The 125,413-nt window shown below is 32.1% G+C and overlaps 8 protein-coding genes across 12 annotated transcripts; 3 read left to right on the plus strand and 5 right to left on the minus strand.

The window, feature by feature from the left end:
* Window positions 1–9,070: 9,070 nt before the first annotated feature.
* LOC125852377 (serine--tRNA ligase, chloroplastic/mitochondrial-like) lies at window positions 9,071–18,663 on the plus strand. 2 transcript variants are annotated; one of them, XM_049532117.1, is made up of 10 exons: window positions 9,071–9,351; window positions 9,425–9,573; window positions 14,650–14,743; window positions 14,822–14,970; window positions 15,055–15,147; window positions 15,580–15,759; window positions 16,416–16,582; window positions 17,662–17,796; window positions 17,930–18,023; window positions 18,235–18,663. In XM_049532117.1, the coding sequence occupies exons 1-10, from the start codon at window positions 9,150–9,152 to the stop codon at window positions 18,508–18,510; spliced, it is 1,539 nt and encodes a 512-aa protein (XP_049388074.1). In that variant the 5' UTR covers window positions 9,071–9,149; the 3' UTR covers window positions 18,511–18,663. The 2 variants fall into 2 exon arrangements, with proteins under 2 accessions (XP_049388074.1, XP_049388075.1); XM_049532118.1 differs by lacking the exon at window positions 9,071–9,351 and having other exon boundaries at window positions 9,423–9,573; window positions 14,643–14,743.
* Window positions 18,664–19,156: 493 nt separating this feature from the next.
* LOC125852379 (thylakoid lumenal 29 kDa protein, chloroplastic) lies at window positions 19,157–24,524 on the minus strand. Its single transcript, XM_049532119.1, has 10 exons — window positions 24,299–24,524; window positions 23,716–23,811; window positions 22,934–23,018; window positions 22,807–22,841; window positions 22,650–22,715; window positions 22,536–22,576; window positions 21,712–21,842; window positions 21,411–21,517; window positions 20,812–20,949; window positions 19,157–19,943 (listed from the first exon to the last, which is right to left on the minus strand). The coding sequence occupies exons 1-10, from the start codon at window positions 24,392–24,394 to the stop codon at window positions 19,752–19,754; spliced, it is 987 nt and encodes a 328-aa protein (XP_049388076.1). The 5' UTR covers window positions 24,395–24,524; the 3' UTR covers window positions 19,157–19,751.
* Window positions 24,525–24,773: 249 nt separating this feature from the next.
* On the plus strand, window positions 24,774–31,694 carry LOC125852384 (uncharacterized). The gene is made up of 2 exons (XM_049532126.1): window positions 24,774–24,919; window positions 30,206–31,694. Exon 2 carries the CDS (start codon window positions 30,421–30,423, stop codon window positions 31,264–31,266), a length of 846 nt encoding a protein of 281 aa, XP_049388083.1. The 5' UTR covers window positions 24,774–24,919; window positions 30,206–30,420; the 3' UTR covers window positions 31,267–31,694.
* A 272-nt stretch (window positions 31,695–31,966) lies between these two features.
* Window positions 31,967–38,575, minus strand: LOC125852382 (O-fucosyltransferase 7-like). The gene is made up of 12 exons (XM_049532124.1): window positions 38,241–38,575; window positions 37,563–37,661; window positions 37,224–37,323; window positions 37,040–37,107; window positions 36,209–36,297; window positions 35,875–36,055; window positions 35,670–35,798; window positions 35,450–35,583; window positions 34,699–34,912; window positions 33,222–33,406; window positions 33,011–33,106; window positions 31,967–32,518 (listed from the first exon to the last, which is right to left on the minus strand). The coding sequence occupies exons 1-12, from the start codon at window positions 38,385–38,387 to the stop codon at window positions 32,365–32,367; spliced, it is 1,596 nt and encodes a 531-aa protein (XP_049388081.1). The 5' UTR covers window positions 38,388–38,575; the 3' UTR covers window positions 31,967–32,364.
* Window positions 38,576–57,378: 18,803 nt separating this feature from the next.
* Window positions 57,379–64,837, minus strand: LOC125852385 (uncharacterized). Of its 2 annotated transcripts, none has more exons than XM_049532128.1 (4): window positions 64,772–64,837; window positions 62,569–62,743; window positions 62,145–62,209; window positions 57,379–57,673 (listed from the first exon to the last, which is right to left on the minus strand). In XM_049532128.1, the coding sequence occupies exons 2-4, from the start codon at window positions 62,711–62,713 to the stop codon at window positions 57,599–57,601; spliced, it is 285 nt and encodes a 94-aa protein (XP_049388085.1). In that variant the 5' UTR covers window positions 62,714–62,743; window positions 64,772–64,837; the 3' UTR covers window positions 57,379–57,598. The 2 variants fall into 2 exon arrangements, with proteins under 2 accessions (XP_049388085.1, XP_049388084.1); XM_049532127.1 differs by lacking the exon at window positions 64,772–64,837 and adding an exon at window positions 64,093–64,253.
* A 7,555-nt stretch (window positions 64,838–72,392) lies between these two features.
* LOC125852383 (homeobox-leucine zipper protein ATHB-6-like) lies at window positions 72,393–74,344 on the minus strand. The gene is made up of 3 exons (XM_049532125.1): window positions 73,878–74,344; window positions 73,134–73,501; window positions 72,393–72,952 (listed from the first exon to the last, which is right to left on the minus strand). Exons 1-3 carry the CDS (start codon window positions 73,930–73,932, stop codon window positions 72,482–72,484), a joined length of 894 nt encoding a protein of 297 aa, XP_049388082.1. The 5' UTR covers window positions 73,933–74,344; the 3' UTR covers window positions 72,393–72,481.
* Window positions 74,345–91,209: 16,865 nt separating this feature from the next.
* Window positions 91,210–98,940, minus strand: LOC125852381 (uncharacterized). The gene is made up of 16 exons (XM_049532123.1): window positions 98,844–98,940; window positions 98,530–98,587; window positions 97,838–97,931; window positions 96,829–97,007; window positions 96,475–96,525; window positions 96,332–96,388; window positions 94,432–94,552; window positions 93,729–93,795; window positions 93,585–93,626; window positions 93,277–93,382; window positions 93,048–93,158; window positions 92,331–92,402; window positions 92,144–92,245; window positions 92,016–92,062; window positions 91,819–91,846; window positions 91,210–91,604 (listed from the first exon to the last, which is right to left on the minus strand). The coding sequence occupies exons 2-16, from the start codon at window positions 98,545–98,547 to the stop codon at window positions 91,467–91,469; spliced, it is 1,233 nt and encodes a 410-aa protein (XP_049388080.1). The 5' UTR covers window positions 98,548–98,587; window positions 98,844–98,940; the 3' UTR covers window positions 91,210–91,466.
* A 6,338-nt stretch (window positions 98,941–105,278) lies between these two features.
* On the plus strand, window positions 105,279–119,892 carry LOC125852380 (uncharacterized). Of its 3 annotated transcripts, none has more exons than XM_049532121.1 (12): window positions 105,279–105,463; window positions 105,576–105,755; window positions 107,199–107,316; window positions 108,380–108,476; window positions 109,427–109,533; window positions 111,360–111,482; window positions 111,799–111,952; window positions 112,504–112,564; window positions 112,659–113,041; window positions 113,785–115,351; window positions 117,453–117,858; window positions 119,208–119,892. In XM_049532121.1, the coding sequence occupies exons 2-11, from the start codon at window positions 105,628–105,630 to the stop codon at window positions 117,697–117,699; spliced, it is 2,985 nt and encodes a 994-aa protein (XP_049388078.1). In that variant the 5' UTR covers window positions 105,279–105,463; window positions 105,576–105,627; the 3' UTR covers window positions 117,700–117,858; window positions 119,208–119,892. The 3 variants fall into 3 exon arrangements, with proteins under 3 accessions (XP_049388078.1, XP_049388077.1, XP_049388079.1); XM_049532120.1 differs by having other exon boundaries at window positions 105,590–105,755; XM_049532122.1 differs by lacking the exon at window positions 119,208–119,892 and adding an exon at window positions 118,913–119,169 and having other exon boundaries at window positions 105,590–105,755.
* The last annotated feature ends 5,521 nt before the right edge of the window (window positions 119,893–125,413 follow it).

Here is a 125,413-nt window from a genome sequence, read left to right on the forward strand (position 1 = left end):
CATTGTCGCTAACATATCCAGCATTGGCTTTGTCGAGACCATACTTCATAACAGCGTTGCATATTTTTTGCGAAGATAATCACTTCGAAAGCTATCATATGGCATGTTGATTTCGTCACTCAAGAATTCAGCAAATGCAACTACGAACATTCCGCAATCACTAAAAAAAGAAGATCATAATGATATTGATACTTAATAGAAACAAGGGCGCCCTGGAAACAATAAGCTTACAGATGATACATAAGAATGTAAAAGTGTACTTGATACGTAATTCTAACTACTATTTATAAATATGATGTTGATACTTAATAGAAACAATAAGCTTTCAGATGATACACAGGAAGGTAAAATTGTACTTGAAACATAATTCTAACTACAGATTATGAATTAGTCAACTTGATACTTAATAGAAATAATAAGCTTTCAGATGATACATAAGAATGTAAAATTGTACTTGATACATAATACTAACTACAAATTATGAATTAGTTAGCTTGATACTTTATAGAAACAATAAGCTTTCAGATGATACATAAAAATGTAAAATTATACTTGATACATAATACTAACTACGGATTATGAATTAGTCAACTTGATACTTAATAGAAACAATAGCCAAATTATGAAATATTATGTTGTTCTGCAACATACATGTAATCCTCTAATTTGAACTTTAAACTTTCATACACTTTTGAAAACAAAAAAATGAACAATAATGCCTTTTCTGGTAAAATGAATAAATGACACACAAAACAACCATTTGATAAATTAATAATAACTATCAACAGTTCTATCTCATTATTTGAATTTTAACTTTTTGATACATTAGTCGTAATAAATAAACAAATATATCAAAAATTAGGATTTTGTGTAACAAATGAAGAATTTAATCAATATACATAATAATTTTTAATTAACAATAATGTATCTACTATTACACAAAACTCATTACATGTTAATACAGAAAATTACAAAAAAAAATAAAAAAAAATTAAAATACATACCGTTGGTAGTGCAGATCTGGATATGGCAAGGGCAACCTTTCTACCACTTTTCTTGGGCGTTTTTGCATGTGCCTCCTTTTTAGTTTTTGACTATTTGGGTAATCCCCAAACTAAAAGACGGATGATCCATGAATTATTAGACAATTAAAAAAAACTAAAGAAAAAAGTTGAAGATGAAGAGACTACCTATTTCAAATTCTGAAATTAGTTGAATGGAGTGCGAAATAGTTTGAAATTCAAACTTGGAATATGAATCTGTTGAGAAGATGGAGGAGAATCTTTTGGAAGGGAAGTGTTCGTGAACAGTAAAGTGGGAGAAATTAGAGGAGAGTAAATTTAGGGATGATAACTAATGGTTTGGAATTTTTAATAATAATGTATCTACTGTAGTTTAGTTTTTGGGAAAATAGGGATTTTTGAAAATTTTTTAAAATAGTAGAGAGTTATTATGAATATATTAACTAAGGTTGTGTATTCTAGTTATTTTTCCTTATTTTTATGATTAATAATAATAATTTAGTTTGTCTTGAATATTACATAATAAATCTAGGTAACTATAGCTAATTTGACCTGAATTAATAATCATGCACTATGAAGAAAATTTCACTCATAAAGAGTAGAAAAAATTATATGAAATAGCAAATTATTAATTCAAATTAAATATTATAGTCATAGTTTATTTTAATTGTAATTCGCAGCAAACATCCCCTTTTTTGTCATCTGATTTGATATATAATTAGTCATTTTCGGTATACAATTAGCCATTTTATACATTTCAATATAAATGTATAAAATGCGTTTGTGTTTGTACAAAGCGAGAGAAAACTGTATATACAAATACAAATACACATATTTTCATCTATACACTTATAATTATACAAATACAGATCTTATTATACACATTACAATGTATAAATTCATTTATACAAAACTGAACAATTTGACTAAAATTGGATGTTTGTAGCGAATTATACAAATCAAAAGCTCCATAACAAACATAAAATTTGCTACAAAGCGCAATTATGCAAACTATAACTATAACATACAAATAAGATTTTTATGTTTGCTATATGTGAAAGTTGCTCTAAAGAGTATTTGAATGGATGATGGATTCATTCATTTATTGTATACTTCTACATAGGGTGTTTACGGTTTGGATAAATATCGATCCAAACCAAAAAATTGAACCAAATTGATAAAATAAATTGATTTTATTTGGGTTGGGTTTGGTTTGATTTGATTTTAGATTTTTGAAAATCGATAGTATTTGGCTTGGTTATGATTTTATTCGAAAAAATTCTAAGGAATAACTGAACTGAACCGACAAGTTATATACATATATTTTATTATTATACATACATAATTTATTATTTTTATGATCAACTTTGAAGATGTTATATATGGTTTTATCAAAATTTCTTTATAATTTACTTATGAAAGTAAAAATATCTAAGGTGAGAACATCTATCTTATTGGTTTCATGTATATGAGTGTCTATGATACTTTATTTGTAAGATTGAAAATGTCACTATATCTTCAATCTAGGTCAAAATAATGAATTTTGAAGCTTTATTCATAGTAAATTTAATGATAAGAAGTTATGTAATGTCAGTCTTTCTAACTATTTTTCGTTTTGAATGAATTATTGTCACTTTTTTACGTTTTGACTTAATTGTTTCTTTTATTTTTGTCTATGATTAATAACCGAATAAAATCAAACCGAAACCGATAACAAATATATAGAGAATTATATTTGATTTGGATAGTTTTAAAACCGATTAAATTGATTTGGTTTTAATTTTCACTATTAACCAATTCAAATCGACCCGTGAACACCCCTACTCCTAAACATATAATTCATTCAATTAGTCTTGATATGTGACATTCACATGAGATTAAAAAGATAATCCTGACACGATTATGCATGTATATACAAATTTAAAATTTAAAATAATTTGAAATGGCGAAAGATAATTAAAATATAGCAGATGATTTGTTTTGCACGTCAACAACGATTACATATTTGGGCGATATCACTTGAATGTTACATTACGTGTATAATGTATCTTGAAATTTATTCAAATTTAAATGTTTAATTAGTGATTCAGTGAATCCTACAAATAGTGTTGATTTGTCCAAAATTACATGTCTATAAGATGTATGTTGTATAGACGAAGATAATAAGGTGGATGTATGGTTATACTAGGAATGATAAGATTAGAAAAAAGATAGTCGTAATAAGATGGGAGTAGCGTTTGTGGTGGACAAAATGATCGAGGAAAGCGAGTGTAAGATGATTTAGACATATAAAGAAGAGATGTGTAGACGCTTCAGTGCGAGAGGTTGGATATAAGTGTATGAGGAGAGGCTGAGGTATGTCGAAGAAGTATTTGGGAGAGGTGATAAGAAATAATATGACCCGGGTTCAAGTTATCATGGACATAACCTTAAATAGGATAGAGGACACGTATTAGGACAAATTATTAGTAGGTAGTGTAGTGTTGTCTTGCTTAGGGTGGTTGGTGTTTGTCATTGTACTAGTTATATTATTGTAGTTACAATAATCTATCTTAGTATGTTATTTAGTGAGCTTCGGTTATCGCATTATTTTATTGTTACTTTCTATATTTTCTTCGTTGTCACTTTTTTCTTTGTACTTGAATTTGCTGCACTTGAGCCGATTACCTTTCAAAAACAATCTTTATACCTTTACGAGATAGTGATAATATTTGCATATATTTTATCCTCCACAAGTTTTGTTTATGAGATTTCAGTAGGTATTGTTATTGTTGAACCCTACAAATAGTGCTTGAAATGGATTATTTGGTAATTAAAAATGATAAATAAGTAATGAATTGACAAATTTACCGTTTGACTCGCTAAAATTGCTCTTGAATTTTGAAAAGGGTGGTCATTATTCTGATAAATAATACTACCGTATTCTTCAAAATCAAGAATCTTTACCAATTACCATTAACATATGCATCTATCCTCTTAAGCTCAAATTAAGTAATTCCTAAGCCTTAAATCATCTCAAATAGAGTTGAATTTTCACTTCCACTGAACTTTTATCCACACAACTTCATTTTCAATCCTTCTCAAACCATCAATAGTAATGTCAAAACTTCATAACAATGTCACGATGTTGAAATCAATCTTAAAAATATTATTTATTTTTTAAATTGTTTGCATCAATATTTTCATAATTAAAGGGATGTTATTTAAGGATGACCGTTTTATCTATGATAGAGATAATGAGAATATAAAAAATAATATATTAGAAATCATTCAAATGATAGCTTTTTGATGAAATTCTAATGTGTCTTTTCGTGAGTAGTGTCATAATGGTAAAGTGGTGACACAGTAACAATAATTTTCAACTAGTGTTTTTGAAAGTGAGAACAAATAATTGTTAACAATAATGATTGATTTAGAGCAATGTTGGATGGTAGTTGAGAAAATGAACCCGACACAGTTTGAAAAAATTCATCGTGGGAGAGGCACAAGTATGACTTGGTATGTGAGGCATTATTTTCGAATTAAAAAATACATGGGTCCAATCACTCCTATCCTTCTCATTCTATATTGTTATTTCTCTCTCCAACCTTTACTTCTCGCCCTTCCTTTTTCTCATTTTTTTCCTTTCACCTTTTTATTTTTCTAATTCTTAATCAGTTTTTTCAATGGTTAATTTTATTTATCCAATTTTCTTATATCATTTTATATTTATACATGTTCTCCATTTGATAAATATCACGTTGATTATTATTTTTTTTTTAAAAATAAAAAAAAATAAAATATATATATACACTTGAGAATACAAGAAAAAAATATGGGAGGAAATTGCAAATAAAAATTAGAATTTTCAACTATGAAATGAATGTTTAGATAGTTAATCAACTAAGCTATTAAAATAGTTTATTTGATATGTATATATACATTTGATTGGTTAGTTTTTTTTTCACTGTCAAATCACAATGAATCAATAAAATCAAGTTTTTCAATTTTCTCAATTTTTTTTAAGTTCTATTTGAAACATGTTACACTGAAATTAAATTAATTTTTATGAAATATGACGCAAATGTCACACTATTTCATACAATTATATCTACTTCAATTTATTATATAAACACTATCAGCTTTAACGCATGAAAAAGGAAAACAATATTTTGTATATACAAATATTAATATATATAATATATTTCCCCTTTTTGTGGCATTATGGTTGATAGTTTTTTATATAACGGTTTACAATGAGTTATATTAAATAAATAATAATGGTACAAAATAGTATGATGTTTACATTATATTTCATAAAAATAAAACTCATTTTATTGTAAGATGTTTCAAATCAAGATAAAAAAAATTAAGAAAATCGAAAAATCTAATTTCATTAATTTGGTATGGTTTATTAATATAAAAATTGATGAAATAATTCAATTTGATAAGTGAAAAATTAATCAATCATGCTTAAATACATCTACCAAATGAGAGATATTAATAGTTTAGTTGATTGACTATCTAGACTTTTATTTCGTAGATGAAGGTTTTATTCTTCATTTTGTAATTTTCTCCACCATTTTTTATTCTCATATTTTTATGTAATTTAAATTTTTTTAAAATAATATATTTGTTAATTATCAAATATGAAAAAAATAAATATACGAATAATATAAAAAAAATTGACTAAATAAAATTCATACCTTAAAATTGATCTGAAATATTAGAGGAAAGAAGAATACAAGATTTTTTTTTATAAAAAAAAGGGGCAAAGAAAAGAAAATGGACAAGTGAACGAATGTGGAGTAAAATGTATGGGAAAAAGAATAACAATGTCAAATAAAACGAATAGGATCCACATAATTTTTTATTCATAAATTAAGTAAGACAGGAGAGAGAAGCAATAATAGTACTATTAAATAGGAAAAGTGGGACCTACATATTTTTTAATTCAAAAATAATACCTCACATACCAAGTCATACTTGTGCCTCTCCCACCATACAATTTTTCGACACAGTTTAACAAATTTTACGAGCGTATTTGGATCATTTCAGACCGTTTAACGACAAATATTTTTTTTTCATTGAATAGTAGGACATGTGTTAAAAATTATTTGTTGTTACAGTAAGTACGTCGTATTTGAACATACTCAATAGGGACAAACATATATTTAACCTCAATTACTAATGATTTCAAATTCAAGCCATTTCACAATATTGTTTTTTCCTTTTTATTTTAATTTTATAATAGTAAAAAAAATAAAAAGACAAACAACTATAATTTGGAGCATAATTATCCTTAGTAGCCATACTTTTTTAAATTATGACTTATAGCTAATGGCTTAAAACTATATCTGGTGCTTAAATTTATTGTTCTGTTGCTCAAATTTCTNATTAATTTTTATGAAATATGACACAAATGTCACACTATTCCATACAATTATATCTACTTCAATTTATTATTATAAATAATTATATAAACACTATCAGCTTTAACGCATAAAAAAGGAAAACAATATTTTGTATATACAAATATTAATATATATAATATATTTCCCCTTTGTGGCATTATGGTTGATAGTTTTTTATATAACGGTTTACAATGAGTTATATTAAATAAATAATAATGGTACAAAATAGTATGATATTTACATTGTATTTCATAAAAAAAAATTCATTTTATTGTAAAATGTTTCAAATCAAGATAAAAAAAATTAAGAAAATCAAAAAATCTAATTTCATTAATTTGGTATGGTTTATTAATATAAAAATAATACCTCACATACCAAGTCATACTTGTGCCTCTCCCACCATAAAATTTTTCGATACAATTTAACAAATTTTACGAGCATATTTGGATCATTTCAGACCGTTTAATGACAAATATCTTTTTTCCATTGAATAGTAGGACATGTGTTAAAAATTATTTGCCGTTACAGTAAGTACGTCGTATTTGAACATACTCAATAGGGACAAACATATATTTAACCTCAATTACTAATGATTTCAAATTCAAGCCATTTCACAATATTGTTTTTTCCTTTTTTTTTTTATAATAGTAAAAAAAATAAAAAAGACAAACAACTATAATTTGGAGCATAATTATCCTTAGTAGCCATACTTTTTAAAATTATGACTTATAGTTAATGGCTTAAAACTATATCTGGTGCTTAAATTTATTGTTCTGTTGCTCAAATTTCTCGTATTTGTTCACTTAATTTTGATATACATATTCACTCAATTATATTGATCGCTTAATTCCATTAGATATTATTTTCTGCTCAAACCAAATTGTCAAATATATAATTTTGTTAGATACACTGAATTTATACTTTAATCGATGAATGTGATTTTTAGTGTAGAGCATTGTGTATGTATCGTAAACAAGTTTGTGATACATGTATATACCATTCATGTACATTGTTGGATGCATACATCATTTCGTTTTAACTATATTTCATTGAGTATATCATTATTGATGTAAAGACATATTTTATGTACACTTTTGACTGTACACATTTTATTTTTTTTACTTTATTTCAATAAATATATCACTATTAACTGTTGATATCAACACATGACCCAATTAAGGCAAAATATAAAAATATAATAGATACATATATCGATAATTGAACTCATAGATAAAAATATGAAATGCGTGTTATGCATCACTATATTCACGACATCTGATCGATTGTATTTTGTATCAATGCATTCAATACTATATTTCCAATTATATAAAGCAACATAAAGTGGTAAAGAGAAAATTCGCAACATTATTGCCGTTAGTTATGGTTTCAAGATACAAGAACATAAGTCATTTTTAAGCTCATGAGTACAAGTTGATTGTTGATAGAGTTTCGTCAGACAACTTCAATTGTTCATCTTCAATCTTGTATTTTTTTTGAAAAAAAAAATCACATTCAACTAAAATTTACATCAATCCTCAAATTTGAAATATGAATTCATCGTGATAAACCCAATCTTTTAAAAGAACGCTTATTAATCACTAATAACAATTTTAAAATCGTCAAATGTGAAACTTAACTTCAAATTTTAGGATTTTAAAACTTTCTCTTTGCCAGTTGACGAGTTTCCTTTACAAGTTTCTCATAGAATAATTCCAATCTTTATATCATGATTCCAAGTTCATACCCCAATTCTGAAATCTCAATTTTATCTATTTTCCTTCAGTTGGGCTATTCCCAAATCTCTCTAAAAAAAACAGCAAAAAACATTTTAACTATAACAAAAATGACACAAACAAACTCAAAAGACATCAATAAAATCTATATGACATGAATTTTTTGACCAAGAACCAAATGATAAAATATGACAAATATAGACGTGGTCCAAACTTGAAATAAAAAACATGCTTATATTTATCACTAAACTAAAAATATAATACATATTATGATTTTGATAAACAATAGCTATGTATATTGATACATAAGTTTGCAATTTATTCATCAATATTCTTCTATATGAATATATTTGTTACTCCATTAAACTAAAAATATAATACATATTGTGATTTTGATAAATAATAGATATGTATATTGATTTATGAGACACAAAGCCAATTTTTTTAATTAGAAATGTATAAAACACAAAACTAAAAATAAAAATGTATGAGACACAAAGCTAGTTTTTAATTTGAAAATTCTTTTTTTTTTTGCTCATAAAATATTTAACTAGATTTTATAATATAAACGAGTATTTCAACATAAAATTTTGCTTGACACAAACACATTTCTCGATTTTTCTTTTCCAAAAACCTTCTTCTCCATATCTCTTGTTATTTATTCATATTATTAAAATATTTATCTTAAATTATTTCTTAATTTATAAAATTAAGATAGATTTTTTTAAAACTTTTTTTTAATATATATATATTTAAAAAATATAAATATTGTAAAGTTTTTAAAAAGTTTTTCTATTTTTAATTTTGATATGCCATATAAAACATGTATTAAAAAAGAGTTAAATAATAAATTAATAATTATGATATTTTTTCTTCAAAAATAGTAGGATAAGTAGAATATAATTTTGAAAAAGAAAAGAAAAAAAGGGTTGATAAATTAGCGAAAGAAAACCAGTCACACCTTTCCCCTTGCCAGGACCAACGAAGCAGCAGCGGGAGCTATGGTACTGCACTGCTGCTTCACCGGAACTACCCTCCACTCCCTCAAACTTGCTGCAATTCCTTACTTCTCCAGAACCCTAACCTCTCGTCTAACGCCCTACTATCCAAGGCTGCTGTTCCCTCTTGCCGTTAGATCCCTTTCTGCCGCCGCCGTCCAAACTGCCTCCTCCTCCTCCGCCACCTCTACAGACGAGTATCAAGGTATTTTATATTGACGTTTTTTTAGTTTAGTTTAGTTTTATTAAAATACTAAATTTTGCGGCGGTGAATATAGTGGTGAAGCCCCAATGGAAAGCCGCAATTGATTTCAAGTGGATAAGAGATAATAAGGAGTCAGTTGCGGTTAATATTAAGAATAGGAACTCCAATGCTAATCTGGAGATTGTTCTCGAGCTCTACGAGAAGTTGCTCAGTGTTCAGAAGGTCAATTTTCTATCTCAGTTGTTCACTCTTTTGAAGATAATGTCTCAACCTTTCGATAATTTGCATTTATCTTCAAAATTCATAATTCAGTTGTGCTGTTAGTGAAACTTGTTAACTTGAGCAGTAGCTACTGCATTACTGTATAATCTTCGTGAACATTTAACATTTTACGGACATATATACATACTATAATGGAATTAATGGAAAATGGGATTCAGAAGAAGACACTTGTATGTGACTCTATAATGTGGATAACCAGAGTCATGATATAAGTTTGAAAATCCTTTATGAGGAGTATGAACATTTCTCTTATGTTTCTCTCCTGTTTTCTTATGGTTGGTCTGGGAAAGTTCCAGCCTCCCTCCTGCTAACTGTCTAAATTGTGTTTCAAAGAAGTTCAGAATTAGTTTTTCTCCCTCTCGCCAACTGTGTAAATTGCATGATAAAGAAGTTTAGAATTAGTGTTTCTCTCTCATGGCAACTGTAATTGCACTTTAAAGAAGTTCAGCGTTAGTGTTTCATACTTTTGGCAAAAATGATTGCGGATATAGGTATCAGGTGGCTGTTAATTGATTAATGGATTTGTTTTGCTGTGTACTTCTTGTTTTTTTTTTTTTTAAGTTTAAGCCATCACCTTAGGTTGTGGGCCTGAGGTGTGGGGGGTTTGGCTCAAGAGGAGGACATGGAACCTTGCCTCAAGTCTACAAAAAAAGATTGCACAAAAATCTTGCTAGGAAAGGAAGTAGCCCATGGACAATCCTTTCCAAATATCCAAAAAGAACTTTAACTAACAAAGAAGTTACATTTTTCATATCTTCTCCTAAAAGTAGGAGTTCGCCATTTATCAAGTTGAAGTAGACCCTTTGCTTCTCTATGAAGTTCTTTAAGTGAGTGATATAAGGTTCTAGTTCCACTTGTAGAGGCCATTTTAGCAAGGAGGTCTGCAGTTTGATTTGTTTCCCTGTAGCAATGAGAAATGGCATACTGGATACCACTGAGATGATTTACGATGCCACTCACAATGTGTTTGAGCTTTAGATTGTTGGTATCCTTGTTGATCAACATGTTGGAGATGACGAGAGAGTCCAATTCGATGTCTAATAGTGTGAATCGCTGTTGCATGCACCATTGTACACCAAACTTGACTGCTAAAGCTTCAGTCTGGTTATTGCTTTGACTGTGAACCGGGACAGAATAAGCCATGATGAAATCTCCTCTTTCATTCCTTACCACACCCGCTATGCCTTGTTTGTATCCTTGTAGAAACTGCCATCAGTATTGAGCTTTATCCTTCCAGCAATTGGTTTCTTCCGGCTAACAACAGTGCTTCTAACACGAGGTCTAATCTTTTCCACATTATTGCAAATATTGACCCAGCTTTCTTCAATAGCTATGTCGGGAAAGGCTTCATTAATTACAGCTTTCATATTCCAAATGCACTGTTTGATCATTTGATATAGATAGAATTTACCATTCTCTCCATATCTACAACTAGCCCAAGATTTCCATATTTCCCAACATATCATGATGGGTGTTGCTTGTAAAATCAGCTTGTGCACCATATTTCTTGGTTTAAGGCTCCACCATTTGTTGAATACTCCTCTAATTGGCATTGTATCATGTCTAATAGCCCGAGGCGCACCCATTATTTTCCACACATGTTCAGCAACCTTACCTTCGACAAATGTATGTTGTATACTATCATTTTGTGGTACCAAACAACACACACAATCCACATCTTCAATGTTCCCAAACCTTGATAAAGCTCCTCTTAAGAGGCAAATGTCCAAAAAATATCCTCCAACTGATAAAAGAGTGTTTGAAAGGAATTGATTTGTGCCACAGATTAGAGACTAAAGTGTTGATCTGTCTGTGGTTCCTAATCAAGTTCCAAGCAGAGCTATTAGAATAGTGACCATCTTCTGTATCATTCCAGATAGCATAATCTTTAATTTCATCATTTCCAAGTCCAGTAGATGTGATATGTAAAGCTACATGACTAGGAAATGTGTTATAGAGCTTCTGGACATTCCACCTGTTATTTCTCAAGAAGTCTTTACGTCTGCTTTAGCATTGTCTCGTCATAAAGTTTGGACAGATGTTGGCAAGAGCACCCATTTCTGTCCAGTTATCCCACCATAAACTGCATTTACCATTGTTAATTTTTCACCGAATGCATTTTCACTCATATCTCTTGCTCAGTGTTGTGAAAGGCGCTCGCCTTTCGCCAAAGGCGATAAGGCGAGGTCCTCACGCCTTTTCACAGTGTGGCGAGGTGAAGTCAGAAAGGCGACGTAAGGCGCCAATATGGCGATGGTGATGGCGAGGCGGCGCCTTTTTTAAATTTTTTTTTAAATAAGGTCTTACTTGATAATATTAGTCAAAATTAGGGTTTTTTTCAAACTTTCATCAGTCTCCTGTAGCGACTTCTTCTCCTCTTCTCCAGTCGAGCGTCTTCTTCTCCTTCGCGTGAGTCTGCTGCCAGGTATGACTGGTTTTTTTTCTTCTTCTTTTTAGTTTTTCTCGAATCTCGACCTCTTCTTCTTCTTCAGTTCTCTTCTTGACTTTTTCTTCTTCTCTTCTTCTCTTCTTTTCTTCTTTTCTTCTTTTCTTCTCTTCAGTTCTCTTCTTTTCTTCTTTTCTTCAGTTTCTTGTTGCTGAACCCAGGATTGTGAATCGAGCTGAAACTGCTGCTCACTGCTCTGTTTTTTATGCTCTGTTTTGTTCACTGTCACTGCTGACTGCTGTCTCTATTTAAAAAAAAATAAAAATTTAATCCTTCTATAATTATTTCTTCCCTACTTAATTTAGTTTTATAGTAATTAATATAGTATTTATTTGTCCATAAATAAGTGAACTCAATTGTCTTTTGAATTATTGGGTCTTTAAAGTTCTAGACTTTTAGTATCTAGTAGTAATAGTTTTTGAATTGAATTATTTGCTAGTATATGTTATTGCTATTGAGATTTTGGATATTTATATATGCAATTAAATATTTTTAATTTTTGGTATTAATTGGCGCGTCATTTCAAAAAGGCGAGCGCCTCGAGGCAGGCCCTTGTCGCCTTTCGCCGTCCAAAACACTGTTCTTGCTAGCAGAAGGTGTTTCCAAGCTTGTGAGTTGCCAGCATACCAGTTTTTGCCCACGACATGGATTATAGAACAATATTTAGAAAATATTTAGAGATTTCAAATAGAAAATATAAAGGAAAATCTCTAGAAGTGTTGTCTTATATTTTCTATCATGTCCCTTATATGTTGTATACTCAATAATATCAAATTATATAAAAAAAGTTGTTGTGAGAATTTTTTGCTGTAAGTAATTTCTTTCTTCATGTGGTCTATTGAACTCTACAATTTTCTAGAAATAAACTACCACAAATGTATGAAGCTTATCTTCTAGCAATATACTACTACCATTTTTTTTGCATAAAAATAATGCTAAATTTTTTATAATTAACTATACAAGACAAAGAATAGAAATAAATAAAAAAAAAGACTTATTAAAATTGTGTAATGCAACTTGATATTCTAATTGAATTGTGTGGGCCACTCAACCTAAAATTGTTTCAGTGTCATTTGAGAAAAAAGAACATGGTAGGGTCAAAATAACATTAACAAAAACATGGTGGCTTATTAAAAATTATCAATGCGCCTTTCAAGAAATAAAAAATGAAATAATTTTTTTAATGTAGCCGCAAAATGCAGATTTAGTGCGCCTTACAAGGCGCAACCGCCATGCGCCTTACAGATTTAGTGCGCCTTACAAGGCGCAACCGCCATGCGCCTTGCAAGGCTCTGACGGCCTACGCCTTGTAAGGCGCATTGAAACCTGCGCTTTGCGGCTGCCACCCTAATTTAGACGACGTTAATTTGATCGTTAGAAAGTTTCCCTTTTGGTTCTAAAATCAATTTTGTTGCCCTTTTGGAATTTTTGACAAATTTTCTTGCCCTTTCGGCTCCAAACTCTGATTTTAGCCATACTCGGCCTAGTACGCCCATTAGTGGCAGCATCCAGAGTAGGAGGAGTTCCAACAGAGTTCAATAATTGTTTAATATAATGCCAAATATGTAAGTGAAAGGGCAAACCTGGTAGAAGAACCCATGCTGGAGCTATTGGTAGATCTTCTTCTGGTTTGAAGTCAGGAGACCATTTTTGTAACCACATTTGTGCCTCATCAATCTCAGTTACACACTTAAACCAAACTGATTTGAAGTCCTCTTCATTTGTCAGGTCAATGAAAACATTGTAGTTGTCGTAAACACCAATTTTTGAAGAACCCTTAATTATAATCTTCTCCTTAAATTGGGATCTGATTTGTCAATTTGGGGTCGGGTTTTGGAAAATCTACCCACAATTTTGTATCGACACTCATCAGCCATTACTCCATAATACTCAGAAGCTTTGAAGATCACAACCGGCATTCCATCATGGACGGAGTGTCGAGCTTGGACCTTTTCCCTTTCCTGTCGAATTGAAGTCGAAGGATGAGTAGGATTTGTTGCTGGAGCAGGAATTGTACAAGCATATGATGGTTTCTCTGAGATTCCTTCTGTCATAGCATTTACCCCACAAATATGGTGATTCCCTCCTTGCGGATGTGCCGGAAGATGGCCTCCCGGAGGCTCCATCAAAGGTGGACCGTGTTAGGACACACTTCTATTAGCCGTTAATGAACGTTAGAAAAGAGGAGCGAGAAGAGAGGATTGATTGATATATCTTACGCAATGAAGTCAATAGATGTGATATGTAAAGCTACATGTCTAGGAAAGGTGTTATAGAGCTACTTCTTGTAAATTGCATTTATATTCCAGATATGACCCTGTACTCTGTAGAGATTCCTTCCTCCTGTCATCTTTCCCTCTCCTTTGCATTATAGGATAATGATACATGACAAAAGGAGCAGGATTTCTGCTCATTACCATTGTCTTGATTATTACAAAGTTTTTTAGTGCTTTGTGTTGCATTCTTAGAGCTTCGATTTATTCATAGAAGTAACACATTTACATGGTTGAATGATTTTTTGTAGAACTGGTTGTTCTCAATATTAGCTAATTGTTACTCACAGATAACAGGAGGTTGAAAAGTTACGAGCAGAGAGAAATGCAGTTGCAAACAAGATGAAAGGAAAACTAGAACCCTCAGAACGCCAGAAGCTCATTGAAGAAGGTTCATTTCTTATTTTATGTCCACCTTGAAGTTTTTGGTGGCTAGTTTATTCATTGTGTGAATTGTATTTTTCATCAGGAAAAAATCTGAAGGAAGAACTTGTTACTTTGGAAGAAGACCTACTAAAACTTACAGATGAGCTGCAGCAAGAAGCACAATCCATACCTAATATGACACATCCAGATGTTCCATTAGGAGGGGAAGATTCTTCAACAGTCAGGAAAATGGTACTTCTTATTTAATATACACAGGTGTGCAGACCACATTGTTTTGGTCCTTCTCAAGCCTCATTTACATTCCTTGTATTTCAGGTTGGTAAGCCTGCTGAGTTTAGCTTTGCTGTTAAGGACCACATCCAGCTGGGAAAAGAGCTAGATCTGTTTGATTTTGATGCTGCAGCTGAGGTATTCTTTCTCACCCAAGGCATTTGTTTTGTAACCTAGAACTAACTTAGTGGCTGTATATATTATCAATACAATCCATTTGTTTTGAAAGAAAAACCAGTCTCTTCCTCACCATGTTACCCTTTGCATACTGGACCATGTTCTTCCCAAACTCTTTCTGCTATCGAGTTATCAAACCTAATGTTGTAGCCACCATTGGCTTTCATACAGTTATGCCAAGCTGGTAGTAAATTGTGTTTGCTGGTTGAACGTTGGTCTTCCACTACTTTGTTTTTTAGCAGAGTGCTTGCATCCAAAGATCGTTGGACACGATTATGTTTGTATACCACATAGGCAACTTGACCTGCTACCACTGCTTACTTTCAGAAGATGAGTTGGTTATAGGAAATCTTGATTTAGCTTGCTTATGGTTAAGTTAAATTTGCTTTTCAGGTCAGTGGGTCGAAATTTTATTACTTGAAGAATGAAGCAGTTATTTTAGAGATGGGTCTTGTAAACTGGGCAGTTTCCGAGGCCATGAAAAGAGGTTTTACACCTCTGACAACTCCTGAGATTGTACGGTCATCTGTGGTGGAAAAATGCGGATTTCAACCCCGTGGAACAAACACTCAGGTTTGTCTTTCATTAATGTTGATGCCATTTGGATGATTTTGTCCACAATCTGTGATGTGTCCTTTTCAACTTCTGTTTGTGAACATTGCCATTGTGTCTGTAGATAGGTGTTATTACTTTGCTTGAAAATCAGATTGAGAGATAACCACAACAGCCAATTTATGGTTTATCTTGTATTTTTTTTTTAAGAGCATAATATCTTCTCTCTTTTTTGAACTGATTTTTGATGGTGAGCGAAGTTTTTACTTGAACCAAGTCTTGAGCTACCAAGGTAACCCTGGTTTACTGAAAGAAGAGTTTAATGACCTTGACATTGTTATTTGAAGCTAGAGACTTATTTTCCTCCATAGTTTGGGTTTTTAACTTCATATGCAGATTTATTAATTGATTATAGAGCAAGCTCTTTACATGAATCATAGTCATATTCTGGACCTCTTACTTGCGACATGTTAGTCTTTAGTTAAATGTATAACTATGTATATTTTACTTTTCTTTTTCATTCTTGGCATGTTTGTCATTGTTCTGGGTAGGCTTTGTGATTTTTTCACTTTTTTTTTTTGGGTGGGGGAAGGAGAAGCTGAAGCAATATCATTCACTGAAATGAATTGGTTAAATTGATTTAGCTGATGAGTGATATTTTACTAAATGACTGGTAGGTGTACTCCATCGAAAATAGTGATCAGTGCCTGATTGGCACCGCTGAAATTCCAGTAGGTGGAATACATATGGACTCCATTCTGTCTGAGTCTTCATTACCATTGAAATATGTGGCGTTCTCGCATTGCTTCCGGACGGAGGCTGGTGCTGCAGGAGCTGCAACTAGGTTTCTTGTGATTTCTTATCTTCCTGTCATTCTTTTCTTTTCCTGTCTTCCTTTTTAAAAAAATACTTTCTTTCTTTACATAATATATGATGACATATGCTATAAAGAGATAATACATATCCACATTTTGCAACTTTCATACTTAAACTACGGGGTGTTGTATTACCCCCTAAACTACTATGTTTCCAATTTAAACCCCCCCTGGAATGTCAAGTGGCATCGAAGAGTGATTTTACTCTCTTTGTGACACGTGAGAACTAAAATTAGGCAAAAAACAGCAGCCACATTGCATTTTCCCTCCACTTTTCGTATTAATTAGTCTTATTCCTCATTTGTTCCTTTTTCGTATTCAACTTTCTTGGTTTCTTTTTTCTTAATCTGAAATGTGTATGCCGTCAGAAATGCACACATTAACTTAGTTTCATTCAAGATGTTTTTTCGGAGGAAACATTGTAGTACCCGGGGTAATAATGACATCCAACAATTTAAGTATGGAAGTTGCTAAATATTGAAGAGTTCATTTTTTATTAGTTTATTATCTCATATATAAATTCCATGAGCCCACTAAATGTATTATTTACTTTAATATCTGGTTGTTCTGTGACCGTTTGTGCTTTAAGTTCTTAGTTTCATCACTGAGTGTCCATCAAAAATGGAAAATCTGCTGAAAATTNGTATTTAACTTTCTTGGTTTCTTTTTTCTTAATCTGAAATGTGTATGGCGCGAGAAATGCATACATTAACTTAGTTTCATTCAAGATGTTTTTTCGGAGGAAACATTGTAGTACAGGGGGTAATAATGACATCCAACAGTTTAAGTATGGAAGTTGCTAAATATTGAAGAGTTCAGGTTTTATTAATTTATTATCTCATATATAAATTCCATGAGCCCACTAAATGTATTATTTACTTTAATATCTAGTTGTTCTGTGACCGTTTGTGCTTTAAGTTCCTAGTTTCATCACTGAGTGTCCATCAAAAATGGAAAATCTGCTGAAAATTATATATGTGAGCACATACACAGTCATACATATATTTTTTTTCTGCATCAAGTAATTAATTACAGTGATTGGCTGCAGGGGACTTTATCGAGTTCACCAGTTCAGCAAGGTGGAGATGTTCATACTATGCCGACCAGATGAAAGTGATTCATACCATGAAGAACTCATTGAAATTGAAGAAGAGCTCTTCTCATCGCTTGGATTTCATTTCAAGTGCGAATCTTAATTTCATATATACGAGGACCAATTTATGCATGTTTAGTTAATTAGTCGATCAGTTTTGTGCAACAAACATACAGTTGTTTTTCTTTCTCCATTTCTTATAAGCAAAGCATACTGTGTGCAGGACACTGGACATGGCATCCGAGGATCTAGGTGCACCAGCATATCGTAAATTTGATGTGGAGGCGTGGATGCCAGGATTGGGCCGTTATGGTGAGGTAGGCAATGACACCAAGTCTATTTTTTTCCAGATGTACAATTATCACATATTTAACGTGGAGCTGCACTGTCCATAATTTCTGCAACTATTGGATCGTTTGGATGAAGCGGTTCGACAAAGCTAGAACAACTGAATCACTGCTCTACCTTAACTTGATTCTTTATTTTCTTTTAACAATATTCTAATCTGCTACATTCTTTGTTCAACAGATATCAAGTGCATCAAATTGTACAGATTATCAAAGCCGGCGGCTGGGAATAAGATATCGCCCCGAATCATCATCAGCAAGTCCTAAAAAGGGCAAAAATGCAGCACCGACACAGTTCGTTCACACACTAAATGCTACAGCATGTGCAGTTCCTCGAATGATAGTTTCCTTGCTTGAGAATTTTCAGCAAGAAGATGGCTCAGTTATTATTCCAGAGCCACTGAGACCATTCATGGGTGGGCTTCAGATTATTAAACCAAAACATATACAGAACTGAAACAGGAAGCACATTTAATATTAGATTCTGTATCTTTCATCATACTTTTTTCCCATCATCTTTTTCAGTAGTTTTCATGTTCAATTCGGCAGTAGATTGGACAGACGTTTAAGATGAGTTTAAGTTTATATAAAAGTTGAATATTTATCGTCATTGGAAATTGCAGATTCGCTGTTTGCTTTGAGGTTATGGCATTCTGACATAAGGTGTTTGTTTATATATCATTTTCTACTTAGATACTAGACTTGTTTACAAAAGGATTTGAACCCATGCGCGTCTATTTTTTCAGTAAAGATTGATAGCATGTTTCGTCAAGCTTTGGGAGGTCAAAAATACTTGTTTTTAAAAAGTGAGGTGTTTGGCCAAACTTTTGAAAATAAATAAGTGTTTATGTGAGTATAGAAAGTTGTTTTTCATAAGCTAAAAATGTAGCTTTTTCCTAAAAGCACTTCCGGAAAAAATACATTTTAGAAGATTGGCCAGGTTGTGAGTCATGCTGTATTCAATACTTGTCTTCGACCCCTTAATCTCTTGTTTTCACTTGCGTTGTAAGGCATTGAAAAGAAACACGAAAGAATACAGACACTACATATTATGCTCTTCTAATGAAATATGCTGTTGATTAAAGCATGAATTATCTTGAAAGATAATCCTGTTCCTGTTGGGGGACAATATGTATTGAGGCTCTACATATACAACATATATTAATGTGACTGAAAGATCTTATTGTAAATACAGTTCAAACCAAACAGTTCCTATCCCCTCTTGTGAGAAAAAAAATAATTCTCAAACCTCTCAGTTACTAATCTGCCAGTAAGCATATTTATCTCTGTTGTGCGCTGTGCATTCATAGTGCAAAAACTGCAGCTGCCACCTTTCTACAACTTGAGTTTGGTAACATCAATTTTCCTGGGAGGATAAGTATATGCCTCATAGTTTATTACTTGTCCCAAACTGCTTAATTTTGTAACAGTAGTAATCAAGTCAACCTGAAATTAGACAGATTTGCTGTTAAGGCATAGCATTAAGCATGTATTATTTTAACATTATACAATCAATAACGTGTGACTAATTATGTGGATGGAAACCAAAGGGAAAGAGAGATAACAAAGAGGAAGCAATGTCACATCTTTGTGCAAATATTCCAGGTAGTTAGTTGCTTTAATACGAGTTGTTGAACTGTTATGATGGTGGTGCATTCACACGAATAGATAGCCTCTTATTATTTATCCTTGATGAGATTATCCATAGATATTGTGAAGGTCTTTTATAAATTTAAGTAGGGAGCATATACTAGCCTCATAATCAGTACGAGACACTGTTTCCCTGCTCCTTTGGTACTTCTGAATCCAAGGAAGAACTTCTGGATCACTGGCGAGTAGGGTCTCTGTTGCAGCTTGATCAGGACCCAAGAATGCAGACATTACTGCTAACTGCACAGACATTGAAATTATAGTTAGTTACTCTTATTCATTCACTATAAAGATATTATAACGGGAAGAGAAAACATTACCAATTGATCTTGTTGGTAAATGCAAAACTACTTATTGACAACTGACAAAAGACATGCTAGAATGTATAATGCATTTGTAAATTGTTTAGCTCTTTGTTCAGACTTCAGAGTATCATTAGCTAAATGCTGGAATGATGGATTGAACCTTAATGTTTTGTTTTTCGGTTACTTCAGGTGGAAACATTACAAATAGATATCGTACCTTCGCCAAAACTAAGAAGGAAAATATGTCAATTACCAAATTGATTTTTTTCTATAAGTTGCAGAACTATTTTTTGGCACCTAACAAGGACACATAAAAGTAACTTTTTTTTTTTTTTGTAAATTGTTCTACAGTTTGTCTAGAGTATCAGCTATATTATCTTTGTAATTGTGGATGAGCATTAATGTTTTTATTTTCTTTAAGCAAGCAGGACGTGCATGCCCGGAGACTTTTTAACTTTCAGTTGATACATCATTCTTATCTGGTTCTGAAAAATTAGGGGAACATGTTTTTTCTGTCCTTGCTTTTGAAATTTGGCAGTCTACTGACTGCACATAGACACAAAGTTCAATGTGGATTACAAGCTAATGGAGGAATGCTTATGGCAGTATTCTGCAGCAGTAGCAAAGCTGAGGGTCTACTCCGTCTAGTAAGGTCATTCCTCCTATCTTTCCCATTTTTAGTATTTACTACTTGAAAGAATTGCTAAAGGGATCCCAATTATTTATCCTCCAAAAGGAGATGTTACCATAACTAGGTCCAAAATGTACAAATATGCTGTCCCAAGTAGTAACTACTCTTTTACCTGACGAGGGCCCAAGCCAACAGCTTTGAACTTGTCTTTCATTTCCTGCACACTTGCTTTATCCCACTGAGGCACCCTTCCCTCTGGATCAGGCTCCTGGGCATCTGACCTCCCAAATATCCTATCAAATTGGCCCCACTGTGGACAGAGAAAAATACACAATCAATCTTAAGCGACAACTTCCTTTTTTGGAGATAAATAACCTGAAGGAACTACTTAATCGAATAACCATACAGGTACTAAATGATCGACATTTCTCTTCATTTTGCTCAAAGTGTTTTTACAAGTGAAGTTTCACAAGTCATGATATATAATTGACGTTTCTATTGTAACTTTAAGAATCAGAAACTGAGGTTATATTATACTGTGCATTATTCAGATGTGGAAAGAACATAAATTAGTTTGAGCACCCTTTTAATTGCCTCTCCTCTACTGTGTTCATGGCCTCTCTCTCACAACATTTTCTGTTATCTTGTTTTGTCAGTTCAGAATAGGATCTTCAAGACATTAAGTAATATAAAGGGGAAATCCATGGAGTTCAAAGATAACAATGTTTCTGCACTAATCAGGGAAATTAAATACATCCAAAGAAAGCTAACCTGTCCATTAGAACCATATGCAGAGTACAACAAAGTCCCCTTCTCTACATTACCACCACATTTGCTAATTGCAGAAGCGATAAAGGTTGATTTGACTGCACTTTGTGCTGCATCAAGCAAAAAAAACGCAAGTGACAAAATTAAATCCATCAGACCACCTCCCATCAATTTTATAAATTAAGCAAGAACATGAATTTGTTGGTAAAACTCCTCTAAGGTGTATTCATATTAATGATGCTTGTTTAACAGAAGCATAAAGCTAAACATATAACAAAACTAGCATCGATCTAAAATCACTTACCGGCAAATTGGATGAGATCTGCATATGAGATTGGTCCACCTTTGGAATCTGAATCTATAACCTTCTTTGATTCCTCCAACAAATTCAAAGCAGCATCAAGCCCCTTATTTTCTGGTCTGCTGATCTCTGAGCTTCACATAGGGAATAAGGGTACAAGAAAGATGAATAAAAGGCAAGGTAATATCTCAATGGTCAATCAACTTTCAGCAAAAAGTGAGATCTCATCCTATAACATGACACTTGATGCAGATAATTAGCCAAGCTAATGAACACAGTTCATATATCCATAACATTTCCATCAAGTTTGAGTCTATGACAGTAGAAGTCCTGAAACCTAACAGAGAACTTAAATGCATTTGGATTGAAGAAAACATGACCAGACAATGGCGAAAGCAGGATTTTCATTGAGAGATTCATAAAGTAAATAAAATAGACACACGAAATTCAACATCTAGTATACATATATAAATTTTCTTTGGTGAAGGGTATTCGATGAACCCCCCTTCTAGAGACGGATTCATGATTTTTTATGAGTTCCTACCACGACCTCAAGTTAATACTCAATAAGAGCTGTTTTAACAGTCAAATATTTATGATTATTTAATAGATTTCATTATATATTTATGTGTGTGTGTGAGCAAAAATACTGGGTTCACATGAACCCATAGTTAGGCCTCTACACCCGCCCCCTAGCTCCGCCACTGTGACCAGAGTCTTTTTTATCCAGTTTCAACTTAAAAAACAGGAGATACAAAAATGTTACATCTGACTTCATGGGAGTATAACACTTTATCCAAGGCAATAGGTTGATGAAAAGAAAGTACCTGAAACGTATGGATCCATTGGGACCCCCGGTTTTTGTTGCCTGCAAAATATTCCTCAATTACACAAGTCTTTTACTTTTCTCAGTCAAGATAAAGGAGATAATGGTCTCTGACCTTATCATATGTTATGGCATCGTTAAGTGCTAAAGTTAGTAAGGATGGAATTATATCCGGATTTGCCTGGAAGAAAACAAAGACAAATAAGGTATAGAAAACTTTTAGAATTTGTATGTTCAACTTGAGTAATTAGCATCTGTTATTAAAGATTCACCTTTATAGCATCATAAAGAGTCAGTTTGATCTTTGCTGTAAATAAAGAAAAAAGGAATCTCAGTTCACTAAAATGAAGCATGCCGGATTTGCTTGTGAGAAGAAAATGAAGACTTTGCCAAGCTTACATTGAAAATCTGACCGCTGTCTGCGTTGTATCAAATCAGCAGCATTAGCTACTTCGATGAATGCACTGGATCTTGCTATCAAGTCCTAACAGAAATTACAGCTGAAAGTAATTATAACCTCAACACTCTTATATTGTTAGATGAGATAACAGTCCATAATGTAAATTTGTAAAATCTATAACTGCATATACATTTGACCACAATATAAATTTGTTAATTTATAGCTACATATGCATTTGAATTGTTTTTTCAACAATCACTTTATCTCTAGTTGTACAATTTTCCATCTATCTTACGTAGACTACTTTGAGTTTATCTGCATGTAAGCACTTTCTTTTTTCTTCCAAAAGATAACTTGTACTAAAATGATAAGTTCTTAAAACAAAAGGTGCTGGAGAAGTTTGTGCCTCCTTGAATTCTGAAAATAGAGAAGAAACTAGTATAGTTACCTTCAGTCAGAGAAAGAAAGTGCAGACAAGTATAACCTGTTAGTACTAATAGTTACTCACTCCGTCCTAATTTAGTTGGTTTTTAATTGGAAATTAGACATTTTTACTCATTGTTAGACACAACGTACGTGCTCACAGTGCATATTGGATTGCACTACATGACAACATGTTGAAGTTCAACTCATTTCTTCTGTTGACAGTTAATGTTAACATGTTAGACACAATTGATGTGTTCAAGATGCACATTGGATGATCACAATACACTACATTGTTGAAGTTTAACTCATTTCTTTCAACAAAGCAATCCTGCTTAAATGGAAATAAAGGACTCACCATGCCTACTGCTGCTCCAACAGATTGAAGAATATCACGTCTATGAAAGCGATCCTCAATATTAAGCTCTGATCCAATCTTGCAACAAATCATACCCTGCATTGCTCACAAACAAAAAAAGAAAATAAAAAACAGTCAATACCACTTTGGAGAAAAAATTAAATTCACTTAGTACAATGGGGGTTGATTACTTAGACCACTCAATTAATAGTTATTATCTCAGAAAATCATCATTCTTCTTGATTTCAATTTTCTTCAACAACAACAATAAAAAAAACGACTTCCTAAGATAATAACTATCTATAGAGTGACCATCTAAGAAATCAACTTGTACAATGGGCAACATTCATCCCAACCTCACAACTTTCCATCCATTCCATGACTTGTACTAACAAAATAACTCATAAAGTTACAATCTTTATTATGTTAGTGGCAAGAGAAACAAATGTAAGTGATCATGAATAGAATAGCATGCAAGTAAAGATTTTTAAAAAAACCCAATAGCATTAATTTCAAGAAAACATGAGGTAAAGCACATAGAAGTTCAGCATTTCAAAGAAGTAAGAAAAAGAGAGAGGATTACAGGTTGAGGAGGGTGGTGTCTTGAGGCATTGCTAATGGAAGATGGTGAAGGAATCAATGAAACCAAAGAGGGAAGTGTTGAAGCAAAAGAGACCATTCCTTCTGTGTTGCTATTAATTTCAAGATTCTGTGTGTGCAGCACAGGGGAGAAGAAGAAATTGAAAGATAGAAATGGTTGGAAGAGTAGTGAAGGAGAGAGGATAGTGATGAGTGAGTGGGGCCTTCAAAATCTTTAGTTGTGTTGTGTTGAAGACAATTGTGTTATCCTATCCAAACTCCAAGTTAGATTCTAAATTTAAAAATAATTATAATGTCATTTTTTAACCCTTTCTTTATAATTTTAAATAAAATACTTTTTCCTTTTCTTTGCAAAAATATATAACTAAACATAATTCCTTCTTAAAAAATTTCAAATAAAATACGAAAATATTATATTTCTATGACCAACATGTTTTGCCAAATTTATGGGAGACCCAAAAATATTTATTTATGGTAATAGAAACTACTTTCGCCGAAATTTGCCCTTTTTTTTTTTCCGTCTCTCTCAAATTCACTATTGATAATAATTTGATATCTTGAGCTATTTATCTTTGTTCGTCATCTCCGCCTGCTTGATCTTCAGGTCAGTATTATATCTCTCTGCTCTATTTACCTTTTTTTTTCTTCAGTTCGGAGTATTTGATTTGGACCTAGGGTTATAAACTGGTGAATTTGTGTATTTTCCAATTTGTACTTGTGGTAATTGAACATAACTTCTTATAGGGTTCTTTTTGATATATCGAAGGAGTAGGGCTTCAATTTAGTTCGTTTTGATCTTTCGAGCACCTCTCTGCATTCAATAGTTGGTTAAATGATTTGATTTGTTGGAGCTGCAGCATCATAAGCAAATTATATTGTTAGATTTTTGTTGTGAGCGTCCTGTTTGGATAAGCCATCTTGGATTGATTCTTGACGTAATGACATCAGAAATTAGTACACTCTACATAGGAATTTTACTGCTCAATTGTATTTTCATGTTGATGATATTGGTAAATATCAGTTATAGTTTGTTGTTTCGGTTTAATGTCTAACTTTTGGCTGCATTTTGATATTTATACCGTTCTATAGTAGCATAAAGAGGGAAGAATAAGGTCTTTCATTTACTACATTTTCTTAGCTAAAAAGACTGGAATTTTACAATATTCTTACTCTTCTTTGCTTCATGATTAATGACTCCAAGCATTAGTTATATGGTATAGTTGTTACAAATTACCAACTTCTTACTATAGCTGAATGTTTCACAAAACACTTCTTATTTTGACTAATAAATGAATAGATATTGAAGCTGTGCAAGTTGCTCAAAAGAGTTCGGTTACTCTGTGTTTTACCTGTCTGAATTTTATTTGTGATTTGTAGATGATTTGGGAAATTTAGGAAATCTTATGGCGGATAGGGCTTATGAAAGGCACTCAGCTGACTACTTATGTCTCTGTATGTTAAAAAGGGTATTTCACGGTTGTACTCCAGTTTGTGCAACTTCTATGTTTGTTGAACTTGAGTTTGTGGTTGTGGGTAGCCTTAGGGATTATGAAGAATGAAAAGAATTGGAGGAGGGACAGAAGGTAGGGTCTATTGTTGCGGAGTAGAGAGGCCTGACGACTAATTACATTAACCTTAAAGATGACTGAACCTAATACTAAAAGTTTTCAAACAATCATGCAGCCTCACCTAATCTTCAAAATAAAGTTTGCAATTGCTTAATAATGAGGTGGATAGTTAATACAGGATCAGCATACCTATATTGTGGAACTTGGAACAAACAGTCAGGAACTTGACTGGCAAGACAAATAAAGCAAGCTGGCAAGACCAATTAAAGCGTGTTGCTTGTGAACTGATAGAGTCTCGCATTTCTTTTTCTCCTATAAGAAAAACTTATTATACTTCAAATAGTCCAAGAAAAGTTGAGTTGTGAGACAATTGGTGCAGAACCAATGAATGTACATGCTTCATGTGCTGAGTTCATTTCCCTAGCCTGTGGAAATGCAATCTGCTTTATAGAAACAGATATATAGATTTTCTAATTTGTTAATATTAGTTGCTTCATATTCAATTTGTTGCTGCGGCTTCATATATTGTATTCTGGCCACAAAGTAACACAAAAATTTAAAAGGAAAAATAAAGACTAAAGCTTTGATGGTAAACTGGAGTAATATATATATAATAGCTGCACAAATCTAACTACTAGGTCCTATCCTACGGGGAATACAAGCAATTAGTTGGTGATTTGAGACAGATAGTTGAAATATTGATGACTTCTCATGTGGAATCAGTCAAACCTAAGGTCCAGTCCTTCCTAGCAAGCCCGTAAGATATTAATGGGTCTAAATCAAAAAGGTAACTACAATGTTAAATGAAGAGACAGCTTAGAGTATTTGCATACACCTTGTAGTTATTCTTATCCAACAATATATCAAAAGATATCAGGATATAAAAGACAAGCCCTTCACACTTTTTCCACAATGTTGTAGAGTTGAGAGTGGTATAGATGTCAAAGTGATAATTAGGATATTAATTCGGGTATCCAAAATAAGCAAATAATATTCTAGAGATCCTCTTTAATGATGAATTGGAAAACAGTTTTGAGTCCATGCTGCCTTGGTACACACAAGGCGTTTCTTTTTGTTGGAACTATTTTACTTAAGAGATATATCACATAATCAAAAAGGTAAGATAGGAACCCTATTTTGAAGAGGAGTCCTACTGTGAATGCTAGGAAGCTTGGTAGACGAAAGAATTGCTAACATATATGTAAAGCACATGACTCTCAAATTTATATATCAAAACACTTTTTTTTTTGAGACAGCAACAATAGACCACTTACTTCTTTTTGATCAGGTAAAAGATTTTGTTAACAATAGCAGTGCCAACTTGGCCGTATACATGAGGTATACCCAAAAAAAAAAGAAGGGAAACGTACAAAATATGGTTCTCTCCAATAGACACCCAACTCTTTATACAAATAGGAACTTCATTGGTGCACCAAAAGAAAATAAGGGATCGGAGAGTACTCAAATGAGCAAAGCTCGTCTCCACCCCTTCAAAAGCTCCCCTATTTCTCTCCCTCCAAACGACCCACATAAAAACTAGAGGAGTAACATTCCATTCCTTGTGTCTTCTTCTCCTAGCTCCACTCTTCCAGCTGAACATCAACACCTCCACGGATCTTGGCATTACCCAAGAACACCAAACCATCTAAAGAAATCCCCCCATAACCTTGTAGCGAATTTGCAATGTAACAGAATGTGGTCCACATCCTCACCCTCCTCCATTCAAAGAAAACACTAGCTCGTAAATGCAACCTTCTGTTTCCTAAGATTCTCTGGTAGAAAAATCGCCCCTCTAGTATCTAAGCGAAGAAGCACACGTTTCTGGGCATCTTAGGAATCCAGACCGAGGCATGTGGAAAACTAACCTCTGCCCTGACCAGAAGCTTCTCATAGAAGGACTTAACTGAGAGCGAATTGTTATTCCCAACTCCAACTCCCAGTATCGGGTCTGTCAATCAGCTGGAAGACCTTTAATGATACAAGTTAAAGTAAAGTTTCAGTGGGATATTGCGTATTCAGTTGATTGCATACAAAGATATATTATTACAATATACGTTTGTATGCATTTCTTTGCTTTCCAGGACTATCTACATAATATGGTTCTTCGTTTTTAAGAGTTCAAGAAATTTGCTACTTCATCAAAAGTATATTTTTTTGGGATCCGATGCGGACACAGTTGAGATTCAGACATGTTGCATATTATTCTAGTTTATGTTTTGTTTTCAGCATTTCTATAGATTATTCTAACCAACAGTTAATACACATTATTAGCAGCATATAGTTACTTATTGCTTTTATTTTTGAGAAAATAGCCAAAATCCCCCTCAACCTATTAGCCAATTCTCAACTACACACTTATTCTATTACCTCCCTAAACTTTTTAAATATGGAATAATCACCTCCCTAAAAAGTCATAACCAGTTTTATGTCAAAGGTGTGCAGCACACGCGATAAATCACTGTACATTCATTTTTTTTTTATTCTTTTTCTTTTTTTTCTTGTGAAATATAAACCTAATCAAAATATTAATTTAATAATCCCCTGTAAGATTATGTAAAGTTTCCATTTTTATCAAAGGTAGAAATTAAAATTTACAAAAAAATGCTTTCAAATAGAGATTGTTTTTCCAAAATACTAATGATTTCTTTAGAGAATAATAAGAGAAAATGAGGAAAAAAATTTCTACACCAAATTAAAGAAGAAGAACAACTCCATAGCTAGTCTACATAAACTTTCAATTTGAAATCGAACCCAAAAACAAAAATCCACAAATAAGAATTCACAAATGTGGGAGTGAAAAACAAATTTGGTAGAATGGAATTAGAAAGTGAAATTTCAAATTCACCATTGTTGGTTCATTTTGGTTTGACTTCTTTTTATTATTTTATTTTTTTGCTGAAATTATGAGGGGTTTAAGAAAAAACTTGAACTCCATTTTTGAGCTTCATATATGAAAGTTTCTTATGAGTTAGGTGATTGTTGTTACTAAAACGGTTGATGTATGATTAACTAAGCATAAATCAGTAGCTACAAACTGATTTGGAGTTCCTAGAGACGAAATTTAGAAGACCACCATTGAAGGACTTTGAGAAAAACTTGAAGAAATCATGAAATGGGTATAACAATTTTTTGATATAAGAAAAGGGAAAGAATTAAAAAGAAATGAATTAATTATATAATCTCCAATGAGAGGCTGCCACATGGACTATTTAATTCAATTTTAGTCATTTAATGTCTTTTTGTTGAACCCTTACGCGCCTACAAGAGGTGTATTCACCTTCTTGGACAGGTCAGCGTTTAAGGGTCACAAAATATCGAAAATAAAAAGTTCAGGGGGGGTAATAGGACCCCCGTGAAATATAAGTGTGTAGTTGAAAATTGGTCAATAGGTTAGGGAGGCATTTGGCTATTTTCTCTTTATTTTTAGATATACTAGACCATATGCACTATCCTTGTGGAAGTAAAAGTTGTCATATCATATTTGTTTTTATTTTACTCCATTACTCGACTAATATTCAAATTGTTTCATCTATTTCTTCAAATAATGATGTTGCAAAAGTTCTTTTTCAATTTACTCTAAATTCGAACTTTAAATAGTTTTAACCATATCAATTGGCCATCTGATAATCATCACCTCCTGTTAGCATATGTATAGTTGAAGCTCTGTGAAAGAGTGAGAAGTTGCTACTAACTTTGAGAATCATGTATTTTACTAGATTGGTTATTTCAAGTATACTAATGCAGACTTGAGTGTATTCCGTTGTGTAAGAATATTTAAACTAACTTTTTTGGCGCTCTAAAAGGAAAATGGTTATAGTGATACAACAACCACTACCTTTACCATAATAATCAGGCTTTGAGATCTGTGACTTTGTGCCAAAATTTGCTTTACACTTCCTTGCATCCGGTATGATTGCATGAAAGCAGATGAGCCACACAATCACTTGTTAAGTGCCTCTGCTGGTAAGAGCTGTTTTAATCTAGCTTTTGACTCTGTGTACTTGAACTTCAAAAACTAATTAAAATTTAGAACACTATGATAAACGTGTTTATCTGGTAATGTTCATTTTCAAAACAGAAAACTATGATAAACTAGCATATTATCTACATGTTTAATTTTTGTTAATTTATATGGATTTTTCTTTAACGAAGTCTGTGAGAATATCTCAATCATGCCCCTCAATTGGTAACACTACTTAGTGATTGTCGAGTGCTGGTAACTGTGCTACTTCTATGTCTTTCTTTCCCTTGTAATGGACTTTGCTGATACTTTTTATTCTTCTTGTTTGTTAGCTTTCTGACTGGATTAATTACTTTTGCAGGAAGTTGTGGACACCTTACCATACGACAAAACTATTGATTTTCTGAGGTTTCTCATAGAACTCAACCAACTTACGGATATCAAGAAACTTGTAAAGCAAAGCGACATAGAGAAGACCTTGCTTTGCAGTCTTTAATGTGAATTAAATCCTAAACCTTTGACGTCCTCATTTTTTAAAGATATAAACAGGGAGATTTCACACACCGTTCAGAAATAATGGCTTCGTTTGGATCTCTTAAGCAGGCTATATTTGATAGACAAACAAGAAAACAGCAATACCAAGATCACATACGAGGCCTGAATGCTTATGATCGCCACAAGAAATTCCTCAATGATTATGTTGGATTTTATGGAAGAGAGAGATCCACACAAGAAAAGTTGCCTGTTAGAACAGATCAGGATACTCTTAAAGAAGGATACCGATTCATACGAACTGAGGAAGATGATATGAATCCATCTTGGGAGCAAAGGCTGGTGAAGCGCTACTATGACAAGCTATTCAAAGAATATTGTATAGCTGATATGACACACTATAAGAGTGGCAAGATTGGTCTGAGATGGAGGACCGAAAAGGAAGTGACATCTGGTAAAGGGCATTTTGTCTGTGGTAACAAACACTGCAGTGAGAGAGATGGTCTAGCAAGCTACGAGGTGAATTTTTCATATGTTGAAGCAGAAGAAAACAAACAAGCCCTGGTGAAATTGGTAGCCTGTGAGAGATGTGCAGAAAAGCTTCTTTATAAAAAGAGGAAAGAGAAGGATCAATCTAGAGAAGACCTGAAAGATAAGCATCGAAGGAAAAGGGGAAGATCTGTGAGTGATGATGAACATAAGGATGATAATTACGAACGAAGGAAAATGGGAAGATCTGTGAGTGATGATGAAAATAAGGATGATAATTACAAACGAAGGAAAAATAAAAGATCTGTAAGTGATGATGATACTAAGGATGATAATTACGAACGAAGGAAAGGAAGGAGTAGAGAGTCAAAGGCTCCAACTTCATCTGATAATCCGGATAATGAGAATATGGATGAGTATCTGGAGGGAATGTTTCCTTGACAGGAGGCTACTAATGTTTTTGTAGAATTTTGAAGTTTTCATTAAATTTGTTTAGATTGCACCTAGGTATTTTTGTCTGGACAATGGAGAGGAAATTTGGTAGGAAAAGCTCGAGTAAGGTCGTATTTTTGAAAGGCTAGACTGGTTAAGAAATACATGAAGGAACCTGGAAACGCTGGAAGTGGGGAGCTCATGTATTCTATTGGGTTGTCTGATCATCCATGTAAAATCAAGAAGTGTAGCAAGTGATGTTTCTACTTAGTTTTCAACAGTTTTTTTGCTAATAAGTAGCTCCTCGGAATGTAAATATATGATCCATGTACACTTATGTAGGTTATGAAGTTTACTCCGTTGACCTAATGGATGTCTCATCTTCAATATTGTAGATCAATTTAACGCACAATGGCACAAGTTCATTGAAAACGTAAGCCTGTATGGTTTGTGTAATTTTAATAGGCAGTGAAATTCATGATAGTTTGCTGCTTGTCAAGTACCCGCTGGGCTTCATTGGTTATCAAAAAGGATGAAAATGGACTTCACCTTTGGTATTTGTGAAAATAGTTGTTCAGTTAAATATGCACTGCTATTTAACTATTTCAATCATGTGTCTCAACTCTCAAGTAACTGTATTTAAGTCAAAAGTAGCACTTATAAATTGCACAATTCCAAGTACCATGTACAAAGAGACTAATTAGGGGGAGAGTTGAATTGATTAGCTTTCTTTTGTTGAGAATGTCAAGAATAAACAGATACACCCAAAAAAGAAGGAAAAAAAAGAGCTAAATGTAAATAAGAAAACAGACATCTCCATAATGAGACCCTCCATCTATACAAGTGTGACATTTTATACTCTTAATTTTGACTTGATCAACTTCCCCCTCATGGAAAGCCTCATCTCAATCAAACTCCTCTCTCTGCTGAATGGAGACACCTATTTTCTTCAATCATCTACACCTATAAAGTCACTTGGAACAATCTCTTCTCATTGTTTATGTACATTTCGCATGCTAATCAGCTCGTTGCCTGCTCCAGCGTCAATAAAATAAGACTGAAACAGCAGCACTAATGCAACACATGGGTCTTGTGTTTTCATCTTAACTACCTGATACTTTGAGAATTATTCATGTATGACGATTCCTTTCGACATAAACAGTCTGGTAGAGGATTTACATAGAATGCCTCCTCTGAACGAAACCTATCCGTTCCCTTTGTACCTGAAATTGGCCCTTTCCTCTTTCTTGGCGATCCTTGCCTGCACAATTAAAAATAATAATTAAAAAAAAATAGATTAGATACCATTGTATTGGTTCTTGGCAAAAGTTCTCATATCTTCAATCTAATGACCATAAGAAAAATGAGTTTATGCAATGCAGATGGAACAACATAATAGAACCGAGATCCAAGAGGCACTCTAATTGTCACAAGGTTTCAAAGATCTACTGAAGAAGTAGTAAACAGTACTCAAAATTGTAATTTCAGTTTTCATCTCTAAAAATGGAAGCGAAAAAGATTTCACTCGTTACTGGCCAGGGCCAGGAAAAAACTTCTACATCCAGTTGCAAGCCTTTCCCAAACACACAACAAAGAAAGTGCATCATCAGACTCCGGAAAGATAGGACAAGAATAATTGCAAACAGATAACTGTTAGAATTCATATAGATATATAACCACTACATCAGCAGGACCTTCATCAGCACCTTGATTATATTTCACAAACAGAAAATAATCTCTACATTTGACATACCGCCTCCTGTGGGTTTCAATAATGCGATTGGACAGTTTCTTCCCTTCTTTCATCGTACCCTGGTCAATTTTGTCAAAAAGCCGGACAAGAGTTCTCCTGGTGATTACAAGGAAATTATTAGCAGGAGATAGTTATAATCCTCCAAGCAGACTAAATACTAAGTGGGAACTAAAAGATACTGAATATAGCATGTGTAGAAAGGAGGTCTTGCCTATCAGGAGATATTGTTTTCCTATGCCCCAGAAATCGACGATGCCCCTCAACTGCTCTTGCCATATTTCCCGAGTACGTAGGAATGAATATGTCACTCTCTATCGACACGATATAGTCTAGGGCAGCCAATTGAGATGCATGATTGACAAATGGCTCAAGCTCCTCAATAGAAGCCAACTTTTCCTGCAAGAAAGATGCAAATCACTCTTTAAGTAAGCGGAGCCTATCACATAGATCAGAAGTACTTTGTTTTGAGATTATATGGCTTCTATGGAAATCTGCTTCATACATTGGGGATCGAGAACAGAAGGAACACACCTTGGCAGATTGAAATCACTAAATTGATATTCAATTAAACTTCAAAAGCGAAAAAGGTAAATAAACAATTGGTTCGTGCCAATATTGATGCTGCAGATTCAGCACCTGAACAGACTAAACAAATAAGTCTCTTTGGGATCTCAAGAAGCATCAAACAAGAAGATGGACTCCCTGACTGAAAAACAATGAATTTAATTTGGTGAGTATAGCTGAAGTTTTTTAGACACTTCGCTCATCTCAATGGGGACACCACAATTGCCATTTCAAATATTGACAGAGCTTGAAATGGATATCCAAGTAACCTGATTTGTTTATGACAGATTACAGTTAAAATTTTACGAATCTTTCAAAAGATCCAAAACAAATTCTATTATCTTTTCCCTGTTCTGTTCTATTAACTTGCTGATGAGCACAAATTGTTTTTGCATAACACAAAAACAAAGATCCACACATACTGCTATAAAGAATGACAATATCAATATTTAGCAAAATTTGTGGATGCTTTTATTCTAATTCACTCTAAGGAAATGTTCAGATTATTATGCTGACTGGACCAACTTAAGTTGTACTAGCTATGTTTTTCAAATGCATATACAGACATTGAGGCCAAGAATTGAGCACATCGAGTATTTGAATTAGTTTCATGTGATCCCCCCACTAGTCTACGTGGAACAATTTTTATCTTTTAGTTTAGTTTAATTTGAATGTAAAATAACTCTAGAGTTGTGTACTAAATGGACTTGACTCAATGTACTTACAGTTGAGTGTTGGTTATTGTTTTCATCATCATGTTTAAGTTGTTGAGACACTATTGCTTGTTTAAAGATATTAAGTATTGCCTTGAGGTTGATGAACGAGTCCATCAGGTTCTGGGTCATGTGCCCAATTTGGGTGTTTTTTTTTGGATCAACTCGGGTGGTGATATGATGTGTTCAATAGCGCCCACACCAAAATTATTTCATCGTGTTGAAACTATCTACAGGCTCATTTCAAATTCTTCCAAGTTTTGACCACTTATCATACCTTCTGAGTTCATGGGCATGGACATTCATAAAATCCACTAGAAGTTACATAGAAATCCTCAATCATGTGAGATATCTAACTAACAAAAACCATCCAAGACATTTTAAGCAACAATCCAAGGAAGGTTTGCATACCTTATTCATTAATAAGGGGTAGCGCAACAACATATCAGACATATGGGAATCACCCCCATATATCTCTCCAGCAGCAATATATATAGGAGTGTTTGATGGAAATCCAAGACCGGAAAGGAATAGTCCAACTTCTCTTGGAGTTAATGGACAATAACCTTTACTTCTCTGTTCTACAGGGTCAATTTCTTTCACCTTCCACCATGTAGTGTTTTCCCTACAAATGATCAAGATAATGAAATGACCATCATCAGATTACAAATTCAAACAATCTAGTCAATGGCATGCTACTAATTCAAATAAAAGTAAAGAGAGAACATTTCTAAAAGCTTGGTGGATGTGACAGGGGAAGGGCTCCAATTCAGGCCAATCACTACACATAGAAACAAACAAGCACCAACATCATAGATTTCTTTTTAGAAGAAATGTACCAATCAGAATGGCATCCAGAGATCCTTTTCTTTGTGAATGTTCCTTTTTCTTTTAACTAACTTCTTGAAATTGGTGGTTTTAAAGTTTGTTTACTATACAATTGAACCCCACAGGAACAAAAATAGGAGACCAGTGAGCTAGGCCTCTCACACGTGTCTAATAATCAAGCAAAATGAAAGCATATGGTTGATGTTCAACCTGTTAAAATCTGTTCTTGCTTCTTAGCAGACAAACTTTTGTTTGAAGAGGTCAGATTTTACCCAACAATTAATCACAAGCACATGCTCTGGCTATCAAATAACTATACGTCATAATAATCTACCTAATTGCCTTCAGTTCGTCAGCTTCTTCTGGGGATAGATCATGTGTGCATCCACTAAAAGCAAGCATGTCCTTTTCAAATCGCAAATGTAAAGCAATATAGGGGCCATATGATCTCATCCGATCAACCAACATCTGTAAATAGAAGTTGAATCAATGAAATAGATCAGGCAACGAAACACTTGAACATGTTTTTGAACTAAGCATCAATAAGTGGTAACCTTTCCCATTGCTTCAATCTTGGGAGCAAATCGAAGGGCTTCATAACAAGCTCGACACCGCAGCTTCTGAATATCAGGAGGCAGGTTATTATTCGCCAACCTTGAATCAGACTTGGCAGCTCGAATGATCTAAAAGATTAGATTGCATCCATTAGTTACAAATGAACATTATTGCTTGCTTGGTACACAAATTCGTTTTATGTACCTGGTATTCATCCCACAGTCGTGCAATCTCTTCCTCATAGTAATCCACACCAGACCAACTCCTAAAATGTTTAACTGCTTTAGTTGCAGATGCCAGTCCCTTCGGTAGCTTTTTGACAACATTTACATCGTTTTTCAAAGAATTAATAAAATGGTCTTCATCAAAGACATCGGAGAAGTTGCTGCAATTCAGGCATAGAAGAATAAATTTTACCAGTTTATGCAGCAAGTATAATACACACAATCCTTACGGATGTTGATCCCCTTGCAACTAACAGTTCAAAATGAGCATATGAAACCACAAAAGAAATTGCTCACTAAAGGACACTACGCACCTAGAGTCCTGCCAAAATGAGCGCTTATCAAGCTCAGGGATCACAAGGGTAGCATTTATGATACGAGCAACAGCAACCATGTCACATATCTGCAATATAACAACCTTTTCTTTCAGCAAAAAGCCACCAAACAATGACAAGTAAATGTTTTATGCATACACTGTGAGAACTTTACATGGATGACATAATTTTCATGAATCCACAATAAAACAAAAAAAATATTCATTAAGGACCAATCACCTTATAAAGAAACGAATTAACATGTATACTGGTTTAGGGGAGATGAATTGTCTTCTAGAAGATTTGAAATGTAAACCAAATGCTAGAAATAAGGGACATAAGACATATCCATTGAAGAAACTCATACTGAATTAGATTATGAGTAATTAAAGATGCATATTTGACATAACAGACTTCCACTCATCCTCCTCCCACCAAAACACAACTTCATTTCCTCAAGAGTAAAAGTAGTGCCTGGTGATAGATTGGCTTGGGTTATGATCACCAGCCATCAGTTATTCAAAAAAAATGAATGAAAGAAGTTAAGTCATAGCACTAAACTTCTTGAATAATTTCTTTCCTTCAAAAGAACAAATCCTAACTTCTAATAATTAGTAAAGGATTAATTCCAAAACTTATGTTTTAGTCATTTGGATCTTTAAATAAAGAGAGACCTCAACAGTCTGAAACATACTTCAAATTTAGTGTATTGTCCAACAACATAAATATTCCAGTGGAGCATGATACTAAAAGGAAATAATAATCCTGAAATTTAAGAGAAACAGACATCATTTATATGTGAAAAGGAACAGAGATGCAAGGAATACAGACCCCAGCTCTCATCTGATTGAGCCCACCATTGGCATGAACCAGCAGGTAGCCTCGAGACTCTGGAGGAACTGGAGGTAAATTGCAAATAAAGATAAGCAACATAGAAAAATCATATACATTTGATTCAAGAAAGCACAAAGCTACTCTCTAATATTGGATTGTATGGGAACAAGGAATTGCTTACGTGTATATAATGGACTTGCAGCAACGCAAGGAACATGGTCGCGATTTGGGGGTGGTTTCCATAACTTTTCCAAACTCCCATTCCGACTTGCAACATCTAACTGTCAAATCTAAAGGAGTGAACATGAAATATGCATAACTACATATTTACATAGTCCTATGTCGAATGTCTACAAACATATGTCAAATCATACCAGACCAAACACTAATTCCATCATAAACTCAATTTACTTATTTAAGAAAGAATATTTTTTCCATACCCCCACAAAGTGGAATTACACAGGGTATGCTGTTGCTGAGAGATAAAATCGAAATATATATATTTGAGGGAGTATAAAACCTTGCGAGCAGCGAGAGGAGCCTTTGGCAAATGGGGTGGGGCAAGTTCTTGAATCCAGCTTCGTTCTCTACTCAACTTTTGGGATGAAAATTCATGTTGCTATAACAATAAAACACCCCAGATCAGTACCTAAACCTTGAAGGACAACCATAACCGCGAACAAATGTCAAAATGAAAGAAATACTGAAAAAGTATTTTCAGCATCAACCATCACCACAAAACAGGAAAATTTTGACAAAATCCAGAAAATTAATGATACAATTGAATTTCTAGTAAGCATTGATAGTTACAGCTTATTTTAGATCAACAAATAAACCCACTTGAAATCCCTTATCTTTTGAGAAATGAAATAGCCCTAGTTTCTAGCTTAGCTTATAATTTCACCCTGTTTTCGCCTTCCCTGCATTATTTTTTCTTCAAGTTCAGTTAAGTTCCGTTAACATATTGCATCAATTGATCAACAATTTAGTCAAATAAACCTAAAAAAATACAAATTTTATCAGACCCAATACTATAAATCATAACAAGAAATTACACCTCAACACCAACTCAGCTGATTTCAGGTATATGAATCTTCAATATCCATTTCGTTCTATGTGATACCGATTCCATTAGTAAAAGAAAGAAAGTCATAACGAGCAAAAATAGAGAAAATCCAATATAGTTCAAGAAATGTACCGTGGGAAGTTTATCAGGCAACTTGGTAACTTCTGAAGCAGGAAATTCGACATGAACATATAGAAGAGCCATAAGGGCTATTGCAGCTATTGCAAAAGTTAACATCTTGCGCACAATAGACACTTTTCTCCATCTTTTCTTCTGCATCTTCAACAACACCACCCTTTTCTTTCAAGAACCCAAAATACACAAAATCCCAGACACCCTTTTGATATGTATGGCTGATTTTGATTCTTTGTTGCGTGGAATTCGTAACTGTGTTTGATTCTTGAAAGTTGAAATCTCTGAGCTTGGTGGGGGTTAAGCTTTTGGCTTTTTTAATGGCATTTATATGCAGTAATTAGTTTCCATTATTATTCATAGTTGGGGGTTTTGGGTACTAAGCAAAGAGTGAGAATAACATATCCGGATTGTGGTGGATCGATAAGTACTATTATTTCATCCTTTATTAAATTTTGAGTCCAAGCCTCCTGAATTACGAATTCACCTTTGTTAGGAAGCCCTATGTTGGATTTTTGTGTACAAATTCAAATTTAGTTGGACTTTAATATGAATACAGGATAGCGAATCAAAAAATTTAAAGAAAAAAGAGTGAGAATAAATAGGGATGAGAATAATGGACCCATTACAATGAGACACACCAAGTAAGAAAGGTCAAAACAGGATTAGTAGATCTCTTTGTAACCTAATTATTCATGTTTATTCATCACTAAAAATCAAACACTCTAAATTTCAAAATCCTAATTACATATTTAGTAGTAGGTGTTTGACTTGGCATAATATCACTTTTAATTATTATAAATCATTTAAATGTTAAGAAATAAAAGGAGTAATATTTAAAAATAGACATTTGTTTCAAGTAAAATAAACAAGTAAAACTGAACGAGAAATAGTAATTTACTACTAATACTACTATTTAGATTGAATCGATCAGTTCTAAGAAAATCAAAATCCAATTTTAAGAAATTAATAAATAAGGAAATGCGTAAAATAAATTTCTTTTCCTTCCAATGTAAATAGTTGAGGATTAGCAAGCTGTCAAATTTGAAAATTTTACACAAAATATAACAAATAAACGTGCCAATTTTAGGATAAATTTCCACAGAAAATCTTGATTATAAGTTTTCTAAGTTAAGAAAATCTTGACTATACTTAGATCCAGAGGTGTAGAAATTAACATACGTGAAATGTACAATTATTTGAATTAACGATAATAATATTTTGCGTAATTCATTATATACGCAAATAAAATCATATTAAAAATTGATGAATATGAAATACTATCACATAATTAGATTAGTTACACTTTGCCGTTGTAATAGATAAAAGTTTAGTGATTCTATGTTAAATCAACTTGTGACATTCATAACCTATTTAAAAAAAGTCTCATTTAAAACTTTCATTTGTTTCATCTATTTTTTTTTACGTCTAAATAAAAAATTAGAATGCTTAAAGCCAAATTACAATAAGAGTCATTAAATATAAACACCTGCATACAATATCAATCATAATTTAGAGTTGCTTGTTTCTGTCTTTGACTTTCTATAAGTATTATATATTAGCCTCCCTCAAATGGTAATAAAATATTTGAAAATAAAAACGAATATTTAAGGGGGAGCAGAATAAAAACAGATCTCAAGATGATATAAGCTATTAGTTGCATTTAATATCCATCTTAGTAATTGACATGATGTATGCCTTAGAATACGTCTATGTTATCATCACAAGAAAAATTGGCATTATCCTTTCTATTTTATATCCAACAAGGAACCTATATATGTGTATATATATATATTTAAAAAAATCCACTAGTAATGGAACTATGTAAGAAGTTATTTTACACCTATAAGAGGTAAGAATCCTGTAAATATTTTGTATGAAATAATACACAAGTTGTAAAGTCTTTCCAAAAATATAGACACATAACGGAATCATGACACACAATAATATTTTCTTTTTATTTATTTATCTTCGTGGTGAATATATAAGAATGACATAGAAATGTTTATAATTAATATATATGTTGTTATTAAGGAATTGAAGTTAGATAGGGACCAAAAAACTGAAAATATTAAAAATTAATAGCATGATATAATTATAAATATTAGCTATATCAAAGCTATTGCGTCTAAATGCGCTCATACATACGTAATATTTTGCGTGAGTCATTATCAATAATTAGAATTTATATAAAAAGAGCAATAACGTAGATTTATCGTTCTGGTATATATATATAATCTTGTTGAAATAACTATCTTTTTTCATTATATTATGTGCAAAATGTGATGTCCAAAAGCAATGTATGTACTAAGCATGGGAAGCCAATGTGCACTAGACTTGCTATTTGTTTTCACATATGCTTATAATTATGATTTTTGTATAATGGTATGGACCATTTATCAATTTTAATATCTATATATCTAATGTCATCAAAGTTGGACTATTATTAATAATAAAAACAATTGTTTACATACTTGCAGGATTTTTCTCCTTTATTTGTAAGAAACCATTAATGCCTCTAAATTTGTAATTAATTACGTACCTGAATCTCATAATTGGTTTTGCTTGGCTTGATCTGTCACCATTATCATTTTAGATCAATTCCAAATATGGATTCAACTTTAGCTATAGGTATAACAGCCTAAAAACATCTTTTTTTCAGTTTGAATATTATTATTTTTAATTTTAAGGAGTAAGTATTTTGTGAAAGTTAGTTTTCTAATACGAATTAATTAATTAGAAGCAGTGTAACCATTTCTAGATATATATTGAACTCACACCTACTACGCGGAAGACTCGATTTGAAGAAAAAAAGGTGGCATTACATAATTGCATCTTTTCACTAGGGAGAGTACAAATTAGCAAGAAAAAAGCAACCTCCTTGCATTCTTTACTTCACCTATTCTCTTTGAGTTCCCGTGACTCTTGGGCCCTCTTTTTTTTAAAATAAAATAAAATACTTTATACCTTTTCATCTGCAAGACGTCAAAGCTTGAGTGACCTTGTTGTGGAAATAAAATTATTTGTATTTTGCGTTTATATTAAATAATTAATGTGACATTCATGATAGAGGAGGACCAATGAGGGTAGCGAGTTAAGAGGAAGGACTAACAGGTTTTTAGGCTAATACATTTTTGAAGAAGGAGAACATATGATGATACTTTAGACGAATCTCACATCACAATATAAAAGAAAATGTGAAAGGCTTTATAAAAAATAACGAAGTTTAAAAGATATTATTGATAATCTAGAGAAATGCGAATATGAAGCAAAATCATATTTTTTCATTTTCTATTTACACTTTGTAGCTCCAACATTATGCCAAAGCACAGGCATAGTCGTGTCTCGCACTCTCAAACATAGAGAAGCACAATAAATTTATTGATCGCATGTTTTTTTTAAAATAATTCATGTGATATCATAATCATCTTGTATGTATCTCGACTAATTTAATAAATTACTTGTTATTTTTCACTAGCACGTGTATCAGATAATTATTATCTGAGCTTGGTGGGGGTTAAGCTTTTGGCTTTTTTAATGGCATTTATATGCTGTAATTAGTTTCCATTATTATTCATAGTTGGGGGTTTTGGGTACTAAGCTCTAGCAATACTAGTCCCATATCCAAAGAAAAAAAAAAGGAGAAGAAAGGACAGAAAAAACCACAAAACTTTAATACTAATATATAGGGATAAGGGTCTGAAAAATATCTCAATTTTGGTCGGATTTACTGTTGCGATACTAAACTTTCATGAGCACCTATTACCTCCCTAGACTATTTAATACCGTATTTTTTACCCCCTGAACTATTTAATAGTGTATTTTAAAGGTATATATGTGTCCACGTGGACACAGTACTATTTATAATTTTGCAATATTTTTTATGTCCACGTGGGCAAATATATATGTTTAAAATATGGTATTAAATAGTCTAGGGAGGTAATAGGTCCTCATGAAAGTTTAGTATCGCAACAACAAATTCGACCAAAGTTTAGGTGTTTTTCAGACCCTTATCCTTAATATATATAGAACTTCTCTCAATAGTGCCAGTATAAGTAAGCTACGTGTCTCCCATTATTACAGAAGAAATTTAATTCGACATATGATACTCATTTATGCCTTAAGTTTTAACAAATCTTGAAATTAGTAAAGAACATGAAGTAATAAAACTAATAAAGGAAATGACAACCACTACAAGGGAATATAATTAGCACCACTGCGTGATATTGTTTGGTTTTTTTCATACTATCAATAGGAGGAGACTTTTTTGAGAAGAATCTTGAAGCAACAATAAAGTTATTTTTGTGTGATCTATAGTCTTTAATTTGTGAAAGTAGTTACTAATCACTAATGTCTGAATTGGGTAGACGGTCTACATCACATTCCTTAAAATACGGCCCTCTTTAAATTTTGCTAACACAAAATGCTTTATGCATCGAAATGCTCTTTACCATCCATGTGAGACCTTGTTCTCATAGTTAACATAAACTACTTTAATTCATTAAATAACATTTTGATTTAATAAGCACCAATAAATTTATATATTGATAATTTAGTTTGTATCTTGCATTTTATTTTGATAATTTATATATACTGATCAGAGTTAGTTTGTATATATAGTAATTAATACTCAATAAAAACCCACTAGGCACAAGTCATTGCTCACATAAGGACGTTGGGGATAATATGGCACATCAAATTGTATTACTTGTCAAATTAAGTTTTAAGCTAGTTCAAAAAAAAGAAAATTATCCAAATCTTATAATTAAAGATTAAAGAGCCCTCGCCTCAATCCGGATATTCTTTATTCGGAGTTTCACTATATGGTATGGAGTGTGACATTCAAGGACCGGGCATATCCTTACAACCCCCACATGGTCCAAGGCCCCACATACCGGACCTAATATGTTTGACTTTGATATCATGTATTAAATTAAATTTTGAGTCTAACTCGCTTTTTAAAAACTAACTCAAAGGGTTTTGAATTGTCCAAATATTATAAAGAGCACAAGATTCTCATCCTGATCCAATATAAGATCATTTTCATCAACTATATCCTTTGATTCATTAAAATCAACGAACTACATATTGTAGCTAGATGTTGCATTTCAAATAAATAATACATCATAAACAAGTCTTTGACATTCAAAATTAACTTTAATAATTAAGGAGAAATAGATAGATAATTAAGGAACATAATAATCAAAATACAAATTGAAGATTTACTCTAAACGTGGGTAAGGGGAAAAACTCAAAAGCATATTGTCTACTAATTTGTGAAGAAAAGAACAAATGCACATGGGGAAATTAAGACCCTTGTCTGAGATTTCTTGTACTTCGCTTCCATGAGAGATTCATTAAGTAGTGTCTTTAATTTCATGTGATCAGTGAGTGTAACAATTAAATTTGCCTCAAAATTAGCTGCTTAATTTAAGGCACAAGCAATGAAATTAAGTTCGTTTTCTCCATTAAATGATGTAAGTATTATCATTTGTAAGTACACATAACAAAAATTTAACTAGATGCTACTTCCTGTGTCTATTTTTAATTCACTATATTTATCATCGATATCAATCTCTAACTATAATACCAAATATAATAGCACAACCTGGCTATGATAATGATCTCTTTAATTCTGTGTCTAGACTTGTATAATTTTAAAATGTGTCACTACAATCTAAATTTTATGCCTTTTAAGTTTAAATACCATACATATCTTCCATGTTTTGCCAATATTATACATGTTATTTGTCTAAAGTACTGTAGTTGATAAGAACATTAAAATATACCTAATTACATAAGAATTTTAATAGGAACAATATGTTGAATTATTATTTTTACAAACAAAAAAAAAACTAAAAACTAAAAAAATACTACCTATCTAGAATGTTAAACTAGTAAAAAGTCAATGAAACCTCTATCGTGACATTCCATTAGTCGTTGAAACGTGATAAAAACTTCTAAACTCTACCAACTATTTTGTAATGGATATTACTGGTGCTATTCTTGTAATGGGTTATTAAACATTTGATTTGATCGAAACGGATTGTGGTGTTGGTTAGACTGCTTCCTTCTTAATTAGAGATCTCGAATTTCGAGCCTTAAATATGGAGAAAATCTTATTGGGAGAGTCACCCCTTTGAATAGAGACCTTGCAGACTGTAGTGCGCGATTAGTTGGGATTTCAATACGGACTTCAAACATCGGGTGGGAAATAGAAAAAACATTTTATTTGACTAGCACACACATTTTCATTTTCCGGTCCCAAAAAAAAGAACTACTCCCTCCGTCCATAATTGTTTGTCAGGGTAAGGTCATGCACATCCCTCAAGGAAAATTTAATACAAGGTGTAATTTGACTAATATAACCCTACAATACCAAGAATACCAAAAGTCCACATAACTTTTCGATTGAACTACACTATCATTAAGGGCAAAATTGGAAAAAAATGACTAATTATTTCTTGATTGTTTAAATTGACAATTAATTTTGGACATCTATTTTTAGTATACCTGCCAAACAATTGTGGACGGAGGGAGTATTTGTTTAATTAAAAATAAAAAATTGAGAAGTCTTTTGATACGTAATGAATTACGTTATTTCAATTGTCGTGGGGAGGAAAAATGAAGAGCAACTTTCACATATAGCAAACACAAAATTCATATTTGTATGCTATAGCAAAGTTTGCATAATTGCACTCCATAACAAATATATATATGTATAATTCACTATACATATACAAAAAAAACAGTTGTATAATCTGCTTTGGTATACATATACAAAAAGATCAATTGTATAAAGTGAGAGAGACGAGTGAGGAGCGAGATCTGGGAGAGTGGCGAGCGAGATCTGGGAGAGGGGAGAAAGGGGAATAAAAATATATGTATATATACAATTTTCACTCATTTTTTACATTTGCGTTTTTGTATAAAGTGAGAGAGGCGAGTGAGCGAGATCTGGGAGAGAGGCGAGTGAGCGAGATCTGGGAGAGTGGCGAGCGAGATCTAGGAGAGGGGAGAGAGGGGAACGAAAATATATGTATATATACAATTTTCTCTCACTTTATACAAACACAAACGCAGTTTATATAATTTGCATTTTTTTGTATAAAGTAAGAGAGGCGAGTGAGAGAGCGATATCTGGGAGAGTGGCGAGCGAGATCTGGGAGAGGGGAACGAAAGTATATGTATATATACAATTTTCTCTCGCCTTATACAAACACAAACGCGCTTTATACACTTGCGTTTGTATAAAAAACGAGAGAGGCGAGGGAGAGAACGAGAGTGGCTAGCGAGATTCACCAGGAGAGAGGTGAAATAGCAACAGTTTGCTATGAGTTACAATTAAATCAAACTATATTTATAGCATTTAATTTGAATTAATAGTTTGCTAGTATATACAATTTTCCCAAAAATGAATGTCATGGGCTAAAATTAGTAAAAAAAAAATAGGGATATACACATTATATTATTCGTGTGTTGCCAAGTTTATCAAAGAAGATGACATACAACATTATTTTCTTAGAGTACTAATTGAACAATTTAAATATTTGTTAGAAGCAAATAAAACCTAACATTAAACATATTTGGATAGAGACGAATCAATATTCAGATTTTCTAGGTCCCAACCACGATAATGATTTGCTAATCCAGGAGAATGTACTAAAATAAATGAAATTTCTTCTAGCTCATATGTGTTGTGTGACTTAAAAAGAAATTAAGATTTTTATTTAGTTATTTTCCAAATATAAAGAGTAATTATCCCCAATTAACTGTTTTTTTTTTCAAACCCACCAAAAATTATACGTTTTTTAGAACTTTTCTTGAGATTTACTCAGTCTCAACTTAAAATATCCAAAAAAAAAAAAAGTGTATTTTTGGTTTACCGTGTGTTTAAGACTTCAATTAATTCAAAAGTCAATTGCAAATTAGACAATTACTCATAAAGAGTCTATTGACTTGGCTAAAGGTAATATTTTCTAAGCCTTACATAACTTGGTAAAATTATGATATAATTAGGTGGAGTAGAAATTGGGGAACAAACTGAGTCAATAAACATGTAAATTATTGCATACGATCTTTATACAAATATCAGGATTTACTATTTACTTTTTTAAAAAAACCGATATACATAAATTATATATTGGTTATATATAATTATACACATATTATATATGAATTATAAATATATACACCCTTCTAATATTTTTTAGACAGTTATTTACATTAATTCTTCTTTTTTAAGGACAAAAAAGAAAGAGAACCCTTCTTCATTTTTTCTTAATTGGCATCATTAGTGCTTGTTTGGAAGGTAGAATAACACTAAAATCTCCAAATGACCTAACTAGGAAAAGCACCAAAATTGAAAAATAATGTGATAGCACCAAATGGAACTTAGTCTATTGAGTGACAATTAATTGTGTGCACAGGCGAAGCCAAAATTTTAATTTTATGAATTCTGAATTTTATAATTATGATTTCAAGTGTTAATAAATGGGTTCCAAACTTAATATTTGTACATGTTTAATAAATTTCTTGATACAAGTATACTATTTGATCAAAAGTTATTGAATTCTAAAAATTCATACTCGGACTTCTAGCTCTGTCCCTGAGAGTAGTCTGTTCTTTTCCACTAAAAACTTTCACAATATTGAATTGACTAATCCAAAAGAAAACAAAAATTTCCATATTGGATTTGCTTAGAGGAGAGGTCTTTTTCACTCTATAATGGTTGAGAATTAGTTGACTTACACCAAAATATGGAACCAATCCTTTTATTTCTGTTGGACCATAAATATATAATAAATCTAATAATTGTGTTAGGCTGCTAAATATAAGTATAAGTTTCTTTGTCTAGTTGATTAGGTATAAACAAACAACATTATCAAGTAACTATGCAAGAAGGAAATAAACAATAATGTCATTTTTCTAAGAACTGTTAGGCAGGTTGATCACTTAACATAGCCATTTGATTAAATTACTACCCAAGGTTTATTAAATAGGAAATATTTTAAGAGTGTCATAAAACAAAATCTATCTAAATTTTATTGCTATCTCATAAATAAGATTTGGTCTGAACAATATAAAGTTGGTCCTACATTTTTCATTTGGGCTATTACAAAACTTAAAAGAGTAGGCATTCGCAAAAAAAATGACCCATTTAGGCTACTATTTAAATTATGTCCATGTTAGCTTAGTGGATTAAATTCAATAATTTGAAACTTAAGCCCACTGTGTTACGGACACAAAAAATAAAGAGTGGCCCTACACAGGTCATACTTTACGATAAGGACAAAAATTAAGGGCAAATTACAGAAATCACATACTTTTAAGGCAAAATTACAATCTATCCCTTAAAAGTTTATAATTACAGAAATCCCTCAAATGGATACAATAATATAAGCGTTGATACATTAATCTGATGCGTGAAATACATTAATCGTTAAGTAAGATACATTACATTTTATACATGATACACTAATTTGATGTACATTTTATAAATGATACACCAATCTGATGCGCGAGATACACTAATCTGATGCGCTGATACATTAATCTGATTCGCGAGATACACTAATCTGATGCGTGAAAATGACGGATTTTGGAGATTTGTAAAACTTATAGGGGATAGTGGTAATAAGTAAACTAAAACGTGAGATTTCTATAATTAATCCAAAAATTAAAAACCAAAAAATATAAAAATAATTTAGTTCCTATGAACTTATGTCATTTTAGAACCCATAAAGCTATGCCTTAATTCCTACAAAACTTTTCCCGGACAAAACAAAATTTCTGTAAACTTATGCCTTGTGAATTAGATATTACACAACTTATGTCGGACGAGGTAACAGTTCTCTGAATTTATATTTTTCGAATTAGATAGATATTACATAATTTATGTCGGACAAAAAAAGTTTCATAAACCTTGGTCTTGCAAAATTAGGTCATATAGTTTAAATATACTTTGACCCACAATTATTTGTTAAAAAAGAAGAAGAAATAAGAACAAAAAAAAAGACTAATAAATGGCACAGCATGACAATCTATAGACTAAATTGGCAAAAAATAGTCCATTTATAATTTATTGGCAAAAAAAGGACTTTCTTTTATTTATTTGGCATTCAATAGTTATTTTGCTTTTTCTTAAAAAATGTATTTTTGTTTCCCTTATTTTTCTCTAAACACGTTTGATTGCTCCTTTTTTTTTTCTTGAAAAGGTAAAATTTATTGTTTTATTATTCCTTTTTTATCTCTCCTTTTTGTTTGTCAACCGTTTTAAAATAGATTTATTCTCTTTTTTATCTCCTTTATTTTCTTTCTAGAATTCTTTTTATACGTATATTTGTTTCTCTCCCAAATTTTCTATTCTTCTCCTTAATTCACTTTGTTTATGAAAATCATATATAACAATATATTTATTCATGGATACTTCTAATAGGAATATTTTATATATAATTTTGTTCTTGTCCAATTAATTATTGAATTTCATGATTTGTGAAATTGAAGTTTTTTCAATTTTGTTTTTGTGAAAATTAGGGTTATTAATCCTTTTTTTTTTTATTTTCATTTGAAAATCTTTTTCATAAGTATATTTGTTGCTCTTCTAATTTTTTTCTTATTCTCCTTAATTTACTTTGTTTATGCAAATCGGATGTATGTTTATCCATTGGTCCTCCTAAAATCTTCTTTTAATATATAATTATGTAGTGTTTTTTTCCACTTAATTTTGAAATTTCGTGATTTGTGAAATTAAAAAAATTAACTTTTTTTGGTAAAAGTTCAAGTTATAGTATTTGGAATTTTTGTTTTCAATTTCATGGGTAATAAATGTTCTCATAAGATCCTCGTAAAAAATTAGAATGTTGATTTTGATAAATACAAACCAATGTATACCAATAAATGTCAATCTCAATTTGAATAAATGTATATAAATTTATTAGGTGAATACAGACCAATGAATACATAGATGAATACGAACCAATGTATACATAGTGCAGTTACCATATACATAACAAAAATCACATGTACAATTTATGAATAAAATTTAATTTGTACATTTATCATATCAACTTAGTTCTTGTATTCATTATAGTTATAACCTATAATTATTGGTAACATTCTTATGTATACATTATAAGTTTATATATACATGCTACAAATATGGTATTCATCAATAAAATTTACACTCCTATTTTAATGAATGATTTTTTGTGTTTACATATGGATTTTTTTTATGTATACATTATGTAATTGCAACTTTAATTATTATATAATTTTTGCATACGTGTTATTACAGTTTCTAATAAAAACAATTGCCTCTTATATTATTTGATTAATTATTGTCAATTATTTGATAATTATACACGTTAATTGAACACTAATAATATTTTTTTTTACCTTAAAAGTAGTCGTCGTCTTTTGATAAGTTAATTAAAGAATTTAAAAAATCCTTCCTTAAAAGTTGATATAACCTTTTTTTTTTGGATTAATTAATAATATTTTTTTTTTCATTTCTTAAAAATAGGCAACCGTTTTTTAATAAACTAATTACTATCGGTTGATAAAAAAATAAATTATAAAATTACAATCAAATATATATTTATGTTGTTGTAAACTAGGTTTAATATTTTTTTTGAAAAATAGAGTGATAATAAAGTTGAGTTTGAGAATTTAAAGAAACTGAAAAGCTAACTTCCTTAATTATAGGAGTTAAAAATAAGGAAGAAAAAATAATCCCACATCTCCTTAATTAATGCTGGTTGGTTGCACATGATTAAAAAAAACTATAAAAAGTAGTTATATTCCTTTTAGGCTATTACATGCTTCCTTTTTTTGGACTATTAATTGCTAATTAATATTAGGCTATATGTTGCCAATTGTATATAGTAGTTGTATAGTAGTTGTATGTCAGTGTCAATTCCTCAAATTTAAAATACAAAAATCAATAACATTCAATTAGACAAAAGGTTAGATAGGCCTTGAATGACCCAACCATTTGCTTCTCCCAGAAACATTTAAACAAGAGCAGGGGCAGGGCCCAAAACAAGTAATTACATGTTCTTACACCTAATCAATTAATATAAAAATATGTATTTTTCATATACAAATTTATAATTTAATTATAATTAACAATATAAAATTTTAAACAACAACATATATTATTACTTCAATTTTTAATTAGCTAAGGTTAAAATGATTCAAACACGTGCAAGTATATACCAAACAAGTAGTATTGAAATATACACTTATTATTGAGTTATTAAAGGAACTTAAATAGTACTGTTTGATGTGATTTATTCAATTATTTAAAAGTTTAAAGGTGATAATTAAACTCATGACTAAATACTTTGAGGATATTTCTAGTTAATGACCTGGAGTCTTCTGAGTAAGTTTCATCAAAATTATATTCCAAAGAGAAAATACATTTTTCTAGCTTGTCCCATCAATGAAAAGTTGAATTGAATTAGTCTAATTGTAGACTAATATGAGGCCCAATTAGAACAAGATCCTCAGTCAACCAAACAAATCTAGTTTTTTCACTTAGTTACATTCAAAGTCTTTGTGATGTGTTGAGTGATTCATTTGAATTCTAAGCAAATAGTAGCTGAGCTAAAAATTTTAAATTATAAATATGAAGTTCAAATTAACGTTACTGAGTTTTATCGAACTTGTATTCATTATTGTGACTTCGCCTCGTCTACAAAACCACTCCCTAACTCCCGATTTTTTATTTAATACATTAATAAAGTCATTGTATGAGCTGGCATAATTGTAATAGTTTCAATGCAAATAAATCTTTTCCATGGAAAATATAGTGTAAATGTCGACAGAAAAAAAATGGGGGTGGACCAAACTTGGCCTTACCTAAGTAGTTGGCATGGCAATTATGGTCCTTTTTCTTTGGACACAAGATAAAGTAAAGTAAAAGAGACAAAGGAAGAAGACCAGGGCCGATTCAACAAGATTAGGGCCTAAAGCCAAATTTTAAAAAGGGATTCTAATATTTTTTTAATTTCTTTTTTTCAAAAAAAGTAATAATCATGTATATATCTATTTAAAATCTATTTTTCTTGCTTTTTTAGATGTGAAATCATTTATTACTGTTTTCTAATTGATTTGTTTTAGTAATTCCTTTTCAATTGATAATATAGCTATTGCATTCAATCTCACATTGTTGATCTCAGATAAGATTTTATCAATTTTAGTTTCGAAAAACTTCTTTCGACCGAGGCAATAGTTACAGGAATTGTTAACATTATTCTATAAACAATATATGCATTAGGAAAAGAATCAAGTCTTTTTATTTGATTGAGTATTTTCATTAAATTATAATCTTCTACTTGTATTATTTCTCTTAATAATAACTAAAACGAGAATATATATACTTACTAACTAAGAATATTAACAAAATCAAAAGTTCAAGAAAAATAATAAAATAAAGTTAGAATAATAAAACATGGCTCACGAATTCGATAAGTTGATATAATAATGTTGAAATAGTGTCGCGTTCTTTCAATATAATGATTGCTTGTTGCACTTTTTAAGATTTTGGAGAAGACACTCAAAAGCAAATTTTGTTCTTTTTTAACTTGTAAGCAACAATAAATCATTTTTTTAAGGAGAGAGTTCAATATTGAGAATAAAAATAATAAAATGGATAATAAAAAAGATGAGTATAAGGTAAATAATAATATAAGGTCAAATTTTTAGGAGATAAATAAGGAGACACAATTTCCCACTTAAGGAAATTATTTTCAAAAAATGTTTCATTCCCTTAGAAAAGTGAGAAAAATTTACAACTATTTTGTTGTTTTTCTATACTTCTTACATTTTTTTAAAAAATTTAAAAATACATATAATTTTAAGTAAAATGTATAAGTATATTTATTTAAATTGGGGCCCCAAAAATATGAGGCCCCAAGTGATGGCTTTAGTGGCTTAGTGGTTAAGACGGCCCTGATGAAGACTATGTGCTAACTTACGACTGTGATGAAGTAATAAATTTAAATAAGTATTTAAGAAAAATATAAAAAAATATCATGATTTAAATGTATGTCAAGAGAAATAAAAAAAAATTATATACACATTTATTTGATTTTTTAATACAATGTAATTTTTCGATTAACAGAATTTCATCTGTTAATTAAACAGGTAGCTACATACGTAACGTTCTTAACATGACACAAGATCAGAAAGCAAATTTGCCAACTATAAACCTGCCCTATTTGTTTCTTTATGTTCCCATTTAGTTTTTGTATACAGGATAATTCTATAAAATTGGAATATACGATTATAATATAATATACTTTAATACATTTTCTCAACAACTTTAAAAAGAAAACATATTATATATATTCAAACGTGTAAAAATATTATGTATGAAACTAAGCAACTTTACTGCGCACTCAAATTCTTTAATCTTCTGTTCAGTATATTATATAATATTCAACTTTTAATAAATAAAAAATGTAGGGGAAATTGCTGAGAACTTTACAGTAGCTAGCGTTCATAATATCTCTCTCTTAGCTGTCATGGAAAATGTTAAAACTTTTTATTACTTTTAAATTTACAAGAAAAAGTAATAAATAAGTGATGAAAAAAGGAAAAATAAAAATTAACTTTCTTGTCAACTAACCCATTCAGATGATTTATTTAAATAGTGTTAGCTTTTATATTCTATTACGCTAACAATATTTTATATGCTACGATGTTTCTTTTATTTTAATTATCGTTAATATTTATATATACTGTTTATGTACGTATTTTTCTTTTATCATAATTTTTACTCTTGCATTTTTTCCCCTTCATTTCTAAAAAAATGATTTTGCAGGGTCTATCGAAAATAAGCTCCTATCCTACAAAGGCAATGGTAATTAGGATATGTGTCCTAACTTAAAAATCACTATTTTCCTATTGAAATTTAAATATTTTTTTATTGAATTAATGAGAAAAGGAAAAACAGTAGTGTTTTCACATGGAAAAATTAGAAAGCTTTCCGGTATCTCAATGATAATTTGTTTTCCATTATGTGTTTTCCTAGTGATCTGGTTCATGAGAAATGAGTGAAAAAATTATATTTTATAACATAAACTTCTCACTTATTTGTGGTGGGAGAAAATCTCTATTTCTAGTAGTACGTGTATACCCAACCCTCTGTCTTAACTTTATTTGTGAAATTATACTGAATATGTTACCGTTATTTTATTATTGCAGTGGTAGCTTTTATAATTAGGATGAAGTTTCTTGGAGAGATCTTTTTGACACATTCACCAGCATGATAACAGCCTAGCAACAGTACATACAAGCTAAGTTTGGACTTTGGTGTTATGTGAGGAATATTGTGTCTCATCATTAACCTCATATATAACAAAAATGTATTCTACTAATTTACTGATCTGAACTACATAACAACAAATGCATAAGATCTCTATAATGATCTGGCTAATTAATTTTTGGGTTAAGTACAATGATTTCCCAGTGTTTTTTTTCCATTTTTCTACTGCTACTTGCATGTGTCTAGCTAGCTAGCTCCATTGTGTACTGTAATTTAGAGGTGGCAAAATCAGTGGATTAATTAAATTCTTAATTATAAAAGGGACACGTCTCGTAATTAATATTTATTTTTCTACTATAAATAAATATTGGAGTTCATTTCGAATAACTAGATGCATGAATTGAGTAGTTTAAGAGGTCAAGTTTCCCCAACATACATGCATTGATATCGAAAACAAATTACGTAAAACTTTAAATTTAGAAACTCTGTGCAGCTGTACTTTATGGGCTCGAGAAAGAAATTAAAAAAAGGTTGAACAGAAAGATTTGGTTTTGTGATCTTTTAGTTTACTTTTTTGTGAGATTTTTATTTTTATACGAGATCTAAAATATTATTTTCTATTTAATTTGTAAGTGATCCTCTATCGAACCGTAGCACTAGTTGTATCGAAGCTCCAGCGTAGACGTAGTTCATTTTTTTTTTAATCCAGAGGATTAAAAAAATTAGGTGGACTAGCTAGTTAGTTGTTCGATGACTTTAGTACAAGAGATTAATTTTTGAAATAATAATTTCTCATATGGATAGGCTATATTATATGGTAGTGAATGCATGCTGGTTTGTTAAAGTCCAATAAATATATTATAATACGAGTGTTGTGAAGATGCTAAAATAAATGTGTGGACTTATTAAGTTAGATAAATATTAAAAATGATTATATTCGTAGAAGGTTTAAGTGTAGCTAGTACACATTGAGAATAAAATGTGAGAAGGCCGTTACGTTGGAGATGATTTGAATATATTTTTTTATCAAGATTGAGGTATTGATCCGTAAGTATGAAACTATGGTACTAAGTGAAGGTGCTGAAAATTGGGGATGGGATAGTCGATAAACTTAAAATTACATAGAAGGAAATAGTTTTAAAAGCCCTGTAATTGTGTGGTATCAATATATACTAAACTAAAAATAAGATACAATGAATTAAAGAAAATTTTCATCGTGATCACGATTATTATTGTGAAACTTTAATTCATTGTATCTTATTTAAATAATCTATATAGCTAGGGAATTGCTTTTAATATACTTTTATTATTAATGATGATAATAATATGATACCTGCTTAAATATCGAAATAAGAATTTAGCCGATCCTAATTTATTTGAAACGATCAAGACATAGTTGTTGTAATAGTTTCCCACATGATCACTAGTACATCAAAATCATTTCTCTTTTGCTTTGCAAATACACGAACAAGAAACATCTCGTTTAGATGAAAAAGAAGACTTTTTTTTTCATTTACTTGGTGAAGTTACAAATTATCGTAGCACACCAATGAATTCCAATAGTATCATACATATGTATACTTCATATATATTTTTCTTAATTTTGTGTAATTAATCTACCTAGCTAAACTAAAATAAAAAAAAACAACAGATCTCATAAAAAAAAAAATTAAATATAAAAATATCATGCTGCAGTAATTCTAAATCTTGTTATTACCCTTTCTCTCATTGTTCTTGAATGTGTCAATCCTTCATCCTTTCTATTTCTCTTAGGATTTAATAATTTTGACAAAAACCCTTCTTTTTTCTTCTTCTTCCCAATTCTATTATTATCTTCCAATATAATTCCACCTTCTTTTCTTCTCATAATGAAAGCCAATGATCTACTCTTCATGAGCACATTAGTGTTTGGAGATGAACATGAGGACACGTCTGAAGACGAAGACAAAGAAGATAAGGAAGAAGAAGAAGAACAATATGAAGAAGTAAGAGTTGTGGTGTTAATTCTTGATGTTTTTGAAAGCAGAGAGAGTTTTTCACTAAGACAGACAGAACAAACCCCGGGATTTTGCTTGTGCTTAGGATGCTTCTTGCATAATATAATAGAATTCGATTTTGATTTGCTTTTGTTGATTTGCATTTGATTATCTCTAAAGTTCTTGAAAAATCTCCTTCTATTATTTTCCATTTTTTAAGTTAGATGTTCTTCGATATGAAGGGGGTGTGTGGGTATTTATAATAATGTTAAATAGAATGAGAAAGGTTAGCAAATGAGGCTTCTATGATATTTCATGTGAGGTTCGTAATGAGGTTCATTAAAATGACTTTTTTGACCTGTTATATGACATTTTTTTTTTTTTTTGAAAAGTCTGGTTCATGGCCCAATATGCACGGCTGGAAAATTTGTAACTAGTTGAAAATTAGGAAAATGTGTAAGAGAAGTGTTTGATTCCGTTCAACTCATTTCATTAACTATTAATACACACCCTTATATACACATACATTAATGTTATAACTGATTAAATTACGATGACATTGCACAGACAAAGTCAAAATTTTTATCTTATAAGTTTTGAATTTTATAACGATGATTTCAAGTGTTATGAGTATTTAATATACTGTTTTTTAATATATATACATTATTTGAACAAAAGTTAATATTGGATGCTTCTAACTCCACCCCCTAGACAATCTAAAAATTTCTAACTTAAATTCACAAAATAATATTTTATTAAATTAGTTAAAAGATTATTACTAATAATTATTTAGTAACTTAAAAAACAAAATATATTATTATTATTATTATTATTATTATTATTATTACAATACATTAAAATGCATTGATCGAAATAGTAAGAAATTATACTATTATCAATGCCAGATGAATATAAATCACCTAAAATTGAATTATCGAGTCAAATCGAGAATTTAAATACTCGATTCAAACACCCAATTCTTACAACGATTATACAACTTTGTAAGCAAATCCATAACTGACGGGGGATTTGCTGAGTCGGTGACTAAAAGACATAAATCCATGAAGCTTTCTTACGTGGGACAAGCGTGGAAATTGACTCTCTTAATTCTACTTTGATTTTAGTAATATTTAATACTATAGTCTATAGTACTAGTAATAAATTATATTTAGACGATTATCCTTCTTGTACGACCACAATAACAGACTACCAAAATTCCTCAACTTGTTATGCTAGTATATCTTTTAATCATATTTTTATTTTGATTTCATAATTACTAATATGATATATGATTTTTTTTCATTTTGCACGTTTAATCATGTCTTCTGTTATTGTTGTTGTTGTCATTTTTTGTTTTAAAAATATTTTAGAATTCAAATTGTTAATCATCATTTACTGGGCCAGATATGATTCGAGATTTTAAATCCGTTGGTTATATATTTTTATTTCATTCTTATTAGCAAATTATCTCGTATTTGACCTAGTTCATAGCTTTCCGAATGAAATGGATGAACTCCATGTGTCCATATTTTTGGATAAAACATGTCCAAATTTGCAAGTGCCTTTGTCTATATTTCAAGAAAATATATACATTGAGGATTTCAGATTAAAACTTATACTATTTCATTCTCTAGTGTTATTTTCAATAAAATAATACATTGGTTTAAATGGAATATTTGTAAAAGAAGAGCACAAGACAGTTAGTGCACCTACCATATCACGCCTTGTATCTTTTTTTTGCAGAAAAGGTTGTGCCTTTAAGTATCTTATTTGATGTAACCTAATCAGCAAAGATACTTTTGTTTAAACTTTAAGCTTTGAAGCTGCAAAAATTATTCCCATCCTAACAACCTCGCCGTTTTCTGGTCCAAGGGGGGTATTAGTTAATCTACAAAGGCATCAAACAAGAGTGATCATGTCACCCATGACATGTTTAGATGAAAAAGATGAGTACCTAAAAAGGGAAAAGGAAAAAGACAACTTTTTTATCCCAACAAAAGTAGACGTTGTAACGGATCAAACAAGTCGTTGTCTTCATGTTAAGCTAGAAAATGAACACAGAAAACCTAAATATCCTTCAAGTGTTCATCATTTTTCTCCTTTCTTTCTTATTTTGCAGTTTTGTTTGCCTCCGTACTTGCACTTGTAGTTCCTATCGGGCATTGGGATACATATGGCTTCAGCTGAAAAAGAAACGAGAAAAGAGAGGAATTATTCAATCGCGAGGTTTTATCAACTTCACAGAAATCAAGTAGTCACAAGTTTCATAAACATTCTCTACGATCTAGTGAACACTTGAAACTTTTTCCAACACTCTAGATAGAGTGAGTAGTTTCTTTTACCTAAATTATAGACTATGTTTTTTTCTTTATGGAATTCTGTATATTCAACTATAATTTCCAGAGAAGCTGAGACGAGGAGCACTATCTTGGAAAATAGTGGAAAGTGAACTCCCTCCAATATTGACTGCTAAGAGGAGAGAAAGCAGCAGCACCACAGAACACAAGAAAGTGCAATCTGATCACTGAAAATTAAGCTCATTTTGGGGTATGCTGAAAAGTCCATGCCCTAATCCATTGGCTAGAAATTGCTAGTTCTAACCTACCTCAAGCACTATCTGTTTCAAAATTTTAAAAGACTAGGAGGAAAAGATCAACGTGATGGAATTACCCAAAGAATGTATAAATATTTCATACTTTTTGGACAAAAAGAAAGTGAATGGATATAAATACAAATCAGAAGAAGGTGGTGATCTAAGCAAGTGCTGGGCTGGTGGGCCCAACGGAAATCACAAGTGACAAGTATTTCCTGGAAGAGACTGAAAGTTATATACAACTTTCTTTAGATAAATCAAAAAGAGTTCATTAATAATACACCAAGATAGTGTTATCTTAACAGAGTGTCTTGTAAAAGTTACGAAACTGGCAACCTCTAGCTGACCAATGTATTTAGCATTTATATCATTATCTACTCTTTTAAGGCTCTTCGCTCATCTAAGATACGACAAAAGAATAAAGGTAGAATGAATGAAATAGAACAGCTGTTACTTTATAACCTGATTCCCTATTGACTATAATCTAGCTCCAAATTTATATACTTCCCTTAATCATCGCTTGGATGGAAATAAAGTTGGAAGTCAGTGATTTCGGTCACTATGTGAACAATAGAAATTATAATTAGTAAAACATCTATATCATATCTACTCTGTAAGGCTTTTAGCTCATCCAAGATACATCATGGAAAAAGAATAAAGGTAGGAACGAGTGAAATAACACATCTATTGCTTTGATAACCAGATTCCAAATTGACTACAATCAAGTTTTTACTTCATATACTTTTCTTAATCATCTCTTGGATAGAAATAAAGCTGAAAATGAGTGATTCCAGTACTGTGTGAACAACAGAAATGATAATTAGTTCTTATACATGACTGATCTTTTATATATTGGTTTGTATAATATCACTAAGGCCTTCTGTGCAGAAACAAGATAATTGCTTCTCCAAAATTTAAAAAATAAAAAAAGGAAGGAAAACTAGACGAGTAATGAACGAAATTGCAACATACAGGTCCAGCATAACATAAAGGATTGTTTACACACAGAGATATTCTACACAAGATGTTTTGAGGATAGGAGGAGTTTAGTACAGGATATTAAGCTAAAATGCATTTTGCTTTTCTGTTTTTGGTGCGCTAAACTGTATTCTAGTGACACTGAATCAATCCTAGATGTCCTAGGCACCATTTAGGATTGGTTTCATATCTGGTATATTCTGTACCTATTCCATTTGTAAATTGTTTTTTTCAGTACACCTATGTACTGGTTTTATTACAAAGTTACCTTACTCAAAAAAAGATATTCTACACAATTCCATCTCATCACCATAAACAGAACAAGCTGCAAGAATTAGATATCACCCATCCAAAAGTTCGAGACTAAGAGACATAAGAACTCCTAGGTGTCCTAAGAAGAAACACAGTTTGTGGCACTGTCAGCAGAATGTAGCAGTACTTACAGAAGTTGTTATCCTTCAGAATATATATTTATGCTACATAACAACCTTTTACCTTTCTCTCTCCCACAAATTGAAAAGAACAAAAGAAGGTGAGTAAAGTTTCTACATGACATCTTTTAGATTATGAAAGACACGATAAAACTAGGTTTGAGCCTGATAGAAACATATGTTTAATATAGCAAGTATTTGGGAAAATTACTGTTAGCATTTTTTTTTCATTGGCAAAGGCAGATCCTGATCCCCGTAAAGTAGGGGTAAGGTCTGCGAGAGCACACACACCCTTCCCATTTGAGACCCCATTTGTGGGATCACACTAGGTATGCTATTGTTGATGTAAAGGAAGATCATAATCCAGGAGGTACAGTCAGTGTATTCGGAGTGTTAGCTGGGTTGGGAGAAAATACACTGGGTAAATGCTTACCCGCACCGAGTGTTTACACCAAACCAATAAATGCAAGACGCATGTCTTTCACATACATATTTAACACTTAACCATGTTTAATGTATTTTCCCTTAATTGTTAACCGATAAGATTAACTTTATTGGTTTGATGTAAACACCCGACGCGGATAAATTTTTACCAATACACCGCACCCATTGCTCCCAAAATGATTGGCGCTCTGCCCCTACTTGTGGGCTGCACTTTTAAGACTTATTACAACTCTTAGGAGTAGTTTGGTAGATAACAAGTTATCTCGGAATAATAATATGGAGATTAAATAATACAGGATTATTCAGTGGGTATACTTCTATTGTTGGATGTTTAGTTCATTGGAATAAAAATGGGATATTGGGGAGGTGCAGTCTGTGTATTCGGAGTGTTCGTTGGGTTGGGAGAAAACCCAGTGGTATATACTTACCTGCACCAAGTGTTTACACCAAATCAATAAATGCAAGACACATGTCTTTCACATACATATTTAACACTTAATCATGGTTAAGTGAAATGTATTTTCCCTTAATTGTTAACTGATAAGGTTAACTTTATTGATTTGATGTAAACATTCGACTTGGATAAATTTTTACCAATACACTGCACCCATTGCTCCCTGCAAGCATAGGTTCTCCAGATACTTGTATAGACTTAGCACCAGCTTGTTGTTGGAAAATTTCTCCTTTCAATATACTAGCTACTTACATTGTCCAAAAAAAGAAGTACTATTATCATTATCATAAACAGCCTTTTCAAACTATAGACTATTTTAAGCTAGGTGGTCTGATAGCCAATTACTAATTTAAGACAGCATTGGAACAAAATATAATTAATAGAATTCAGGCCTAGTTACAAAAGAATTGGGAGGAATCCAACTTGTTGGACCCCAAAACTTTGAATAGGACTTGAAGTCCATTAAAGGGAGATAGGACTTATGTACAAACCTATTCCAGTTGGTTCTGCAAGGATGAAACTTGATGCTGTACATTTGGGCAAGCATTGAATTGAAAGAAATAAGGGGAAAGAAAAGCACATTGGACCCATTTCTCTTCAGTTTCCTAGATCTTTTATTTGTCAAGAACTACTTAAACTATAGATGATCAAATCCAAAAGCAAGACATCCTAAGAACATATGAACACAGAGGCAACTGCTTTCAAATACTAAAATCAGAGATTCCCTCCTTAAGCAAGGGTGGGAATGGGATGAGGAGGAAAGCGGTTTGTTTGCTCTCTTTCTGTCTGCTTGATTTCCCTTGCAGAAGAAAGAATCTTGGAATGGCAAAAAGGATAAAGAGATCAAAAGAATACAATCAACTTGCTAAGTTCTAGCAGAACTGTATAACGTAAAACGGGCTAAGACCAGAGGTGGAAACACGGGTAAAAAAAGAATGAAAGCACATGGCCCTCTTTTAATTTTAGCAAATTATTTACAGAAAACTCCAAACATGTTTGGATTGGCTTAAAAGTTGGTCAAACCTACTTTTAAGTCATTTTTAGTTTTTGAGAGTGTTTGACAAGGTTAAAAATAACTTAAAATAAGTTTAAAATGACTTAAAAAAGTTAAAAACCAAAAGTACGACTTTTCCTACTTTTTATTTTTTGACTTAAAAAGTCATTTAAGTTTGACTTTTTATTTTTCGACTTAAAAGCTATTTTTTTTTAAAGCCAATCCAAACGGGCTCTCACTCTTGATCAGTGTTATCAAAAGTGAAAAGCACAAAAAAGCTACAAGGTCCTTTGGGGATTTAAACAAAAATGAGTGTGGCCTCTGATGAAAAAATGCACAAATGGAGAAAAACTTCAAATATGTATGCCTCGTCCAAGGTTAATAATCATAAGCATGAAATAACAAGTATATGGACTAAAAATTTGGAAGAAAATATGATGAAGTGAAATATCAGTTGTTTAGTGTCACATCTTCAGGATTACACTCATTGTCAAGGTAAAGTATGTCTTCGAGCTTTGATGACGACAACAAAGCGCCCATAAAGCGAGGTGAACCGCTCAACATGTAGTGAGACTCACTTTATGGCTTAAGTGCGCCTTTGACAACACTGCTCTTTATGAATGTAAATGGGAACAGTGAATTATTATAATTTTAAGTTTGATTGCCCTTCATCAAGCTGAAAGGCTAGAAGGTGAGCAATCGAAAAGTACATTGATCAGAGAAAATAAGATTAGTCAAGAGTTCAGTCAATGTTAAGTACCTTGAAGTCGGTCAAATCTGGAACTACGTAGTTAGGCAGCTTCTCTTGCACAATAACATAACCACCTGGAACAAGAAAGAACGATCTAATATTAGAAATAAACTTAGATGTCTGTGTGTTTCTATGTGACTTAATTGTTGATTTTCAGCGTCAAAAAATGCTGGAATATTTAGCTTTCAAAGAGAAGGAATTCGGTAATTCTACTTCTTTATCATGGGTAAATTATGAACTTAGACAAACATGGTCTGGGCCAAGCGAGCAAGAAATATAAATCCCCTAAGCTGTAGCCTAATAACTTGTCAGATGTTAATACTACAACCACATAATCTTTTTACATAAAGCTATAGAAAACCTGTTTCAAACAGGGAGAAAAGACAAAAGAATAGCACTCCTAGTTCACAATACTTGAATAGAGATTTCAAACCTTTGCGAGTGTGAAAACCAGTAGGCTTGCAATTTTTTCCCTTGTAGAAGCCCCGAGGAACCTTTTTTGTAGTAAGAATATCAAGAGATGAAGTACGCTTTCTTCTGAAAGATCTCCCTAAACCTAATAACAGTCCCAGCGGCATTGTATGGTCTTCCAACTAAAAGAATTGTGCCTAGAGACAACAAAATACAAAGAAAAAAGGGTATTATATATTTGCATAAGATCAAAATTTAATCTTTGAAGTTATAAGCAACTTTTGCTTTTTAACCCTTAATCACTGGTTTTCTAGATTTATTTATTTATTGTGGAAAAAGGGCATTCTATCTTTGCATATGATCAAGATTTAATTTCGAAGTCGTGATCAACATTGACTTTTTAACCCATTAGTACCGTCACAGCAATCTATTCCTCCAATGATCACCCCAATATCCTAAGGCAAAGATAATTAGCATGTCACGAGGAAATATGGAAACAAGGCAAATCCAGAGGCAATGCCAGGAATTCTAAAAAAGGGATTAAAAAAAATTCGTATACCTAGAAGCTTCTCTTTTGTTAAGGGTATAAATTTGTTTTTGCCCTACTTATACCATGTATTTTCGGATGAAGGGGATATAATTGAACCCCCTTACTTATCTTTAGCTCCTTCAGTGGGAAAATCCCTGGTGCTAAACACACCGCTTAGAAAAAAATGTGAAACCAAACCAAATTGAAATAAATTCGATTCAGTTCGGTTATTACAATTTCGGTTCGGTTTACCAAATTTAATAAATAATGGTACATTTTCAAAATTCAATCACATTTGTTCACTTTTTTATGTTTTAAGTACGTCTCACTTTTTTTTTCCCAGATACAAGGAACCCAAAAACAAACAAAGAGCATTATTATAGTTATAACTTATAACACCAAACAAGCTAAGCTAACTTCCAATATGTGGAAAATCGAGTCTGCCAACCAAACCTAGGTAACTGCTTCACGATTACACCCATTCACAGTAGTAGACAACTTAGAATCAGAAACATTCATCCTTTCACTCTATGCACATATTCATTACAAATACACAGCCCTTTCTTTCCTTTTCTTAAGTGCAGTTGGAGGATCATTTTTCTGCTATACTAGACATTGGCAGAACAACACTACACCCCTTCATGTATCGGTAACTCATAGTGGACACCGAAAAGAACGTTGTGCTCACTCAAGAATAAATTAGGTAGATCAATACAAATACAAGTTTGAAGGAGAGCAGTGGTCACTGGTCATTAGGGGAATAAAAACATGCATGTGATAAAAAGAGTTACAAACTAAAGTCCAGCTGCCAGCAGGAAGCATTGCAATTTGCAGCAACCAGCAGGCACTGGCAGCATTGCAAATTGAAGTTGCAGCAGAAAGAAACAAATTTGAGATTCCATGAAGTTTCAAATATGATCTGGTTTTAAATGTCTTGTGGTCTGTATTTTAAGGTATGAGGTTGACTAATTCAATATAAGTATTCAACATGAGAGTTGGGACGCGATGAGCACTGACCTTCGAGGCGCGACTCGTGAGCGAGCACTAGGCAGTGGCCAATGAGAAGCGGCTTGCAGTTGCGGGCTGCGAGCACTCAGCCAAGACGACTGAGCAGTGGGCAACGGCTGGCCTGAACTTAAGAGACGACGGACGACGAGCTGAGAGATGAGAGTTGAGAGACAACTAATGAGAGTTAGGGATTTCAATTCTGATTGGGTAATGGGCCGGCTGGAGCATGGGCTGAAAACTGAAGTAATTTAATTAAGATTTAAGGGTGTAAAGAATATATATAAAATTTCGGTTTTTCGGTTAACCGAGTTTTCTTAGCTAAAAAATTTAAAATCAAACCGAATAACAAAATATTAAAATTTGAAATCAAAACCAACCGAAAAAACTGAAACCGAAATTTCATAAAATTCGGTTCAGTTGATTTTTTCGATTTTAACGTTTTATTCTAATAGAACTAATTTTAACTATTTATATTTTGCACATTACACAGACCGCATATCTTGAGTTTTCTAAGTTCGATTCCTTACTTCAAAAGAAAAATACATAAACCTAAACAAACCGTATAGAATTTGACGAAAAAAGAAAAAATCCAGACATTTCTTGCTTACAAAAAAAAAAATATATCAGTAATCAACCATTATTTCAAGCACAACAGCATATAAAAATGGAAACCAAGTAAAATAATTACCAGTATCTGCTGAGGATGCTTGCCCAGTGGAAGAACCGAGAGGAAGATAGCTCCAAAGGGCTTTAAAACTGTGGGCTATTGAGAGAAAAAAGCCCAAAAATGGGAATGTCACATGTTTTGTTTTGAGTGTAAGCGAATTATACAAACGTAACTATAAATTATATAGATGAGCTGCAAATTATACAAACGAGTAAGCTATAACTATAACCCGAAAATATGCAAATTGTAGATAAAAATTATAATTAAGTTTATTATAGTGGTTATTTATGAAATTTCCCATAAAAGGACCTAGTAGAGAGGCCCAACAGAAATAATGCCAGCCCAGTAACATTTTTACTTGGGCCGTTGAGGCCCTGTACATTATCATGTGTGATGTCTTAGAAAATATTTGGACAAATTACTTAATTACACTCTTTTATTTACCTTAATATCCATTTATCCCTACTTATTTCAAAATTTTCAAAAATCCCTTATTTACCTATGTATCCCGCATGTATCCCGTGCACAACGCTATGTATCCCACTATGTGGAATGTATCAAACGCTATGTATCCCGTGCACAACGCTATGTATCCCGCATGTATCCTGTGTACAACGCTATGTATCCCGCTATGTGGAATGTATCAAACTTAATGTATCCCGTGCACAATGCTATGTATCCCGCAAACATCATTTTTAAGGGATTTTTGGTAAATAGAAAACTAGAAGGGATATGATGTTATTTAGTACTTATAATATGTGGTTCCTATAATTTATACAAAATATTTTGTGTCTTAAAATTTAGAATTTTTTGTGCAAAAACTCTTCAACTTTTTTTGGAAAACTACCTAATTATAATTGAAGTATTTAAATGTGTTTGAATCATGCTGCTAAGGGCTTGTTTGGTAGTTATAGTTAGAGTTATGCAGGTATTTATAATGTAGGAATTAGTTATGAGGGAATCTATATATCATTTTATGTAAGTATAATTATACAAAGATCTATCATGTATTAAATTATACATAGATTCTCTCATAACTTAAACATACATTAATTGGTTATGCGGGTTTTCAAATTGCAAATAAAATATCATATTAATTTTATACGTAACTTATGTTGAATTTAATACCTATATAACTCACCTCTAAAGCACCTATCAAACGACCCCTTAATCTATCAGCTCAAAATCAGCATGATTCGAATCCTATTTTTAAATTATGTCTGGTCATGAATGCATGTCACCAACAAAATGCACCTCAAATCCAGACGTAAAAAATGCAATTCACTGAAAAACTTTTGGGAAAAAAACAAACAAGAAAAGCTAAAGTATTTTCTTTTGAATAACTCAGTTCACATTGCAGAGATTTTACTATTGACTTTGGTACATGTGAATTTAGAAGAAAACGTCAACATCGATCTCGATCTACTTCATATAATTAAAAGTAAAGATTTTATTATATTTTGTGTTCTTTTGCCTTCATGAAACACATGTTTCACATTCAAATCAATTGAATGTCAGTTTGACCCTAACATAACAAATTAAGAAATGAATAAAACATACATCTTTTAAATAATTAATGATACTTTTAGTATATCAATTTCAATTAACAATAAATAAGAAGTGTGCTAGAAGGTTCCTATATGACCAATGCACAAAAACAAAAGAATATGAGTGATCATTCATTAATAATTTCAAACTACAATGATCTAAAGGGTTGATGGGTTTGAAAGCAAGATATGCAAAAATTATTAATATAAAATAATATATAGATTCTTCAAACAAAATAATATCTAGCTCCACTGAATTAAGTAATAGGACATTTAATTATGTATCAATAACCCAATTATCTCTAAATGCAGATTGTTAATGAGTCTGGACAATTCAATCGTGAAGCACAACTTTAGAGAGCAAAACAGAATTATTAACCTGCATGTTTTGATAAATTCAATATTTTGATAGTTTATTCGATGTTTGACATCGATGCTTCTTGCGTAGACATTATAGAAACTATGTTTAATAAACTTTCAAAGGATTGTAATACTAATGACTGCATGATAAACTATTTCAAACTAATGGATAGTGTCACATCACTGCTCAAGCATTATAAATTTCGGTTTGTATTATTTATTATTATGTACGTTGCGCAAAACAAAAAAAAAGTTAGACAAAATTGGAAACAACGTGTGTTGATTGCTTACCGTTCTCAGGAATAAATTGTCAGAAATACAAGACATAATACATAATATACACTCAAATAAACATTTCAACTTTGAGAGCGTATATATAGACGCTTTAACTTGATATGATATGAACAGTAACTGAACACTCCAATGCATTCTTATTGAGTCTCGTGGACACTTGACACTGATGTGGCACATGAATTTAAGAAGTATCTAGATGGTTATTTTGTAAGTTAGTGCACGTTAAAAGTTAAAATACTTACTTGTTAGTAGAAAACAAATTTGAATGTCTGTTACATTAATATGTTATGGCAATACGCAAAAAAGTGAAACACTGTCAAGAGCATTAGTCAAAAAGAGAGAAATTCTGGCAAAGTATGTCTTTTCAAAATTAAATTATAATTTATACAGTAGTTCTATTGGGAATCAGACCAGGGAGAAAAATAAAAGAGAGAACTGTAGAGTGCTTTTTGAAAAATGGAATAATAAAGGTTATATTGTATTATGATATTTTGCTCTTTAATATCTTCTACACTGTATATTACCATTGATGGAGCTAGAAGGAAAATTATAATTTGCCAAGTTCGAAAAGCTTTTTTTTTCCTCCTAGGTCGTTTGGTTATGAACAAGTTATCCCGAGATTACTTATTTCGTGATAAGTTATTCCACTATGTATATGCGTGGAACAACTTATCATATCACTAAGGTAAAAATAGTGAAATAAATAATCCAAGAATGACCTAATTTCTCTAACCAAACATAAAATAAAATAATCCTCTATTTTATTCTAATATTATTATACTTTATACTTCACACAAAACGACTCCTTATAGTAGTAATTAGTTAACAAAGCTTGAATAAAACAATTTTTTTTAAAAAAAGTTTAGGCTTTATATTATATGCGCCTTTTCAACTGTACTTCAGTTGGTTGAGTATTAAATTGAGAGAAGTAATAAATTAAGTTAAATTAGTTAATTTATTCTGTAGTTAATATTTTTATTGAGTATGCAAAACAAAACATGATAAGTAAAACGAACTAAAGGAAGTATTATCTTTCTCATTTTTTTAATCACAAAATAAAATGATGTGCAGAATCGGTTCCTTCATTTTCCTAGTAATTCTTGCTCCAACTAATAATTGTTTACTATAAGCTCAATTTATTAAGCTAGGATATTCATATCACGTGAATTAGGCCTTTTGCAAGTATAATTGTTTATTAGAGTCTCTCTCTTCAAAAAAATTCAAAAAAAAAGTTTTTTTTTAAAATTTACAAGAACATTGCATGAATATATGACTTTACGTAACATTAGGCGAGAATCTATATGTGATAGATAATAGATTAGACAAAGTGTTGCTAATTAAGTCCAAATTTCAACTACTTTAAGACTTAAGTAGGTGCAATTGTTATAGAAAATTTTAAAACTCGATTTAACCAAATAATTAGGTTACGGTAATGACTAATAATGAACTCTTGACAATCCAGCTCCTAAAAAGTGCTGATACTTGTAATTATTATTGAAGAGTGACTTGTATCCAATTAAATATCGCAAATGAGTTAAAGAATGTTAATTTACACTTGTTAATGTCAATAACAAATCAGAAATTTCAGCAAGGAAATTTATCTGAACCCTCTCAATAAAAAATTACATAGCATATATATAATTATAAGATGAATTATAATTATTTTAATATAAAATAGAATTGAATTTACTTCTACGTGATTCAGTTACTTCTTTTTTAAAAAAAAATTGAGGTGGGGAAAGGGAAATGGGAAGGATCGAGAGTTCAACAACCAATCAACTAAGCTATTAAGATATCACAATCGATTAATTTGATAAACGAAATTGAAGTATAACATGGATACGTACCCAAATAATCAGGTAACAACTCGTTTGGTCAAGCACTGGCGAATGGTATTTGGATTCCGTCCAAATTAATGTGAAGTGAAAGAGAAAGGTAAGTGAACAGTTTAAGTGAAGGTAAAGTCGTGATGGATAGTGGGCCTATTTTTGAGTGACCACCGACCGCCGCTTTAGGATGTCTTTTTCCCACTGAAATTGGTTGCCATGAAAATGACTCTCCTTCTTGGCCTTTGAGCCCTTTGATTTTTGGCCACCCAACTTTAAACAGAAGAAAAAAATCACTTCCTACTCCTTTTACAAATTGCTCTTTTGGTTTCCTTACATGGACCAATTTACTTTTAAATTAAAGGAAATGATCAAAATAATTATGTACATATCATAGAATAAATCTTTGTTTTTCTATTTGAATATGTCTTTATTATTATTCTTAGAGGATTGACTCAGAGTTACCCTTTAACAGTAGAAAACAGAACAAAATTCGTCCTTCGTTTTGAATCTGGTTTTAAATATTGCACTCGGTTAAATTGTGTGAGCATCTCATCTAAAAGTTTAAATATTATCTGCATCATGTTAAAGTATGTGATCATATCATCTAGAAGGTTAAACTATTTTTTAAAAAAAAAACACTTTTATTAGTTAACGAACCTTCAACAACCTATTTTATGATCTACGTACTTAAAAGATACTCCATTTATTGTTGAGATGGAGTGCCACCTTTCAAAACAATTATAATCATAACCACAAAATCTCCTTGGAAACAATTTGAACCAAAAAAATTACACAAATTCAAGACGATTAAAAGAGTTGAATTATATTTCATTGCTCATTATATTCTCTTTCTTTTCCCATTACTTTTCGAGGTAATATCTCATATGGTCACTCAACTATTGATTATTTTCTCAGAAAATCACTCAACTTTGGTTGTTAACTCAAAAGTCACTCAACTATTGATTATTTTCTAGAAAGTCACTCAACTTTGGTTTTTAACTCAAAAGTTACTCAACTATAATTTCTTTTCTCAGCAAGTCACTCAACTATTGATTCTTTTCTAGAAAGTCACTCAACTTTGGTTTTTAACTCAAAAGTCACTCAACTATTGATTCTTTTCTAGAAAATCACTCAACCTATTTAATTAATTTTTCTAATTAAAATTTACTTAATTGAAATTTTTATTTCTAACTAAAATTGTAAAAAGATGACTCACCTACTTGACTCGATCCACTAAAAATATAATAGTGATCCTTTTATTTTACCTTTTCCCCCAAATATAATAGTTAGCATTAATTAACTATTTTCTACACTATGTTTAACACGTATTTATAAGAACATTGTGTTCCAGTTTGAAAAAAATAATTAAGTATAGTATATTGACGGTGATATTGGATATTTTTAAGCATAGTATAATTGGCAGTACAAATGGATACTTTTTTTTTTGCTTAGGAATAAAAATTTCATTAAAGTAAATTTTAATTAAAAAAATTAATTGAATAGATTAAGTGACTTTATAAGTAAAATATTCATGGTTGAGTGACTTTGTAAGTAAAATACTCATAATTGAGTGACTTTTGAGTTAAAATTCAAAGGTGAATGACTTTTTGAGAAAAAATCTATATATAGTTGAGTGACTTTTGAGTTAAAAATCAAAGTTGAGTGACTTTCTGAGAAAAGAGTCCATAGTTGAGTGACCACCTGAGATATTAATTCATTACTTTTCTTACTCATCTGTAATTTAACAGCAATTAAACAGAAGAACATTTTCAATATTAAGGAATAAAAATTAAAAGAGAAAAGGGAAAGAAATCAAAGTTTACATTAAAATTTTGGAAAATTCCTAAATTTACCTTGAAGTTGAATTCCTAAAAATTAAATACAATTCCAATTATTATTCACAATCGAACACAATTTCAATTTTTATCATTTTTCACTTTGAAATCATGACCCTTTTATTATGTGACATGTGACCTCTGAAAATTCAAGAGACTTTTTGAGTATTAATATTGTTCAGTTTATAGTGTTCCTAACTCCATTTATTATTTTGTGTGGGGAGAAAAAAACATCTACCTTTTCAAAGGCAAGAAGCTAATGTATAAGCTAAGGTTTATAGCTTTTCATCAACTTGATTGTATGTGTCATGGTCTACTTCTTACCCACCACATGGGGTTTGCTAGGCACCCAACAGCCATGCACCAACCCCATTTTAAATATACTAATAAATTAAAACTGAGTTTAAGTTATTCATAAATTATGAGTGTACTAAGCTTTTATGTATCAGGTCATCTTTATTTGTTGTAATAGTTAATTATCTTATTTATAAAATTACAAATATCATATTTTAAAGAGTTTACTTGCAGATATCAAGTTACCAAAATGATATTACTTATGTAGATTTTGACTCATAAATAATTTAGCTTCTAATCGGTTAGAAAACAAAGGTTCTTCCTATCGCAAATTAATGAAAAATTTGTGTTATAGAATATAATTTTTCCACTGAATCAACTAACTAGGAAAATGCATGGAGCGAAATAGATTTTCACTGAAAATAGTAGAAAACTTCCTATTTTTTTAATATGAAATTTATTTCTCACCGATTCAATGAAAATAATATGAAAATAGCCATTGAACATTTTTCTGACAGGAAATTCAATGAGAAAATAGTAGTAATTTTTTTTTAGCAATAGACCCCTTAAAAATTACACAAAATCACTAGCTATCAAATTGTTAAGCACTTCTTTTCTTTATTGGTTTTCTTTGAGACCAAGTAAAATTATACTAGGTATATTATTATCAGTTGAGCTTCTATTTCATTCATGGAATAAAGAAATATATAGTACGTACTAATTATTATACACCACTTGAGTGTTTTTTTTCTAAAAGATAAAACTTATTCCCTAAATTCCATGGTTCTATCAAAATGTGATCACATCATATGTAGTCAATTTTTGTTGTACAATAGATGGATGTATAAATGAAAACTTGGCGTATAGTGAAGTCATTTTCTGGAAGATAGTGACTAAAGCAGAAGCACCAGTGCTTATAATTCCAAGTAAAAGTCACCATCTCACACATGGGTGCCCAAATGACTACGTAGCCTATGCAACCAAAAGTGACTACATGACATGATCATGCAAAACAAACTTTTCTATTTTATAGACATATTGGCCCCCAACCATACATATTGATGTGTATATTTATTCACATAACACTGTTAATTTAATCTTATCCCATCCCCCTTTTCATAACACTTATAACGCTTATGGTTCTTCTTTCAGAAAGTCACTCAATGTTCTTAGTTGAGTGATCAATTAGTTGCAAGAACTTTAATTATTGAACAAACTAAAATTTTCTCCAGGTTCCTATTAACCTAATGCTTGTGAAATAGTAGATTTGAATCCACAATTTTTAAATAGATGAATTTATTAAAAAATTAACCTCATAAAATTTAAATTCTGAATTCGTCTTTATTCCGGCTAACAATTCTTTAGATAGGTAATAGGTGAAAGTCTTGTGATCAATCCTTTCTTCTTTATTTTTACTTTTTTAATCTCTTTTAAGTAAATAACATCTATAGACTTATATTGTAATGCCTATGACTAAGGTTGTAAAAAAAACACAAATAGCTTCTTGATGCTTCAAATACTTAGGCTACATGTTATTTAAAATTGATGAAAATTACTAACTTACATAAAAAGCTAATTTCTATGGTCACTAAAGTACCAATAAAGATTTGGTGCTTGATCAACAGAGTAAATGTTGCAAGAATCCTCTGTTGTAAAACCATTTTGCTCCTCAATTCTCCCAACACCTTGTTGCTGCTGCTGATTATTACTATTATTATTATTATTATTATTATTATTATAAGGTCTCATTGATGATGATGTAGAATTACTTGCCCTTGGATCCATTAACTGTGTGTATGTTGATGAAGATAATGACAAATGATCAAGGGCATTATTGTAAGATGACACTTTAGGCATTAATTGTTGATATTTGAGTGTTGAAATGTTGTAATTTTCTTCATTCATCACTCCACTTGAATCACTATCTGATGATCCATCTTTTGAATCTGATGAATTCTTCAACTTATTCAGAATTTCTTGTTGCCTTTGAAATACAGGGGATAATAATGTTTCCTCTCCTAGCTTCTCTTTCAGTCCTTTTAACTGCAATTTCGATAATAACCACAATCATAGTGTCAGCTAAAAAATCCGGTACATAAAACACCATTGTGCATAAGCATAAATGACTCAACTCATTAAGCGTTCACCTTCACGATTTTAGACAAGTAAAAATAGACGGAGGGAGGGAGTATTAGATAAGGAAATGTGGAAGATTTATAATTACCTCAGTAAGCAAGCCTTCTTTTTCATGTTCAACTTTGGTGTAATTATGTTGAAGAGCTTCATAATTGGACTTGAGAATGTTATAATCTCTTTCTAATTGCTTAGTCTTCCAACGGGCGCGGCGATTTTGGAACCAAATTGCAATTTGTCTTGGTTGCAGGCCTATTTCTTGTGCAATTTTTACTTTTCTATCAGGATCAAGTTTGTTATCAACTTCGAAAATTTTCTCCAGTGCTTGAACTTGATCCACTCTTAACCTCCTTTTCTTCCCTGTTCCACATCCACTTTCTTCTATCCCATCTTCATCTTCCAATCCATCTAACATTGCCTGAAATTCATTGCTATATCCCAAATTCTCTGTATTTTTCTCTGCAATGTAACACACACACAAAAAAAAAAGAAAGAAAACAATGATCAGTCAGTCCTATTAGAAATTCATTGGACTTAAACGTCTATTACTTCATTTACTTTATATCCTGTTATTTGTTATCATATTTTCTTGTAAGATTCGAGGGTCCATCGAAAACAGCTTTCCTAGCCTCAAAGGTAAAGTAAGTTTTTGTGTACATTCGCTGACTATTTTCATATGTAGTATTGTGAATAAATCTTATTAACACAAATACGAAGTTTGAACTAGAGTTACTGAATTTTATGAAATTTGTAGGTTTAAGGCGGGCTTTGAAAGCCTCGGCCCTAAACTAGAGAAGGATTTAACTTATATATATACTGATAGTGTAATAATTACCTTCAGTTGGATAAAGCAATTTGCCAGAAGAATCTGAGAAACTGAACCTCTTCATGATGATAAGATTAGTTTTTCTCCTTAATTCTTTGGTTTGACAAAAACAGAATTGACAGGACTTGAAAATTTGTAATGTGAAACTTGAAATTGTTGAAAGGAATTATACAAAAACACCAAATCTTTGTATAGTGATGTTTTAGAATAGCACAATCATAAGCTAAAACAAGAAAATTAAAAGACGTGGATATGAATAAAAGAAAGAAAAAGGGGTAAACTCAATAGCAATAAAGAAAAAAATACAAATTAAAGGGACATGCTTTTCATCATTAACCAATCAATCTAATAAAATAAATAGGAAGAAGAAGAGAAGAAGAAGCTAAGAAAGAGAAAAGAGAAGACTCTGTATGAGAGAAAAATAAAAGAGTTTATATGGTTTTTTTTTTTCCTTTTCAAAGGTATGGACCAACAGTAGTTTTATATATGCTGCCCAGCTATATATCTTCTTTTAATGATGTGAAATGACTTTTTATAATTTGACAATTACTACTACTACTACTATTTTTTTTCCACAATTATTTTTTTATATATTCTTTCTTTTGATTTTTATGTCTTTCAAACTGTGAAATTTGAATCCAATTGTCCAGTTGGCTCCAGAAAGTCCAACTGCATGCTAGTTTTTTCAGATCTAATTTTAGAACAAGACAATCAACAAATTGTTTTGCAACATACATAAATTTGCTATTTTAATATTTCCATTTGCATGAGGACCTTAATTGGTGCATTTTTTAAGAAAATTTCAATTGATTTTAGAATTTCGTTAAGCTGAAGGGAGCTTTGGAGTAACGGTAGAGTATAACCTACATGTATGACTTGAGCTGTGAAAGCAGTTATTAATGTTAGTATTATGATAGATTGTTACTATCACATTCTATATCGTGAGTGAACACGAAATAGTTGATGCACCATATTGTCTTTTTATGTAATAGAAGTTATTGTTTCTTGATTTGAAAGTTTATCCAGTAACAAGCTTTACAGTACGGGTGAACTTCAGTTAGTCATATATAAGAGAAGGAATAAACTTCATCAATTGGGCACAAGAATAGGTAACCTAGAAGTTTAAAATTTATTCATGACGTTATCATATATAGGCAAATGCACACAAATTCTGTGATCTGCAATTTTGTATGACAGTCTCCACAACTAACCACCCATGTATAATCCAACCTAGATAAGCATATACTAATATTATACTAATAGAATCACGGAAGATAAGCATATACTAATATTATACTAATAGAATCACGGTTTATTCGTCGTTTACAGTGACGGAATCAAAAATTTTATAGACAATATAATTATTTGCCTGAAAAGGACTTCGGATGGATTTCTTGGCCCTACTTGCTCTGCCAGTACGGAGAGTTTATTATTCATATAATATTAAGGAAAAAGGGTCTGAAAAATATTCCAACTTTGGCCGAAATTGATGTTACAATACCAAATTTTATGGAGGACCTTTTACCCCTGCACTTTTTAATAGTGTATTTTAAAGGTATATATGTGCCCATGTGGACACGCTACTATTTATAATGATGCAATATTTATGATGTCCACGTGGACACATATATACATTTAAAATACACTATTAAAGAGTGCAGGGGTAAAATGTCCTTTCCAAAGTTCGGTATTGTTATAATAATTTCAATCAAAGTTCGGTATTGTTACAGACTTTTCCCCCAAATATTAATGTGTTTTAACCTAAGGTAGTAGATAACTAATTATTTTATTTATTTAGATTATACTAGACACACTTATTAGAGACAATTACTTAAATATGTTCTTTAATTAGTTACCTAATAGTATAGATATCTTTTTACCGTATCAGCATACAAAATAAAATTCAAGAATTGTACATAGTAGTGGATCCAGTACATAAGTTTATGGGTTGTCAGTTGCTGAAAAATTATATAATATGCATATAGGGTGTTTACGGGTCGGTTTGGATCGTTTATTGGTTAAAATTAAAATCAAATCAACTTAATCGGTTTTAAAATTATCAAAACCAAATCAAACCAAATATAATATATATTTATCGGTTTGGTTGTTATCGATTTCGGTTCAGTTCGGTTTGGTTTGGTTATTTGGTTATTAACCATAGACAAAAATAAAAGAACAATTCATTCAAAACGTGAAAAAAGTGACAACAATCCATTTAAAACGAAAATAGTTAGAATGACTGACATTGATATTTTCAATCTTATAAAGAATTGTCATAGACACATTCATATACATAAAACCAATAAGATAAATATACTCACCTTGGACATTTTATCTTTCATAAGTAAATTATAAATAATTTTTTGATGAAAACACATATAAGATCTTTAAAATTATTTATAAAAATAATTTATTATGTATGTATAATAATAAAATATATGTATATAATTTGTCGGTTCGGTTCGGTTATTTTTTTGGTTTTTTTTTAACAAAATCATAACCAACCCATATTCTATCAGTTTTTTAAAATCTAAAACCAAACCATACCTAACCCAAATAAAAATTGATTTATTTAATCGATTTGATTCAATTTTTAGATTTGGATCGGTTTTTATCCAAGTCGTGAACACCCCTATATGCATATATGGAAATCGGTTCAGAACTAACTAATAATATAAACCTTATGATTTTTAGTAATAAACTTATTGTATTTTTAAAAATATTACCCCTTATTTTTGTAATTTTAGTAGATTTAATTCTTACCTATAAATTTATGATCCAACTCAAAAGTACTTATGTTTAGGGTTTAGATAAAACCACGATATCGTAATGCTACATCCACCTCAATGTATAAGTTAAATATTACTTTTTATATCTATATAGTAAATCTTACTTAGTCGAGTATAGATTCTGTAACACTCCAGAAAAAAAAATTGAACTAAGGCTCGAATCGTTCTTCGTAGTGAGTGAGATTTTATCAAGGAATTAAAAATTTCTCAAGTATTAAGGCCAGATCACTAGATGTAGCACCTTGAGTTCCAAAAAGAACTAAATTGGAAATAGCAAAATCTGAAATTTTGCAAGTTAAGCTTAGTATAAGTTTTGGGTCCACTTCAAACGACCATAACTCATAGCTCAGGATGAGTTACGTGTGATACCATATACCGTAGGAAATATCTTTGAATTATCTTTCCAACGTCTCCGAGTTTGCTCAGTTTCGAGTTCGTATGAGGGAGATATGTCTATTAGAAGTTGGGTTGTCTAGATAAGAAAAGTCAAAACCGGATTTTAGAGGGATATTTTGGTCTTTTCCTTACCCAATCAGATTTATTTCATTTTTAGTAATGTTTTAGGGGTCTAATCCTATTAGCTTCAGCTTTATAATCCTAATATACGCCTAGGGTTTTAGTTGAGAGTTCAAGAAGAGAAAAGAAGGGAAAATAGGAGAAAAGATGAGAGGATCAAAGCGTTTGTCGAGAGTCTTGCATTTTGTTGCGGATTTTCGCCATGGATTCAATCCCTAAGAGGTATGTAAGCTTCCATAGTGTTGGGTTTGTTCACCCACACGCCAAACATGTTATTTTCAGCGCAAATTTCATTCTTGAAGTTGAAAGATTAGAGTTCTTGATAGGTGTTCTTGAAGTTCTTTCTAAATCTTGTTGTATTGGGGTTTTGATGATTTCTTGAAATGATATTTAGTAATTTGAGTGTTTTTTGAGTAGATTAGAGTGTAATTATGTTAAGTAATCGAATCCAAGTGATTGGGGAAGAAATCGTTCGATTCTAGGCGAGTTAGGGTGAGAAAACGAGCAAAGAAAGTCGTCGAAGTTTTCTGGGTTGGGGCCTGGCGTGTCACGCCAGCCAGAGCGCCCCAACCACTTCTCTGAACTTTAGGGGCTGGTACCCCACACCACTCAGAGCGCCAGGATCGCCTGCCCCCACACGTTCTTCATCATTTTGTCCGTTTGAGTTCTTTCAAAGGGTACTTTTACTCCCCTTTGATTCTAAACACTCTAAAATACTTCTAAACGCCTAAAATCATACCTAACATGATCATAAACTTGAATTCATAATTCAAATTTAAGGTAGAGTTGAGAGTTAAGTTTTGAGAATTCTTTCAAACATTCTAAGAAAGTCCCTTTGAGTCCTTTTGTGGAGTCTTCTACAACTTTTAGTAACTTGTTTCAAGACTCAAGTAAGTGCGCATGAGAGTGAGGAGAATGTATTCATGAGTCTACTTTGTCATCATGAGATCCTTCATATCACGAACCATAACTCTTGAATTCATAATTCACATTCAAGAAAGAGTTAAAAGTAGAGTTCAAGAAAGCTTTTGAGTTCAATTGTGAATCCTTTGAGATCCATAATCGATTTGAGTTAAGTTTTGAGAAAGTAAGTATGAGAATGAGAAGAGTCGTATACATGAGTTCCATAATGTCATGTAGACCCTCAAGTTGAGTCGTTCATGCCCATAAATTCCGCATGAACTTCATAAATTGATTATCTATTAGAGGAGTAGTATCTTCATGTCCTAAGTCTTGAGTATTGAGTTTCTAAGCCATTTGAGATTATATTCCTAATCACGGAACTATTACATGTTACCAATGAAGTCCTTGAGTTGGGTTATTCATGTCCATAATTCTGCATGAACCCTATCAGTCAAGCAGTCTTGAGATGAGAAGTATCTTTGAGTCCTTGAGTTGAGTAGTTCATGCTCATAATTCCGCATGAATCCTATGAGTTGAGCATTCTTGAAGTGAGTGGTATCATTGAAGTTCTTGAGTTCCAAGTATTGAGTTATATCTATGGTTATTGAAAACCTTGCATTGAGTCGTTCACGTCCATAATTCGGCATGAACCATATTTTAAAAAGCCTTTTACAAACGTTTTAATTTTATTTTAAGACTTAAGATTTGAGTTGACTAAAGATTAAGACTAAAGTTCATTTTCTTTAAAATGATATATGGGAACTAAGTATTTCAAGAGCAAATGTTTTCACATTTAAGATGAGAGGAAACTGAGATTTCCAAAAGAGTTTTGAGCAGTTTGAGTACCATCTCTTTTAAGAGAAAGATTTCTGAGTAATTATCTCAAATCAAAGAAAGAATTATGTTTTTAAACATATGAGCTGAGTATTTTGAGAGTAGTATTGAGCACCGATATGAGCCATAAACCATGTAGCCATCATGGGTAGAAAGGATCATACTTTTTAGATGATTCCTTAGTGTTTTTTAGAATAGACTAGTGGATCCATTTGTTAAGGCGTCCTATGTGACGGCAAAGTATAAGACAGTTCTGGCAGCGTGGGCAAAACGTTGTATCATCACTTAGGCTCATAGTGGTGGTTGTCGGTTAGAGAAACTCCCACAAAGTTATATTGTATTTTTATATACACATTGAATATTATTGTATTTTTCAATACATTGAGTTGCTATCTATAGTTTTACAGGTTTCCATATATATTGCATCTTTTACTATTGGCTTATCCTTGAGTATCATGAGTTGAGTCTATTGAGTTAAGTATCTAATCTTTGAGTTGAGTATCTTATTCTTGAGTTGAGTTGAGTAAGTACGAGAAGAGGTAAGTACGTTTTATATTTATTAAGTTCAAGCTTATGTTCATGTTTTAGAATTCCTCTTACATGTTCGTATATTCCATGTACTGAGCCATTTGGCCTGTATCTTTTCATGATGCAGACACAAGTATTTAGGATCATTAACAGGAGCTTCGTTGATACATCCGAGAGTTCGAGTTAGCTATGGTGAGCCTCCTTGTTTTCGGAGGATTTAATTTACTTTTCAGTTTAATCAGGATGTCGTGGGCCTTGTCTCGACTTTCATCTTTATCAGTTAGAAGCTTCATAGATAGTCAGTATAGTTGAGAAGTCTATATTATTTATTTTATTAAATATTTTAAAGGCTTAAGTTGCCTATCTTTATGGCGAGTTGAATATATTATATTATTCAGAGTTTTCTTTTGAGTTAAAACTTTGTATTTAAGTTTTCATGAATTTTATTATGTTTTAAGCTTTGTATACTTAAGTTAGTCTTCCGCTTGTAGTCAGCCTGGATGAGGGTTCGCTTGGGGACCAGCAATGGTTCTTGAGTGTCGGTCACGTCTAGGGTGTAGACTCGGATCGTGACAGATTCAACTAAATTCAGTAATCTTGTTCAAATAATATATTAGTTTTAAAAATTCATCAAATAAATATACATATTAATAAGGTTTATTAAAAGATAAAATTTCAGAAATAGCTATCATAACAAACATAATTGACTATACCTACCAACATGGATTGTGGTGCACTGGTGGGAGTGTTTCACCCTTATCCAGAGGTCTCGGGTTCGAGCCTTGGGTATGGAGAAAATTTTGTTGGGAGAGCCACCCCCGAATAGGCCCTGCAGTGCGTGATCCGAATTTGGTCCGAGCTCCAATGTGGGCTTCGAACACCGGGTGGGAAACCAAAAAAAAAGAGACACTATACCTATAGTTTCGATAATTGCACTTCATAGCTATAGTTCCATTTTCTATGGAGGCTACAGTTGTATATTTCTGTCGGCTTGTATATTTCGCTTGCAAATATACAAATAGGGTAAGTATATATAAATTCTGTATTTATACATTTAGGAATTTTTCAGAACTCCGTTGGTATATTTCGCTTGCCAATATATAAATATGTTATAATTTATTATGATTTTTTCATAAATCGTACACAAATAGCTAGAATAAGCATATACAAAGTTCTGAATTTATATAATCAGGAATCGAATTATACAAATCAAACGAATAGCAAGATTGAACAAAACTATAGCGTACGAATTAAAATTTCCCTAAACAATAGCTATAACATTTAATATGATTTAAATATTTATTATTCTATATAATTTTTCCTATTCACCTATTAACATATGAAATCGTCGTAAGATTAAAAGTTTGATTTCGACTGTCAGAGAGGTGGGGGTGGATGGCAGAAAGGAAGCAAAAGGTCCAGGCTGTAGGCATGGGAAAGGCAGAGGAGTGAGTGGCTATCGAGCAGAATTAGTAACGTAGCCAACCTTTCTGCCAAAATTTGTTTTTCTGATCAACCAAACCTTCTCACGTGGTGTGTAACCTTTGTTTCCGACCCTGCAATTCATCACATGCATTTCCCCCTAATTTATTTATTTCCCACTCTTTTTTGTTATTTTCCAACATTCCTTATTTTTATTTTCAATCCTCATTTTGTTCTATGCCACCTATTTATAAGTACATATATAAATTATTGTTTCACATCCTACGTATGTTGCGTCACCAATTGGTACAAAAAAAATTGAGATTAACTTATATTCAACAGTGAAAAAGAAAATTACACTATCATCTCATTTTTAGAAGTACATATTATTATTTTTTTTAAATCACATAATATTAATATTACTAAAAAATAATAAAAAGAGTGTTATATGGTAACTTGGACTCTAAATTAATTATATGAGTTTGTTAAGAATTCTTACTTGACTTATCAAAAGTAAGAAGGATTCTTTCATGCTTTCTTTATCCTTATTATTTTCACGGTCATTCTCCGTCAACACCATTAAAGCAATTGACATACAAAATTGAAGCAATTTAAGATTAGAAAATGATAATTTTTTACTCATTATTATTTTCCTTTTTAGAATCTAAATTAGTAAATACTCAAAGTCGATTGTATAAAAAATATTTCAATGTTATTTCAAAGAATTTTTTTTTCTTGTTCCAATGTTTGAAGAAATTTATGTTTTGTGGTAACAATGATTTTTAGAGAATGCTTTTTAGAACTTTTAAATAAATTGGACAAATTCCAAAAATTAAATATAGTAATCTTACACTTGGAAAAATAGACACACCATTTCTGCAATTTTGCATAATATTTTGATATTGATAGAAGAAGATCCAAAGACATAGATGAGAAAGGTGGGAAGGAGAGGGAGAAAGATGATAAACCTCAACGTGTTTTAATAAAAGAAAGAAAAAAAAATCAGTAATCATTAAATGTGAAAATATATTAATTAAACTAGGAGGAAAAATAAGTATTTCTAAAAATGAGTTGATTGTGTAATTTTCTTATCCACCGTCAGTGGATAGTAGTTAATCTCAAAAAAAATTGCTATGACTTATTTCCTACAAGTACCAGGTTGTAAATCCATATATATATATATATATATATATATATATATATATANTTATATGAGTTTGTTAAGAATTCTTACTTGACTTATCAAAAGTAAGAAGGATTCTTTCATGCTTTCTTTATCCTTATTATTTTCACGCTCATTCTCCGGCAACACCATTAAAGCAATTGACATACAAAATTGAAGCAATTTAAGATAAAAAGATGATAATTTTTTACTCATTATTATTTTCCTTTTCAGAATCTAAATTAGTAAATACTCAAAGTCGATTGTATAAAAAATATTTTAATTTTATTTCAAAGAATTTTTTTTCTTGTTCCAATGTTTGAAGAATTTTATTTTTTGTGGTAACAATGATTTTTAGAGAATGCTTTTTAGAACTTTTCAGTAAATTGGACAAATTCCAAAAATTAAATGTAGTAATCTTACACTTGGAAAAATAGACACACCATTTCTGCAATTTTGCATAATATTTTGATATTGATAGAAGACGATCCAAAGACATAGATGAGAAAGGTAGGAATTAGAGAGGGAGAAAGATGATAAACCTCAACATGTTTTAATAAAAGAAAGAGAAAAAATCATTAATATTAAATGTGAAAATATATTAATTAAACTAGGAAGAAAAATAAGTATTTCTAAAAATGAGTTGATTGTGTAATTTTCTTGTCCATCGTCAGTAGATAGTAGTTAATCTCAAAAAAATTTACTATGACTTATTTCCTACAAGTACCAGGTTGTAAATCCATATATATATACATATATAAGATAAGAATCCATGTCGTCTAAACTCTGAATTCAATATAGTTTTCTGAAGAACATAATTCACAATAAGAAAAGTTGAAATCATTTACGTCTTTTGATAGTAATTAATCCATGCTAAATATCCGAGAAAATAAAATGATCAAAATGGTCCTGAATGTATGAGAGTTGGACTATTTGATTAGTCATTCATTTTTATACCACATAATTGAAACAATACTTGATGTATGAAAAATTAATCATTTTAGTCTTTTGTATATATCATGTAATCGAAATAGTCATTTATATATATAAAAAAAATGATCATTTTAGATTTTTAGTCCTTGACCTTAAAAGTAATATATAGTGCAAGTCCAAAAATTTGTTAAGTTTAACCAGACACTCAACATGTACGCCTACTATCCGCTTGTGCACCTTCCCCAATAGAATATACGTACAATTTTCTTATTTTTCTTATAACAAAGTTTTCGTTCTCGTTGAAAGATAAATTAACGTTCATTGAATATTAACGTGCATTAGGGTAGTAAGCAATGACGGCCTGACCGAGTCAGGAATTTCATGAGGGTGTTTAAAAAAAGGAATCAAAAATAAAAATGGTTGCTAGTGAGATTCAAACACGTGAACCTCCTAAGCATCAACTCTTTCAAGGCGTCTAAAATTACTGGGTTACAACACCTTGTTCCGTCAAGAGTGTCCAAAATATATTATTTAATCACTTTACATATCATTTTACTTATATATATGGTATTATTTTTCAACGAAGAGTGTCAATTGAACACCTGGCCATAACATAGCTACGCCCCTAGTAGTAAGAAAAAAAAATTTAACGTGCATTGAATATGGTATTGAATTAAGATAGTAAGAAAATTTTAGGGTAGGTAGGTTTTGGCATGGTCGTAAAGAGTAGTATGGGTCCAATAACAGGACAGAGGAGGCACCTAACAATTGACCACTAACTTGCTCAAAACGCACATTATATTTTTGTGCCCCCCACCCTATTTCAGAATCACTTCTACTGCTAGAACTTTCACTTTATTCAACTATCTACGTAATTAGACGTGATTGTATACATCTTGACTTCTCTTCATCCTTCAATTCATGTACGTTTTGCTTATAGTAATAGGATAACAAAGGACGGTGGGAGACGGATAAATACTTTTTTATTCTTAATCAAAGGTTTCAGGTTCAAGTCCACCTGAGTACAAAGTTCTCTCTGTTAGGGAACGCATTTATCCTGATTTTTCAGCGTGAATGCGAATTTAATCGAGTTTTAATGTGAATATCGAATATTGGATGGAAAATCAAAAATTAAATCAAAGTAGTATTTTAAATTTTATATACCGTCAGTATAAATATAATTTTTTAACGGTAAGTTCATTGGAATGATATTTACAGAGAATTTTTTTTAAAATATGAAATTTGAAATCTTGAAAATAAGATGTGTTATGTGTTACAACAAGTGAAAATAATCTAATATAGTGTAAAAAAATATCCACATCGATAATGTGTATTACTTTAATTTGTTACTTAAACTCATAGTTATATTTTACTCTACTAATTTCGTCTCTTCCATTTCTTTTTAAACTAAATTTATAAACAATATATTATACATTAATACTCGCATAGATATAATATGTACATATGGAAAATGAAAACGAGTTCATTAACTCAATTATGCATTACACATGAATAAAAAGTTCTCCACGAAAATGTAACCGTTCGTCCATATATAAGTTTGGTTAATTTCAAAAAATTAGATTACGTAGATTATTTTTGAAAAAAAATCTTTTTTTTCTTAAATTTTGTGTGAGATTTCACGATGTCACAAAAATTAAGACGAAAGAAATACTATTTATATTTGAAGCTTGCACGTACCGTGTCAGTAACATTCTTATAAGGACGTGCAAGTAGTTCAAAATTACTGATCATTTGATATTATTGATTACTGATCGATCATGATATTATGTATACTTAAATGGTTGTATAATACTTCGTCCCATTTTATGTGACACTTTTCGAATTTCAAGATTCAAATAAGTCTATTTTTTACCTTAAATTTTTCATAGATCTTTTAAACATTTTGAATTATCAATTATTGTGAATTATAGTACTTTTTACGTAATTTACAAATATATAAATTTCATTTCAACAATATTGAAGATTCCATGGGCAATTTCCAATCAAACTTAAATTGTTTGACTCTCGAAAAATGAAAATTGTCACATAAATTAGGACTGAGGGAGTAAAAAAAGAATGATAAAACAAATTAACAAAATTGAGAGACAAACAATTTTGGCTTTTTTAAAAAGTCAATGAGAATGACTTTTGCGCCTCATTCAAAGAAATTTTGACAATTAAGTAAAATGATCGAATAAAAAGACATTGATTTGAAACTATAAATTTCTTTCTAAAGATTTTATATTTTAGAAAAATAATGTATAATTTTTAATTTTTATCTATGATAAGCGAAATTATAAAGTTATAGTGAAACTGAGAATTATATCGGCAGTGAGATATATAGAAGAATTTCACCTAATATATCTTTGTTTGTTTTTCCGCTCAGTATTTCGTATCAGCATTGAAGCCTGATAAATATGGATTCTAGCTTAGTAGGGCTCTATTCGAGGTTTGTGCTTCCTATTATATTTTTATATTCAGGGCTCAAACTCGAGATCTTTAATTAAAAAAAACATCTTCAGCCATTGCATCACATCTTTCGATGATTTTCTTACTATATTTCTAAATCCAAAACCATAATCATAAGATAATTATTGCTACCCGGTTCCTACTGATCTATTTTTTTTTTCTTTTCAATTTTTAATACTATGATCGATCTGATTATTCAAAGAATATATAAAATGTTATCCTTAAAAATTATAATTTATAATTTTAAAAATAAATTAGGTTATCTGTAATAATAAAGGAGGTTTGATGGCGTAATTTTTTTTTTACACAGACAATGTATATAACTTAAATACTTACCTAAACTAATTATTTTAGTGAATTAGAACTAAAAGAAGAGTTTGAGTAATACAATATTATCAGTGTAGATGAATTTTACACAATCAAATTGTCCTTAATATTATGGCAAGTAAAAAAATTTACTTCTTAGATTTTATAAGATCTCATATTTTAAAAACACTTATCTATAAATATCCTTTAGATGATTCGATCGTGTAAAAAAATTAATTTACACTAATAAGAAGCTCCTGATATTTAATATGAAATACGTGATTAATGATTATATAATTTTAATTTGTCGATTATGAATTAGTTGAAGCTCGTCTCTTCTCAATTGAAGCCAGAAATATTGCTCCTCACCTCTCATTTTTCCATTTGGTGGTATCTGATATTTATATAATACTAGATTAAATTTAAATGTAAGTTAAAAAAAAATCTACTTTAAACACTAAACCGTTACTTAACAAGGCATATCATTTCTTACCGAAAATTATGCAGTAGTAACTGAGTAGTGTTTTCACTGAATCAGTGCTTCTTCATTTTTGATACCATCCGATATTGTATATACTCTAGTAATGGTATCAAGTAGTAACTGAGTTATGTTTTCACAAAAGCACTTTTTCCAATTTGATACCAGCAGTAAACGCACGTTAGTAGTTAAAAATAGGGGTACGGAAATAAGAAATAGCCGCTGGTAAATAATTTCCCTTTTTAAGTAAAGTGTTCTTTTCTCTTTTTATTCTTTTACTGTTTTAGTCATCAAATTTAATAAGGGAGATCAAAAGTGTTTATTTTTTACCAAACTTAATGGACTAAAATTGTTCAAGAACATCTTTAAAGGATAATTTCGAACCTACCCTCAAACCTAAGGAGTCATTTTTGTTAATCGAACAAATCATTAATCTTACTGGACATAATTAACATGTAAGAAATAAAATTTGAGTACCCAAGATGGATGGATTTAGACAACACAATAATCATATATCATAGTCTTTGCCTAACAAAACTTTTAGCAAAGTAATAGTAAAAATTAAAGGCTTAGTTAGATGATTTAAAGGCTAATGAGAAGATAGATACAATAATGCATCAACCATTTTTAGCAAAAGATACAATTTTCACCAAATGTTCCCCTTATGTTAGAAGCATATATATAATTATCTTAACTAAATGGGGACGTAATTAATTAATCTTCAATAATTGTGACCATGCATGATAGCTACCATTGTTGACTTTTTTTTTTAAAAAAAAATTATAATAGAAGCAGGTTTGGTGATATTTAACCAGACAAACAGAAAGATAATGTGGTGGTCCTTCATTCATTTATAGTTATGTCCTGTGCATTGTAAATTTTGTCTTGTAAAGCATATTAATTAGTTATGAATTTCTCTAAGGCATAATATTTTGAAATTGAACTTATGTCTTGTAAGACCTAACTTGTCATGTCTTGTTATTTTTATTATAAGTTACAACTTGTGTCTTGCTATTTATTTTTTTCAATGTTAAGAGTACTTTTGACATTTTATTTATTACTACAAGTAATATTGAAGGATAAAAATTAAACATGGTCACCCCAAAATAAAAACATTAATATAAGTGCTTGGGTGTATATATGACATCTTAAAAGAGAAAAATAAAGTATCATATAAAACATAAATCCACGTGGTAAATATATTTTTGACTCAATATGATTTGAACCCAACCAACAAATGAGTGAGATCTAACCAACCAAAATGGACAATACGCACAATAAGCTTGGAGTGACGTGTTGTTTTTAATTATTTGGTATAATACTTAATTAGTGAACCTCAAATAAATTTATATTTAGGTTGCTTAGGGCACGAATTTACATGTTTGACATGTTCCATATAGAAATAGCTTTTGGCCAAATTTTAGCTGCTTGAACTAAAACACACACTTAAACTTCGTGTTTGGTAAAATATCACTTATCATATTAAAGTTTATTTCAAAAAATTCATGCCTTTTGTTTTCTGTATTAACAAACTGGTTGGCTAAAAATGAGTCCAGTTTGAATTATGAGTGTTCAAAGTACTATGCTCTTAAATCTTAATTAATCTGGAAAATCCATAATATTGATTATTGATAGTGTACAACTTACCAATATGAATTATGGTGCAGTAGTACTGATTATAAGACTATTCTATCCTTAATCGAAGTATCGGATTTAAGCTCTGGATATGGAGAAAATCATGTTAGGAGTTGCTCCTATGTGTGATCCGAATTTAGTCGGAACTTCAATGTGAACACCAAACACTGAGTGAGAAAAGAAAAAGGATAGTACTCCATACAACGTCTAATTTAAATTGTATTTAATGCTAATCCTAGACTCCTAGCTAGTAGCTATGGAGTAGGGCAGATAGATTTAGTCTCAAATTATAATTACTAATCTTTGTAAAAAAAAAACAAATTGGTGCCATTGGTCGCAATTATTATTAATTAAGTCTTAACATTAAAGGAATAAAACATACTTGCACGTAATATCAAAAAAAGAAAAGAAAAGTTGACTAATGATGTAGGAAGAAAGGGATGTTTGTCGTTAATATTTCTCTTTTTTAATTAGCACATAATCTGGCGTTTTCATAACATATAAAAAAAAATCGGACGTGTTAATAATCGCGAGGTCACAAATTCGAAAAGTAAGTTATTTTTTCATAGTTGATCGTTAAAAATATTATTTTTAAAGAATACATTCTCGCCAAAAGAGAGAGTTATTTTTCATTTTATACATATATATTAATATTTTCCTTCACAATTATTTCAACAGTTTTTAATTTAGGATAATCATATACTCCATTTAATAGCATTAATTTCTATTCTACAATGATTGTACTATATATCAATGTCAAACACATATGCAGACCTTTAAACTTGTTCCTAAATTTCATTTGACACTTCAACTCAATTTTGTTTCATTTTAACTCTTAAACTCCAATTTTTATGTTCCATTTTGGCACTTTTTTCCAAAGAATCAACAAAGTGGGATGTGTGTACTTCACATGCCATTATTGTGTTAAAAAATAATGGATGAACATCATTTTTAAAAAATATATATATATTTTAGAGTTTCTGTACATTATTGTGTGAAAAAATAATCGGTGAAAGTGTGTTGGTTTTTTTTTTAAAAAAATAATTAGTTAATTTAAATAACATCACATATATTTTTTTTCATATCTAGTCTACTTGGACTACTCAAATATCAGCTTTCTAATTTTTCATTCAACTAAATGAGTAAAAAAAAACTCATGTTCACTGCTAATTAATAACACTACAAAAAAATGTTGACACTCGATAGACTTTGTTGGGTTGTCATTGATTTTTTTAAGAAAGAAAATCGACGCACTTTCGTCCGTTTTTTTCACGCAAAAATATAGGAAAACTCTTAAAAAGAAACTGTTACTTTTTTTATAAAAAAAACAATGATAATCCGTCAGTTTTAATTTTTTACAATAATTAACAGATGATCGTCGATTTTTAAAATGCAAAATTGCAGTTGAATAACATATATAGAAATAAAGAAATCATAAAATTAGTATTGTGTGTTAAATGGTACATAAAAGAAATAGAGTTGAAGGGTAATCTTTTATTATTTTTAAAAAAAATACTTTTTTTTTTGTCTTTCACTCTTTTAGAGAATGTGTGATGCACACTCTCTGCCACATCACTTAGAAGTTCCAAAATGAAACATAAAAATTGGAGTTGAAGGGTTAAAATGGAACAAGGTTGAGTTGGAGTGTCAAAGTGAAATTTAGGGACAAGTTTAAGGGTCTGTATATGTGTTTGGTCATATATCAACTATGTTACACTTTGTTTGGACAATAATTATGTATTGTTTCATAATGCATTATATTATATTGTATTGTATCGTATTGTATTATTATAATGAATATAGTGTTTGGATAGTTTGTATCGTTATCCTTCATTACATAATGTCATACATTCATAATTTGAATGATAAACTTACAAGAAAAGTATGATACATGATAGAACTACTATGAAAAGGTAGGGTAAAAATAAAATAGAATTATTAAATAATAAGTAAAGACAAAATGAGAAGAAAATATTAAGGTAACTATGCGATCACACCAAATCAGTTACACAAAATGGGTATGTCGTTACCTAACAACGAATTTAAACAATACGACACAATAAACTTTAAGTAACAATCAAAACAAACATGATATCTAAACTAACAATACAATACCATGGGTAACAACCATCCAAACAAGGTGTAACCCTTAATGCTATAATGCTAATTACCATTTACCATTTTTTTTCTTTCTAACCCTAAGACGATTATGGGTTTTTGCTTAAAGTTGAGGGTACTTTAGTCATATCCTAACATGTGTGAATACTTGAAATGTCATGTCCACAAGACCACAACTATCAAAAATGTCATTGTGAAGTGATTAAAGTTACTTGTAATCTATCGGTAATTTTTTTATAAAAAAAACAATTACCACAGTTCTAGCTCCACTTTGCTATTTTATCAATTTTGTAATGAATATTCTTTAATCCATGCAGTACTCCATTTTGTTCTCAAAAGAGCTAAATGTACAAAAAATAATAATGATTTGATGTGATATCATGATGTTACTTAAACTAGTAGTATAATTTACGAACGGACAAATTTAAAATCTTTGGGTATATCCTTTTTTTTTTGTTACATATATCCTCCTTTATTTTCATTTTTTTACAATATCTTAATTATTACTATTTATTCAGACATAGATTCAAATTCAGATATTTTAATCTTAACGCAAACAAATGAATAGCTTGCTTGAAAAATTCAAATAAAAGTTTCAATTTTATAACCTCCTTATCTAGATCAACTTTTGTTTTAAGAACTTTATACTAACACTTTTCCACACTTCAATTCCATTACAAGTTAACAAAGTAAACTTCGTATAGATTGTGATACCCAAAAAAGGTTAGAGACATGTTAGCCAATTGCACTTCTTTTCTATTTTTTTCTTTTTCTTTGCTTACTTTGAGTGCACTAAAGTAATTACTTGGCATCATGTCTAAAGTTCATTTTAAAGAAATTTTTTGTATGGTTGGACAACACATTAAGCAAAAATTTTGAGCTTCACTTTTTCTTTCTTTCTTTACAACTAATCACAGCCATAACTTTTTTTTTGCTTTCGTTCTTTTGTTTTGTTGAGTGCGGTACAAAGCTCTAGGTCGAAAAGTCACGAGACAGAATATTTTCCTTGGACTTTGCCCAATCACTTCAACACTTTGTTATCTTAAATAAGCTTTTACTATTTCCTTTGGACTCGGGTAAAAGACGGTTTCAGGATTTAAATTTTATAAATTTTTTATCGTGATCTCAAATTAATGAACAATCCCAGCACATATATATTGTAGATCCACCCATTCGTTGAGACGAAGAAAAAAAACTATAAGGATTTAATGTAATAATGGAGGGAATAGGAAAAATATATTATGATAACTAGGAAATTATTTCCTTGAACAGAGCAGAGCTCAATACAAAATTTTCTGGGACAAAAAATAAATACATGTAGTGCAGAATAATTTCTTACAGCTATGAAGAATGACACCTACTTAGCAAAAAATCGACACTCTTTACAAAATTTTCTTGAATGACTGTCCTCCTGTAGCAGCATGTTAGCACAAAATACACGCTGCTCTTATCGTCAATTCTGTATAAATATGTTCTTCAACTCCTATGTTAAATTTTTTTTATAATTACTGTTTCACTTCTTGATTTTGTGTATCTTCTACTTTATCGGGGAGCGATGAAAATGGAGAACAGCAGGAAGAAATGTCAATCCCAGCAACCTCCATGGCATTGCAGACCCATTCAGGAACATCACCTTGGGGAAACTACAGGTCAAATTTAAGAAGTCACCACAATTTACAGTAACAAATATTTGTATCAGTAATTTAATTAAATGCATGCATGATATACCAGCATACAAACAGGCAAAGGTAGCAGAATTTTCAAGTGATTAACGCCTTAAAGACGTCGTCAACAAGTAAAATTGTAATACCATGCAATACTCAATGAAATCATTGTCTGAGTGGAATTAATTATTACCATTTTCTGCAGAAATTGACAGACAAATCTGCAAAATTAAACAAATATGTCAAATGATAAGGTAAAAAAAACCAATGGATGAGAGCAGAAAATGAGAATGAGATAGTGATTCATCTTGAAATGCAAGACAAGTGAATAGTGTAAAGAAAGCTTGTAATAGTGAGGAGAAATCAATTTAAAACTATAAGTGAACATACTCTGGAAACCGTCCTTCAACAATTGACGAGTGCAAATCTCTGCTAAGCTGCATAATTTCAATGGCTCAAAGTCATGGCTGAGCTAATAAACAAATGAAAATATCTTTAAAAACCTCAGTGTTTGGTACCTTCATCATATAGTATAGGTTGTGATATGACAGAAGTTGAGATCCCATGGCATCTTTAGTGACAAGGCAATGAATGTAAGCCCTCGTATATGTTTTACAAACCTGTCAAGAGATGACTAGTATTTCAAACATCGTATAAATTGAAAGTAAGACCATCTGTAGTCGATCATCATCTATTTCACTTTACCATGCAGTCACATGTGGGATCAATAGGACGCATATCATCTTCCATTGCCTTGTGTTTGAGTTTTAGAACTCCCTGCATCATGACACGATAAGAGAAAAGGCATTATTCCACTTCATAATGAATGGTGGATGATATTTTCATCATAAATTGTTTGAGCTTGGTTTTCAGTGCTCAAGTTTATGAATCATTGCGAAGAAAATTCGTGAACAGATTTCAGGAAAAAAAACCCTTAAATTAACAATAGAAAGATAAAATCAGATTGATAAATAAGAGGAAACCAGATTTTCTCAAAACATCGAAAAGTTTTCAAATCATTGAACTACCAGTCTCCATGAACACTTTGAAGAAGGTAGTCAATAATACTTTTATCACATGGAAGGAGGAGGGAAGGAGGAGCAGCATATGTGCACAAATTCAACTAAATGGAGTTTCTACTAAAAGGAAATTTTGAGCAGCTCAGCATTATTTAACTACTACTAGATTACTAGACCCACGACATGCTTATCATCTCACCCTCTCAGTGTTTACAGATCAGACAAGATTTCTATATAGATCAAGAATACACAAAACATTGGTGTTGGGCTAGAATATTAGCGGTTATAGATTTCTTACATGCAATCTGAGAATTAATATTAGATTGGTTTCAAAAGAATGCCACTGTGTGATATCCAGAGCCTAAGTGATGAACATACAGAGGCAGTGGGCTGAGAAAATTACCTCAGGTACTAGAGCTGTGCCAAAACGAGCGGTACGAGTAGGATAGACACAATCATACATGTCAGCACCTAAAGCACTGCAAACCACAATGTCTAGTGGGTAACCCACCCCCTGGAGTACAGCAGTCGAGTTATCAGAAGCCAGAAGGCATCACATATAAAACTAGAGAATTTGAAAATAGAGGCATCAAGTTATATCTACCAAGGAACATCATAAGAGTGACATTTACCATTACATATCGTGGTTTATGCTCAGGTAGTGCAGCAGTACACTGAGCCACGACACGCCAAAAGGAGTCTTTATCTTCACCGCCTGCAAGACCACCAATAGCATAGCTGTCACACAAGTAAATTCAGTCATTCACTCTGTTGATTGTTGAACCTCAATTCTTCTAGTTTGGTTTGTCAGGTAAGCTGCTTTTGAGTTTATAAGTTATTAGAGGAACATGAATGTGTAAATATATACACGTTAAGGTTTCCACATACAAGGTGACGAACATTTTTGATGAAGTGTACATATTCAGAACTATGAACATACCCAGGCAAATTGCGTTCAACTAAACCTCTGACACATATATCCCTGATAACAAGAAATAAAAATAACAAAGTTTGTCAAATGAGATATACTTATGTAAACAATAAAGCAATCCTGGAAGTAACAGGATGTCACAATGTAAGTCACCTTAATACAGGATCTAAACCACCTTGCACTATGCCAAATAGATTCTGTTCATGTGGTCTCTTATGAGCTGCCAATGACAAATAAAAGCAGGAAAAACACAAAATTGAGAATCTGGTAGTAGTACATCAGTAATTTTAGCTAAGAAACTCTTAAGTTTAACACTAGAAAGAGAAATTCTCAAGCAAACTTTGAGAAACAGTTACTTGAAAAGAAAAACTTCAAAACATCCAAGTTCCACCGAAAACCTTACTCAACTATCTGTCAATAGTGTCTACAGGACTTAACCCTTGTTAAGCACTGCTAGTTGATTGCATAGCATGACCAGTGGGGCTTAATATTTTAGGACTATTTTACATTCAATAATAATCTCATCCAACTCTACCGCCTAACTCAACACATCTACCATAAAAATGAGCCAATTCCGTCCTTTCATCATCAAAGTGTGCCAAATTAACCAAAAGCTAACAGCTCAATTGTTTTCAAATTCCTCTCTTTCCTAGGCTTTCCATTCTCAAAATACCTCCCACCTTTCTGGCAAAAACTAAAAAACATCAGAATAAGAAGTAGAAAAAATTCCTACATTACAGTTGGTCGTAACCCGATTCTGTAGAGATTTATCTTTTGCCCACTGAATGTGATTAATGATGAATTTAAGTAAGATAAATAACCACATTGAAATGTACTGCCTGCTCCATCATATTACCTGCTATGCACCTATCTATCCAACGAAGAGTTCGATACATAGCCTCTTCAATTCTTGGACCTGTGATAGTAGTTTTCACGACATCATCGAGAGCCATAATAATATCTGCACCAATTCTGTTCTGTAATGTGTTGGACAAGTCAGCAAGTTAAGAAAAATCAGTTGTAAAGGGCATCTCAAGAAACATAAAGTGATAAATATCAGGCTGATGAAAAGATATGATTCGACTAATCAGCAGTATTATTGGGAGTAGATGATATAGAAGCAAAAGCTCGGATACAGCTTTTGTCAGCTCAACAGAAGTTATGCAGCTAGAGTACACACTAGTAAATGCAGTACAACAAGTGGAAACAGCATCACATGATATAATTAACTTGTCCAATTACAAATGATGAACCCAAGTGTACACCGTACGCAAAGCCTATCAGACCAAAAAGAATAAGCAGGGAACACAGGACTACCAATCATTGGCACTCACACCAGAGCAGTCACCAAAAGAATGTCATTCTCTATAACTATAGTATAAATAGTAATCAATTCGATCATGCTACAATGTTCCATACAATCGCAGGGGCTAGAATATGGCCTTGAAAGATATTTTGGAGAAGTAAAGCTACCCTGAAAGTGGATTGGTTTGTTTGCATGCCAGCTAAGAGGCATGTTTTACTCAACAAGATTCACAGAGAAGGGGATTTAGCTTGCGCAACAGATGCTACTGGTGTAACAATTTGTGTGAGACATCACATCCCTTTTTTTGTTGCAGTATCAGCTGGCAGGTATGGAACTTGTTTTTGAATCTTTTTGACGTGCAGTGGATTATGCCAGAGACAGTGAAGAGATGTTATAAAGCCAGCACAGGCATGAGCTGAAAAGGGTGTTTGAGCTTTGTGTAGCACAACTCTGCATTCATTCTATGGAACACTTGGATGGAATACAAAAGTAAATTTATTAAGGGAAAATTTGATTCTGCTCATAGAGTAAATTTTGTGTCTAGAACATTTGGACTTAGTGGTGTAAAGGAATCGCTGTGAATTATATGGATTTTGGTATGGACTTATTGACTCCTTATTTTGTTAAAAAGGAGTAGCAGTCCTCTGATCTTTTATACATCTTAACACTTTCTTGGTGATATTAATGAAATATTCAACTTATTGTTAGAGTGGGTAAAAGTCTCACATTGGTTGGGGAATGGACTGGTGGTCTCCTTATATGGACTTGGGCAGTCCTCCCCTCATGAGCTAGCTTTTGGGGATGAGTTAGGCCCAGGTGCCATATTTTTACATGGTACCAGAGCCAGGTCCATCCCCATTTGGACTCCCGGTCCACGCTCCAGTTGGGCCTGGGTGAGAAGGGGGTGGTTAGAGTGGATTAAAGTCCCACATTGGTTGGAGAATGGACTGGTGTCTCCTTATATGGACTTGGGCAGTCCTCCCCTCATGAGCTAGCTTTTGGGGTTGAGTTAGGCCTAGGTGTCATATCTTTACACGTATCAACCTTCTACATTTACTACCTATAGAGCATATCAAATTTCAGCAATGTTTCCAAAGATTCTAACAGTTTATAGATCTCAGTGCTTGCAGATACAGTTGAGAAACATTAAGATGCAACATAAAGTTCAGCATCTAACTATCAAAAGTCTAGTTAAGCATCTGTAAACAAGAGGGTATTCCTGGCTCGAGCTCAATCTGCTTGTACAGAACCCGGACTGTGGAGAATAGAAGCAAACACATCTTGACACAATTTTGTAAGGACTAACCTACCATGTGTGTGAAGATTGCACCAGCTAGGAATTATTATACATTCTGCTTGCTTGGAGTATGACTTTGAGATACAAATATAGTATACTACTAACTACAAGATCTATAAATAACAGAATATCTACATCCCAAAATGTACTTACTTGTATCTGTATTGACTCTTCAGGTGTAAGGAGCATTGGCTTTCCATCCACAGGTGACTGCAAAAAGGAAGTGACAAATTAAACCGCATGAAACAAAAGAGATAAGGATATAAAACAAAAATGGGAAAGTAGAAAAGGAATACCTGAAACGTGACACCCTTTTCAGTGATATCAGCCAAATGCAACAAGGATACCTACAACCAGAAAGGTTTTAACCTCATTTGACATCTTGTGCTACCAATTTTTTCATTGTCAAACAATACATCATATAGAACAAAGCATTTCATGTGGTACCATAAGACACTAAACAACTAGTTTTGCAAACTTTTGAAGACATGCATGAAATCCATAAGAATAATAGCGAAACAATATGGCACAAAGGAGTATAGGCTTCCTGATAAACATGTGTTTAGTACATCCTAAATAAAGATGGTTATTGCTTTTCAAATTAAAAAATCTCAAGTGAACATTGAGGAAGCAGAAGAGTGATAGACTACCATTTGAAAGCCCCCAGAGTCCGTAAGTAGTGCCCTCGGCCAATTCATGAACTTATGAAGACCCCCTAACTCATCAATGAGCTCAGAGGTAGGACGTAGTGCCAAATGATATGTGTTTCCGAGGATTATTTGGCAACCAATATCCTCAAGCTGGTGGGTGGTCAAACCCTTTATAGTACCTGTGAATATGAAAAGTCCAAATGGGTGACAATGAGAAAAAATGCATATCATCAACAAATCCAATAATAGTTTCTATAATTACAAGTATGAAGAGCAATAAAAAGTACTCTCATAAAAAGTTCCAATCATACAGTCTGTAAGCCGATTTAGTGCAGAATATAATGTATAGAGTTCTAAGCTGCAGACAGAATTAACTGATACTTTTGATTGAAACAGGAAAACAAAATACGATAATAACGGCAATGGAAGATAAAGAGACAGAAATTTACGAGGTTCAGCCAATATGCCTACAGCCATGGATAAGGAGGAGCAATTTCACCATATTTTCAAAAGTAAAGTAAAACAGAGTACAATTTAAACTAAGAAAAAGTGTAAAAGGTACTTTGTGTCATGTGAAATTCATCCCCCAATGCCAACTAGATCCAATTCTAAACCCAAATACTGGAAGCACTGTTTTGGAAAACATTTTTCAGAAAATAAGTCATTTGTCTAAAAATATTCTCATCATACCAAACGCATCAGTCTTGTTTCAATCAAAAGTATTGATTGATTATGTCTGCGGCATAACATAGAGGAAGTCAAAATAATTTTGGCTGGACACAGTTACCAGACCATATATGAGACAACTTCACTGTTTTTCCAAACAAATTAGACCTAAACCCTATACTCTTGACCTACTTATAGCAAGAGGAATCAATAGACTGCTGGCTCTAATTGTTAAGGTTTGTCAAATATCTAAAGAACTTAACCATAGACTCGATACAATATGACAAATTATTAAGAGAGAGAGAGAGAGCTTCCTGTCGATCAACTCCTAACATACTCTTACCTTGAGTGCCAACAGGCATGAAAAGAGGTGTCTGGCACTCATAGTGAGGGAGTATAAGCTGAGCTGCACGAGCACGATTAAATCTCCCAAGGATCTGGCATCAGAAATATTAAGGCACAGTAACTTAGTGGAATAACAAACAAACAAAAGTTTTGTAATAGACAGAAAACTTAGGGCGACTAGTTACATTGCTATGTCATATCAGCTACAATAAAAAAAATAGCTGATGTAGATTGCCATCAAGATTTCCCTAAATTAATTGGAGATGTAAAAATACTGGCCTTCCCAGACAAAGTTTAACCGAGCTTATTATTTTGTCACAAAATTGCAACTTAAAATTCTCAATCCTAAGTTGATGGGACACGTTCTTTTGACGAGTACAGTCGATCCAAATTCACATATCAAAAAATTTATTACATTACACTAGAAGCATAATAATGTTCTATTGCAACATCAGCTTACTACAACAACTATGCCTCAATCCCAAACTACATTGAGGTCAGCTATATGAACCCTCAACATCCATCCTCACCATTTGAACCCTTTTCAATTCAATACTCAATAATTTGTTATTTTAAGACAAATTACAATTTATAAATATTCAACAATCCAGTTTCATAAGTGTCAGCTTCTACTTATATGAAACACCCAAAATCTCTGTAGTACATTAAAAAAACGTCAAAGAAGCTCACCTCAAAACGAAGTGCCATTAACGCCACTTCCTTCCACCAGGTCAGTATCAACAACTAACTGAAACCGCCAAAAAATAAAATAGTTAAACTCATAAAAGTAAAATTTTAACTCAAACACACAAATTTTTAATTAACAATGTCACTAAAACAAAAGTGCATTCTAGTTGATGAGGATTAAGAAGTAACAAACGAACCAAACTTACAAATTTTGCTAGAAAATTAATGATTCTATAAGCTTATGCCTAACGTCAAATACAATACCATTAGTATATAAATAATGCATATATGAAAGGTGAATATTCAGATAAGCTTACATAAAACGGTGAATTAATCAGCGGCGGCGACGGCAAAGAGAATCAGAATACGAGCGTGCCCTAAATTAGCAGTGTGAGGTACGTGAAAAGGGCGGCCGAAGTCAAATTTTCCTTAAATAGCATAATATTTAAATTTGTCTGACCAAAGTCGACACAAACTGAAGTTTCTGCGCGTTTCGGATTTGTCAAATTCTATCAAAAAGAATGAGTGTCCATACTGTCAAAACTTACTTATTTTGAAAAGAAAAAAAAAAGTTTGTATTTGAGAAATTTATGAGTTTTTTTTTTTATATTTAATAAGTAAATTGTGTTTAATTAATATATTTGAATGTTAAGTCAAGATAAAAGACAAATATCTAGACATACTTATAATTAAATCACTTAATTACAAATTTAAAAATGAAAATAATCAATTCAAAATCATAATAATATTAATCTTATAATGAAAGTATTTATATAATACAATTTGATCGTAAAATCATAATGAAATTTTGTTATGAATAATATAGGCTCACCACTGCAATAAAATATGTATCAACGTTTTAAAATTTTTTTATCGAACATCTAAAGAGTGTGATTTAATAAAAAAAAATACTAACAGTAAGAATAAATTTTATCTTACCTCTAACCGATTATTTAAGTTATCTTTAAGTAAACTTGAATTTAAACTCTCAAAATCTACAATTTAGTAGTTTAAGTTATAACTTAACTTTCATCAAAATCCAATATTGTTATTCATTAATATCCAGAATATATATTACTCTCATCCATGGGCGGATTTACGTTGAACGAGTCGAAAAATTACACTATATATATAAGATTAAATTTTGAATATATGTCTATATATATACTATTGAACCCCTTGAACATACACCAAAGGCGTAGCTCAGTGGCGTTAGGGGTTCAGGAATTTGCTCTACTGCACGCGAGGTCGCGTGTTTGAATCCGGGCAGAGGCATTTTGTTTTATCAGCTTATTTCAGGCGTTTTATTTTTAAAAAATAAATAATAATGCAATCAGAAAACGATGTTTAGTTCCAAAAAATTAAAACGCTGATTGGGAATTTAGGATTTATTAATTTAATCCCTAATTATAAAGTCAAATATTAAAAAATCCGTTTCTTCTTGATTCAACCGTTTAATCCGACCCGTTTATATCCGATTCGACCCGTTTATTTGTGGATATTATTTACGTGATTAATTTTTTTTGAACCCCCTTGATGAAAATCCTCCCTCCGCCACTGCTTTCATCCTTCAACTTTACTAATCATGTAATCTACAACTATAATAATGAAATTTCAATCTTAATGTAGAAAAAGGAACAAACTACTTTGAGCAATGCTCTCACAAATAACAAATTTTGTTGTTCTTAAGAATCTTTTACGTTCTTAATGAAAACTTAATTTTTTTAGTAACAAATATATAATAAATGATGTTAATATCTTGTTTACCGCAAACTCAATATAAAAAAAAAAAGAAAAAGAAAAAGAAAATGGCCAAAAGCCCCCCAACCTATAGCTGGATTCCCAACTACACACTCATACTTCACGGGGGTCCTATTACCCCCTGAACATTTTTTTTTTACATATTATCTCACCCTTATTTGCTGACATATCTACATAAATCATATATAATAAAATGTTTGTTTACACGCGCTGCCAAGTATTGAATGGACCCCATAACTCTAAAATTTCCCTTAATCTTTTCATTTTCTTCTTTCTTTCTCTAAACCCTAACCTTTTTTCAATCACTCCATATTCACCCCCATTCTCTTCATGATATGAGATTTCGTTCCAATTGAATTTGAAGAACAATTTTTGAACCCTAACTATGAAAGCTTATTTAAGTCCGCATTTGCTATTATTTATCCTAACAAAGCAAAAAATGATGAATTTGAAGAACAATTTTTGAACCCTAACTATGAAATCAGAGAAATTACAAGCCCTAAAGCTTCAAGCTTTTTCGAAATTGAAACTACAGTTGAATGTTTTGACAAGTAAATTCAAGTTTTAAGCTGATTTGGGAGAGAATGAAGGAATATACAATTGAAAATTGAGAAAAATAGGAAGAAAAAGAGAGTTTGATTTTGGGAGAGAATGAGATTATATCATTGGGGGATTAATTATAGCTGATTTGGACTAACACCAGTACTTTTCTTCAACTTTTGACGATTTATTTTCTCTTCTTACATGCCTAAGGGAGTTGTTCTCACCTTCTTAGACATGTCAGCAAATAAGGGTGAGATAATATGTAAAAAAAAAAAATTGAGGATAGAACGCCGCGAATTAGTGAATTAGACAGGATTCCTTTGTCCAGAATAAAAGTGGTGGGTCAATTTTCATAATTTTCATCGTAAATGTGAAATACTTATACAAATAAAAATGCGGGAGAGATAAAAAAGATGCAGGGTCGTTTGTCTGCTTGGCTAGTCAAGCATGGGTTAATTCATAGATCTTTGGGCTTTGATTACCAAGGAATAGAGACTTTACAAATAAAGCTCGAGGATTGGCATTCTAGTCTTATCAGATATCCTTAAATTTGTAAAAGTAAAGTAATTTTCTCTATTTTCATTGTAACTTGTACAATATTTATTCTACCCAAGTGTTATGCTTATTATTTCGGGGTCTAAATGCACCTAAAAAGATCAGTGCCTAAGTGAACGATTTGTGATCCTATCTCATCTAAAATGGGCTCTTCGACTCATCATTTTGTCATTGTGATATGATATCATCGCGCCCAAAAAGATTTTTTTAACAATTTCTAATATACGAAATATCAAAACAATGAATAATTTATTATGTTGAAAATAGGACTTCAAAGAAAGACTTAACGTTTTTATTTATATATATATATATATATTATATATTACTTAATTTATTGTATATTGACAGATGCAATTGTTTAACGAAAAGTTCAACTTGATTCAAACCATTTTTTTATAAATGTTATTGTAACCTCCAAAGAATAAAAATTTAAATATTACATTCTTTATAACATTTTGAGCATTCTTATATACAACTGAAAATATGAGTGAACATGTTAATACTTAGTACTTAATTTTGGGACTTTACTTCATGTTTTTCTCCTCTATCAGATTTTTCTAAAAAATTATCTATTTCACGGTGTCTAATGTATTAGGATTGGGAGGAATTGAACATGTCCAAATTATCTTTTATTACATTCTTTGATTAATTCATAGCTCAATTAATCAATTTTTAATGTTATCTACCCATCTATTTAGACAATGTCGCAAACATGTGGCCATTTACTTTTTAATATAACTAAATAAAAAGTGTCTCAATAAAATTAGTAGCCTAAAATAATTTTTAGTAAAAGATCTTAAATAAATAAGTCAAAGGCTTTACGTATTTATTGTCTTTTTAGTGTGGTATTCTTAAATAACATTAAAGTCTTTAATTAATCTCACATGATTTTTATAAAACTAAGAATTAATTTTAGCTAATAAGATATTCGCAATGTCTTCGCAATATATCGCCTTGGATATTATTATAAAATATTTATTCATAAATATGCGATTTGAGTTATTTAATTTAATATTCTAAAATATTTTTGATAAAAGGTAGATATTTATTTATTAATATATGATTTGAGTTTTATATATATATATATATATATATATATATATATATTTATTTTTCTACATTTTTTCAAGTTAAAAGTAAAATAATAAAATTTATCTTCAAAAATTTGTTTGAGCCTAAAACAAATACTTTTCTTTCCACACACTTGAGCCACTCCTAAATAAACCAATATTTTTTCAAAGAATGTCACTTCCCAAAACAACATTCTAAAGCAAGCACTACTGTGCGCAATTTAAAACCCAAGCGAGGCAGCAATATTTGACAAAAAAATTAAGACTTATCGTTGTTATATTGGTGGAAGAGACCTTCATTAAGCAAATGTGGCAAAATATTTTCACAAACTCTTAAACAAAAAAGGGACAAAGTTAGTATGTCCGATAAATTGACGCACTCTAAAGGACTTTGTATTGTATGTTTCTTAGGATTGAAGAGGATATATGTGTTGTTAGTTGGATGAGAAGGGGAAAAATGACCGGACACAATGAGATTTCGCTGGAACTTTGAAAAAACACTGACAAGGCAAATGTGGAGTGATTGACTAAATTGTTTAATGTTATTTTTAAGACGGCTACAATGCTCGACGAATGAAGGTGGAGTATAATGATTCCATTTTACAAGAACAAGGGGATATTTAAAACTATAACAATTAAATGAGTATCAAATTGCTAAGACACAATGGTGAAGATGAGGGGGTGATGAGTCCATTTTCAAGAATCAATCTAGATTCATGCTGGGTTAATCAACTACACTAAAGTCATCCATCTTGTATGAAAACTAGTGAAGAAACGTAGGAAAAAGAAGAATGACCTACATATGGTGTTCATTGATCTTGAAATGGCCTATGAAAAAGTATCGGGAGATGTCATTTAGTTTGAAGGCTAAATATGTCCATATGATTTATATTAGGTGATAAAGGACATGTATGATGGAGCCAAGACCTAAGTTAGAATAGTGGGAGGTGACTCAGAGCATTTTTCAGTTGAGGTGGGGGTTATATCAGGACCAGTTCTGAGCCCTTTCTTATTTTTCGTGATGATGAATGAGCTGACCCGGTCTATTCAAGATGAGGTTCCATGGTATATGTTATTTGCAAACGACATAATATTGATTGACGAGATACGAGACATAGTTACTGATAGGTTGGAGGTTTGGATGTACACTCTTGTGTGGGTGATGGTTAGACCGTCCTTGTTGTAAAGATGAAGTGTTGGTCAGTCAAAAGCTCATATATTCAGAAGATGCATGTTTAAGAGATGGATGTGTGAGCATATTATGAGTGACACGATCAAGAATGGGGTTATCTAAGAAAAAGTGGAAGTAACCTCTGTAAGAGGCAAGTTAAGGAAAGTGACATTGAGATGATTTGAGCATGTGTAGAGAAGGAGCGTCGACACCCAATAAGGAAATGCACAAGGCTTATTGTGGGGGTACACCGAAGACTATGGGTAGATCGAAAAAGTATTGGAGAGAGGTGATCAAACAGACCATGATGCAATTTCATTTTACTGAAGACATGACTTTAGATAGAAAAATATTGAATGTTGCGTATTAGGGTCTATGTTAGTAAGGATATAATGTTGTTTTCTCTTGCGAAGGTTTAGTGCATATTGTAAGACTAGTTGTTCCTTTGTAGTTCTTGTCATACATTGCTTATTGTATTTCAATTATCACACCGTTTGTTGTTGTTATTATTTCTTTCTTATAGACATTGTTTTGCTTTCTCCATGGTTTTATTTTTCTTTTTTTACTTGGGTTTGATGCACTTGAGCTGATGGTCTTTCATAAACAATCTCTCTACCTCTATAAGGTAGTGATAAGGTTTGCATATACTCTAACCTTTTTAGATACAATTTTATGGGATTTTACTGAGAATGTTATTGTATACCATTGTTGTTTAATGCTTGTTGGCCAAACACCTTTATAAAGAAAAAGAATATTTTTTAGAAAAAAAAGTCTTTAATTTTTAAGAAACTTGGTTAAAAATTTGTTACGAGGAAAACCTTCCTAGAATTTATTATGATTACATTTTTAGTTTGTTTGCTCAAAATTTTAAACTTGTTTGTGTATGTATTTTTTTTTTGGTTTCTCATCCAGTGTTCGGAGTCCATATTGGAGCTCCGACTAAATTCGGATCGCGCACTGCAGGCCCATTCGGGGGTGGCGATCCCAACAAGATTTTCTTCATACAAGGAATGAGATATTTGACAAAAGACAAAAAAGAAGAAGTATTTTTAATAGCAAGAAAAATATTTTTTAGCTATTGGAAAGAAATTATACTTAAAAAAATTTATTTTTTCTCAGGAAATCTTCTCTATCAAAAAAATTATACTTACTTAATTACTCATTATATAATTAACCTACGCGGCAATTAAATATTTAAATACAACTACCTTCACCTCTTTCCTTTTTTATTTAACTATTTTATATTAATTAAAATCAATATATACATAAGTGCATATTTTAAAGTTTAACTAAATAAAAACAAAAAAACTTAAATTTTCATAAAACTATTTAAAGTTATTTTTCTATTTAAATAATACTAATTGCATAATGAATTTTAAATTCTTAATACTATATCTTCTCATATATTCACACTCCAAAAAACATTTTTTTAAACACAATTTATTTATCAAATATTAAAAATAAATAAATAATACTTTTCGAATGAATTGATCTAAAGCAAATAGATTTCCAAAATAAGATTACTTTTTAAAAGTTTTACCCTTTTTCTTTTTGAAAATTACAGGATCATGAAACGAATGGTCATATAATTACAGGTTAATTTGAACGGCGACTAACGGCGTGCCGGTAAACAAGAAATTATGAAGAGTTAAGGGTCCCACTTTCCTGCTGTGAAGTTTCTCTCTGTCTGCAATTAATCGGTCACCATTCTCAGATCTTCACATGCTCCTTCTTTTCTTCTTCCGATTCAGCTCAGCCACTCTTCGCCGGCAGGATCCGACCCGATAACAGTCAAGCTTCCTCGACCGGACCTTAGCTTCGCTTGATCCGAATTCAGGTCAGTTACTTTCGCTCACTGCTTTTAGTTCAAAGTGAAATTGAAGAGTCATTGGTTGAAATGTCTGATCGAGCACTGTGTTTGTTGTAATTGCTTTGTTGAAAATGTGAAGATCATCAATTCCAGGGACTAGGCAGTTGGAGAGTGAGTGAGGAAAACTAAAAATGCTGCGTATACCGGCTACAATTGAGGAACAGTTGGTACTAAAAGCAATTAGAGAAGAATGTCCCTGGGAGAATCTTCCGAAGCGGCTTCAGTCCACGTTAAATTCCAAAGAAGATTGGCACAAAAGGTTCGTTTTCATTTTTCCAAAAACATGTTTATAGTGGAGCCACTGCTTTTGTCCAATTATATTGTTGGAAGTTATTATTAATAATTACATTAATTCAAGTAAGCATGTTTATGTTACTCCGCAAGTTATGACACTTTGATTCACTCTTGTGTCTCGTATCAAAGCAAAGGGCGAAAGATTTCAAATACGTTTATGTTGAAGACATAATTAAGTAAATAGAAGTGTGGAATCTAATAGTTTAAGCCTTTACACTTCAACATTGGAGTTTATGGTTTCAAATCTCATCACCATCCTTCGTGAAAATTTAAAATAAATCACGTGCTTGACCCATGAGAAAGAATAATGCCGGCTGGCACATGATGGCGTGAGTTGAAGATCTAATTGATTAAATTAAAGTGTGTCAACTCTAACCGATTAAGCTTTAAAATGAGGTGTTTTGCTGTTCAACAATTTCAATGAAAGAAAATATGTTCAGTCGGGGACTTTAGGATGATGCAATGCAGTCAACTTTCTAGCAATCTATTAGAACTTTTGTAGGATATATTGAATTCAGGTAAAACTTTTTGTATGGCTGTCTGCAATTAAGTTTGAAGTTAACAAGTGTACATGAGGCTATCACTCTTGAGCGAACTTGTTATGATGTGTAATGAGTTTGGAATAATTGTGTTTACTATGACCGTCTAGGTTTATTTGAAAGTGAAATGCTAAACAATTGTGAGTGGTGAGATGGTTCATTTTCTTGACATGAATGTTTTGAGGTCTGGTGTGAGTTTTAGGAGGTCCACCTGCTATAACATTTCATGAACACTCTATTTGAACTTTAAGGATAGAGTTTGATCCCAATAATGTGCATTTTGTGATAGTAATTCACTTTTGTTTTATTTTATTGTTGTTTAATATCGCGGACTCAGTATAAGTTGACTATTTGTTCGCTGGACCTTCCGCAATCCTCTTCCTTTATATTCTGACTTGGACCGGCTATGCCACCACTCACACAAGTGAATTCATACAGAGAACCCCTAAATGGGTCCAAATAGAGGGTGATATAGAGGATTCATACGGCCAGTCCCAACTAGTTCGGGATTGGGGATTAGCTTATCAATTACTTAATAGGATTTACATTGTGACAAGATAAGATATAATACAACAATATCTTGGTTCATGAGGCTTTGAATTAGGTTAAAGCGAGATAAGAGACACCACTCTAATATCTTGCTTCATTAAGTTTTGAATCAGGTTTAGTATTTTTGTTGTGTACGAAGATCAATAAGAATGATCATTTTTCTATTTATTAGAATTTAGAATACATAAACTGATTCAGGGCTAAGCATAATACTTGTAAATGTTTCATTATAAATATTTATTTGCTTAGGGACCATCACCTGCTATTCTTGCATTTAGTAATTTACTTTGCTTATTTTTTACTGAATGGGCTTTATGCAGGATAATTGAACATTGCATAAAAAAGAGACTCATGTGGAATACTTGCTTTGCTCGTAAAGTGTGTAAAGAAGCTGAATACTATGAAGAAATGTTGCGGTATCTCCGAAGGAACTTGGCGGTGTGTATTGCATGGAAATTGTTTCTCATCCCTTGTACCATGAAGTTGTTGATTTAGATACTACTCAAAAATAAGTCATACTTTGAGAATTTAGTGGCAAAAAAGAAGAAGAAAAGTTGTTTTTAACTATTAATATAGTTTTTCTCCTTAAAAAGTTCTTGTTCTATTCAAGAAGAAGACATTTTTTTTGGTTTCCTATTCCGATTAATAAGTGGATAGAGTTCCAACTAAAGAAGCTATGCACTTTTCAGTGTTTCAATCAGTTTATTTCTTACATGACATGTCTTACATTTTGGAATCAGTATTCATGTGATATGTCTTCAACTTAGACAATCATCTGCTTTTTGTGACTCAAGAGTGTGCGTAGCTCCATAAGTTCTTACTTAGCGAATATTGAAAATGTATGTCGTTTTAATCGTGAATTATCTTTTAAATTTTACAATGTGTTGGTTTCACAGATACAAATTGCAAGTCATAAAGTAAACTTGTTTTTGTTGTGAGAGATGGTAATCAAAAGATGTAACAAAAACAATATTTAACATCATTTACTGAACAAGAAAGACTTACAAAAACTGTTTCATTTAGTCTCTTTGCTTGTTTCTTTCGTTTTTTCTGTGTGGGGGTTGGGAAGAACTAAAAAGAATTGTGTGTGTTGGAACTTTTGGGCCTAGGTAGGACTCTTGCTTGTGGACATAAGTACATACGAACCTATATAGACTCGTTCATCCTTTGATCTTGGTTCTTTTAGTTTTTTTATTTGTTCTCTATTTTGTTCTTAATACCTTAATGGTTAAGAAGCATACAATTCTATACCGAGTTGGTGCAATCTCTGCTAAATTAGTTCTTATTAATCTCCTGATATTAAAGATGACATGTCATCGGTTAGAGAAGTTATTAGTAGAAGAGAGAAGAATTAGAGTAAGAGATGTCCAGATAAAGATAAGGAGAGCTTTTAGTCAAATGTTGATTCTTTGTTTCCTTCAAGACCTGTGAAAGTTATACCTTATATATGCACCTTAGGACTAATGCAGAATAATTTGATGTCATTGTGTTCTATTTGCAGCTTTTTCCATATCACCTAGCAGAGTATGTTTGCCGTGTCATGAGGGTGTCTCCTTTCAGATACTACTGCGACATGATTTTTGAAGTCATGAAAAACGGTATAGCCTCCTATCATGTTAGTTCAGAATTGACTATTGACGGTGTATAGAGTACTTGGATTATGTCCTAAATTCTCTTTGCTCATGATGATTGCACTTTTCAACAAAAAAAATTATATCTTCCCTCTGGGCATTTGTGCAAGTTTATATGCAGCTGGAATGCTTGCACGTTTAATTACTTGTTTGAGACTAGTATTCTGGAAAAGAACTCTTTGAAAGGGCTTAATAGTTCTATTGTGCTTATGATCCAGGATCAACTGCTCCCCCTTTTCTGATTACTGCAGTATGAGCATTCTTGTCAGGAATGCTCGTCATTAAAGTCTGTGTTCCTCTTGTACACATTTTTGCGCAATCGTTGTAAGAGCTGGTTGTACATCTCATTTTGACACCATTAGATTAGGCATGGAGTTTAAGATATTAGTTCTTATTAGTTTGACTTGTGTATTATATTAGTAGTAATGGATAACAATATTGAAGCAATGGTTAACAAGTCAGTTAGATGGAGAAATACATCAGTTTAAACGACTGGATAGTTAAATATCTAGACTCTTGAGATAATATTGTTAGTCGAGTAAGTTAACATTTTTGGACATCTCAAAACAGATAGGATGTGATTTAAATTGATATGGAGGGAGCATTTGCTCATCTTTAATAAGCTATTCTACATTTCTACTTGTGTCTTTATGCACTATGTTGCCCTATATGGTCTCTTTAATAAATACTACTTAGCATGTGCCGTCGAAGAATTATTTGGTGTTTACTGTCAAATGCTTATACCAAGATTTCTGCACAGTTTCCTGCATTTGACTGTTCCTCAATGTCATAATTCTATGGATTAGAAGTGTTAACATGTACTTCTTGCTCCAGACACTTAGATTCTCCACAGAAATTCAGGTTCTTTGAAATTACCAGTCTAATGGGGTTCTGACTCTCTGTTATGATGATTGCAGAGCAACCCTATGATAGCATCCCAAATTTTAGTGCTGCAGATGCCTTACGGCTTACTGGAATTGGAAGAAATGAATTTATTGACATCATGAACAAGTGCAGATCTAAGGTATTGTCAAATAAAACTTACCAGTGTTCTAATTTACCGTGACAGATTTTCATAAAGGTTATGATGTTCCATGAAAGCAGGCTTTTTAAAACTTATAATATTCAAGGAGTAGAATAGAAAGTCAAAGTACTGCTGGAAGTTGTGTTTTTTTTTGATGACAAGGGAAACCCGCAGCCGCTATCCTTTGGGTGCGCACAGGGTAAAACCCCCACTCCTATGCAATAGCTCACAAACCACATAGGAGAGGTAACCCGCACTAGGCAAGCCTTGTGCGACGAGCTCGACCCAGAAGGCAAACCCCTTGCTTTCGCTGGCAAGGGGTTTCGAACTTGAGACCTCCAACATGGAAGTCCCAAGCCCAAACCACTGGGCCACCCCGAGGGGTGGAAGTTGTGTTTTATGGGATGGGTTTGTAGGATTTAGAAAGTCAGAGTACTGCTGGAAGTAGTTCTTTTTTGGGAGGGTTTTGTAGGATTTATATTAGGTTTAAAACTGTTTTATTGTGTTTAGAATTAGGGTTATTTTGTGATGTCTTACTTTGTCATGATATTAGGGTCTTTACGGAACAGTTTTGACTCATTATTTTATGTATTCTTTTTCTCTTTACAAAAAAACTGCCATTTTGCAGATTATAGATGTTTTCATTGCTGCTTATTTTATCTCATTTGGAAAATAGAATCCATCGTCGTTTCTCAATTTCCTTTTGCTGTTGGTTTTCTCCACTACTTGCTGCACCAAGTCAACTACTATGCTTGCAATTTGCACTAGCAAATACATTATCCATGGCATGGGCTTTTTTGGCCAAGAGATCAATTCACTTGCTGTTGGAAAAGAAAATTTTTTCCCGTTTTTATTTCACTGCTTCTGAATCACGAATTTCTTCCCTTTGTACTGGCTTAAATGGCCTAACTAGCTAGTGAAACCCTCCAATGTTGCCCTTTAACTGAATAAGGTGATCATCCACGGTGGACTCACCAACATTAGAAAGTTACCAGTAGTAATCATTCTTGAGTTTCATTTCTGCTAATCCCATACACAAGGATGCCCACTTTCATAATCTCTTTGTGATAAATCAGAATCTTATTGACACCACACTATGAATCCATGATGGTGTTAAACCTATGTATCAAGATGCCCTCTGGGCTTCAAGTGGCAAAGGTTTAGGGATTTGTGAATTAGGCCACAGATTCGAGCCTTGTGCCATGCAAATTAAGCTTGGTATTTAAGTGGAGAAGCATAGAGGGACGTACCCATTATCTCCGAGTTTCGAAGGCTGCGGTTGGTCCCAAGGGTTGGCCCCGACAGATTTTTTGGTCATAAAGAAATATGTATAGAGATGAAAATTCGCTCAACTACTCTTAGCTAACAAATTGTTTCAGTCATCTATACATGTGGGAATATTCTCTTTACATCGAAAAGAAGCATGAAACAATTTTTTTATTAAAGTTAGCTATATCTATTTCACTTTCATGAAACAATGTTCATTCATTACAAACTGTCAAAAAAAGAAGACAATGGTTTATGGTATAGTTCTCCTGGCAGCATTCCAGCCCTTCCAGTAGTTTTGTATATCCTCCTGCTTGTTTATGTCCCCTCTTTATGAGGTAAATCAAAAGAGGAAAGTATTTACTACCGAAAGAAAATAATACATGTTTTGTCTAGAAAGACAAATGAAGAGTGCTATTCGGATACCTTAGTCCCTTTGCTCAAATTGTTGGTATTCAGGGAAGATTTATTTAAAATATCACCCTTATGAGCTCTGTGGCTAGTCTAAGGCTTTTCTTCTTGTTCGTCTAATTAATTTCAGTTATTTTGGATCTTGGCAGAAAATTATGTGGAAGCTTAATAAATCGATAGCGAAAGAACTATTGCCTACACAGCCAGTGGACTTTGTTATTGAGCCATGGTGGGGAGTTTGTCTTGTCAACTTTACGCTAGAAGAATTCAAGGCAAGTTGTCATCTCATTCAATCACTCACATTTCTGAAGCTTCTAAACTTTTATTAGTGAAAAAGTAAATCATTTGACTTGCACCCAAGGGTGTGGAGAAAACATTCACCAGAGAAAAAAAATACTGGGTGATTTCTTTCCATCAGCCTAAGCCTTGGTAGGCAGAGTTACCTGATACCTGTGCTGGTAGGAGATAGCATGTACCCAGGTGAATGATTGAGGTGTACGCAAGTTGGCCTGAACTCCACCAGCATAAAACAGATAAATTATTTGACTTATTGACTTTGCAATTGACATATGAGTTTTGTTTTCACAGAAACTGACTGAAGAAGAAACAGCAACAATAGATAAAATCTGCAAGGAAGAAGCAAACTCTTTCATTCTTTTCAATCCTGAAATTATAAAGGGTCTTCATCTGCGAGGACTAGTCTATTTTGATGTTCCTGTCTATCCTGATGATCGTTTTAAAGGTAATTCGAACATTTAGACACCATGTATGTTTCTTTTTGTAATATTTGAAATAGATCCATCAATATTTACTACTCTTGGTTAATCTTTCTTCATTTTATTTTTGTACGATCATCTAGTAAATTACATGGGGGTAATGAATATTGCACCTAAAATTTACTTTCATCTGACCTCTTTCCGAATTCCAACCACCTGCTGAGTGCAGAATAAGAAGTTGGTATTCTTTAACATATCTTTTGTTTGGATCTGGTTGGTCCTATCCTCAAATCCCATGCAAGCAAACATCTTATGTGGTCCATTTATATTTGAGTTCAATTGCTTTCTCTTCAACATGATGTCATGCATATATCATATTCATTTAACTTAATTCTGACCCCTGAACCCAAATTTACATAAAAATTCCTAAATTAGTCTACGGTTGGGTCTACTTAAACATTCCAATTGTAACCAAACAACGCTTGCGTCTAACTTCTGAATATCTCTCCAACTTTTGTACTATCTATCGAATTCTGTTATCTGAGATCTTAGGTTGCTCATATACAAAACATTGCAGTTTCAAGGCTTGAAGGATTTGTTTCTAACCGAGAGCAGTCCTATGAAGATCCAATTGAGGAGTAAGGCACTTTCCATTAACTCAGGAATCTCATATCATATTTCCATGTGGTTTACACAGTGGTTTATATATAATATGTCACCTTCATTATCCAGGTTGCTGTATGCTGTTTTTGTGGTTTCAAGTGAGAATTCAACTGTTGCTGAATTAGCTGCAACATTACAGGCTGATCTTTCTCAACTTCAAGCAGCTGCATCTTTTGCTTGCAGATTGGGATGGGCTGTCAAATTAATAGACCCTGCATCTATTCTGCAAGAACCTAATGTCCCAGGGTCACCTAAGAGCCTTCTGAGTGACGAGGAAGATGGTTCTCATGCCAGCTTGGGCTCTGCAAACGTGTCTGCTGATGGCAGTGCTTTTCAGCAAGTAGAAATTCCATGGACAGAAAATAATAGCAGGAGTTCTGGTTATGCTCGGGTTGCTTTTCTTGTTGATGCTAATATAACTTCTTATCTTATGATGGGATCTGTATCACCAGGTTTCTCTTCTCTCAGCTGTATTTTCATGTTCCGTATTCTCGCACAACTTTGACAAGCCCCATAAATTAAATTGGTCCTGGATTGGTGTTTCAATTCCATAATGCATCATAAATAGCAATTTTCTACTGGTGTTTGTAAGCGAAGTGGAGTTTTCTGATAATTTTACGGTATACCTATTGAAGTTTCTGTTGTGGATGGTATGGCTGGTGTTATGTGAGCTGAAACTACTCATGTTTGTCGAAGTTCCTAATGAATTGCTACTGAGTTACTGCCAATGAACAGTTTAGTTATATGTAAAAGCCAGTTTTTCTGCAAGTGCTAGGAGAAAGCTTGGTTTATTCTTGGGAAACATGACAGATGTTCCCAAAAAAGTTTGTATGTAATTAGATATTAGCATTTTTCTGCCGCAGCTCAAGATTGTTTGTTCTGGGTTTAGAGCACTTTTCTTATGCAGCTCAAATATCTTTCTCCTGATTAGGTTGTAGGGACCTTATTGTTTGATGTTTTCCCTACTGTAAATTCTTGAAGTTGTGCAACTGTTTCCATTTGCTAAATATATTGTACGCCAAATCTTTCATTTGTGTTTTTATTCTTTGATGCTGTTGACATGTTTCATGGATGGATCTCAAGTTCATTGGTTTTTATCAGATGCATTTCTGTATTTGCAGTATCATAGTATCAGTTTTTTACTCCGCAATATCTTCTGCAATGCATGTTGAAGTCTGTAGTAACTGTTTTGCAGGTCTAAAATCTCATGCTGTGACTTTGTATGAAGCGGGAAAACTAGGTCATGCTAGTATTGCAGATCTTTGTAAAGATTTGGGCACACTTGAGGGGGCCAAATTTGAAGGTGAACTGCAAGAGTTTGCCAATCATGCGTTTAGTCTTCGGTGCATCCTGGAATGTCTCACATCAGGTGGGGTTCCAGCTGAAGAAATAGAAAAGACTGGCATTATGTCTTCAAGAAGTGAGGATGCTAATTCAATGACAAAGGATATTTCATTTTCTGAAAAATCAGGAGATGCCCCTAAAGATATATCTGAGCTAAATAATGAATGTTTGCTAAATTCTGAAACACCCAAATTGCCTAAGGATGAAGAAACTCTATCAGGAAAAAATTCTGAAGAAACAGATCAATCAGACTGGGAGTTAAAACAGGAGATCAGTTCTGAGACTGATGAAAAAGTATCTGCTGATAACTTAGATGCTGATAAAGAGGTGATGAAACAGATAAAATACCGTGTGGATATACTCCGCTGTGAAAGCTTGGCTGCTCTCTCACCGGCTACTTTAGATCGTCTGTTTATGCGTGACTATGACATTGTTGTATCCATGGTTCCCCTCCCCCCTTCTTCAGTTTTGCCAGGACCAAAAGGCCCTGTTCATTTTGGACCTCCCTCCCATTCATCTATGACACCCTGGATGAAATTGGTGCTATATTCTGCTACAGCTTTTGGACCTCTATCAGTTGTTCTGATGAAAGGTCACTTGTTAAGAATGCTTCCTGCCCCATTAGCTGGCTGTGAGAAAGCACTTCTATGGTCATGGGATGGATCTTCCGTTGGAGGTTTGGGGGGGAAGCCTGAAGGGAATTTGGTTAAAGGAAGTATACTTTTACATTGTATAAACTCGTTACTCAAGCAGTCTGCTGTCCTTGTGCTTCCCCTCAGCAGATATGATCTTGATGAGGCTGGAAAAACTGTTACATTGGATATTCCCTTGCCCTTGAAGAACTCTGACGGTTCAACAGCTCAAGTAGGGGAGGAACTAGGACTGTCCGCCAAAGAAACTTTCAATCTGAATTCGCTATTAGCTAGTCTGTCTAACAAACTTAATTTTTGGACTATTGGTTTTATTCGCCTGTTAAGACTTTACAAAGATAGAGTCCAAGAAAATATTGCACCTGATGATGATACGTATGAATGGGTTCCACTAAGTGTAGAATTCGGTATTCCACTGTTTAGTCCAAAATTGTGCAATCGTATATGTAAGAGATTAGTTTCCTCACAACTACTCCAAACAGATTTATTTGGAGAGCACCATGATGCAATGCAAGAGTTAAGAAAGAAATTGCGAGATGTTTGTGCTGAGTATCAGGCCACAGGTCCAACAGCGAAGTTCCTTTACCAGAAAGAACAGCCAAAGGAATCACCCCGGCATTTTATGAACTATGCGAGTGGAAGGTGGAACCCCAATGTTGATCCTTCTTCTCCTATTTCTGGTGTCTCTAGCGAACACCACAGACTAAAACTTGCTCATCGACAGCGATCTCGAACAGAAGTTCTGAGTTTTGATGGCAATATTCTGAGGTGCATTTTGATAAATCTCTCACATTTTTTAGATTGGTTATACTTTTCTTTCTATATTCTCATATTTAGAATTTCCGATATATTACACTTATGCTTTGATATGTGTAATATATAGTGGACTAATTAAGTGCTGTCCTCAAAGGACTTGTTACTAGTTTATGCATCTGTCTTGAGTCTAAGTAAGGGATTGTGAAGCTAGTTTATCACTTTTGCATTGCATGTCGCACTGAAGCTCGGTGGAAGGATAGTTGTAGCACAAAATTGGAAGGGAATCATATTCTTTTCTAACCTTCTGTACAAAACCAAAGTGCAACTGGAAAGGCAAAAACAGCTGTATAAATTGCAACCAAAGTGCAACTGGAAAGGCAAAAACAGTTTTATTTGCAACCACAGTGCAACTGGAAAGGCAAAAACAGTTGTATAAAATTGCTTAGAAGTAACAAGAGGCTCTTATTTGGTGAAATACTTTAACAAACATAATTTATTAAACAAAATATTTTAACAAACATAATAATGTGAATGAAATTAGATTTTTCTGAATAACCATTTGACTATTGAAATAGGAAATGAATTATCTGAACAATATTTTGTTTGCTTGTGTGCTGCAATGAGTGAGACTAAAACTAGGAGCAGAAGACATAGTTGTTGCCAACCGGACCTCTTATACCTTGACCAAAAGCCGCAGGAGATTGTCAAGGACTTATTTTACTTTGATCCAGATTGCTGGTCCCTTTCCATGTTTCAGTAATTTGATTTCATGAGTTTAGAGGTGGAAATTTTTGTAATTAGCGTGATATCTGGAAAATCATTCGCTTATGAAACTGATAACTACACTGATTTGCCTATCTGAGACATAAGATGTCAACTTACTGGTGGTTTCTTATTGTTCTACAAGCACTTTCCTGTGGATTTCATCTCATCAGGACAGAAACTAATTAGGGAAAGGGTGGCTGGGATAAATTTATGTTCCTGGTTTAGAGGTAGGCATTGTGGAAATTCAAGTATGTTTTCTTGCTGCTTGTCAGTAGGATGAAATAAAGGAGGGGTATTTTACTTAGAGTTCCTTGTTAAATTCATTTCTCTTGCTGACTGATGGAGAAACAGTCATTGATGATCATTATTGAGTAATTGGTGTCTTGAGATGTAAAGTTTCTTGGTATAGAACACGTTTCTTGGGAAGCTTGCAGAGCCGGTGTATTGTGGAGAACATGTTTTCCTGATATATATATATAAGATGCTAACTGCTACCTTTTGTGTTCAACATGCTTAGAGAGGGACAAGAAACTTGGGACATAACTCATTTCGAAGTAACCTATGGTAAAAGGCTTCTGATGTTGCAATTGAAGCATGCAGCAGTTTCTTGACCAGCTCTGGAAGTTTGTCACTTAAAACAGAATAAATATGGAACAGTTCACTTGCTGGATATGCACTTTCATTGAGTTGAGACATGATATGTACATAGTTCGCTAATCGTTGATGTCATGGCATATCCGAGTCTCTTTTTCTTTCTTAGTAGGTCTCTGGAAGCCTTTGACATTTTTGGTCTCTGACCATGTCACATAATGGTATGCAATATAGTCTTTCCAGTTTGACGGCGAAGAAGAATTTAAACTTTTTAACCTGCTTCCGGCATTTAACTTTCAAGGATGCCAAGCAGCTGGTGAAGCTAATTAGATGTCCTTTACCTGATTGCATGCAAAGTTTATTTTGTTTTTAAACTCGGGACTTGGCTTGTGTTGCTTGAACATTTATAAATGACTGCTTGATTTTTAGAATATTGAGTTAGTCTAACATCTCTCAATTAGGATCCTTTTCTCTATTGATACTTCATGGAAATCTAACTCTGCCAGATAGGCCTCTATAGAATCTGGATAACTCACTGCACCTGAAAAAAAGAAGAGGATGGACAATAAAGGCTCTTTAACAAGAACAGTAGTAAAACCAATCTATCGAGGATAATGTGCTGTTGTGAACCATCTTAGATGCTTGTGTAACTTTGTTTCTGAAGCAAAGCAGAAAAGCATTGCTGGAAATTCCGAATGGCTCATTTAGTTTCCTCTTTCTAAGTTTCTGTAATCATGCTTTTCATATGAATTTGCAGATCATATGCTCTGACTCCTGTTTACGAGGCTGCCACCAGGCCAGTTGAGGAATCTCCCACAGTAACTACTGCTAAGGTTGAAAAAGATGATGCTGAGAATAAAGAGGAGATATATCCTGGTGTAAACCTTCTATTTGATGGATCTGAGCTGCGCCCATTCGAGATAGGTGCTTGTTTGCAGGCTCGTCAACCTGTGTCTTTAATTGCAGAAGCGTCTGCAACATCTGCTATTTTTTCAGTCCAATAGTGTTCAGGGATATAGTCAATGTTCATGTAAGAAAGAAGTGCTCTAATGACCAATTTTCGAGAGTATCATTGGCTACCGGACGTGCTTTGCTGCTACTGGTTCGTTGGGTAGATTGTCTGTCCTTGCATTGATTTGATGACAACATGGGAAGTTATTGAGGTAACAAAGGAAATTTGTGAATTTCTTCTGTTTTAACTTTTGTTTTACTACAAAGTGAATCTTGATTGTCCTGAGGTGCCAGCTACTTCTGAATCAAGTATTATAGGTCCAAAAACATGTAAACTCAATAGCCTTGTTATACTGAAGTCTATTTCTCACTTTATATGAACTGCAGTAATCTGTTTTGTTTCCTTGTTGAATCTTTTGATCTTCATGACCTACTAGAATTTGTGTCAGATGAGGCGCTTTTCTGTTACTTCTTACTAAGCTGTCATGCAACAGTCTGGTGCATATATTCATAGACGGTGCTGAATAGGGACTTTTAAGTCAAATGAAGCAAAAAAGCTCGAAAGCTTTTTGGAAAGTGAAGCTGCCAGTTACTTGTATCATATCTTAGAGCTACAAGTTGCTTTAAGTCATGTATTGTCACAGTTTGCAACATATAAGCCTCCTGTCAAGGAAGTAAATGTGTTTGGGATATGAGCCAAATTCTGCATATTGCTAAGCTTAGCATTCCCGTTTTACTTGTTTTCTTCTTTGTCCTCTCTCTCTTTCCCTCATCTTGCCTTCTCTAACATGCATAAGTTTTCATGAACTCTTCAAGAATTTTGAGGTGCTTCCATGTCGGAAGTTTTTGATTTTCACAAACCTAAAATTTTTTATCGTGTATAGAAACTTTAGTAACTGTTATCTTTCTAAAATAAATGTATAGAAGCTTTAGTGTCATTGCTGGTGAGACTAGTGTGAAGCTGAAAGTTGCCTGCAGATGCTCACTTGTCACTCTAGGCTTACTGTGCCAGTCTTACCAGAGCAGAGAGCCGTCTTACCCAAAAAGTAAAATAAAAAAGAGAACCTCCCCTCACAATTTTTGAGGTACCCCTTCTCAGAGGAGTTCAAGCCCTGAGAAGTATTTATGCTCTTTTTGAGATGAATCTGGAGGTTATATGTTCCTTATTTGCATCACTTTTTCTTTCATGATTATGATTCATCAATTTATTGGAAGTACGTCTGCTGGTTACATTCCATTGACTCTTTCCTAATGTCTCGAAACTAGGATCTGACTTCTCGTTGTATCAATTGGATGGGGTTTACTGAATGGATGGTCTGTTTTTTCTTGTAAGTAGCTGTTTTGATTTGGATGTAATACAATAACACAATTCTCTAACTGATGTACCTTACATGGTTGGTAGGTGTTAAAACAGTAGAACCTTGTTTTCCTTAATTTTGAAATGGATCGAAGAATAGGATATATGTATCCTTATGGTTCAGTGTGCAAATAGTGTCCTTGCAGAATTTTTCTTGTTTAGAAGTCAGATCTTGGCACTTATTTCCTCTTGTTTCACTTGCAGGTGGTTTTTCTATTTGCAAGAATTTGATCGATGCAGGTATTATGCTGAGGAATTCTTTTATTTTGTAGAAGAGAAAACCATGTGTATTCATAGATGAAGCTATGCTCACAAACTAGTCAAAACAACAGAGCCTTGGATTCCAATTTTGCACATAAGATATGAATGGAATGAAAGATGAAAAAAATCAGATATTTGTATTCTGTAATGTGAAATTAAGGCTTTGGCATAATGAGGAACTAGACGAAGATGTTGCTGATGTGCCACATTTATTTCCACGTGTATCTATTGCTATCTGAACATCACATCAGCTGAGTATTGGTGTTTAAGGCTCCATTTTAATTCGGAGCTTGGAGAACTAATTTTTGAATATTCAATATGGTGTAATTGAGAAAAGAAGTTGAACGTTCAAAGATTGTCAAAAAAAAGTTGTGAAACACTTTAGCTTTTTGCCTTTTGGTTTGTTTTATGGAAACAATGTGTATATGGTTTTAGGAGCAATTGTTGCGGATGAATTGTGGTATTCATATTTATGGAAGACGAACCAATCGTTGTCTGAACAGCAACATTCATTAATTTGCTGTACTTTTGTTTAAAGAGGTCAAAGCTTCTGCCTTGTTAGTTGTTACCCAATCAACTGACCATATGATGTTTTTGAGGTTAACTGCATGTTTCATGTAGTTTTCTTATGGCTTTAGCCTTTATACATTTACATCCTCCTTAATTTGTGAGCAAATTCCATGCAGTAATTGAGCACCTGAATACATACTAAAATGTTCGTATTAGACACTTCAATTCAAACTTTTTTAAAAAAATTATGTGCATGTTCTCATAATGTCATTTTCTTTAAGTAGGTTAATTAGCCTCAATTGAAATTGACCTTAGTTTTTACAGCTTATTGAGGTATATACAATGTATGTAATTAAAGAAGGTGAAATATGTTGAGCTTTCAACTTGTCTACGTAACTCTTGAGAATGCACACTAAAAATTTTCAAAATTTAAAGTGAAAGTGTCTAATATGAACACTTTAATATTTATTCATCTGTTTAATTGAAACAAGTCTCAGTATTAAGGGTTTTCTTATTTTTCCTATTTGATGAAATTTGTTCCCAAATAACAGCTGTACTGTCCTAGAAAGTTAAAGTGGCTCAATAATACTTTGGCTTTAACATGCTATGTTTCTTATGAATGTACATCATCCTTTAATTGGAATGACATCCCAACTAGAAAAAGCAAATATTTTTGGAATTTTCTTTCCAGAGTGTCCATTCTTGGTGAAAGAATTACCTGTATACCATAGACAGAGAGTATGAGAACCAACTCATTTGTTCAGGTAGTTAGGTACATTAAAGTGAAATACAAACACCTCACAGTAACAAGATAAAGTGAGATCAATTTGTTAAAATTATTAAAGAAACAGTGCCAATACACTCCGAGTAATCGGATACGTCAGCAATAATTACGTCTCAATCTCAAATAAGTTGGTATTGGTAGTAATTGAATACATAAAGATGATTAAATTGCTAATGGTAAATGACCGAAGTAAGAGACAAATCCAAGATCTTGAATTAGTAAATTCAAAATAAGCATAACTTTACTAAATGCATATAGTTTCTCCATAGAATTTTCGAGATATTTTGTATGATATCTATAACCACTTCTGATTTAGGTCTTCCACCACACAAATATACATCTATAGAAATTAGCTTATCAACTCTCCGAACTGTCTATATGAATTCATAAATATCTGACAAGTAATTGTATAGACTCCCATAACAATAACATATCTTGATTTTGACATTTGCTTATATAATTTCACTAAAGAGGGTGATAATTTTTATTGTTATTATTCCTAACCATTAAACAAGATTCGTTTGTCTAGGACTCGATTTTAGTGGTGAGGCAATAGCTTACATCAAGGCGATGATCATTTTATATGATATTTATTTATATATATAGTAACAAATTTAATTGAATCATAAAACTCGTCCTAAATTCGCCTTAGACCCCACTGTCATCATGACAATTGTACTATTTGCTGGTTTTGTGTTGGATAGCATGTTAGGATCAATCACTGATCATCTGATTGCACATGCTTTGCTCATTCTTCTTGTCACTAAACAATGGAGGTGGGAACATGCAAGATGCTTGTGGGGTTGCTAGAATAATTTTTTTTTAATGGAAGAAGAAAATTATGTAAAGTGTCTTAACTTTGCATAAAATATTATTATATAACTTGACTCAATTTATACGTAATTTAATTATGCGAGATTGTGTTGAATTTTGATACAAAACAATTAATTACAATCAAATATGATATTAATTATATTAATATTAATATATGAATAATTCGCTTCCTGACCTATTTATAAGTTTATTTAGAAGATGAATAAGAAAAATAAAAAAGCATATATACTACTCGTGGTTAGTATATGATACCCCCTTATTTTTACTCCCCTTTCTTGCACCAAATTTTCCTAATCTCAGTTTCTCCTAATGAGGACATTATCTCTACGACATCTTTTCATTATTTTAGCATCAAAATTGAAGATACTTTCGACCATGATTAACGATCGTTAATTAACATTAAGAAAACCTGGTATAACTTGATTTGACTTAGGCTAAATTTACTATTAAAAGTCACTATTTTTCCACCGAAATATGCTCGATCAAAGGCTATTCAAACAAATATTTTAATTGAATTTGTGAGAAAATAAAAAATAGTAATGTTTTCATAGGAAAAAGGGAAAATTATATATAATAGCAAACTATTAATTCAAATTAAATGCTATAAATATAGTTTGATTTAATTGTATCCCATAGCAAACTGTTGCTATTTCGCCTCTCTCCTGGTGAATCTCACTCGCCACTCTCGTTCTCTCCCTCGCCTCTCTCGCTTTTTATACAAACGCAAATGTATAAAATGCGTTTGTGTTTGTATAAAGCGAGAGAAAATTGTATATATACATATATTTTCGTTCCCCTCTCCCAGATCTCGCTCGTCACTCTCCCAGATCTCGCTCGCTCACTCGCCTCTCTCACTTTATACAAAAACGCAAATGTATAAAATGCGTTTGTATTTGTATAAAGCGAGAGAAAATTGTATGTATACATATATTTTCGTTCCCCTCTCTCCCCTCTCCCAGATCTCGCTCGCTCACTCGCCTCTCTCACTTTATACAAACACAAATGTATACATTGTGTTTGTATAAAGCGAGAGAAAGTTGTATATACAAATACAAATGCATATATTTTTGTCCTATACACTTATGATTATACAAATACGATTTTCCCCTGCTCAGTTTTCTTTTGTCTTTCTCTCTTTCTCGCTTTATACAAACACATATTATACAATTGATCTTTTGTATATGTATATCAAAGCAGATTATACAACTGTTTTCTTTTGTATATGTATAACGAAATATACATATTTATGTTTGCTATGGAGCGCAATTATGTAAATTATAGCTATAGCATACAAATAAGATTTGTGTTTGCTATATGTGAAAGTTGCTCTAGGAAAAACTAGGAAGGTGCATTGGCTCGATGATAAATGAGAAGAAAAATCATTTTTTTGTAATATAAATTTTATATTGATACGCGGTGGAACAAAAAAACCTTTTTTCTGGCAGTGATTATATTACTTGTGATTGGTGAATGGTGATATTGGCAAATGACGGAAATGAGGTTGTTTGCAATAAATTTTAAAGTAATAGAAAATAAATTGCAATCACAAATAAAATACATGAAACATAATTTTATTAATCAAGACTGTGAGTATCAATCTGTTCCTCCCTTGATTCTACTCTCAATAAAATTTGAGGGTCATTAGTGACGTATTTCCAAACTAGGATGATTTGGATTTGATCTCTTTATAAATATTCCATGAATTTGCGGAATATCCGAGATACCCTTTCAAGGGAATATAGTATCCTTTATGTAGGCATGAACTAGAGTTTAGGGTTGAGTAGCCTCTAAAAATCCTAATTGAAATTCAAGACATCTTGTAGAGTCCCAACTCGAATTGAACACCTGTTCCAAAAAAAATTAATGTCTACAGAGGCTAATTACATTTTTTTGGCTGGACCAAGTTGGAAAATTATACCCTTTTTTGCATGCGTGATTATTTCCTGCCTTTTCATCAAAGTCCTAATTAGACATCTAATTTTCATACTTCCTCTGTCCCTAATTACTTGTCCACTTTTCCTTTTATAGTTGTCCCTAATTACTTGTTCATTTTGACAAATCAAGAAATGACAATTTTTTTTTCCTATTATACCATCAACTAAATGACTAATTACTTTGAAAAATGCAGAACTTTTCATCCACTTCATAATTATTAGGGGTAAAATGATAAACTCACTATGTCATTAATTGATTTCTTAATAGGTGTGTTAATTCAAAAGTGGACAAGTAATTAGGGACACAGAGGAAGGGAGTACTATCCAAAGTGAGAGTTAGTTACTGACTTATTACTGTTATAACTTTTTTAGAATAATTAGTTGTTAGTTATAAGGGACGATCAGAGGAGTTTACTTTATGAAATTATATTTTAAAGCTTTATAGTTAATGAAAATGAATATACAATATTTTCAACCTTGTTGATGCTTGCATTTCTTCAAAAAAAATAAAAAATCCTGACTTGAGTTGTTGAAAAATAAAGTCCAACTTTTGTTCTTTTAACTTTTTCCATCTTCTTTTCTATATGCTAGGAGATATGTGGTTGAAGAACTGGAATATTGTTGCTAATTAATTAGAAAAAGAGAAAAACTTAAACAACCAAAAACACATTTATAACTATATATTATGAACCATGTAAAAGATGAACCTTGCCTATATATATATACTACCTCTATGTGGCTCGATCTATTTTTACTTGTCCATTATATTAAAACTAGATATTCATTTTTATTTGTCAATCTAATTTATAATTTTATACCTAATTATATCCTTATTATTAATGCTTTTTAATTATTTCCAATTCATTCCCAACATAAGATGACTTGTAGTAATAATTAGGGTTGATATAGTAGTAAAATTACTGTTTTATTTACTACTTCTTAAATAGTGTGTCAAGTCAAATATAAATATAAGTAACTATGAACGGAGGGAGTATATTGTCACAATTAGTACTAAAGTTTATGTTAGTGATACACGGCAATATATTTTTGCGAAAATTAAAAGTTTCCATGGTATTTTAGAACCTTTTATGTTAAGGTAAAGTCGACGACATGTCACGTACACACAAGTTTGGTTGAAAAATAAAGGGGAAAATGCATAAGTATCCCCAACCTATGCCCAAAATTCCTGAGACACATCTAACATTTACTAAGGTCCTATTACCCCTCGAACTTATTTTATATATAATTTTCTATTCCTTTTCGGCCTACGTGGCACTATCTTGTGGGCCCAAAATAATTTTTTCAAGGATAGTGCCACGTAGGCCGAAAAGGGGTAGAAAATTATATATAAAATAAGTTCGGGGGTAGTAGGACCTTAGTAAAAGTTAGGTGTGTCTCAGAGATTTTGGGCATAGGCTGAGGGATACTTATGCATTTCCCCAAAAATAAAGTTAATATACTCTTGGTATTTTTTTTCCTTTTTTTTTTGCCGTGAATAAATAGACATCCAGAACACGTGGGAAATATAACTTGGCTTTAACAGATATTTAAGTCCTTCAATTTTGAATGTGCAAAAGTAGACATTTAAATTTATATAAAATTAGATAATTAGACTGTCACGACCCGAGCCTACACCCTGGACGTGCCCGGCACTTGAAGACCATTGCTGGTCCCCAAGCGAACCCTCATCCTGGCTGACTACAAGCGGAAAACTGATTCAAGCATACAAAGCTTAAAAACTGAAATAAAAGTTCATAAGACTTAAATACAAACTTTAAGTCCAAAGAAAACTATATATAATAAAATATATACAACTCGCCATAAAAAGGAAACTTTAGTCTTTAAAACATTTAATAAAATAAATAATACAGACTTCTCAACTGTACTGACTATCTATGAAGCCTCTAAATGACAATGATGGAAGTCTGGACAATACACACGACCTCCTAACAACTGAAAGTAAATGGAATCCTCCGGAAGCAATGAGGCTCACCATAGCTAACTCGAACTCTCGGATGTATCAACGAAGCTCCTGTTGATGATCCTGAATACCTGTGTCTGCATCATGAAAAGATGCAGGCCAAATG

This window comes from Solanum stenotomum, unplaced genomic scaffold (genome assembly GCF_019186545.1).
Source record: "Solanum stenotomum isolate F172 unplaced genomic scaffold, ASM1918654v1 scaffold34432, whole genome shotgun sequence".
In the NCBI taxonomy this organism is placed as follows: domain Eukaryota; kingdom Viridiplantae; phylum Streptophyta; class Magnoliopsida; order Solanales; family Solanaceae; genus Solanum; species Solanum stenotomum.

Coding starts and splice junctions, on each gene's coding strand:
- LOC125852377 (XM_049532117.1), top strand. CDS start 9,150: ATGGTACTGCACTGCTGCTTCACCGGAACTACCCTCCACTCCCTCAAA. Junction 9,352..9,424: donor CTCTACAGACGAGTATCAAG/GTATTTTATATT, acceptor CGGTGAATATAG/TGGTGAAGCCCCAATGGAAA. Junction 15,148..15,579: donor ATTTTGATGCTGCAGCTGAG/GTATTCTTTCTC, acceptor TTTGCTTTTCAG/GTCAGTGGGTCGAAATTTTA.
- LOC125852379 (XM_049532119.1), bottom strand. CDS start 24,394: ATGGTCTCTTTTGCTTCAACACTTCCCTCTTTGGTTTCATTGATTCCT. Junction 23,812..24,298: donor GACACCACCCTCCTCAACCT/GTAATCCTCTCT, acceptor TGAGCAATGCAG/GGTATGATTTGTTGCAAGAT. Junction 22,716..22,806: donor CTCTTTATGATGCTATAAAG/GTGAATCTTTAA, acceptor GTTTTCTTCCAG/GCAAATCCGGATATAATTCC.
- LOC125852384 (XM_049532126.1), top strand. CDS start 30,421: ATGGCTTCGTTTGGATCTCTTAAGCAGGCTATATTTGATAGACAAACA.
- LOC125852382 (XM_049532124.1), bottom strand. CDS start 38,387: ATGCAGAAGAAAAGATGGAGAAAAGTGTCTATTGTGCGCAAGATGTTA. Junction 33,407..34,698: donor ACCCCTTATTAATGAATAAG/GTATGCAAACCT, acceptor TCTTTCTTGCAG/GAAAAGTTGGCTTCTATTGA. Junction 32,519..33,010: donor ATTGAAACCCACAGGAGGCG/GTATGTCAAATG, acceptor TTAATTGTGCAG/GCAAGGATCGCCAAGAAAGA.
- LOC125852385 (XM_049532128.1), bottom strand. CDS start 62,713: ATGCCGCTGGGACTGTTATTAGGTTTAGGGAGATCTTTCAGAAGAAAG. Junction 62,210..62,568: donor TGGTTTTCACACTCGCAAAG/GTTTGAAATCTC, acceptor TTCTTGTTCCAG/GTGGTTATGTTATTGTGCAA. Junction 57,674..62,144: donor CAGATTTGACCGACTTCAAG/GTACTTAACATT, acceptor TTTCTTTTTCAG/CTGAAGCCATATGTATCCCA.
- LOC125852383 (XM_049532125.1), bottom strand. CDS start 73,932: ATGAAGAGGTTCAGTTTCTCAGATTCTTCTGGCAAATTGCTTTATCCA. Junction 73,502..73,877: donor ATTGCTTTATCCAACTGAAG/GTAATTATTACA, acceptor GTTACATTGCAG/AGAAAAATACAGAGAATTTG. Junction 72,953..73,133: donor AAGAAGGCTTGCTTACTGAG/GTAATTATAAAT, acceptor TCGAAATTGCAG/TTAAAAGGACTGAAAGAGAA.
- LOC125852381 (XM_049532123.1), bottom strand. Junction 93,627..93,728: donor GGTTTAGATCCTGTATTAAG/GTGACTTACATT, acceptor TCTTGTTATCAG/GGATATATGTGTCAGAGGTT. Junction 93,383..93,584: donor GTTGAACGCAATTTGCCTGG/GTATGTTCATAG, acceptor CTTGTGTGACAG/CTATGCTATTGGTGGTCTTG.
- LOC125852380 (XM_049532121.1), top strand. CDS start 105,628: ATGCTGCGTATACCGGCTACAATTGAGGAACAGTTGGTACTAAAAGCA. Junction 107,317..108,379: donor ATCTCCGAAGGAACTTGGCG/GTGTGTATTGCA, acceptor TTCTATTTGCAG/CTTTTTCCATATCACCTAGC. Junction 111,953..112,503: donor TCCTGATGATCGTTTTAAAG/GTAATTCGAACA, acceptor AAAACATTGCAG/TTTCAAGGCTTGAAGGATTT.